The following is a 110,926-nucleotide window of genomic DNA, read 5'->3' on the forward strand; positions in this document are numbered from 1 at the left end:
GTACTCCTTATGATCCTAATGTAAAATTGTTCAAGAACACTGGTGACAGTGTTAAACAATCTAAGTATGCGAGTATTATTGGAAGCCTTCATTATGCTACTGATTGCACTAGGCTTGATATATCTTATGTCGTAGGAGTTTTATGCAGGTTTACTAGCATATCTAGTTTGGAGCATTGGCATGCTATAGAGAGGCTTATGAGATACCTTAAAAGAATGATGAATTTCATATTACACTATGAGAAGTTTCCCGCTGTCCTAGAAGGTTACAGCGATGCTGATTGGAATACTTTTTCAGATGACTCTAAAGCCACTAGTTGATATATTTTTAGTATTGGTGGTGGGGTTGTGTCATGGAAGTCTAAGAAACAGACTATCTTGGCGCAGTCTACTATAGAGTCAGAATTAATAGCGCTAGCTACGGCAAGCGAAGAAGCAGGATGGTTAAGAAACCTACTGTCAGATACCCCTTTATGGGAGAAACCGATTCCAGCAGTTTTGATCCATTGTGATAGCACAGTGGCAATAGCTAAAGTGCAAAACTATTATTATAAAGGGAAAAGGCAACAAATACGTCGTAAGTGCAACACTATAAGAGATTATCTCTCTAATGGAGCTGTAAGAGTGGATTATATACAGTCTGAAGAAACTTGGCTGATCATTTGACGAAAGGACTAGCACGAGAAAAAGTTTGGAAAACCTTGAAAGGGATGGGACTAAAGCCCTTAGAAAATTGAGTCATTTGTGATAGCAACCCAACCTATAGACTGGAGATCCCAAGAAATAGGTTCAAAGGGTAATAACAAGTCACAAGTGATATGAGTGAAGTCTTGCTAATTTTAATTTGGAATATTATTCCATGTCCATCCCTAAGAAGTAGGACATCCTGAAGCGATTTAAGGTTGAGTTTTTTTTTTTTCTCTTAGTAAGGTCTATACTCTATGTTGAGTGAGATATCTAGCTACAGGAATATCCTTGATAGTCTTACCTATGTGAATGTGGAAGTGAGGCCGCTTCCTATGAAATCTTGAATAAGTTTCTAGAGCGTTCACTATACTGGGATACAAGCACATGGCAGTAATGTGCTGGCTTTTTGAACTTCATCTTAATAAAGTTATGTGTGTGGTGTTGTCAGAGATAGAGTTCAAAACTATAAGTTACTCTAGTATAATCTAGATCACTAACACTATATACAGGTTCAAGTTGAGAAACACCTTTACTTATGCATAGCTTTATGATATGCTGCTTGATATATATTTTTTTAAATAAAAACAAGTGGGGGACTGTTGGAGCAGTTATGTTTTTATTTAAATATTTTAAATATATTTATATTTTGGTTCATTACAAACATTAAATATAAAACATAAATTGTTATCAACCTTTGATTACAGACAGTTTTGCATTTGATTGCAGACAGTTTTGCACCCCATAAATCCCCATTAACTCCCTTGATTTCTTACATTCGTACACCCCACAACATCTACTTACACACACACACACACACACACATACATAGGCAGATGGAAAAAAAAAAAGTGAAGAGAAAAAAAAAGTTTTACAAATATTGATTTAAAAAGCAACATATTGAGAGGGTGTGAGTTCGAAGGTTCTTTGATTGCAGACAATTTTGCACCCCATAAATCCCCTTTAACTCCCTTGATTTCTTTCGTTCGTACACCCCACACCGTCTACTTATATACACACACACACACACACATACATATATATAGGCAGATGGCATATAAAAAAAGTGAAGAGAAAAAAAAAGTTTTACAAATATTGATTTAAAAAGCAACATATTGAGAGGGTGTGAGTTCGAAGGTTCTTCCACTGTGCAAGGAAGAACTTTATCAGAAGAAGAAGGTTCTGGGCTGTTTTATCCTAGGGACGACGTGGTATTTGTGAACTGCTTGCACACTTTGGGCAGAGCCGCAAAACATCTTAAAGAGAGCGACTTAGTCCGCGACTCATCTCAAGAATCATTCACCACTCAAGACTTCTACATTTTTCGGGTGACTTCGTTCCTTTTCTATTTCGGTTTTCAACAGACCAAAAGAAGAAAATATAATATATTTGAATGATTTTTTTGAAGAGATGGATCCTTAAATTAGTATCTATAAAAACAGTTTAATCATTGAAATGTATTATGAGTAGTCTTAGAAAATTTGCGGACATCCTTAATGCGTCACAACATATGTATACATATACACAGACATCCACGTACACACAAATACACACTCAAGCGCTAATTAACCCGTTAGTCGATAATATGAGTGATAAGTAAAATGCAGTTATTAGTTAAAATTTTTAAATTCCTAGATTAATTATATATCAAATTTGAAATCCGGTTAGATACAATAATATTAGGAAGGGTGAGGATTTGAGTTAAGCCACACAATGGTTATCCATCATGTAGTATCAAAATCTCCATCCATAGAACTATAACCTAAGACTTTCCACGTATAAATAGAGAGGATAATACGGTGGTAGGTTGCTAGTTTGTACTAAGATGCTAGTTTAAACTAGTATACTACGATGCTAGTTTAAACTAGTAGGAAAACACACATAAAAACATCAAAAACAAATCCGTGGTCCTGTCGTGACATCATATTTTTAATGTGACTTCGTGGTGAAAAATTTATTAATTAAACAGTTGTGATGAGCCCCGTTGGCAATTACAGTCCAAACCTAGATTGCCGTTAGTGTGTGAGCCTAACAAAGTCTCTTTTGGATTTCAATTAGTGCATTCTCTAATCCTCTCAATTCACATGATGCTCAGGAAATAATCAGGAGCTTAGTAAACAAATTTCAAAAGAACTCATGAAACATAATACACTTGATGATTTGAACCTACACGCAGAGGGAGACTTTACTATGAACTACTTGGAGATCTTATCGAAAGCAAACACCTTAATTTAGCCTCAATTTTCTTCCAATCTCAATTTCATTCGAACCCTAATTCATCCCCAACTCTATCAAAGACAGATGATCATTTTGGCTTCTTAGTCTAGATTGAAGGGACGATTTTAACACCACACATAATGCTTGTGGGTGTAAATTTTCGCTATCTTCTCCTTTGATGAAAATGTACCTGCAAAATAAAGGCCAAAAGCCTGCACTCACGATGAATGGGGGCTTTGGTCAAAGAATTTCTAGTGCCAAAATTAGAATTTTGAAAAGAAAGTATTTAGGAGTTTGTGAGTAGCAAATTACTTAGCATTTTTATAGGAGGGTACGTGGCTAGCCCCTTTTAGTGGAGAGTGGCCGGCCATATATGGTGTAATTGTGTGAATAATTGCAAGATATTATTTAAAATAATATCTTGCAATTAACATGATAATTATTCCTAATTTAAATAGGAAGTTTTGGGAGTTCCCTTTTGAATAAAATCAATAAAGGATTGATGAAGAGTGATGAGAGGAATTTGAAATAAATTACATATTGATCACATTTGACTTTTCCTTGATTAAGCCGTTATTATCCGTTGCATGCACGTGAGAATCCTGATATGCCTCAAGAATAATCTTGTATTTTTAACCCAAAAGTCCACATGTCACCTACATAATTTTTTGAATTATTTTTAGCTCCATAATGCTCATGTGGTTTTTTTTTTTTTTTTTTTTTAATGAAACACTAATAGAAGTTTAGATTTGACTACAAGTATTAACAAGGCTCATTACATGTGTTTAATTAATAAATTTGTCATCACGATGATCACTTTAAAAGTGTAGTGTCACCTCATGTACCACGAAAAAGATTTGGCCACAATCCAATTATTGTTAATGCACATGTTTTACATTATAAGAAGACCGGGATGTGTTATTCGTATTAGCATGGCATCATATGAAAACATGGCGGGTAGCGTCAGCATATACAGTCGCTATTAACATGCATGGTTGGTAAAACTTTGAATTCCTTTTAATCAAATTAAATCTAATCCAAGTGATCATGATTAATTCATGTGTGCGTATTCATGTTATCTAAACTCAAAACACGTGCAGCAATCTAACAATTACTGAGTCTTCCAAGCGTAAGTTCTTGTATCCGGATCCTCTTTGTGAAATTTCGAAGATCCGTGAATTGTGCTAGTTTACTGTACATTGTGCAGTCAGGAATCATTTTAAATTTTTTTATTTAAAATTAAACATAAACAATATCTAAAGAAAACTGACCGTATAATTTACGATGAACAAATACTATTCTCGAATCTTCAGAATCCCCACAAAGAAGATAACGTTGGTAAGTTCTTTACTAGTATCCCACGAATGAGTCCACGATTGATGATTTCGGGTACGAGAATTTTTGGATAGTGTGTGTTTGGACCCAACTCAGATAAAATTGGGCTGGATCCAGTCCGACCAGTTCTCTTGCTTTTATTATTTTTTCCGCTTTCAGCGTTAGATTTTGCAGATCCCAGCCTGCCATTGCAGTGAGGAATCTAATCCAACCAAACAAATGTAACTTTAACTCCTTCAATCAACTGTAAAAGTTGAAACTGTGTAGCGACAGCGACAGCGACCCGGACCAATTTGGTACTCTGCTTTTTTTACTGGACCAGGATCCTCTCCTAATCTATGGATGAGGATCCTTATGATCAAAGAATGTATACTGTTAAATTTTTATCCAACGGCTACGAACACATAATCTCTTTAAAATTATAATAATTATAACCGTTGGATTTTTATCCAACGATTCACATCTTTTGATCATGATGATCCTCATCCTTAGATTAGGAGAGGATCCTGGTCCTTTTTAACTTTCCCTTTTATCGTACGCCGCCCTCCCCACCAAAATAGTAAAAACTCCTTGCCCAATCTGAGGGCGCCACGTCATCATCCCCTTCTCTTCAAAGGACGTCCGGAAAACACCAAATTAATCAGAGCCTCCCAATTCAACCCCGCTCTGCCTGTCTCTGTCTGTGCAACAAAGAGCTCTCGGACGAGGCTTTCCGCGCTCGCTTGTTCTTGACTCTTCTATCCGGGTTATTTCGGGTGAACGAGATGAGACGCTCCGGTTCGTGCATCTTTTCATTTTCTTTCTTAGCATCGCTCAGTTGTCGTTGAATTGATCGGTTTCGATGTTTTCAGGATTGGTTTTGTAGTAATTAGTATTGGCTGCTTTGTTTCGATTATAAAGTCTTTAAATTGTGGTTGAATTCTGTACTTTTTTTTATTTATTTATGGATTTTTGTGAGTATAGATCAGGTTTGATTTGAGCTTCGTTCTTTGGATTGAATCGAATTGAATTTGATTTATAATTCTGTTGAATCGCTGAAATAATGGTAAATTAAATTAAGAAGGGTTAAAGCTTTGTCGAATTCGAAAATCGGAGAATGGTTTTTAGCTGAATTGGTGAGGATGCTGGAATATTTGTTGCATGAAGGGGGTTAAGGGTTCTGATTTGTTGAAAAGAATGAACTCTTTCAAACAGAAAATTGAATGACTGACCAGCGTATGCTTAAAGTTTCTGATTTGTCAAAAAATTATAAAATTGAATCTATTTAAATTGTTCCATCTTTGCACTCTCATTAGTCAAAATATAGAAAACGACGACGGAAAAGTTATCGAACAGGCCAAACTAATTGTCTATATCACATTGTCACAGCAGTTTGTTTAATTTTTTTGGTAAGTTTCAGGGGATAGTTACATTTAGACGGGTTTTGTCTAAACTTTAGTCTTGTGGCAGAAGTTTGCATCTTTTTTAATCGTGATTAATGGTTGGGGTTGTAACGTAGGACTCAATGAGAATTGTGGGAAAATACTTCCTTCAGCGATGGCTTCTCAGTACTTGGAAGTCACGGGGAGGGACTCTCAAATAGTGAGGCAGACGTTTCTAATCGTCTTTAGTATTTTCTACATCCCCACTTACCTAGGGTTCTTGAACTCTCAGTCAGCTGGTCTATGCTGCACTTCTCTCAAAAGCTTTGTCAAATTTATCCTACTCAAGTGTTAGATACTTCCTGGAGCGCACATTACTTAGTAAACCTTGCTTTAAGTTGAAACACATTTCGGGTTTGGTGCTATCTGGTTTTCTTATTGGATTGCCCCAGACATTAGTATTTGTAGAATGTGTTCTTCAAAACTTATATAATAACCTGTTTGAATATTAGTATATTGCTTACTAGCTTGTTGCGTTAGCATTCCATGTTATCTGTGCTATTAACTACTTTATTCTTAATCTGCTTAGCCACTAAAGCAGCTAACAAGGAGTTGGAACGGATTGATGCCGTCTTTAATTCATATGCAAATGCATCTTCTGGTTTGATTGAGTAAGTCTACTGCACAAAATACTTGTTATAATTTGTGGATTTTGCTATTACTTTTGCTACAGCAGGAGGGAAGGTTATAATTTTTTTAGTGAAAGTGTTGAGCATGCTCAATGACAGATTTAATTCAGTAATTCCTTTGGCATTCAAAATGTTATTACATTTTTCCCTTGTCACGTATTTAGTTGCATCTTCCAGGGGTAGGTAAGAATTTCATGAAAATATGTAATGGGTATCACCATTTTTTGTACTAACGTAAGATCATTGTTGGTCCCGCATGGGCACATTTTATGATTACTATTCAACAGAAAGAGTTGTTATGAATCACCAATTGTTCCTTGTCCAGAAAATCCGCAGTGACCAATAGAATCGCATTATATCCAAATACCTGATCGAACTACCATAAATCATTGTTTTTTTTCTTAAAGACGGGAGAAGAAAAGTAGTATTGTTTCATGGCATTTCAATTACAATCAAAATTTATCATATTTGTATCAACTCTACCTCAATAAATTTTTCCCATGGAGAAGCTGTACTTTTTACATGTACGCACACCTTGGTTACAGGAAAATTTGATGTACCCTTTTGACTTATTAGTTGTTCGTGCTCTTTGAACAGCCCAGAGGGAATTGAACGTCTTTGTTCAGATTTGGAAGTTGACCATACGGATGTAAGGGTCTTGATGCTTGCCTGGTAAGTTCAGTTTGGAGTCATTTGATCTTCACTTCTTCGAATTATCCTTGATTTGAACTGTCAAAGCTAATAGACTATGTATGCCAGGAAAATGAAAGCTGAAAAACAAGGGTACTTCACCCTGGTAAGCAGTACTTGCTCATCTGCGTATCAAAATTTTTCAAGTATTTTTTTTTTTTTTTTAAATGAAATTGTCATTTACTCCATTTACCAACTGTTTGTACGTTTCCACAATTTATTTCATTTCATCTAGCATCTAACCGTACGTTGTTAAATTAATTTTGATGATTGCATAGCAATGTCTTTGCTTTACATGTCTGGGTGTGTTTACTCGTAGAGATTTACATGTATATACGTGGAGTCTTTGGCTTCACAGGGGAGCTTGTGCTTGTGCGAGTGCGAGTGCGAGTGTATGCATATAAGGCATATGTCAAAAAAGACACATCCGTGTGCTCTATATGTACATATTACATATAGACATTCACCTACATGTACAACACAGATCAAATGACACTAGTGTTAACTGTTAAGTTGTCAAGCTTTACTGTAGCGAATGCTGACCACATACGTCAAATCCAAACTCAATTTAATACTTTAACCATTCCATCCTTGTTCTATTATAAGTAGCATATTTCTTGATATAATTTTCTTTTAAAAGTGAAACTTCATGTGGAACCTTGCATTCATCACTCTAACCGTACCATTTGTTTCATGACATCGCCAATCTCCTCTTTTATAGGAAGAGTGGCGAGTAGGACTTAAAGCACTGAGGGTGGACAATGTAAGTAAATTAAAGAAGGCACTCCCAGAGCTAGAGAAAGAGGTAGAATTTTAAAATTGCTTCCTTTTATTACCGCAATTTAATTAGTTCATCCCATCCACATGATTGAGGTCACAGAGATTCTGATCTTTTCCTGTTAATTACATAATGGATAGGTCAGGAGGCCATCGAACTTTGTGGATTTCTATTCCTATGCATTCCGATATTGTTTGACGGGTAATGCGTCAAATGTGTCTATCTGGTTATATTTTGTAAAGTAATTGATTTTCCTTTGTTTTTACCCTTTATATATGTATTAAACCATCTGTATTTTTCTTCTATTATTTACAGAGGAGAAACAGAAGAGCATAGATATAGACAGCATATGCGAGTTATTAAATATTGTTCTAGGATCTCAATACCATTCGCAGGTTGACTTATTTACTCAGTACCTAAAGGTGAGTAGCTGAATAAATATTGTTGTATTAATGAACTGGTATTCCGTTTAGTCGGGAAAAAGATTCTGAAAATGGTAAATGTAATTCTAAATGCAGATTCAGAATGATTACAAAGTCATAAATATGGATCAATGGATGGGCTTTTACCGGTTTTGCGATGAGGTAATCTTGCACGTTGGTTGTTAATTTGAACACTCCTGCTTTGTTTCTTCTTTTCATTTTTCTTATTCACTGCTAGTCGTGTCTTATGCCAATAACCGTCAACGTTTGGTTTTGCATATCAGTTGTTGCCATTTTCCTTTTTCCGTAAGTGCTAATCTGCTTTCATGATATGTTAGCTAACGTGTTATCCTTACAATCCTTTGCACAGATAAGTTTTCCAGACCTTAGCAACTACAACCCTGAACTTGCATGGCCCTTGATCCTCGACAATTTTGTTGAATGGATACGAGAAAAGCAGAGCCAGAGCTGATAATTTTCGGTGAACCTGAGTCTCTGCTGTAAACCCTACAATTGTTGGTGAAGCCCTCTTCGAATCCTTGTTTTCTCACCGTGAGATGTTTATTTTCGCACCGACCCTAAATTTAATTGTGATTGGCCTTTTTGCAGGACAGTTTAGACAACACAATCAAATGGCCTCAGGAATTTACTTTTGTTCATTTTCTTTTCTTGCAAATATAGGATTTACCCTTTGGAAATTGCATGTTTGTGATATGAATATAATTCTGAAAGTCCGGGGAATGTTATAGCACAGCTTCCATAGTTTACTCTGTTTAATATCCAGTTAACGCTGTAAGGTACTTGAGGTGATTGAGTTGAGGCCATTGAATTATGCTATTTTAGTGTGGAGAGATTTTATCATGAATGTGTTTGATAGAATAAAAGCACTTGTGAAAATTGGGATTTGGTGTTATCACTGTTTTATATCATAATCCATGTTGAACTGCGTGGAGATTATTGGGTATATCGGATACATTCCATTGATCAGCAAAGAACATGAATTTGCCTGTGTAATTGTTTGAGATTTAGTGGTAGGATCATAATGGAGTCAGAGACACGGCAAAAGATTCGAACTTGAGGGTAGGAGAGCGTTGGCACAACGAGGCTCTCACAATTTTGTGGTCATATAAGATCCTCTTGGAACAGTGAGACCTGCATGTAAGCAATGCCTCAACTATACACGAAAATTTGCGCAATTTGGTCCAACAAGTCATAAAGTAGTTGTGTATTTGTTAACCTAATTGAGTCAAACACAGGGAAATGAGGACATTGAGACGAAGAAGTCAAAGGAACAAAGAAAAGGGACCGAATTTCATTTCGAATAGTACCAAATCAGGAATAGTACGCGAACGTGAAGGCCTCCAGGGCACGTTATTTGTGGGGCCTTCAACTTGCTTTTCCTATAGGAAAAGCAACTTTAAACAAAAGCACTTGGACACTATCCTGTGGGAGGGAGCACAAGGTTCCCGGTTGTAGGCTCTCTGTATCACAAAGTGAACCTCCTTCAAGAAAACCTCACCTTTCACATTTTTGTTTTTCATAAAGCGGTATAAAAACTACTCTAATCTATGGCGAACGGAATTCAGACTCACTTTCTTTAATCTGTATGAATTTGGTATAGATTTTACTTTCCTAAAGCAACACTTTTAAACCACAAAAATATAGAATTCTAATAATGCATCGACAACATGTCACAGTATATTTATTCCAACAACTATCGATGCGTTATTGACATTTATCATAATGTTTTTTACAACTCCACCTAAGAGTCGGGTAGAAGAAAACCACAGAAGGATGATGCCAACTTAAAACTTTGCAGGGCAGAAAATCACTTGCCAAAATATTGAAGATCGCAGCAAAAGAATGAAAGATAACAGAAACAAGAACTTGACTTTGCTTCTTATCTTTGAGCAATGTTCTAGAAAATAAATAAACTCTGCTGCGAATTTCAACCATCAAGAGGATGAAGAAGCAATAATCAAGGGCGAAGGGGGAGGACGAGGGCGTCTTGTTCGGCTTCTACCCCTGCGGAATGTTGTGCCAGAAGGAGAGGATGATGAAGATGAAGGAGAGTTAGACAATTTTGCCGCATTGTGTGACTGATTTGTTAACTTGTCCTTGTCTCCTTCATCTGCCTTATCTTCGATTCTGTGAACTTTGGCCGCATTTAAAGTCACAGGAAGAACACAATTGCAGAGGAACCCTGCACAATAAGGAATGATTGGTTATGAATAGTGTTAAAACCACATAACTATTAACAAACAAAGCAAGCTCATTTCTTTGGAAACGGATGCTTTCAAGGATCGAAACATTCAAATAGTATTAGGCTCAATTTTTGGTAGTGGAATGCAGCATTTTCTGAGAAGATTATTTTTTCGGAGATGAGTTCTAAGTGCATTCTAGCTACTTCTACCTTTTCATAGATGAGCCATAGATGAGCTCTAAGGTCGTTGTCAAAATTTGCACTTTTCGTTGTCAATTTGACGAAATATACAAGGAAAGGTCAGCAAAGCAATACCTCTGAACTATGCAAGTTTCATGACTAAAATGATCCATAGAAACTAGATAAATCGAAGCAAATAATTCCTACCGATTCTGGCAAGCCGATTAACCCAACTTGGAATTGGATTTCCAGTCAATGTGATACATGCATCATTGCAGAAGTGGTTGCAGTTCTTGGTAATCAAATTGTAGGCATTGCCTCTGTAATTCGCTGCAAGGTCTTCCAACACTGCCCTCACCTCTAAAGGCCCAACATCCGTCTTCCCGATCAAAATTGATTTCCTAAATGTAAACCCGTCACACTTTTTCGGTTCTCCTTCAAAAATTCCAGATGTTGGAAACTCATGAGCTCCGAACGCATACTCCACACCGTGTACTGCACAAGTGAATCCAGTCAAAAACCTCCATGAACATCGAAAAAAAATACAAGTAATGGAAAAACATATCGGAAACCAAGTAAAGCTCATTGTACTTGGAAACAAGAAGTGAAAACGAATTCATGAATTTCTTAACAGAAGCTGGTAAGGAAATTAGTAGCTATGAATCACACTAACAATAATGTTTCCGGATTCGAGAAGTTCAATGGCTCACATCAATCCTTTATCTTGTATTTCTAATTCAATACCTAAAGTTTTGTTTTTTTAAGATCAAAATCCACAATCTAATCCAACTGAACCACATACATCTTAAACTAAACAGAATACAGGCCAAGCCAAAGAGCAACCAACAAATATCCGCATTTTCTCATCTGCCAAACATAATTATGTACATTTTCTCACCAGCCAAACACAAAGTAAAGTTGGTAGAACTAACCTTGTACACCAGAATGGTAAACTCCAAGGCCAAGCCAATAAGCGTAGCCATTAAAAGGTGTGAGATCGTAGACATTGAGGTACACAGGTACCGATCCACGGTCCTCCTCCTCCTCAATGGCAGTTCTGCACCCACTCTTTTTACACAACATTTTCACTCTCGTTTCTTCCTCTTCTCTTCTGCTGCTGCTGCACTCAGAGTCTCACAGACTAAAAAGTGACATTTTCAGCTGCACAACCGCCACCACCATCTCTGCCTCTCATTATACAACAACATCATCCTCCAACAAGAATGTCATCGAATTACAATACAATTTCCGAGTTGCTTTTCGGATTCCAAATCATGGGTTTTCTTCTTTGCTTCCAAAAATTAATGGGTTTTTGATTTTCTGGTGATTTTTCTAGTGGGAGAGGAGAAATTGGAGAATCTTCTGCTGATGGATGATGGGTTCCACAAAGTGAATGTGAGAGGTGGTGCTGCCGCAGCTCTTGGCTTTTTTTTAATAAGAAAATGGTTGGTGCTGTGTTATAAAAATCTGGGATCTGTGAAAGAGAACTGCTCGAACACACTCAAAAGTAGAACTCTCTCTCTCTCTCTCACTCATGAATACTCAAAAGTAAAACTCTCTCTCATGAATTCTACGTCACTTCAAATTTAATAATATAATATTTTATAATATTGATACGAAATTTAGTATGAAATTGATGTGAGTGGTATTACAGGGGAAACAGGGTTATCCCTGATTGGTTACAAGTCTGAGCTGGTCTCAGTCTCATCCACCTTTTAAAATTTGAATTTTTTGGGAGAAAGTAACGTACAATCATTGCGGAATGTAGTGGGTTTCTTATTTCAATTAAAACTTTTTTAGGATAAAGGAAACAATATCATTATTTTTCGGTTTTGGTTAAAGAGAAAGAAGGAAAGTGCCCAGCCAGATGAGATGAATGAATATAATTAATTAAAGTAATATTTTAGAGAATTATTGTTGACAATATAAAATTTTTATTTTGTACGTTTTATAAATTTTTTTTTTAAAATATAAATATTTTGAATGTAAAATGAAAGTTTTAGAGTACAAAATAAGTTTTTTTATATATAAAATTTTATTTTCCACTCTTCTTAAACCATAATATGTTGATTCCTCAACCACAATTAAAGGTGGGCAGAAAAATCGCCGAACCGCAAAACCAATTCGAACCGTGATAAAAAAATTGTGTTACCAAAATTTTCAAAGCCGAAACAAAAACCGAACTGGAACGTCTCAAATCAGTACTTGTTTGGAAATGCTATGAACCGAAAAAATCAGACCGAACGTCTTTTAATATAAATTATTATTTTATATTATATTTTATATAGATAAGTCATTTTTCTTAGAAGGCCATGTGCATAAGCCCAATATTTTCTCCACTTCTCTCCCCCTCCTTTAGGTACCGTTTGGTACGTAGACGAGATGAAACGGAAAGGAACGGGATGGGCTGGGACAGGACGGGACGGAAAAGTGGTTCCATGTTATGTTTGGTATGCGTAGGACAGAACATGAGAGTTGTTCAGTTCTGTGTTTGGTGCGCAAGACGGAGAACGGAACCAAAAGACAAAGAAATCAAAACAAGCTCAATAAGGGGAGCGGAAGCAGATAAACAAAGGCGGATCTTTGGTTGCAGATGCAGTATTGGGCAGATCAAAGTACTACAAAATACAAAGAAATTCAGTAGAATTAGGAACTAGGTGTTAATGAACTCGAAACAAGCAAATCAAAAAAGAATAATAATGCCACTTCAAATTTACATCAAAATTAATTAAAGGACCTCCTGTAAGCAATTTTTTTTTATTTTCAATTGCAGATGCAGTATTGGGCAGATCGAAGCCCTACAAAATATAAAGAAAGAGAGACTGAGAGGCTACAAAATCACAATTATATCGAACCTGGAACGGAAATGCAGAGCTAAAGTTCACAAAGAGGCTACACGAAAGAGGATGAGGAGGAAGGTTGCGAAGGGGAGATGCAGAGCTGAAGAAGTTCACAGTGGCAGAGAAGAGAAGATGATAGTTAGGGTTTGTTGTATGATTTAAATGGTGTAAATATTGAAAAAGACAAGGGGTATTTTTGTCTTAAAATGTTATAAATGTGTGTTCCACGGAGGTGGAACAAGTCGTTCCAGGGGGGAGACGGAACTAAAAATTACCCAAAACTTGTCCCGTGAAACAGCGCGTTCCACCTGTTTTAGGCGCACCAAACGTGGGACAGAATGCCTCGTCCCACTCCGTTCCGTCCCGTCCCATGTACCAAACGGTACCTTATTGGTTTGTCACATATGTCCCTCTACTTTATTTTTCTTCATTCTTTTCTAGTATCTTATGCGTTATATACACTTTAGTTTTAGTTTAGAATGTACACTTTGGTCTTGATCTGAGACATTATAAATGTATGCTTTTCAGTTGCCGATCACAATCTTGTAGATCTAGTAGTGGGAACTCAAATTTGTTTGGATTTGTGGTTGAAATATGTGTTTGGTATTGGAAGTAGAAGAATAAATAAATATATATATATATATATATACATATATATATATATTTTTTTTTTTTGGTTAGAACCGTAAACCGGCATGAACCGATCTAGGACAAGCATAAACCGAATATTTTTTCCCAAATTGAGTTCGCCGCCAAGGTTTTATTAATAAATTTAAGCGAGACAACACTGAACTGACCGCTGATATTCTTTGAACTTAATTAGATGCCTCAAATATTTCCAATTTGGCTAATATTTTGTAAGAATAATCTATGAGGTGCAAGTTAAAAAATAGACGGTTTAAAGTTCAATGTGTTGACCTCACAACTAATTCTCATTTTTATAAAAGTAGAAAAAAAATGAAAAAGAGAATCATTTTCCTTAAAGGCTTCTGATGGTTGCTGGTTTCATTGTGGTAGCACAACTTTGTTGTGATTATGTTATTTCATTGTGAAAGTACTTTTGTAATCATTCTAAAGAAATTTAGGTGCTATCTGTTTAGCAATGTTTTTGTTTATTAGTAAATAAAATATTTTAAGTTTGCTTCCAGTTGGTGGCGAATTTGAGACTAATAGTTATCTCATTATATGACATAGCTAAAATTCATGTCCCATAGTTAAATGATATCGATATATTGTCTAAGAAAAAAAAGTTGTACAGAATACTATGTTTCACATGTACGTTCTTTAACAAAATATAAGGGCCTGTTTGGTAATGTACTTGAATTCAACTTTTTAAACTCAAAAACAATTTTCAAGTTTTAGGTCTTAAAAACTTGTTTGGTAAGAATATTTTCAAAAACTGAATTCAAGATTAACTAAAAAATATAGTCTATTTTCTGAAAACATAAAAAGTAGGTTTTTAGAGTTTTTAAACTTAAACTCGCTCTTTTCTTTTCTCTCCCTCATTCAAATCTATCTCTTTCTTTTCTTCTTTCTCTCTCCTCATTTTTTTTCTTTTTTTTTACCTTTGTTGTCTCTCCTCCAACCTGCTCTCTTCATTTTTTAGGTTCTTTTTCTCACTGATCTTCCTCTCTATCTCGTTCGATCCTCTTTCTTCTTTCTTTTTTCCTTCAATCATCTCTTACTTTCTTTCCTCTTCTCTTCTCTTTCTACCTCTCTTGCAACCCCCCGTCTTGTTAGATCTCTTTGTTGTACTCTAAGTCGTAAGATTTAAAAATTTTAAATTGCAAACCAATCAAGTTTTTGAGTCTTAAAGAAAATTGTTTTCAAAAAATGTTCTTAAAAAATGTTTTGAGAAATGATAAAAATTTTCAAATAGGATACCAAACAGGCCCTAACTGACTTACATTTTTTATTAGGAACCAAGCGAAAGTCCAACTGTATAGAATAGGTCACCAGTTTGTTTTATAAGTCTTATTATGTATCACTGGTTGATTTGTTCATTCTAATTTTAATTTAGGGAAAAGACTCATATACATTATTTTTCACTTTTTATACGCCTTTTATTATTATTATTATTATTATTATTGCTAAAATGGTGAGATTGACATAACTCATCACCTTAATCCCTGAGATTTGAACGGGATAAAGGAGAATCAAGGGGTAGATGGTTCTTTACATGTGATTCTCATATGTAATGCTATTTATCAGCTTCTTTTCTTTTTTTCTTTTTTTTTTTTTTTTTTAATTCAAACAATTGATTTGTTAGATTAGGAAACCGACGGGGTTCGAACCCAGGCCGTGGTGCAAGGGCAACATTCCTCTCCACCACTGTGGTAGAGGGCCACTTGTATCAACTTTCAAATTAAACACTCATGATGATACACTCTTACCTGGATATCTGAAATGGACATTGAAATCGAGGCATGCTGGCAGACACTCGGAGGGTGACAAAGTTACAACAAGGCTAGCCTGGCCTAATGCGGGTTAGGGGACCGTTCGGGGTCGAAAGAAATTGAGAGCACCAAAATCATTATGACGGTATATTTATATATTTTTTTCATAAGAGTATAAATTTATAAATTTTGGTTAAAAAATAAAAAAGTTTAACTAGAAGTGATGGTTTTATTTTATTTAAAATTAATGAGGAGGTCCCGGGTTCGAAATACTATGTGCGTTTATTTACTTTTCAATTTTTATGAATTTCTTTTCATAATAGTATAAATTTATAAAATTTGTCATATGATCAAAAAGTTTAATTAGTAATTGTGGTTTTTATTATTTAAAATGAGAGATCTTGAGTTCAAAATGTTATGTGCATGTTTATTTTTTCCAATTTTTACGAATTTGCGTGTGGTTATTCTTTTCTTTTTAGTTACTAGCTAATAGTTATGTGGGTTGCAAACATTCATTCCAATTCAAGTCTAACCTTAAATAAAGAGTAATGCGTAGATCAAATTTGCAAATCATATGACGTGTCACTTGTAATATCCCACATCGCGCCGGGGGAGAGGGGGTGATGTGCCTTATTTGTACATGCCCACCTCCCTATAATAAGACGCATTTTGGGTGGAAGCCCAACAACAAATCCATGAGGGCGTGCCCCAAAGCAAACAATATCTTAATATGCGGACTGGGATGTGAAAATTTGGCATCATAGTCACACCCTGGGCGAAAGTGTGCCAACGAGGACGTTGGACCCCTAAGGTGGGTGGATTATAAGATCCCACATCGCGCCGGGGGACTGGGGGTGATGTGCCTTATATGTACATGACCACCTCCCTATAGTAAGACGCGTTTTGGGTGGAAGCCCAAGAACAAATCTGTAAGGCATGGCCCAAAGCAAACAATATATTACTATGCAGACTGGGATGTGATATCACCAATATGTTTAATTTAGTGCTCATCATTGCTTATACATATCAATTAAAGACTCGAAAATATATTCTTTTTAGTCCCATATTGACAAAATTAGTAAATAAGAAGAAACACATCACAATTTATATAAAAACACTTTAGACGTTCATGTAGAAGGGAAACAAAACTCGTCATTTTTCTACTTGTAATTCCAGGGCTTTTTTGTTTCCTTATCTCAATACAAAATAAATTATTTTTCTGTGTTTCTAAATTATCGTGTATAAAGTGTTTTTTTTTTTTTAAGTATAATTTTATCGGAATCTTACATATGAAACAGATAATTTTTCTTATGAAATTGGGACTCATTTTTTGGGTCACCCCGAGCCTTAAAACTTTCAGGATCGACCCTGAATCCTTTTATGAAAGTTTCAAACAGATTTTCTTGAAAGTTTCCCAAAAGTTTTAAATAGATTTTCCTGAAACTTTTGTGTCAATATGCTGATTTATCACTAAAAAAAAAGCTTGTATTTCTCTATGAGAGCGTCTTAGGGTTTTAGTGTGAAAACCCTTCCCTAATTTTTACAATTTTATTAATTTTAAAAGAGTGAATTGACGGAAATGCCCTTGAGGTAAAGATAGTTGACTTTCGTTGACCATCATATTGGGAGACGTATGAAACATTATTTTAGCGTATCCTCATAGTGCTTGTCACTACGAACGCGTAAGTGCAAGCGGAATAGAATTCGGAGTTGCAATGAAAATTTTACGAACTTACGAAGTCGAAGAGCATTTTAATAATTTCATCATCCTAAATATTTGGCTCTCTATTATTTTAATATTATTTCTTGAATTTCCGTCCAGTGGGACTTCCCACACCTTTTCCCCTCAATCCCGTGTCTTCCTATTCTCCCGGATTCCCTCACCCTATCTCTCTCATACTCTCTCATCCCTCACCTTTTCTTTTCAACTTTCTCTCTGCACTTTCTGTGCAACACAAAACAGCCGACTTCTATCCGACTCCATCTCCTTCGACGAGCCCAGTTGAACCAGCCATTGTTGCAGACCTGGTAACAAGTCACCATCAACGTGGATACTCCTTCAACAGCTCTTCCTCTCCCTCTCTTAGCTACGTGCATTGCACAAAAGGTGTAGCAACACCGAGCCATCTCCCCAGCAATGTACGACCATTGCCATTCCAGCGAGTCCTCAGGCCACCACACCAACACGTTTCACTCTCTTTCTCCCCCTCCTATGTTTTCTCCCTTCCATCATCGGTGCACACATGCACAAAAACACAAACCACTGCATAGCAGCAGTAGCACACCTAACCTTGCGAACTCCGGAAAGATCCTTCATTCTTCGACATTGCATAAGCATCGAGTCAACTCCTTTTATCCCTTTCGTGATCTAGAAATGACCTTTAGATCACTAGGTGTCTGATTTGATGAGGTTTTGATACAGAAGCTAAAAGGGGGAAGTTTTTCCATAATTATGGAAATTGGACCATGACTATCAAGCCATATTCAAGGCATTTTTCCGGGTGTCTCCGATCGTTTTTTGACCTCGTGATGATGTGATCATGTTCCCTTCATTACGAGCTTCAAATAAATAGGTAGAACACTGAAAATGGTTGGGTAGCAAGCTAGAAATTAGCTCTGAATGTTGGGATGAAATTTCCCAAATTTCTGAAAAACTAGGATCCGTGGTCATTTGGCCACTTTCAGGCCTTTTTTTTGCCAACACCGACCTTAACTCGACCCTAATTTGGTATAGTTTTGTTCCCTACATTTCTAACTGCAACATGGATTTTGAATTATTGATTTTGGTAGAGAATCGAGCTCGATAGGAGCTCTGGAAGTTAGACCAAAAACCTGCAAAATTGCAGGAACTCGCGAGGAAGATGAGTACGTATGTACTCGCAAATGCGTGGGCACGCATGAACGTGTGAGGGTGGTCGGCGCATGGGCGTGTGGCTGCCAGTGTAGCCACTTGTGGCGGGGCGTGCGGCAGTGCTGGGAGGAACTTGAGGCCCCTTGGTTTCTCGACGTGCCAGATCCGAATCCGCTCTCCGTTTTCCGAAATTCGACCATTTTAAAATAGTTTCTTTATTAGCTAAACTTTGTACGAAAACGCGTTTATACATTAGTACGTTACATATTTACATAAATGGTTTCATTTCTAGGGGAAACGCATCACAAGGACTCTCGATGCTACGAGGCAGGTTCGATTCGATGACATGAAATGTGAGTGGGTCTTTTCCTTGATATATATATATATATATATATATTGGTTAGTTTCCATATATACATTTATAAATAAATTCTCTACGTGATTGCCATGATTAAAATGACGTTTATAAGAAATGCCTTATGGTTGGGAAAGTATGAAATAATCCTGGGATGCTTAGGTAAGCTTACTATAAGGAGATGCCTTAATTATATTTATGTTCATAAATAATGTGATGTTGACTAGAGTTATCAAGTCATCGTGGCATGACTACATTTATGTTATTTGCTCATCATTTGCTGCACCGGTGTTAGTACTTGCTCAGGCCAGGGCCAGCCTTTCACGTGTATGTGCACATCGCACCGTATGCTCACTTTGGATCCATTGTAGGTGTCAGTCTTGTTGTACATGTTGCAATAGGCAACTCCGACTGGTATGTGCTACGCATAGTGCCAGTCTTCACATGATTGTAGTACTAGAGTGTATATCATTATTACACTCAGTCATGTTCATGTCAGAATACATCTGCATGAACTCGTGTGTCAACATGTGTCGATGAACACTCAATGTGATATGTTTATTTATGCGAAAATATGTGATTACGAATGTCACATCCCGACCCGGGGCGGATCACTTCCCGGGCCCGACTTCACTACCGTAGCACGATATTGTCCGCTTTGGGCTTACCATTCCCTCACGGTTTTGCTTTTGGGAACTCACGAGCAACTTCCCAGTGGGTCACCCATCATGGGATTGCTCTAGCACCCTTCTCGCTTAACTTCAGAGTTCCTACGGAACCCGAAGCCAGTGAGCTCCCAAAAGGCCTTGTGCTAGGTAGAGATGGGAATATACATTTAAGGATCACTACCCTGGGCGATGTGGGATGTTACAATCCACCCCCCTTACGGGCCCGACGTTCTCGTCGGCACATTTCTGGCCAGGGATTGGCTCTGATACCAAATTGTCACATCCCGGCCCGGGGTGGACCACTTCTCGGGCCCACTCCACCACCGTAGCACGATATTGTCCGCTTTGGGCTTACCATTCCCTCACAGTTTTGTTTTTGGGAACTCACACGAGAACTTCCCGATGGGTCACCCATCCTGGGAATGTTCTTGCGCGCTACTCGCTTAACTTCGGAGTTCCCATGGAACCCAAAGCCAGTGAGCTCCCAAAAGGCCTCATGCTAGGTAGAGATGAGAATATACATTTAAGGATCACTACCCTGGGCGATGTGGGATGTTACAACGAATGTCAAGTATTTATTTACAAAAGTTGTGACGTTTGGCATCCTTGAAATACTGCTGGCTGTGGTAAGCATTTTTATACTATATGTAGTATATATAATTTGGAAACTATATCTGTTTTATGGCGAGGAGTTATAAAGTTTTCAAAAAGGTTTTTATAAAGCTTTATTTTTAGACCCACTCAGCCTTATTTTTCGCCCCTCTAGGTTTTAGTAGCTGAGCTTTCGTGTCGACAAGGATTATTGGCAAACTTTGGTATAGGTGATTACCTTCGACAATATAATCCGTGTCCTACTTTTACTGTACTTTACTTGTGCTCTAACATCACGTGTGAATTGGGTTCACTCTCGCTCACCAGCGCACTCATACTTTTAGGCACTTTTAGGGTTAAATTTACTCACAATTCCACATCGCTGCATTTTATGGTTTTGTGTCACCCTTCTAGTATCGGCCACCATGACTCGATTCGGAGTCCAGGTGGACATTTCGGGTTGAAATGTGTCATTTAGTAAGAATGAACGTAGTACAAAGATTGAGTGATGGTAGAGTTTGATTATTGAGTGTAAGTTTATCGATAAATTTTAGTTTAATTGTTAGTTTCATTTTATACTTGATAATAATTAAGTAATAAAATAAAATTGACAATTCATATTTAATATCTAATATAAAAAAAATGACGTTATATAAGTTCGAATAAAATTTTCTAAAATAAATTAATCTCTGGCCACACAAATTCCAATCACCAAGCAAGAAACAGTAAATAGAAAACGGGGAGTCTGAGCGATGAAGAAATGACAGGGTGCTTTGAGAACAACGGCAGGTCGTCGTACAAGGTGTTTTGACAAAACACGGCAGGTCGTATAGCCCTCTTTTAATTTACTTGGTCGAAACGACGTAGTTCTGTCCAGGGTTTAAAAACTGAAAAATACATTTTCGTTTCTTCTTCTCGGGCATATCAATCAGTCTCGCGGCGCCGTTGCTTGCCCTGGTTACCCAATCTCTGGTGGGAAATATAGAAACCGGTGGAGGGAAATCCCGGCGGCTGGATGGCCGACAACTGCCCCCACTTTTGCCATAACGTGCGTCCGCCCTTGCTACCATCTGCTTCTTGAGTAAATCATTGGCGATGACGAAGGTACAGCAGTAAACCGAGTTCAGGCACACAATGATCTGTAAATCCTGCCCGGTTCCGATACATTCCGAAATTTCGGCACCGCTTTGCTCTTCCACTCAAACCGGTGGCCTCTCTAAATCGTACCATTGAACGCGAAGGATCGCAAGCAAATGTTTCGCGCCAGAGAAATCTTGGTCCGGCTCCCTAAACGTTTAAAACCCACAACAATCTTACAACCAAGGAGAACATTTTGCTCCAAATCCGCTAAAAATGCCAACAATACTAACGCCGAGGAGACGAGTGTGAGTTCGTACCAGGAGCAGTATAAGCAGCTGGAGAAGCTCGACTTCATGACCGCCACCAAAATGCTCTTCACTGCTCCGCCCTCGAAAAAGAAATTCGGGTATTGTTTTGCTTCGACTTTTCTGCAACATAGTATTTGTTTCTTGTTCTTTTGATTGTTATGTAAGTTGGTATTGCTTTTGCTCTGATTGGAATTTGTGGGTCGTTTTCGGTTCTCTTTGGCATTTCGTCGAACAGCTTTTTTGCATGTAGGTAGATAATTTACATAGCTGGGATAGTGTTGAAATGGAGGGTTTGTTGAAATTACAAGGAGCCAGGTGGGTGTTTTAAGGTTTAAATTGATTGAATGTTGGCAAATGTTGTGTGAAAATTTGAATTTGGACCCAGCTGCTAAAGCACTAAGCTAATTCTGGACTTGTATTATTTCAAGTTGTTGAAGGACAAGAAAATGTACAAGAAATGTTGGTGTATGGGTAAAATGCTTAGAGGGTATGTATTTTGGTCGAGTCCAAGTAAATTATTTGTATTGTCGGGTCCGTATTTGTTAAAATTTTCCTATTGAGTTAAAAGAAAAACAGAAGTTCAATGCTTATGTAATGGAACAAACGAAGAATGTATTTGTACCCCGAAAGGGATTCTATATATTCTCACCATTTTGCAGCAAAGCCTTTTTTCTTTTTTCCATTTGTGTAGGTTAGTTTCCCTTGATTTGTGTCTGTGCGGTGTAGATTACTTTCCAAAGAAGCTATTAATGAAAGATATTTCTGTACTTTGAATATCCTACTGGTATCTTCCTTTCAGTACTGAGACATGTTTTTTGCCTCTCTTCTTTTCGTGGTCAGGCTCGATTTCCATTTGGTACAACTGTTCTTTTGTTGCATGCCTTCCTTGGGTACGTATCACTTTTCATATTTGGTTTCTCCTGTGGTTACACATCGTTATCTGAAAACTTATTTCATGTAACAGCTGTGTATCTGGTGGCTCAGTATGCTCGCTATGAAATTAGAAGAATGGAAGCGGTAACTAAACATTTATGTTTTTTGCTGATCTTAAGCTTAAAATATTGCATATGTAGTATAGTCTCTTGATTGGATTGTATGCCATTGTGTGTTTTTATTGTGAATATCTCGTTTAAGAATGAGAAAAACAAGACAAACTCAGGAAACCAAAAACAACTAAGCAAGATAATTAACACCAAGAATTTACGTGGTCCAGGTATGTGCCTACGTCCACGGGGCATCAACAACAATAAACTTTCACTATATCAATGATGAGTACAACGAATAATCTTGCCAAGCCTCTAGGATTAAGACTTGACGAAAAACCTGAAAGAACAAGAACAAGAACAAGAAATACACCCTTTATCTCTTTTCATTTCTCTAGCAAACACTTTGCCCTTGCAATATTCTCTCACTCTAACTAGTTGAGTGGTATACAACTTATTGTTTTGCTCTAGTTTTTTTTGCTCCAATTCAAAACTAGCGCAATAGTCCTTTATATAGACATAATATAAGGATTACTGAATTTACAATTGGCAACCTGGACGCTCCTTATGTATCTGTCAAAACAACCTTTGCAGAAAGAGGTCGCACTGCATCTTTTACTGATCCACTCATATGGCTGGTTCGCCCCACACACACACACACACACTTGGTATTTGTCTATTACCAACTTTACGCCAAAAGAAATGCACTATGGCCGCACACGTATAAATGCTAGCTGAATATTGGATCCTTAGAAGCTCATGGGTGCAACATTTTTCCTCCAACTTTCCAAAGTGAACATTCTAACTAATCATGTACAATCTGCACTCTTTTACCAAACACCGAATTTTTTTCTTTCCATCAATACTCAAGAAAGTTTCAACTCATTGATTAATTTCAAAGATGGAGCATTGCTTTTTAACACAGAAACATGATCATGTCAAGTTCGATAAGCACATATTTGGAAATTGAGCAAGATATACGAGTAACACTAAAATGCCTTGACTTGTCCAAAATCTCCATCTCAGGAACAGGAGATGAAAAAGAAGAAAGAAGAAGAAGCGAAAGCAAAAGAAATAGAAGTAAATGCTACCGAAGAAAAAGAAGCAGGATCTGTTCCAGAGCTTTTGGAGGTAAAAGTGAGACTAGATAAACTTGAAGAAACACTGAAGGAAATAGTGGTTGAATCGAAGAAGCAAACTGCCAGTGGGTTAACGAAAGATCAGGAAGTAGGTAGTGAGAAGAAAGATGGTGTAAAAGAGGCAACTAACACTAGTAGTTCAGACTCCAGCAAGCCTTCTGAGAAAGATCACCTTAGTAAACAGGATTCTGGAGAATCAAGACCGGCCCTCGGCAAAGAGAGTAAATAGTCAGCACCCGGTTCCTAATGCTTCCTTGAAGGATCAGCTGGGCAAAACCGAAGATGGAGGGGCTTCTCAAGATGCTAAAAGATGAAGTCGTTGACTTATTGTCTACAGTTTTGGTTGTAGCTTAGCATAGGCAACAGGGAACACGTCATTTGAACAGGTTAAGTTGATTTATAGGTGGGAGTATGTTGCGAATTCGATGTTCTTTTCTTCATCGAACTTTCTTCTTGCAAAATGAAAAAATACTTAATTGTAGAGCTTTTTTCCCAGAAATGATTAGCGGGAACATCTTGGAGACTAGACTTTGGTTGAACGATATGTTGCCTATGAATGTGATGGTTATTTTCAAGTTTGCTGGTCTACAATACAAGTTACACGGTTCTTGCTTGTGATCGCGCTCGAGAGCAAAGGTGAAGAACCAAAAGAGAACTGAAATATCAGGCGGATTCCTATTGTTTGAAAGCAAGCATCACTCCTCTGTAGCTTGGTAAAAGTATTCATTTTTGCACTTGAAGTTCCGAGTTTGATTCTTTTTCTGGCAATATAACTTGTGTAAAAAGTAAAAATACAAAGACAAATAAGAGAGATTTATGCATGTCATCATTGATTAATCATGAAACAATTGTATATTTGTGATTAAAAAAAGGGATTCCCACCTCTCTCCTCTTACACTCCTTTGTTTTATCTACAGTATTGAGTTGAATAAATCGAAGGAAAATTAATGGAAAAAAAATAAATATATATGAACAGAAGGAGAAAAGTGGTGTTGTATTTGAGATGTCGTGAGTTTGAAATTCTTTTTCCCTGTTAATCGTAAAAGGGAAATAATAACCACACATTATCTTATTTAATCCGACGACATGCATAAACTTTTTCAGTCTGACGGCTAAAAATAAAAATGGAGCGTAAGAAAAGAATCAATAAAACTTGACCGATTATTGGGCTGGACTTTCATTAAGGAGGCCTTGCCAAGCCCTAGTCCTTACAACCCAAACTGGGCCCACCAACAGACGGGTCCTACCACCCTTTGATTTGTGACTTTGTCTTCTAACTCTGAAGCCCTTAGACCCTTAAACCCTAAAACCCTCTGAAACTGCAAAATATTCCGAGGAGTCTCTTCCATGGCGCGCCTAATCCGACCCCTGAGAAAATCCACTCCTTTTCCTTCTTCTTCCAGAATCCCAATCCAGCAAACGCCCACTTTGCATTTCGCACATGAAAAACAAGGCTCCCTCTTAAACCCTTCACTCCAACCATCGCAATTCCGGCGAACTTACATCTCCGAAATGCGCAAATCGGCCTTCGAAGGCAACATTCTCAGACTCCTCCGGAGGGAAATACAGTACGAGCTCGATCACTCTCCTGCCACTCAGGTACCTACATGATTCATCCACTCCGCTGTCTTTTGCTCTTAAATTCCAAATTTTGACTTATGGGAAGAAGTGGGTTAGGCTTTGTTTGGTTGATGAGAATTCGATGGAAGAGAAGGGATTTATTGGATTTCGAGAATTGGGTCGTTTTGTAATTTAGTTTATGTGGCGTAGGATTGGAAAATTTCATCAACCTGGAAAAATAGCATTTCTCTGTTTCGGGGCTGATTGGTTACTTGTTAAGAAAAATGGCACGCTCCAAAAACACAAGTGAAATCTTTTGAATAGGTTTCTAGATGCCTAAAGGTGCAATCGATGTCCATTCAGTTCGATTGGGTTTCTGGTAAATCCTTATGCAATATAATTGAAGTTTTTGTTACCGAGCCAAAAACAAGCTACTACATGAGCTAAAATTTTGGCTTGGTTGAATTGCAATCCGCAAGGCGAGATAATAGATTGTATTCAAGATGTTGTTCCTTCCTGAGTTGAGTTTTCTCAGCCATCAATCATAGGATTAAGACCGGATCTACACATTCTTCCCTCCAAGGACTCCGCTTAGATGCGACAGTCACTAAATTATGGTCGATGGTTAGCTTTTGTAATCACAAGTTAAAACACTCTTAAATAATATCTAGAGAATTCCCTTTAATTATTTGGGAGTCAATTTTTTTTTTGGGGTTTTAATGACGAATTTTTTCTGTTTTTCAGCCAGTTACAAAATTTAAGTCGTTTACAGTTAACAACCGGCCTGGTGAGCAATGGATAACCTTGAAGACAAAGTTTGGAGAGAAAGAAGACATTAAGATCGAAGCCACGATGTTTGATGGATCTGTTCCTGTTCCGAATTCCAAAGGTGGTGCTGGCCTTGGAAAAGATGTGCAGCTTCACATTACAATGATTGTTAATATCTCCAAGAAGGAAGGCGGCAATGTGTTTGAGATTATGTGTTCAGCTTGGCCAGATACTATAGAGATTAACAAGCTTTTCGTCCGAAAACCTGAGAAGATGCCAGCTCAGCCTTATGCGGGTCCTGAGTTCAAGTATGATATTCTATTTAATCTCCTTTTTATATATTACTATATGAGGAACATTAGTAACATAAAAAGAGTTAGAGGTTGAGTAAAATTCTTGATTTTTCTGAATTTTGTAGAACTCTTTTGTGTCTTCCCCCTTCTCCTGTCTTTTGTTGTTGTTTGTGGTTGTGATTCTTTTTCCCTTTGTGTATTGTATTGATTTTCTATATTTACAGGGTATAGAGTCTGAAAGCTGATTTGTACTTCGGTCTCATAATATTTTCTTCTGCTCTCTAAATGTTACAGTTTATTTGTTTTTGTGGTTTGTGTACAGGGAACTTGATGATGAGTTGCAAGACTCACTTTATGAATTCTTGGAAGCGAGGAGTATAGACGATGATCTTGCTATTTTCTTGCACGAATACATGAAGAACAAAGATAAAACTGAGTTCATTAGATGGATGGGGACTGTGAAATCATTTATTGAAAAGAAAGTAGAGTGATTGTGCAGCATTTGGTGACCTTGATTTATCAATCCTGTTTGCGTTGAGTAATGAAATTGGCATGATTATGCAAGTGGAGCTTCCTCTTATGTTTTTAAATCTTTCTTTGTTGTTTTAACTTTCCATCTGAGCAAAAATTATGAAATTATGTAGCTATTAATCTTGAATGCTTTAGACAAGTTGTTGCATTAGGTCATCAAAAATAGTAGAAGAGCCCTCTAGTGATGGCATATGCCATCTGTTTACGTTGTAAAATTTGTTAAAACTGTCTTCTTTTTCTGTTTCTTCTCAATCAACACCAAGATCCATGCCCTAACATCTATAAAGCCTTACTTGTGGGTCCCTTTATTTACCATGGTTTCTCAGTCCTACCATGTTTTGGGTAGATCTTCTCAACATAACTAGTAGGGTTTAGGGTTTTCGTTATGGGACTTTGCAGCAGTCTTCGTATCCCGTGGGAGATTTATGCTATTTTAATAATTTCTGCCTCAGCTAGATTAGCTGCTTGCAGCATTATGACACTACTTGCTGCCGGTTATGCATTGAGACTGATTGGTTTAAGTACGCATGCCATATGTTCATGGTACAATGAAATATGATCATGTGATGATTATTATGCTAGAGAAGGAAGCCATTTTGAATTAAGTAGCAAAAAGTGTATATTTTGCTCATATGGCTTGTACAATGGCATATTTTGCTGTTTTCTTTGATCATGCAGGGAGTTCACCTTGGTTGAAATATAATTTCCTTAATGAAGTGGAAAGTACACATTTTCTTCCATGTACGTTCTATGTCTGCTTCGGTCATTATATTTATCCACTTGATCACTTAACAGATTACACGACTTTTGCTCTAGCTTCTTTCCTACTAGCTTTCGTCATCTTTTGTTCCTGAGACACAAATTTCATGTTGCAAATGTGCTTCTGCTACATAGAATAACAATTATTCAATTTTGTTGTAGCTCCATAAATTTGAACATTCACATTGAGATAAGTATGATCTTGGAAAGTGGAAACGAGCTGTTGCAGGTCACAATCAGGTTTAAGACTATTGGTGGTGTGTAGATGGATTATGCTCCTGGATCATGCTGCTTGCTGATGTTGTGGCCAGAATTCCCTTCTCATAGAACGTCTGCATCCACTTTTCCCAGTCATGCTAACGAGTATCAATGTAACGTCTGCATCACTTCCCTTTTCTCTTTTTAGTCTTAACCATATATTCTCCTTTGCTGCAGGATTGTGTCGGCAACTGAAACTTACAGAGTAATGTTTGTTTCTAGCTTTATAGTCTGAACTAAATTGCGATCAAGTGGAAAGTATCGATGTCTTGGTATGTTAATGTCTCGAACATATGGTCCTGGCTTTATGAAAGATGCTCTATAGTACTATCTACTCTTGGTGAACTTCACATTCCACTACAATATGCTTTACTATTGATAGACAGACATGCGAATGGTGTGGTTTATATTGGTCAAACCCTGGATAAGATGAAAGTCCTATCCTCTTTAGTTTTGAGCAATATGCATCTGTTCCAAATCTGATGTCATGTTATTTTCGTTATCTTTGCTGGTCTGCATCATACTTGCTCACCTCTAACTCCTGAATTGGGTTGGACTATAATTCGTTCGATCTTGTGAATAGTAGTCATATGTTCTTAACCAGAATGACGGTGCTACTGATTACGACACTTCTAGGCACGAGGACCGTAGGAAATGAGAATTGTTGTGTCGTGGTCCACAAGAGTGTCATACTCGTCTTTTCAATTTCGATGTCCCTTGCTAGCTTCGTCTGTAGATTTTTGATTTCCCCTCTTATTCCTTGCAAAGTTTGTTGATCTTAATTTCAAACATCATTTTGAAGTTTGATTTTCAAAGATTGGTTGTACATGGATGACCATCAAATTGAGATAAACAGTCAATTCAAAAGCAAAATTGTATTTGTTTGAACCATTTTTATAGAGAAACTGTGTCATTTAGAAGAGTTTAAACATTGTTGAGAAAAACAATCGATTCAAAAACAAAATTGTTTGAGATAAATTGTCAAACCAACCCTAAGTTTACCATGTAGACTCGGAAATCATAGGTAATTACAAATCTAGGCGTAGTCAAGTTGGGTAAAAAAGTGTGCTCATTCCTCTACGCTCAAGTTCGAATTCCTCTCCCAATAGTTTAGATGAAAATTTTGACAAATAAAAATTCTCTGACCAACCGGCACTGGGCAGGCGTCAGTTCCCATACATGGTCTTACAACTATTGCATTTGTTGTAGAATTATTTTGTAAACAAATTGCAGTGAGAGAGCACAATTTTCAAATTTGGTGAACTCTCAAAACCCAAGTAATTTCAAGAAAGCGATAGAAAAAGAAATATGTGCGTAATTCTTTCTTAAGCGTGCAATTAAACTTTGATTGATGATGGTTTTGTAATCTCCCTCTCTTTTCATTGAATGGGACAAACTTAAACCTCCATTAATCAAGTCTTAAACAATATTCAAATCTTACAACGACAAGTAATCTCTTCCTTAATTATTATAAGATCCTAATGGAGAAAGACTTGTTCTTGGTTTAATTTTTCACCTAATCTCATTATCTCAGCAACTTGAAAGCTCCACATTCACATGCAGCCTCTTTTTCCAACCAGTGTTTGTTTAAGTGTTTCTTAATTTGGAGGCAAAATGAAAGCTTTTCAATATTTTATTGCCAAAATGGTAAAAGAATGAGGCGTCGTAACACAACTATATGGACACCCCAACTGGTTTGCGGCTAATGGCAGAAACCCAAGACTTTTACGTTCACTTCTACAAGGGAAATGATAACCACGCTCTTTTTTCTGGTTGTTCACATTTGTGTTTAATCTTATTTGTTGTTTTTGTTTGATTATTCAGTTTGATGACAAGACATATGGCGGTAAAAAGTATGTGTAGTTATTCGTTTCCTTTGGACATTCTCCTTTCACCTTTTTCCTTCACCATTCGCATTATATAATGTTGTAGGGTGATTGGAATGCTCACTCTCTAGGTAAAATCCGTCGAGAATGATTCATTGAAAAAGTTTCATCCATATTGGAAGTCACTTTATTATTAGTTTATACATCGGTTTGTCTTTTTAGTTTACAATTGATTTGGATGTTTTCTTATGCGGGGATGATTTTTAATAAACGACCTAAAAGATAGATGGTTTAGAACATTATATGACGAGATCGAGACGAGAGAAAGTAGCTAGCATAGCCAACTTTACGTTCATTTTCAAGACTATTGACATCTTGTCTTCCTATCAAAACCCCTTGTTAATCTAAGATTTCAATGACAGTTAACTGTCATAGTGAACAAATTTCAGTCACCTTTACATGTTAATTCTAGGATAATCATGGTGTATTATGACTAAGCTGATATAGTAAACGTCAAATGGATCTGGACCCACACAAATTAGAAGTGGCCTAATTATGAAAGAGATTATGTAGCTAAGAAATCAAGGCAATCAAGATTTACCCACAATTTAATATTGAGGTTAGGTAGAGGTTGAAACGAGTTTTTCTGATCTTCGGAAGAGTAAATTGTCGTGACTTGACCACCCGCTGGTCTTTTGGAAAATGAAAATATTGAGGAGAAATTATTGATGGGGTAGGGAGGATAGCTATGAGATGAGCGTGATTAATCATTATAATGTGTCTTTCACATGGCTTGTTACATTACACCAACCTCTTAGATCCAAATAGCACTAGCAGTAGAGATGGTCTATTATTTCAACTGCAGGTGGGTCAAAAACCCATGTCATTTAAACCATCATGTCATATTAAAAGTAGTAGTAGGAAATGACAATCACAAGATTCCAAATCTTTGCACGTTTTGTGGACCTTATAAACAGATGTTTAAGATAGACATGACCCTCATGGTCTCTCAGATGAACACACCTGGGTGCTGCGTGACATAATATCAGATGATCAAGTATTAAGCAGATGACATAATATCAGATGATCAAGTATTAAGCAGATTTTGTAGTATATAAGTTGATTAGAGGAGTATACTCTCGTATTCAAGTTTCACCGTCTTTTAGAATATTGTTCGAAAGCAAAAAAAGAGTAAAGTAATCAAGGCTAGATTTATGAGTATTTGTCCAAGTACTCGCTGGTTTATTGTTCTATTTTTTCTTACTAGAACATATCAAAAAGTATCAACACACCACTCGAAAGAATTGAGAATCAAATTCTACATTTTTTTTAATACAAATAATATTACTATTTTAATTTACACTAGAGGAAGGTAGAGAAGTTTGAATCTGGAATGTTGTAAAAGGAAGAAGAAAGTCGTAACAACTAAAGTAATCCACCACTTGCAGAATCGAATTCTATATCACTATATGAAATTTGGAAGCATTAATTAGTTTGCATTTAGTCCATCTTCAATTCCAGCATTTAGCACTTCTCTCTTAAAAATAAAACAGAAAACTGAATGAATAAAATTTATGCTAACGCCTGTTGATCCTTAACAGCTAATCTAAAGCATTGAGAACCCAATTAAAAGAAGAGCAATTTGCTGGTTTTAGAGTAATGTTAGGAAGATCAAATTTTTTAAACCAAATGACGTGTTACCAATATGAAACAAGCACATTAATCGATATTTAATTAATAATCCAATCATCTACAATCACATCAATAAATTTGCAAATTTAGTTTAAAAAATTTGGTCTACCTAACATTACTCCTTGCTTTAAGGGGGGAATTAACTTCTCAAATTAAGTAGCAAAATTGATCTTTGAATTACTGGTACACATCACCATGCAAATTCAAAGTTCTGATGCCCAACTTATGGATCGTGAGATCAAATGTTAGATGGATCACAACCGTTGAATTATTAAAAAACAAAAGTGTCACAACATTTGGAATTGGGATTTACATTCAAAGCCAAAAATTTCAAAACAAACTTCTCTGAAAATGTCAACTTTAGCTAAAAGGAATGTACAAAAGTTGCCACTCATACATGAAAACCAAAGATAGAGGAAACCTGAAATTGATCGGTTAACATGGATGGGTTTAAAATTTGGAACAAAAAAAAGAAAACTGGGAAAGTGCTTAGAGCCTGAGGGACAAGTCAAGCTTCTGCAACTCATCTTGCTTAGTATTAAAATGGCCAACACTACTCTTACTCCACCATAACCCTCCAATTCCTTCCGTCTCTGGAGAAAACTTCCGAACATTAGTACTATAGGAAAACCTTCCAACACCGCCACTTGATGAGGAGGAGGAGGATCCTATGCCGCCACCCTGCACATGAAAAACATTGCTAGGTGGAACAAGCCGCCCGATCGCAGGTTGTTGATCAATAGGCCGTCTCAGCCACCCACTATTACCATTATGTCCTCCAATGGTGTTTGCTTGGTAACAAGGCTTGTGAATTGTGGAATGCACTTGTATGCCAAGTGACCTATTATTGAAGGACCCATGTAAAGGGAGAGATGCCATGCTGGAGAATCTGTACGAGGACAGTAAACTTGGAAGCCTATCTAAGGCATCTGCTTCTGCTGCAGCACAATTACTCTTGAGCCCTTTTTTGGCAAGCGTTCTCTCTCTCTTATGAGCATTTTGGTGCCCTCCGAGCGCTTGTGAACTGTAAAATTTTCTCTGGCAATAATTGCAGGAGAAAACCCTTGGCTCGAAATCAGTAGTGGTAGTACCTTTGGGACTGGAAGTCTCTGATGAAGAGTTTCCTGATGTGTTGTTTGAATCAAAACAGTTGATGAGGTTGAGTTCCAGCTTCGCCCCGTGATTGGATTCCTTGTTTGAGAGGCTTAGATCCAATGCAAAATTAGGGTTTTGAGCTTGAGGGTGTTCTTGGTGATGATCATGCACTAGTTGTTGGTTCTTTGCGTTTGGGGCTTCCATATTTGAGACTTGGATTAGGTTTGGTGGTACCGGTGCCTCTGAGGGTGAGAAACTGCTTGAGATTTCAGAGAGAGAAGGATCAGGTGCTTGGGGGCTTCATGGTGAAAAGTTGTGAGAATTTTCTCCTCCTGGGTTGATGAGAATAAAGGGGGTCTAATATTATGCAAGAAGAATAATATGTTTCTGATATATTAGTAATAAAGGCTGTGTCCTATGTATAGAGGGATAGACCACTGTTTTACAGTTAAAGGGTCTCAATATAGCAAGACTTAAGGAATAAGAAGAGTACCATAGAGAAATAGAGAGGGTCCTATAAAGGCAACGTGATTGAAACTAATGAGGAACATCCATGTAGCTCTTTTTCTTGCATATACCTCTCTACTGTATCTTTTAACTTTTTGTTTGTCTCCTTGACATTTGTGGCCTATAGGGGTTTAACCTTTTCAAGGCACACACTATGCAGTCATGGATATAACTTATAGCAGACCAGACTAGAGATCCAACATAGAGTGAGAGGATTTAATGATGCATGTTTACGTGTAAGTAAGAGCTCTTATGTCTAAAGTTTTTCAATGATGAATGTTCACTTGTAAATAAGAGTTTTATGTTAGAATTTTGTAAATGACAAATTCAATACCAATTCATTTATCCACCCATTAATGCAAATATATCAAGGTATTAAAACAATGAATGCATGTTCAAAATTGTAAATTTGGAAATAAGGGCACCACAAATTCAATGTTGGAACTGATGATCGTAAAGGGGTGATCGAGTTATAGGAATTAAATACTTGAAAAATCATTATGGCAGTCCTGTGGGATTCTTGCAATTTGGCTTAAATTAAAATTTTGTTCCTGTAAATTACATAATTCTCGGACTTTGTTGGTTGTCTCAGTTAGGTCCCAGCTTGTTATTCCATCAATACTTTGATTTTTTTTTTTTTTTAACTATTTGAGTCGATTGCAACCAATTGTTAACTGTGGGACGTGATTGGAATAATACAACTACATCCGTGGACCAGATAGGAATTCAAGTCAAACTACAGAAGCAAAATTTTACACGTACATCGTCCGGTCAAAGTAATTGATTGAAATTTGAACCTCAAGCTGGGATCTAATTGAAGCAACTAGCAAACTACAAGAGCTTGATTAAAACAATTGAAACTACATGGATGAAATTGAAATTTCCCAATCCTGTATATAATGTATAAGATTCATTTAAAGCAAACCACACATCTAATATCCCCCATTGCATTTACTTGGAAAGTTCTCATTGACAATCTTAAACGTGTCTATGATTGATTTGAAAAGCGAATCCAAGATGTAAAAAACCTTTTAACAAAAAGACAGAGTCGGCTCTGAGGATAGTCAGAAGGGATGGAATCAAGGACCCTAAATTTTTGTTTTTTAATTAATAGATATATGTTATATAGTAAATGTAGAAAAAAAAATATTACAAATTGACAAGCAACGTAGTGGAAAACACGCAAGCTACTTCCCTCAAGGTTTGTGTTTAGAATCCCGCGCGTGCCCTGCTTTCTCCTAAGCAAGTATGAACTGAAGGGCCTCCTAACAATGGCTCGCCTAGGGCACCCAAAATTTTAGAGCTGACCCTGCAAAGAGTCATTGGTCTTTAATCAATGTGGCAAGATATTTATGCTATTGTTGACGCTATGAGTCTTACAACGTAAAACAGGTACTACAAATGATCTTCTTTTCTTAAAAAGAATTGAGTAATTTAAGCTGCTACTTATAATTGTTGAAACTCTCTTATACATGCACTTTCTACCATTGTATGCGGGATCTAGCTATATTAAAGAGTGTGTCAATAAATGAGTTAGTTTTATATTTTTGAATAGCACATAACATTGTATGTAAGATGCATCTATATAACAGTGTGTTAATAAGCGTGTTAGTTTTGTGTTTGTCATCATATAGCTATTGGTCTTGGTGACATGTTGAATTTTCCACAAAGAAATGTTAGGTATGCTTCCAAACTAACTTGGTGGTTCTTATATTTTGAAAGTCCATGTACATATACAATCATAGGAATTTGTTAGAATATGCATTCACTAGCCGTCTATCACTGAGAATACTAGCTAGCATGTATAAGCAATGGTATATAGTTCTCGTAGGCATACTTTTGTCCTCCAACCTTTTGCTTTCTCGCATTGCCTTGGGAAATAATTCTTTGACATTTGACAGGCAAGTAATAACCATATTCGTAGACAACCATATATCTCCTTTGCTTTCATTCCCAAAGGGTTTTTTTTTTCTTTTCTACTCTAACTATCAAGAAGGAAAATGAAAAGGAATGGGTAACTTGATTGGATCGGCATGCTGGTTAGGAAAAGAAACCAGTAAAAAATAATTATTGAAAAAAAAAAAAAATGAGTAGTCCTTGAGAGTTCCTTTGACAAAACAAAATTTCTCACATGTGGCTCATTATTACGGTTTAATAATATTCTTTTTTATTTATAAATGAGAGGTCTTAACTTTGGATATGGTGGATAGTGAATCTTGTACAACTTATTATTATAATATATATTTATATGATGGCTTTTTAACCAAAATGATCTCTGAGATTGACATAACTCCTCACTTTGGTCCCTGAGATTTAAAATCGATAGATGTGGTCCCTGAGATTGTCCACTATCATTCGTGAGAAATCTCCGCTAAATTAAGTGTATATTTGTCAAATCAACCACTCCTTTTGAATTGGTGATCTTTTCAATTTAACGTAGATTTTTCACAAAAATACCAAAATGATTAATGGTGAACAATCTCGAGAACCACTTCTATCAATTTTAAATTTCAGGGACCAAAGAGAGATGAGTGATGTCAGTCTCAATGGACCATTTTGGCTAAATAACCTTATATAATTAACTTAGTGTGTGGCTTAATCCAAATTACTCACCGTTTAGTGTAAATATATTATTGTATCAAAAATAAATTATTTCTCACACAATATTTTTACTGTAATCACAATTTTTGTTATGGCAAGCTTTCATTATAAGAGATGCTCTTAGACGAATGAGGATCCTCTCTGAACCCTCTTTGTGAGGATCCCGGGAATCCTCTAATGACGTGCGGTCAGTTTTCGTCAGGTACTGTTTATATTCAATTTTAAATAAAAAAAATTTACAATAATTTCTGATCGCACGATGTACAATGAACGGATATGATTGAAAGATTTCCGGAATCCTCAGAAAGAGGATCCTCTCTGGATCCTCTTTCCTCTTAGACATAGTATGATAGCTAATCAATGACATAAATCCATATATATGATAATTTAAGCTAGGAATAACTAAACTAGATACATGATTAATTCTTCGAATGTCCTAACGCAGCAAATTCGTATGCAACAACGTTTTCCTCAAGGTAGATATGACGAAGAGAAACTTAAAGAATTTAGCTATAAATACCAAATGTCTTTTGCATAAATGAATAGACATCTCCAATCATAATTTCTAATTTTAAGTCAAAATTTAGCTAAAGTGACTACAAAGTTATTTTAAGAGTTTTTTGTATCCTAATCATACCCTCTAATTCAAGGAGTTCATAATATGAATCAATAGAAATAAAGCTTTTATTTAAAATATTATTAAACAATAATAATTAATGCAAGTATATCTTCCGTCACTCCCATAATTTAGGAGCCAAGCTCCTAGAGATTTTGTTATCCTAGGAGCAAATGATAGAGAGTATGATTGAAGATGAAATTTTCTAACTTCTCATATTTTTACCAGGAGCTCATTTAGGAAGCTCATTAGAGATGCTCTAGACACTACAAAACTACAAAAATTCAAAGAATTTAGGTGATTAACTTGTTGAAGTTACTTGCCATGATGAAGAGCTTGTTTTAAGTCAATATTTTCGGCTATGGAACATAAGAAAAAACCTAAAGGAAAAGAACAAACTATGATTATATGTCCAAAAAAACCTAAAAGAAAAAAAGGAACTATGATTATATGTCCAAAATTATTCGTAGTTACAAAACTCTAACATTAGTTTAGCCATTTTGTTTAACAGATCCTTCATAATTATAGATTAAATTATTTTCTTTTCTTTTCTCATTTCCTTTTATATTAAAAAACAAGTGACACCCTTGGATACAAACCATATGTTTCCTTTTCTTCTTTTATTTTTTTTTTAATTTTTTTCAGTTAAAAAGATTAGAATTTCAAGAAGTCGAACTTTCCTGAGTCCCTTGCCGAGGTCTTGCACCCAATAATGTTTTATCCTTTCAATTCATCATATATTCCTCCTTTAAATTTAAAGTGTGATTTTGACACCATACATACTTATGATTCACGAGACACAAAACGGACGGGCTTTTGATGGTGTTGATGAACATGATGTGATTTGCCATGACTTATGAGCTATCTTTCAATATTGTTTATTCGTTTGCCTAATGCTAACAAAACTTGTTTTGAAGTGTAAGTAATGTAACATCCATCAAATCTAATTCCCATTTAAAAATAAATAAATAAATAAATAAAAAGAGGACAACTAGTGGCAAGCTATGGTTAACTACTCCTTCTGGGGGCCAGGAAGACTTACAGAGGTATTTCAGCCTCCTCCTGACCACAAGTCTGGCTTCCACACCAGCAAGGGGTTTTGAACCCAAGACCTTCAATTTTTAGTTTTAAGGAAGCCTATAATTTTCATTGGGATCAATTAGAAGCAATATTTAAATCTAAATGAATTATAGGAGTTGAATTCAAACTTAACTGCATAAGGAAGAATTTACTAGCCCAGCCAACTTGAATACATTATTGTGGAGGGCTAGTTGCTGGTGAGGAGAGGTTGTGCCATCGGCTGTAGAGAATAACAGAGCCATCGAAATTCAACTTGAAACCATGATTATGAGGAGGAGAGACAAATCCAATATTATGAGAGGAAACACTAGGATCGCTTTTATAATTATGGAGAAAATAAATACTCACCATTGCCAAGGCCTTATGAACAGTCCTAACTGTCAACGACGATACCTTAGGTTAAGATGTTAAGGTGCCAACAAAAGAGTTAACCAATATGAAAACCGATTTAAAAATAATGCCAAATTTTTTTAGTGGTTGATCAATGACACTGCATTTTTAATGTGACTCTCATGGTGAAAATTTGTTAATTTAACTCTTGTGGTATGCCTCGTTGGCAATTGAGATCCAAATCTTAACTTCCGTCAGTCTTCCGTTCAAACAAGGTATATAAACCTTGCCTGTGGGGGTTAAAATCATCCTTTGAACTAAACTAAGAAGGCCAGAACATTTGATATGATGATGCTTGCTTGTTCATTGCCTACAAAATTACTCGGACGTCCTCTCCTCCAAGCCAATTGAAGAACTGAACGTTGTTTGTACCATACTTGACCAATCCTGAAACTACTGAGCACCGGTCAACATTATACCGTTAAGGACCCACAAGAATTTCCCTTCAACCAGGAGGTCAATCACAACTCGACACATGTCAACATTAGAGGCCAATCACAGCACGACACATGTCAATGTCAAAATAAAGCTAGAAACTCTCTTCTATAAAAGGATATCATTCTCTTACAATAATCCCGAATGTCATTTGTACTAAACTATTTACTAGAACTCACTAAAGGAGAGCTTGAACCTATGTATTTGTGTAAATCCTTCACTATTAACGAGAACTCCTCTACTTCGTGAATGTTGTCAATCTTGGTGAACAACGTACATCTTGTGTTTGCTTCATTTTCTTTATCTCTTTACATACTTATCCTCACTAGTGACCGGAGCAATCGAGCAAAGGTCACAAACTTGACACTTTCTGTTGTACTAAAGGTCTCACCGATTTTATGCATCAACAAACGTAAAAACAATTGGGACACAAAAGGGTGTGAGAACGATGGTGGTTGGCTCTTTGAAGAGTACAGTGAAGTTACTGCTTTAGTACAAGCACTAGCTTTGTTCTCCCCTGTGATGGAAACAATGAAATGATAACCAGTCACGCTACTAAATTACTAATCATGATAGTAACCCAATGAACGACAATGGTGATATATCGAATCCGACTTTGACGATTACTTTCTCACAGTTGTAGAGCTATTGGTATTAATAGAGACACCATTGTTTCAAGAGTTATAGTTGCCACAAATTATTGAAAACCAAGTTAACTTATCCATGCGAGACATACACTGTATTTTTTTATAACGGAAAACTAATAGAAATTTAAGCTTGAACATCAATTGTTGGCGAACTCACCATATATGTTTAATTAATAACTTTTTTTACCCTGATCGTACAATTTTTTAATGTATAGTATGAATTATTGTATTAAAATATTAGTTGAACAAAATTGTCCGGATCATTTGCTCAGGAGGCTCAGTTTATTTGAATATAAAAGGGATTCAGTTCCCAATATTTGTACTCGTTTTGCATCTATAACTTGTCGTGTCTGAAATTGCTACCCTTCTGCACACATGGAGAGAGAATTAAACATTTTTCCTAGTCATAGGGGGCGTTTGTTTGCCCTCACTAACTGGGACTGGACTGGACTGGACTGGCTATTAGTCCAATACTGTGTTTGTTTCATGCTGGGACTAATATTAATGAGACTAAAGGGGACTAGCATGGACAAAACCCTTCACTAAGAGGTCTTAGTGAGACCCCCCAATAACCATGGGACTAGCTAAGACTATCCTCTATTTCTCGTCCTTGTCATGCTCAACGACCACTCCCGACAGACTCCTTGTCATCGCCGGTCACCTAGATCAATCATTAACTTCCCGACTCTCTTTCAGATCCATTTCACAACCAATTTTCATATAAAATATACCAAATTGAAGCTGGGAGTGACAAGATTACGATTTTACTTGAATCGAGGCCAAAATGTGATCGAATGTGGCTGGAAAATGGCCTGGAAGTCTCGGCCTGTTTGGGCTTCTTCAAATCCATGACAAATTCAAGCATGCAAAGCTAAGATCTCGGTCCAGGGATGGTGATGAATTTTTTGGCGGTGCTAACTTCATCCAATTTAATGAGGGTTGGCCAAAAAACACATCGGGAAACCTGCAACTTGTCGGGAAAATTGGAGCCGTGAGGTTCCGTTCGAACAACGCATAGCTAGAGAGGGAGGGAGGACAGAGAAATAGAGACTGGAATCAATAAGAAGTTTGACCAGGAATGAGAAAGAGACATGAATTGAGAGGTCTGAGAGGAAAAAAAGAGGGAGAGGGTGGGACGATGAGAGAAGAGGAAAAGAGTGGGACGGAAATGGTAGGAAAAGATGGAGAAAAAGATAATATCATAATAAAATATTAATAATTTATATATTAAATAAAATAATATTAGAATTTGTTATTATCCAGCTTCTTAGTCCAATACTGCACCAAACGCTTCACTAAGTTAGTCCATTTTAGTCTAGTCTAAGCCAGTCCAGCTTAGTCCTTTAAGCTAATCCAATCCGAAATAGTCCGGCGCAACAAACACCCCATAGGGTATAATTAGCAACTTCTTGGGTATAATAAAATCTACCCCTTGTTGGGTATATAACACTATTGTGTATTTTTGCCCTAAACCCCCTCCAAAGCCCAAATCGCGCCGCTTGGTCTTTCTCCTCCTCTTTCACTCCCCTTCAGCCATTTTGCTTCTGCTCCTTCCGCTTTTCAAACCTTCAACTCTTATTGTTATACGCAGCCTCCAACCCCAGACGCGTTCAAGCACTCATATACCAGGTAACTCCTCTCCCTCTCCAATTTTCCATATTTTTTAATGATAATTTTCCATCTTTTCTTCTGGGTTCTGTTTGATTCCTGAGAAAGTTTAGGAAACCATGATAAAGTTTATATTTTGATCGAGTTTCTGATTATTTTTTTGTGGGTTTGTGTGGTTGAAGAAGGGAGTTTAGGAAACCATGATAAAGTTTATATTTTGATTGAGTTTCTGATTATTTTTTGGTGGGTTTGTGTGGTTGAAGAAGGGAGTGATGACGGAAGAGGTGGCGCAGCCGTTGACGTATATACCGGAGGTTATATTGAAGAGAAGGAAAACCAATGAGGAGTTGGCTTTGAGGAGGAAAGAGCAATTAGAGCAGAGGAAGTTTAAGTCTCAGCAAAATAAGCAAGAATATATTAAGAAACCTGAGGATTTTGTCAAAGAGTATCGCTACAGGGTAAGCCTTTTGCTTTTTTAGTAATTTATTTGCAAGCGATGTTTTGTACTGCTGCTTTTCATGCTTTTCCTTGTTGTATTGTGCAATGAAACTCAATTATCAAGTTTAAACTCGGCGTTGATTTATGTTGTTGTGTGTGAAAAAGTGGGCATTAACTCTGTTAATTGTAAGTTCCCGAATGCTGTAAAGTGCTGCCTTTATGCTCGAATGTTATAATTAGAGACCCTCATCTGTGATGTAAAGAGATTGTGAACACGTATGTTTTCTAATTGCGATTTCATTCAGGAGAAAGATTGAATTTGTTTTACCGTTGAAATTTGAGATATTTGTAGTGAACTTTCTCTCTGAGACGTGGGATTTGAGAATAATGCGTTAAAAACCTGCGTTATACAGACAGTTTTTTAAATATTTCAATATGTAGTAGAAGTTGTGTATATGCTAAAATTCGGAACTTAAGATAGACGGCTCTTATGAGCTTGTTGAAAAGTTTTTTCTTGCTAAGTATCTCATATCCTTGAGCGGGGTGATGTTTCCACAGGCTTGTTTGTTTCTGCGACTTCATTTGTATATTCACTAGCCTGTCTACATTCTAATGTAGTCCTTGATTGAAATTACCTGTTTCTTTAATTAGGAGATGGACCTCGTCCATATGAGACACAGGTTAAAGAGAAAAAGGCCAGCATTGGAGGCAACTAACTCACAGCTTCTTTTGGTCATCCGCATACAGGGGTAGGTTTTCAGTTTAACATGATATGTTTTATTTTGCTTATTATCTCTAACTTGAACTCTCTATTTGTAATTTCTCAATACTTCTTTCCAGGAAAAATGACATGCACCCTGTTGTTAGGAAGGCACTATACAGCCTCAAATTGAGGAAAGTTTTCAATGCTGTCTTTGTGAAAGCAACTGATGCTATATTAGAAAAGCTGCAGAGGGTGCAGCCGTATGTTACCTATGGGTAGGTGTTTGCGCATCCTTCGATTCTTGTACTTTTATGCCAGAATTAAAATATTTTAAGTGGATATATAAATGACAAAACACAGTAGCAATAGCTGATTTCTCTATAATAGAAAAAGTGGGAAAAAAAAAATCATTTATTGTTTGCTGATTTTTTTATTCAGACATCATGAATTGCCATGTATTTGGACATTCTATCTAGATGTATCCGAGCCCTTCTTGTATCAAATCTTTTTGAGCTTAATATGTGAGCTCAAATTGTCTGTCAACAAATGCTTGCATGCCATGTACAATAACAAAGTTGGAACCTGTCATCAAAACACTTAAAAAACTGTTAAGTTTAGTACTTCGGTATCAGCTGAGGAGCTGATGCCGGGGTTTTCTTACTTTATATAAATTTTCTGTATTGTAATTTTTTTTTTTTTTTTTTTTTTTTGTGGCACTGCTTAATTTTTCAAACCTTGATATTTCAATTGGTTGTTTGGTTTCTTCTCTGATAACCGGTCTAGGGATTTTTCATTACACAGAGAAATTGCATAGGATGTTAGTTGTTATCTATAATCTTGATCAGTGGGATTTTATGGCTGTTAAAGATTTAAGAAACAACTATCTAGTCGAATTTGTTTTACGTTTTCATATTCATTTACACCAAATGCCTGAAATCATTTTGTACGTAATTATTAAGTTGTCATCTTTCATGTCTTGTGTCTCAGGATTTAAATATTTTTTGTTTTAGTATTTGAACTACGATGTTGTGTTTAGGACCGAACACATGTTCAGATGCGACAATAGTTATGTACACATAATATTTGTTTTTGGTGCATGTGGCTAGACAACATTGACCATAATTGCATTCCTGTTGAACAACAGTACTTTTAGTGGGGGGCTCTCACAAATTTAACTAAATCATTATATTGAATAATATGGATATCCATTTTATAGGATCTAGCAATCAATTCAATTCCCCTTGGATTGTTGCTTGTGTATTACTGACCAATGCTTCGTGGTCATGACTCATGATGATATTTTTCTGGTTTCCGAAGGTATCCTAATCTTAAGAATGTGAGGGATCTGATTTACAAGAAGGGCTTTGCAAAGATCGACAAGAAGAAAGTTCCTCTGACAGACAACAACCTTATTGAACAGGTAATGGGTAATGTCTTACCGAATATTGAGCGTAGTTTGTTTACCAGTCATCGATTTCTTATTTCAATTTGTAAACACCCCTCTTTTATCTGACAGGCAATGGGGCAGCATGATGTTATATGCATAGAAGATATAGTTCATGAAATTGCTACGATTGGCCCACATTTTAAGGAGGTTACCGGCTTTTTATGGCCCTTTGTGCTCAACAAGCCTGAAGCAGGATTAAAGGGCTCAAAAACGGTATTCAAGGACGGGGGAGACGCGGGCGATCGCGGGGATAAGATCAATGAACTAGTTAGCAAGACGAATTAGTATGTGAGGAGGTCTTATGATCAATGATTTTGGTTTAATGAGGATTGTCGTTGTCTTTATCTTTTTATGCAAACAAAAACAGTATTGTATGGTGTCCTTGATGCAGTAAGGGAGTCAAAAGGTTGAATTGTTATTTTGGTTTGAACCAGAAGTTAGCATGTCTCTCTACATTTCTATACTTGAATGTTAAAACTAGAGCGGATGTGTTACGAAAACCACATGAGACAAAACTTCAGGGTAGGAAAAAGAGCGTCGAATATGACGACGAACGTGAAAGATAAAAGATAATGCACCGCTTCTTCAATCCACGCTTAGAGACAATTAAAGCGAGAAACGTTGCAAACGATCAATACGTTAAGCATTTTATTAAATAATAAAAATTACAGAATGATAAGAAACTGTTGATTATTTCGTATCCTTTTTATTTTGTTCATGTACATGAGAGGGCGGAAGGAGAAGATTCAAACTTTCTTTCGACTCATTTTCTTCCCAACCAAACACTCCTTCCTTCGAATCTCCGAATGGACGACAATGACCCGTGGTTAGCCCCAGACAAGCTCCAACATGTTCTCTTCTGCTTCTCTCTCACGCTCATCTTCTCCACGCTCGCCAACCGAACCCGGTACCCGTTTCTCCGTCGTCACTCTATTTGGTTCGGATCCATCTTGTCTCTCTTAGCCGGCGCAGCCAAGGAGTTCGCAGACGAGCTCGGGTTCTTCAGGTCCGCCGGAGCCTCCGCTAAAGACGCCGTCGCCGATTTCGTTGGCGTCCTAATCGGCTCGCTGGTGCTTTATTTTGTCAAGTATGTGACTCGACCCGAGAATGAGACGGGTCGGGTCCGAGAGGTTTCGATGGTCTGAATGGGCTTTTGGGTCGGAATGGGTAATGGGGTTGTCTGGTTTTTGGGAAGCGTTGGTGGGGTTGGGTTAGTTTGGGTGTTTGAGGAAGAGGAGTTTGTTGGCCAGAGTGGGAAAAGACGAGAAAGTGGAAATTTTGAGTTTGTGGTCTGGGGATATTAAGAGGATTGAGCTTTTCGTTGCGGCAGAAGCTAGCAAAAGATGACGGCATTGAGCTTTTCATTGCGGCAATCGTTCGAGCAATTCGTTAACTTTAGGTAAGTTTATCTTGTTATTACTCCATTAAATACACTTTAAGTTTCTCTGAAATACTGAACAGTGTAGTGTAGGATCAGAAACAGATATGGTGATTTGGTTGTTCTTCATATGTCTGCTTAAATTATATGTAGTTGATAATATGTTTACTCATTCATTTGCTTCTGCGTGAGCTATCGCTTGTACAATGTACTTCATTCACTTGCTTCTACACATTTCTGATGATTTTAATAGAAAGTTACATTTCTGTTCAAGGCATCAGAAAGCTGTGGTTTATGTTGTTTTTGCTTTTAGCTTTAAGTTGTATTTGTTATTACAACGTTAAATTATTGCGATTGCTTTTAAATGACCCCAACAATGCATAACTTTATTATATCCTTAATGTATTGTATGTGTATGATCTTTGTACAAGGTTTGGCGCAGAATAATACGTGTAATCAGAAATATGTTGCTAGAAGCCTAGAACACGTACTTAACCTGAGAAAAAGCGGGAAAACTAAGAGTAGATAACTTTGGTAGCAATGTCTGCTATTTTGAAGTTAAATTGTACAATTTCGGGATAAGAAATATCAGTTTGGTTAGTGGATGGACCCTTCCCATACAAATTTTAGCTTCATCCTCATAAAAATTTAAGGATGGATCCTTCTTTCTTGTTTATGCAGATTGGACAAAGGCAGTCTCCTAAGACTGCTTGCGGCTCAGTTGAGTGTTTCTCTAAGTTCTAACTCAGATTATTTGGATCCTTTTTTTTATATACAAAGAAGCTTAGATTATGGATGTTGTTTTTACAATAGTGGAGAGTGACTGCTCTTCCACTTTTGTTTTATACATTATGGGTTAGATATTTGTTTTTACTATCAGTAAAACCAAGTATATGTGTATGTTTCTTCGACATGGGCATTATAGATATAGAATTGTAGATAAAGCTGGAACAGGTTGGATACATTCAATGCACTTGCAAGAAAAAGTTAACACATTTGAAAGAGGGATTTGTGGATTGTAGAAGGATTAACCATAGGTTTGAGACCCATTTATGTCATTCAAAATATTAACGTGTGCTTCTCCAATCGAATGGAAAGTGTTGGATTTTCTGCTGTTTAACATGTTTTTAGAACTTTTTGGACTCATCAAATTATAATCTCATATCTATAGAGATCACGTGAGAAGTATTGTTGCTATAATGATTTGACATTATCCACTCCCCTTTAAGTATATCTACTATGTAGCTTTATACCAAATTTGAGAATCCATAAGAACTCCTCGGGTCTTAACGAGTCGTTTCTTTACAAGGTGATGATAAACCAGTTATCTTGGCAATATGTATTGCCTACTGCTTATTGTTCACTTGTCAATTTATGAAAGATCAACTTGCGTAGCTGCTTGGATGATTGTCTGCATACAGACATATTAGCTTGATTCTAAACATTTGGTTTTGCGAAAAATCAATAATTAGATAGAGCCATGAAGAATTTTGGTAAGATTGTGCTTGAAACCAAGTTAGTTGCGAAGTTATGTCGTGTTCTCTTATGTGATTTTCTAACACCCTTAGGCTAAGAAGAAACAAGTAAACATCTTCTAACTCTCCTATGCATCCTTCTCATAGGCTTGGTCACTAACTTGAATGGGATGATAGATTCGTACTTTGATGCCAAATGGTTTACCTGAGGAACTATGAGGAAGTATTTCCTCTTGGATTTCATTCTGGAGTGCCCCTGTCAAATTTCAGCTTGTTTTGCCTCTTATATGAAACTTTTTGTTTGAATTTTGATCCTTTACTTCAGTGATGGATATTTTATATTTTCTATTGTGGTTGAATGTTATGCACCTGTCTATGCATAACATTGGATCTAACTGAAGACTTGGACTACTTGGATATAATGGAAGACATGACACAAAACCGAGCCAGGCGTTCTAGGATTCATATAGCCGACCCCACTTAGTGGGATCAGGCTTTGTTGTTGTTGTTGTGGTTGAATGTTATGCACCTATTTCTTTACTCAAAGGAACTATATTCCTTTTAATTGTATGCATGGCTCCTATGATTGCATAGACAGGTTATGCATCTAATTAGATATATATGGGCATTTCAAGCCCAGAAACTTTAACTCATGTCCAATATAACTTATGTGTATCAACTGTTGGTGTCGGTGTTGAAATTAGAAAAGATGCATTCTTTGGGGGTAGAATAAGCGGGATAGCTTCTTATTGAGTTAGTAGGCTGTCATTGTAATTTTCATGCCTTCGGAGCTTATTTACACATCAATTGATTGCATATACTATTTATGCTAAAAAGTGCACAACCAGATTTGTATGGAATTTTTATTTGATTTTGAACTTTGAAATGACTGGAGAGAAATATGACAAAATATAGTAGATACAGTCCTTTATGCACATTAAGTGAATTTTGGTATTTTGGGAAACTACGAAACCTTGAAAGTAACACTGCTTGAACTCCTCGAAAGCTCTTTTTTTGCAAACCTTATATATTAAGAAAGGACCACAATATGTCAATCTCATATGCCCCCATTTTACCAAAAAAGGGGGTCAATTCTCATATTTATACTCTTGTACTTTTTAAATTTCTTATTTCTTGGAGTGGGATGGGAGAGAATGCGTATCTTGGCAAATTATCGATACAGACTATTTCATTTGTATTATATATGTATGTACCCGCCAGAGATCATCATGCAACTGTACTTTCTCTCACTTCCCTTTGCTACACCATCTGCATTATGTCCTTATCCGAGCTTCTGGATGATTGATGCAGGCCTGATGAGAATGTAGATCAGTCATCTTCTGAAGCTCCTTGGTGAAGGCTTTTCAATACTGTCAACATCTTCAGGCAGCTTGACAGCCGTATAGGTTCCCGCCCCAAAGAGCGCCCCAAGAAATGGTGCAGTGAGGTAGACCCATATGGCTTTGTAATTGTTTGCAGCTATGGCTGGCCCTAACGTTCTCACTGGGTTCATTGAAGCTCCTGTTGTTTCCCTGCACAATTGTGAAAAAGAAAACGAAACTTTTCAAGAGATCATCCTGAAATAGCATTGATGTGTGTTTCTACGTAAGTTTAAGAATGCATTCGTTTTGCCTGTGAATTGTGTGATCCAAGTGCATTAACATATGATATGGCATATAACATGGCAATTGCTTACTCGTTGTGAATAAATGGGGATCCCGATGTGTGTATCTCCTTGTATCTAGCTCGTTTAACATGATGGGAGACAGACACAAAGGAATATACGATCAGACATAACTAAACTATGTCCTTAGGATTATAGATTCATTATTCAGCCCAAAAGTAAGATATTGTAGAGGGAGTAGTGGGTTGGAGTAGTGACATACCCAGCTATGAGTATGTTAAGCATGACAGTTGCTCCCACCGCGATTCCCGCCAATTCTCCAACCTGTATATGGTTAAAAATTTGATCTGTCAGTCATGCATGCGTGTGCTGTTTATTAATAATTTTACATATTTAATTCTTTGGATGTGTTTCTAGTTTCTACTTCTTAAGGTTAAGGTGAGATATAAACTTTTAATATTATATGGGTTAAGTCGGGATAACTACCCTCAATAAAATTTTCCCTCGTACCATCAAGATTTCCCAAAACCCCAAAAAAATAAAAAATTCCACCCAACTTTTAAGGGTGATTGTATATCTGTTGTAACCTTTTAAAACATTTCAAATAACAACCCAACGTTTTGAAGAGACATTTGTTAGGTTCACTAGCGTGTTTTTACTCTCAAGTCATTTATAGAGTTTTAACTCTTCAAATTGACACAGTTTAACTAAGTAAATTTACAGCTTGACTTAGTCTAAAATGATAAATTTGGGGAATCAGCTCTCCAAAGACTATGAATAGTAGAGACCTAGTTTAGTATTTGCCCACCTCATCATTTAATGCTACAAACATCATTACTTAATATTGATTGAATAGTTATCCGAATTTAACCCATACTTATTCATAGAAAATTTTCATTCATTGACCCTTGTCTCATGCAATTGTTGATAAACATATTTAATAATGGGATTCCTGTCTCCTTAATCCTAGAAGGGTGTGTTGTCTGGATGCAGATTTAATTAAATATAATATTGGGGACCAATTTTTCAACTACTCTATATATCTAATCTTTTGCCAACAATTAAATGTCACAAAATTTTTTCCTCAAAAGCAATAATTTTACAGAAAACTAATAAAAATGATTTGAAAAATTTAAGTTTTAATGATAAGGACAAAATAAAGGGTAAAGTGAATAGTACTATAATTGATTTTTTAGTGTAAAAATGTGATTTTTCGTTAAAACTTCCATAATTTTAATAGATATTAGAAGATGAGCACATATTTTGTGTGTGAACAATTTCATTTTTTATTTTTTTTTTATTAAGGAGTGTGATTAATTTTAAAATTTTTTAAACAGAGTATGAGACAATGATGATGTGATCTCTTACTAAAGGCATATTTTTCTTAATATTACGTAATTACCATTTTACCTTCTTTATGTAAATATTGTGCATCAAAAGTGAGAGTAAAATAGGAAAAATAGGGATATAATTGTCATTTTCTCAAAAGATATAAAATTACTATTTTGCCCTCCTTATGTAAGTATTGTGTATCTCTTAATAGAATAGATAGATTTTGTAGCTCGAACGATTAAGAGTTTTATTTTGTGTTCAAACTCAAATTGAAAATTACTATACTCGTTATTTATACTAATTTTTTTTTAATACAAACGATATTTATTTCTAAAAAGAAAGAGTTTGAATTCGGAAAAAGATAAAAATTAAAATAGGGAGACGAACTTACTGCTCTAGTGTCGGTGGCCACGGCAGTAACAACAAACATGAGGTTGAAACTAATCATGAATTCCAAGGCAAAAGCCTGGCTCCAACTCCCTGAAGGAACTGTCACTCCACCTCCCATGATTGGATGAAATATCACCTTCAACGCAAACGCAGCACAAACTGACGCCGCAACTTGTGCTCCCACATATAATGGCACCTGCCAAAAACCATACCCCAGCCAACATTAGCCGGAAAGTTGAACGTTATAAATGATTTTCGCACCCTCATTTTCTCTCTTCTGCACTAGTCTTGTTGTTTCTCTAGTCTTACGATTGAATAATTAAAAAGAGAATCAACGGACGAGAAACCGGGAGCGTGAACATCACTATCCTGAAGGTCTAGAGGACTGGCATGTTGGTAATTAGTTCTAAGATGCAGTGGCATTTGTGTGTTCATAGCTCATCGCTCACATGTTTCCACGAGAAGTGTTTCAGTGCAGCAAAGGCAATGGTGACTGAGGGGTTGAGATGGGCCCCAGAAATGTGGCCTGTCGAGAGAATGACAATCATGACAGCGAGACCGGTGGAGGCTGCAAGGCCGAGCAGGGACTCTGACCCTTGTGTCTTTTGGTTCACTATGGCTGTGGCTGTCCCAGCAAATATTAGTATGAAAGTGCCTAAGAATTCAGCTCCCACCTGGTTTTTTGGCACCGACCCATCACAGATTAGGCATCAAACAAAAATGCGTTAGTCTTAGATCTCAAATTTGATAAATATTCTTTAAGCACATGCGACGCAAAAATTGCACAAATATCGCCTGAACTACTAAGAGTATCTACGGTAAACGACCCAACTTTTGATAAAAACGAGAAAAAAGAGAGATTCCAACTTTGACATCGGATTATGGGGTGTTACAAGCCCAAAAAAACAACGAAATGAGGGATTCGAACTATGAACTTGAGTACAATTGGGGTTTTAGTGAATTACCTTTCGTGCAAGTGACACAGGAGGGTAAGGCAGTGCACAGGAAACTTTAGGCTGCAATGTGCCATCTTCCAAAGCCCAAGGATCAACAGTAAAGCAGCTGCTGCAGCTCCTGAGGAGGGATTTCCTACCAATCCCACTACTTCTGAGATCTGGCTTGAACCCGCCAAAGAGAGGGGCACCAGGAGTCCCTGGTGTTACAGGAGTCGAAGGAGCTGATGGAACTTCCTCACTATTATCCATCAGTTGTATATAACTCCAATAAAAAACAGAGAGAAAAGAGAAAAGAGAAGGGAAAGTTTAAGCTTTCAGTTGCACTGGTTTGTCTATATGTTTTGAAGAGAAGGTTTGAGCTTTTAGTTACATTGAGGGGGATCTGTCGTTATATAGAGTAGTAGTGTTAGGCTGCAGGTTGACTTGGAGAATCCCAAGGGGAAAAAATCGCGTAAAAGAAGTGGTTGGAACTGCTGGAGATGAGGAAGTGGACGGTGAGAAACTGATATTTGTTTATTTTCTTGCTTTATTTTATCTTTGGTTTCAAAATATATGCAAAATAGTGATTGAGTATCTTTAACTCAATAATTGTGTATGCCAAAAACCCGTCACATGGTGAGGAAATAAGAAAGGAGAAAGATATCAAATGAAAGAAAGAAAGATAATGGCAGTAAATTGGAGGGAAGTGAAGCAACTTTAAGTGATGACAAGGTAAATGTAAGTTTGGAAGTGTTTTTAAAATAGGTGAAAATGTTTTTTGTGATTATTTTTTGAACTAATTCTTGATAATTATAAAAGTGAATCTTAAAAAAAAATAAAATAAAATAAAACTTGAAGTGCTTCCAGTGCTTTTGGAACCCAAAAATATTTTCTCTAAAAGTACTTTCAGTCATTTTAAAAGTACTTCCAAATTAATCTTAAATCTTCGGAAATGGATGGGTGTGTATTGCGTTGTTTGGGTTAATTATTAGAGGGAATTTGTTTGATATGTTTGTTATCCTCGTATTATTGCCACATGAAGCCATTGCTAAGATTTATTCGTTCTTATGGAGAGACGATACTCAAAGATAATATTTAGCTCCTTATATGTAATTAATTGTTCCTTTTTATATGATACCATGCCATAATTTATCTTATAAAAGCTATAATTTGAACTGTTTTTTTTTTTTCCATCACCTAAGGATCATTTCTAGAAAAAATTATTTTATTTGGAGACTATTTTGTCATTCATATGTGTCGAACACATCGATGGTTATGGTAAATAATACCCTCATAATTGTTATGGTAAATAATACCCTCATAATTGTTATTTTGTTTGATTCATATGGACCGTCTCCAAGTCAAATGAAAATTTTTACAGATGATTTTCAGATAATGATGAGGAAATGGTGCCGCTTCTACCAATAGGTTTTGAGTTTTCTCTTATAAATGTTTATAAAACCAGGTTGTAGCACATGACCATAATAGCTAACTAGATACAGGGTTATCTCAAAACGTTAAAATATGCATGTGTGTGATATTTTCCCGTTTTGATTGATAATACATAGTTTAAGGTAGACCACCATAGTATTTATTAGAATCTTGAGATACACTAATTTAAGATTAAAATCGAAAGATGCCTTCTTGTATGCATGAAAATATGTATAATTAAAATTAATAGAAAGATTGATTGAGTATTATTTCTAGTTTTATATATTTTCAAATATGGAAGAATTCTTTGATTTCTAGTTTTATATATATTTTATGAAAATATCATTATAGAAAATGGTGTTGATCGAATGGTATGGAAACATATTTTTGGGCGTGAAAACATTGAATGTGCCAGCCGCTGAAAATGTATCTCTTCTTATTGGAAGGAAGAGGTGTAACTCTTCGAGCTCGAAGAAAGAGGTATAACTCTTCGTGCTGGAAAATAAAGAGATATAACTCTTCACGTAATAATTATAGGAATAAAAGTGATTCTTTCATTAGCTACCGGAAGATATAACTCTTCACGTAATAAGAAGATATAACTCTTCACGTAATAAGAAGATATAACTCTTCACATAATAGCCATAGGAATAAAAGTCAACTCTTCACATAATAGCCATAGGAATAAAAATGATTCTTTCATTAGCTACCGGAAGATATAACTCTTATAACTCTTATAACTCTTATAACTCTTGTAACTCTTCACGTAATAGCCATAGGAATAAAGTGATTCTTTCATTAGCTGCCGGAAGATATAACTCTTCACGTAATTAAGAGATATAACTCTTCACGTAATAAAGAGATATAACTCTTCATCTAATGGCCATAGGAAGAAAAAGGGGACATTCCATATTCGACATGCATAGATGACGAATTTGATGTCTAATTATTACGACTCACACCTTGTAAGTTAGTGTAAATGAGTCCTTATAATGGTAAGAATATGCTTTTCCTACCTCCCTTATACATATCTTAGAATTTATATGTACAATTTTGGCATGTTTCCTCTTATGCCCTATGTTTTTTTTTTATTTCAATATTAATTTCAGGGTAATTTTGGGGAGACAATTTGTAGACAAAATTTGTCAACTAAATAATATGCCACCAATAAAAATGAACACGTGTATCAATGCTTAAGTTATAATCCAATCATCAACTTCCATGTCATTTAATTTGTAAAATTTTGTCTGCAAATTTAATCTCTCTATCATTACCCGTAATTTCATCTCTTTTGTGTATGCAGTAGAACCAAACCACATGCCCATTCAAATGAATACGGGATAATGGGATAATTATACTTTCAGTGATTTTGCACAAAAAAAAACATAAAGAAAAAATTCTGATGGAAAGGAGAACAGAGCATAAAGGGAATGTTTGAACATATTATGCAAGTGGAAAAAGCTTAAAAGGGGTTTTTTGTGGGAAAGATTTTTTAATGTGCTTGACACGACCATACACGTCATATGTAATTATAAAAGCAAAGAAATAATTGAAAAAATAAATTACTCCCTTCTTATATGTATGGCGTTCCGACATGTATACCAGACACATTGAAAAATCTCTCTTTTACGGAAGAATAAGTATAGGGGCTGGGCATAAACAACAAAAATTCTCATCTTCATGTGGCCATCTCTTCGTGCGTACCTCCCTTCCCTTCCAATCGTTTGATCTCCTTTTACCGCAGAATAGCAGATTAGGTTTCATCACGATATTCTGTCCTTTTTTTTCAGTTTTATTTGTTGATTTTATGTTAGCCATCGTTATTAAGAAATCTTCTAAACTAGAGATTGCGGCTCAACTGATTAAGAACATTTGCCCTCGCATTCGATGTTTTGATGTTCTAAGTTCGAATCTCCCCTCTTGTAATGAGACTTGTATAATTTGGATTGAAGTTATCATCCAGGTTCAACTCCCGGCAGCAGAAGGCTTCTTTTTCCGTTTCGTCGGTCTTAGTTATGACTTCTTAGTATTTGCTTCAAGCATGCCCAAGGCTGATCACCAAAACGGCAAAACGCATTCATTACTGTAAAGTTGGTAAAAGCTATGGACAACAGAGATGGTGAAAGCATATTTACAAAGATAACTTGAGGTTCATAAGCAGTCAAAAGTATTGTTACTGCAATTACGGCAAGCTCTTGTAATTGCAGAGGCGAAACTTAAACACGTAAATACAGCCCCCAAAAAGAACACGGTGCCCTGCCCCGTTGCCCTGTCCATCCAACTAGTCTGTATATGTACTGCGCTTCGTATTTCATCTACTTCTGCTAACATTGCCTGTCAAAACAAACCTCGGTAAGAAAAGATACCGTGACAAGATGCGCGTGAGTAAACCAATGATGGTTGGCTGAATGGTTTCAACTCCACTGTGGTTCCAGCAGTTTATACTAGTTCCGCCCAAATTTTGACGATAAAACACCAGAAACTATCATACTTGTTCTCATGGGACTGCTGTAACTGAACTATACTAGACAGGAGCTTCAATATTCAAAGTGGTTTGAGGTATATTCTCAAAAACTAAAAAATATCCAAGCCTTTCAATGCGTGCTAAATTATTGACACATACATGCCAGTATTGTTGAAGCTCTCTGTTATTTTAGAACTTGCCAAAATTGCCAGTTGATAAGACTGCCGATATTACTCTTACTTGCAGTCTGCAGAGGACATGCAAGTCTGTTTCTACTTTCTAATAGTCTTTTGAAATAAATAGAAGCGAAAGCTTTTCGTTGTTAGAATCATGAATACTTCAAAATAGAAAACGATAATAACAGTAAAAAAAACTAGCATCCTGTTTTATAAGCGAATCTAGCAAGGGAATCATAAAAACACAAATTTTTCTCATGCAGCAATAAGCCCCGAGAAGAGAAATATTCAATGTCTTGAGAAAAAAAGTTAACTATCAGATAATATCGAAACTAACCTTCACTTCACATTCTCTTTCGCTTGAGTGTCTTTATTTTCTTTAAAACAAAAGTGATAACCTCCTTCAATGTGGCTTTCCTTCCTTCTTTAAAATTCCACAGTTCAGGGATAACATACCTACCACTTGGATTGTACTCATTGAGTTCTTTCAGGGCTGTCACGACACACTCACATATATCAGTGCCCCAATCCTCCTTCAGACTTCTCAGTTTCTCATCTTCCTCATTGACTATTTCCTGCATCACACAGCACCGGAGCAAATTAATCATATTCTAACCACCCTCCAATTGTCCTAATGTACAGGTGATTTGGCACGAAAATAATAATAATAATAATACATGTTATCATGCATAAAAGTTATAAACTTCTCTCTTCAAATTTTTTCTCCACGCATCCTTCACAAGGAAAACGTTGTTCAACCCAACTTGTACCCAATATTTTTCAATACACAATAACAAAAACCAAAAAGCATAAAAATCACAGTATGTACTTTATCAATACAATACATTTGCAAGTATACTCTGTAACACGCCCAGGTATGTAATAAAATACGTATGTATGACTGTCAGTGTGAAGTTTCAGAAGCACATAGCATAACTCCTACCATTCAATTTAGAATGTTAGAAACTGAGCTGGACCCTTGCCAAACAGAGAGATAGGGGCACAAATGAAATTCCATTCAGTCCACAGGAATGACATTACTATTTTAACATCGCCCGCCAGTCCTATTAAAATTTTCTTGAATTCAAAACTGCCAGCTAAGTATTCAAATAAACCAGCTCAACCCAACCCATCTGTGTCTTATAAACCATGTGTCTTGTAACTTCAACCTGTGTCGGTTTGGGGTACGGTCAGTTCAGTTCACCGGGAGGATCGCCCTCCCAATTCGAAGTTTTTTCCTGGAAGTTTCAACCTTGTTGACTAATGCAGGGAAGATCAAAGTATGAAAAGAAAAAAAAAAGGGTACTTGCTAAATACTAATTTATGCTTCAGAATTAGTATCACGATATTACTAAAGAACCAAGAATCTGTTGAAAATACATTTACAAGTGAAATAACAAGTCGCTAGATGAGCGTTTTAACATGATAACATTGTTGCATTCCACATTTTCAATTGCATTATTGTTTATTAACTGAGTCCCAGAACCATCAAGTTTACAGTATTCAAAAGACATACCTCGGGCTGCTCAGTAACAGTTACAATCTTGAATGGATGCCACTCTGAATATGTCAGATTATTTTGCCATAAGGAGCATTGAGTGAAGGCCTGCACCTCTGCTTCCTCAAGAGAGTACCGTTCCTTGCATGCTTTCAAGAAGGGTTTCTGATCGAGATCACCCATTCTCTTTATCCCAATATGAGATCGACCGCTCAACAATTCACTTAAACCCTAGAGATGAGGTAAGAGCTTTATGACTTCACTATCTGAATCATATGATGAAACATATACTAATAACATATCTCTTTTTTCTTCTTTTCCTTTTCTAACAAGATAGTGATAAATTATTTTTGGTTTTATAAGTATGAAATTAACGCGCAAAACTATATTCTAGTCTGGAATTTGTACGTCTAAATGTGTAAGAGTAGGAGAACTCTTTGTCTTAGAAGAGAAATAAGAACATATTGTGGGTATACCCTGCAATGTGGTCCAATGATTCAATAGGCTTCCCATCAATCATCCTTGCAAGAATATAACAAATCTAAAACAACTTAGCCCTTTAAGTTTTTCCAAAGAGATTGACGAACATAGAATGACAGGATGATGACCAAATGGATAAACCAGTTCCAATTTGGTTATTTCCCTTGAATGATCTTATTTGGGTACTTAAAAAATGGATGGTCACATTGTGGGGTCATCCGCAACAATATGGTCCTTACTTTTGTAAAATGAAGGCCTCCATACAAGACAATACACAAACTAAGAATAACTACTAAATAATAAAGCCCCAAATACTAAGAAAAAAGGTAGACATACTGCTATTAATACTTTGCGAGCCTCTTGTAACTCATCATTGCTTTGGCGTTCTTTGGTGATTAGAGTTTGATTTAGAGATTCTAAATCCTCAAGTTCATCAACTTTTTCCCCCAATTCATCTTCCATTTTTTTGATCTTCGATTGAACTGCGTCATCATCTTGATCCCCAAGATGCTTCATCACCTCTAATTTCCCTTTTATCTCTTCAATCTCCATTTCCAACTTCTGTTTGGCATCCAACTGCATTTCTAACTCAAGTATTTTATTTAAGGCTTCCTCTTTTTCCCTCTGAAAAGTTAAAATTCCAAGTCAGTGAAAAACCACAGAAAACAAATTAGGAAGGAAGCTTGACGGTTTCTAGTGAGATTAACATAAAATTCACACACCTTTTGTTGTTCAACCAGCCTCAAGACACTCGCATCAGCCTTTTTCTGCTCCTCAGAAGCTAAATTAAGGGAATTGTTTCTTTCATCATTCTGGATAGGCAAAAACTATATTAGTACCCAAAACAGATGAATACACTATCATGTTCACTTTCCTCCCTTCTTTTTTTGCACAAGGAAATCAGATATGTGCACAGTTGTGTTTCTTAGTAGGACAATTGTAACTTGTAAGACTACGAGGATTACCTGTTGACAAAATTTAAAAACCAAACAGGAAATCACACACACACACACACACAAAAGTAAACTAAAATTTATTTACCTATCCCAGAATGGAATAATGGATTTGATATAATCAAAATAAGTCTTGACTACTACACTCGCAAAAAAACCAACAACCCCCTCCAATGAAGTTTCGGGTTCCTTTAGTCTCTCAATAATCACATAGGAAACTGGGTATGACTTGTACCTTGTACATATGGGAAATGATTATATTAGTACTTGATTAATAATGCTTACAGTCAGCCCCATTAATAGAGGACTAGAACTCATTCAGACTCCTATAAGTACATAGGAAACCGAGTAGACTCCAACATCAGTAATTAAGCTATACTTGAAAGACTTAAATGATTGAGTAGTTATCAAAGCATTCAATGGGTTACATAATTTAACAATTCAAGTTCTTGAAATATCTAAAGCTCCCATTATAAGTTAGAGAATAATTTCTATCTAGATTGCATTTAACCAATCTGCAGCTAATAGACCGAAACTGGGGATAGCAAACAAAACTGCAACACATGGACTGCAAGAAATCAAGTAGATAAAATGGTTACTTAAATTCTTAATATAAGTAATATTTAGTGGTACAAGAATGTAACATGTGTTACCTTCTTCTTATCCTCATCAAGTTTTTGTCTCTCACGCTCAGTCAGTGCTTCTCGTTTGTTTAATTCTTTGCTCCAGGTATCAAGTTTCTTTTTCTTATATTCCAACTCATGAGTCAGTTTCTCTTGTTCCTCTAATATTCTCTTGACATTATGTTTTGCTATGTCCTGTATTTTCTTCGTTTCTGATAAGCGCAAAAACAAGTCAGCAAAGAACGTTAACAGAATGTCCAACAGGACCCAACAATACTGTATACGATGTAAGAAAATCAAATAGTTCCCTATAAATGCAAAGGGAAGTTTAAAGCAGACAATTGTTTACACATGCCGATAAACACAAGCAAAACACAACCACAGAAAGGAGTGAGGAACAAACCTTTAACAAAGTCATTGTGTAGCTTGTCTTTTTCTTTAAGCATCCTACTTAAAGACATCGTCTTCTCATTGTACTTGTACTGTGCTTTCAACAAGTTTTCATTTGTCAACTCAATTTTGTTGGCTAGGTTGGCCACCTCATCATTTCTGTTTTGAGCTGCTTCCTGGACAATGTCGGATACTGTTCTTAACTTTCCAGTTTTGCGAAGAAACTCCCCAATTGTCCCTTGGGAATGATAATCATCAGCACGTGCACACCACCCGTAGATGCTTGAGCCAGGCTGTTGCTTTCTTGTATTCCAATCCATTTTACTGCGATGATCTGTTTCAAACATTTTCTCAAAATCTGTCGCATTCCCCAAACCAGTCCAATCTGCATTAAAGTAAACCACAGCACATGTAGCTCGATCCTCTTCAGTACACAATGTATGAACTTCGGTAGGTCTAAATTGAGCAAACCTTCTCAACCAGTATCGAGAATCAAGATCTTTTGGGTCCTTTGGTTGGCTCACTATGTTTGCAATGATGCCAGTCCAAGGCCACACGTAGAGATCTTCTTCCTTCTCTTGGTGAGCGACAGGTGTAGGCAAAACTGGAAGTTCTGTTGGGTCTGCTTCACTTGCTAGATCAGTCTCCAAATAGATGGCCAAGGCAAGGTGATTTGCCTTCTGTTTCGCACTCCTGTTAGCAGAACCTTTAGCCACTCCAGATGCATGCTGGAACAGTTCCTTAAACTTGTAATCCTGCTTCTTCTTCCCCACACAAAATGGGCATCTGAGAGCTCCATTAGGACCCTTTATTATATACATTCCCTCCCTTAATCGCTCATATGGTTTATCTTTGTAGTCATTGATCTCGGACTCACTAATATCGGATTCATCTTCAGAGCTGTAGTCCATGTGGATTGCCTACAAGCATCACAAACCATTGTTAGAAAACAGACTTGATTTCGCTAATCCAGAAAACAGCAAACCCGCTAAGCTTGAATACTTGCAAGGAGACAGCTTCAAGCATGATTTCACTCCGAAAGGTCAAAGCAATAAAAATAAAAAAAAATAAAAAACTAATGAAAAGTGCTTGAAAACTTTGAATTTTAATAATAAGGACAAAATAAAGGGTAAAGTGAATAGTACCGGATTGACTTTTTAGTGTAAAAATGTGATTTTTCGTTAAAATGAATGGTACCAGGAGCTATTCGTTAAAGTTTTCACAAAAAAATTGAGCAAAAGAAAATATTGAAACTAATGAATACAAAAAAAACCCAAGAAAGGGAATTGTTTTTGTGCAAATTAATTACTCAAGAATCAAAAAGCTTCATATTTACAAAACCAGATTTCTCTAACCATGTTCTCAACAAAGTAACTGAATCTTCGGTAAAACTCATCCTTCAATCTTCAACCGCATTAACTACATTTCATTTGCAATAAAAGAACTACATGTTTCGCAGGAAAAAAAAAAAAAAAGATAGGCTCAAGCTCAATGACGAAGATAACTAAATAATAGGATTCATCTCGGGAGCCGTAGTCCATCTGGATTGTGTACAAGCATCACAAATCAACTTTAGGAAACCGACTTGCTTGCGAAAATCCGAACATCATGAAACCCATTACTGGAAAAATTGCAAGAAAATAGTTTAATGGTCATTACAGCATGAGTTTCACTCATAAGTCACAGAAAAAAAGTCATCTGAAACTCGTATGTTCAATCAAATGGCTTAATCGTGTTTACAAATGTCTGCGGAAGGGAAATTAGCGCATGAGTTTCTCTCACTAAAATTGAACGACGTCACCTTCCCTACATTGCTCAATCACACAAGTTGTATTTGAAATGCCAAACAAAAAAATTACTGCTCCCCAAAACAAAAATTTCTTCGCTAACCACAAATTTGAAGCCAAATTCAACATGCAGGTAGCATACGATCAGCATAACAAACAAATATTTCAGCAAGGAAGTGCAGATTGTAGTGAGAGAAAGAGACTTACAGTAGAGAGAGAGAGAGAGTGTGCGACAGTGAGGTCCAAAAGCGTCTCTTTCTCTTCAGCTTCTTTGTTTATGTGAAAGGTGAGCACACACCATGCTCCACGCTCACCATTTACTTAATTATTGTCCAACAATGCTAAGAAGGTTAAATTTATAAACAAAATTTGCAAACTAAATGATATATCATCAATAGAAATGAGCATATATTTATCAACGTTAAGTAATAAACCTATCATCAATTTTTTAATTTCTAAAATTTTGTCAATAAATTTAGTTTTCCTAACATTATTCTTATTTGTCATGTGTTTTTTTTCACCTAACTTTCACATTAAATGTTAGGTTTTCAACTTTGAAAAAATTAACCAAAATAAAGTAAAAAATACATATCAAATGATTAGGTGTATGGTAAAATATATTTAATACGCGGGAAAGAGTCGGTCAGTCCTCCTAATTTTCATTACTTTTGTTAATTTTAACTTCTATATCGGCTTTTTTGGGGTCAAACGGTAAAATACATTTCTAACAAATAACAATTACAAACGTAAAGGCCAAGATACATGGTAAGCACAAGAAAAGAAAATGGACCACAAAACACAAAAAAGCCCAGTCAAAAATGCATTTTCATTAAGCTTTTTTATATTTTTTTTTTCTTAGGCTGCATTTGGTATGCGAAAATAAAAAATGCATTTCTTTCTTATACTGCATTTGGTATGTGAAAATTGGAAATGCATTTTCATAAGCTTTTCTATAATTTTTTTTTTCTTAGGCTGCATTTGGTATGCGGAAATCAAAAAAGCATTTTGAAGACAATACGAAAATGGTTTTGTTTACGTCCAAACTGCTAAGAAATAACTTCAATTTTAATGACGCATGTATTCTCTTACAAAATTATTTAAATTTCTAATGAAAGAACAAATTAAGCATTTAAACCTTAAAGATGAGTGCTTTTATTATTGAAAATTTTGATTTGAATTTATAAAAAGAGAAAGATGTAAAGGGGAGTTTCAAACATCGAATATGATCTTACAATCTAATGCTATTTTTTTCACTTGTAAGTAAGAGGTCTTAGGTTCGAATCTCGTGGATGGTAAATTTGATACCAAATTAGGTTGTCCATTGTATGACTTAGCCAAACTTACTCTTCTTAGTGTAAAATATATTGTTGTAATAAAAAAACATCGAATCTGATCTTATCTATGGGACCCCCTCAGTTGTAGAGGAAAATGACAATTGAAACCATCTTACTTTTTTTTTAAGAGAAAATTGTAGTAATAGTCCTTTAATTTTAACTCGCAAATTAAAACTATAAAGTTTCATCGCATGGGATTTACACAATCATTAGCCTAATCGGTTGATTCATCCACATGTTAAACAAAATCAAAGGGAGAACAAAGAACAGTTGCTCTTGGTGAAAAGTCGAGGCCTAGCCAAGTATTCCACCAAAGCATATATCCTTATTGAACTTCTACATCCTATCCTCCTTCTTTGCTTGTTCTTCTTCTTAGTCATCGAATGACTTAATGTGGTACCAATTAGTCCATGCCAAACGAGCCCCATAAAATCTAATATATTTAGAAGTCCGTATTGAATGCTTAAACGTCGATATAATTAATTAAGTGACTGACTCTAACAACGCATAGATCAAGCCTTTGTTCATACTTCGAGTGTTCACAAATACCCAATCACACCCCAACACCTAATTGGCTATTAAATTAAATATTTTTATGTTATGAAATTTGGTTCGGTTCGACTCAGTTCTAGATATTAAGAATCGAAACCAACCGTTTTTTAGCTTGTAGTTCAGTTTCAAACTTGAATCATTTCAAAACTGCAAAAATCAAATAGTTTAGTGCGGTCTAGTTTGGTCATTCTTTAGGAATTCGGATCCTCTTTGTGAGAATTTCAGATATCTATCAATCATGTCCGTTCATCGTACATCATAAACTACGACAATTAACAAATTAGAATAATTTTTTCAAGTAGAAAGATCTATAATATTGTAAGCCTATGAACTACGAGAATGCCTCCAAATAGAGTCCCTTTCCATGAAGGTCACGAGCTCGTATTTAATGAAATTGTGAAGGAAATTAAATTAAACGGATGTGTCATATTGTTAATTGTCAATATTTTAAATGGTAAATGTACATAATTTAGATAAATTGAAGCAAAAATCGTGTTATAAATGTTTAAATGTAGAAATTTAAATTTTAATGAAAAAATGAAATTAAAATCGAGCTCTTAGGGTTATGTATTTTCATACAAGTTAAAAAAGGGTGTCTTTTAACGCATCGGGAATGTCAAACACCCAGTAGTAGAAAGAGGGCTTTCCCTCAGTCACTGGCTCACTTCTGCAACAGTCTGATAGGCCTGAAGGCACGTGATCGTCACCTCACCTCACATCGGAACCAGTATCTAGGGCTTCCTACTGAGTGCTGAACGTTCTACTCGTTCGCGCTAAGAAGAAGACGAAGAGGAAGAGAGACCCATTTGCCCTCATCGACTGTCGCCCTCCAATGTAAGTCTCTCTCTTTTTCTCGCTACAATCTGCGCGCTTTTGAGCTGAAGATTTCTTTGATTATATCGATCCTCTGCTGTTTGCATGTTGAAATGTGGCCTCAAATTTTGTGGGTTAGCGAATTCTGTATTTATTTTTGAGGGTTAAGTCCAGATTGTTACCCAATTTTCAAAAGTTGATTCCAATCTGGTCCTAAGCTTTTAAAACATTCCAAATAACCACCTAATGTTTTAAAAAAATGGACATCTATTAGGTTCACTATCGTTCAGAGACATGGACAAAAGGAGATTTGAATCTCCAAATTGACGCGATGTAGCTAAAGCAAATTTATGGTTTAACTGGGCTCAAATGGGTTAATTTGGGGATTAGAACTCCAAAGACTTCGATTAGTGAAAACTAACTTTAGTACTTGCCCGCCACATCATATAATGCTAGCAATGTCATCACTTAATGTTGGTAAAGTTCCAGGTGACCTACCAGATGTCTGATTTTCAAAACATTAGGTAGTTATTTGGAATGTTTTAAAAGGTTGAAACTAATTTGGAATCACCCAGAAAAAGGTTGGGTAGCTTTTTGTACTTAACCCTATTTTTTATGGGTAACATTTAATTCAATTCAATTTCGCATTTGAAATGCAGTTTATGAGATTGAAGATTGAAGCATAAAATTGATTTTTTAAATGTAGTTTATCACATTTCAAAATACTTTGTTCACTGGGTTTTGTAAAATGAGGGAAACTGTTTAATTTTTTGGGATTTTGTTGAGAAACTGTTCTGATTCTTGAGTAATTTGCAGATTGAATTCATTAGTTTAAACACGTTTAAAGCCTTTGATTGTCTGTTGAATTTTTCCTTTTGCTCAAAATTTTTATTACTTTGACCTTTCGGAGTGACATCATGTTGTAATGGCCATTAAACTGTCTCCTACAAAGTATTCTGGTTTTGTGGGTTCAGAGTTTTATGGATTAGCCAAACTAAGTCCGTTTTCTAACAATGATTTGTGATGCTTGTAGACAATCCAGATGGACTACAGCTCTGAAGATGAATCTGACATTAGTGATTCCGAGATCCATGAATACAAAGATAAACCCTACGAGCTGTTGCGGGAGGGAAAATATAAAGTAAAGGGTCCTAATGGGACTCTTAGATGCCCATTTTGTGCGGGGAAGAAGAAACAAGATTACAAATTCAACGAACTCTTCCAACATGCTTCAGGGGTGGCCAAAGGTTCTGCTCTCAGAAATGCGAAACAGAAAGCCAACCACCTTGCCTTGTCAATCTACTTGGAGAATGACCTAGCCAGTGAAGGAGACCAAATACAACGTCCAATTTTACCGGCACCTGTCGCACAGCAAGAAAAGCAAGAAGATCTCTACGTGTGGCCTTGGACTGGCATTGTTGTAAACATAGTGAGCCAGCCAAAGGATGGAAAAGATCTTCTAGATTCTGGATACTGGATGAGAAAGTTTTCAAAATGTAAACCTTCAGAAGTTCATACTTTGTGGAACGAAGGCAATCCTGCTGCATGCGCTGTGGTATATTTCAGTAAAGATTGGAGTGGTTTTGGGAATGCTACTGATTTTGAGAAGATGTTTGAAACCGACTGTCAAAGTAAAAAGGATTGGAATGCAAGAAAGGAACAGCCTGGCTCAAGCATCTATGGGTGGTGCGCGCGCGCTGATGATTATCATTCCCAAGGGCAGATAGGAGAGTTTCTTCGCAAGACAGGAGAGCTTAGAACGGTGTCTGACATTGTACAGGAAGCAGCTAGAAAAAGAAATGATGTTGTGGCAAGCCTGGCCAATAAAATTGATATGACAAATGAGAATCTGGATGAACTGCGGTACAAGTACAATGAGAGGACACTGTCCTTAAGTAGGATGCTTGAAGAGAAAGATCGGCTGCACAATGACTTTGTTAAAGGTTTGTCCTGGCCCTTCTCCTGTGCTTTGTTTTTTGATGGGCATGTGTGAAGCACATGCTCGTGTTTAAACGTGCCTATGCATTTGTGGTGAATTTTATATCTTTGCTTGATTCTCTTATATATATGGCATTGTTGGGGTTCCTTGACGAACTGTTTTCGAGCTTATCAGAAACGAGGAAGATGCAGCAAATGGCAAGAAATAATGTTCAGAGAATATTAGAGGAGCAAGAGAAATTGAATTATGAGCTGGAGTCTAAGAAAAAGAAACTTGATACCTGGAGCAAAGAATTAAACAAACGTGAAGCAGTGACTGAGCGTGAGAGGCAAAAACTTGACGAGGATAAAAAGAAGGTAACATATATCACATACTTGTACTACTCTATATTTTGCATTGTAATAATTTAAAGTAAGCATTGAATCTACTTGTTTACCAGCAGTCCATATGTTGCATTTCTTTTTGATTTACCTGTATTCTGTCAATTAGCTACAAAAACAGACGAATTTTGTCTAGTTGGATTTAATTTTATTAGTTAATCAGGTCTGTAGATATTTCAAGAATTTGAATTGTCAAATTCTATAACTTGATGAAAGCTGTTTTACCTACTCAATCATTAACTGTTCCAAGTATAGCTTAATTAATGGAGTTGGAACGTACTAAATTCCTATGCAGTTATAGGAGTCTGAAAGAGTTCTACACCTCTATAAATGGGGCTAATTGTATGCATGTTTAATCAAGTAGTATTAGAATCATTTCCTGCCTGTATAAGATTTAAGTCATACCCAGTTTCATATGTGATTAATGGGAGACTGGAACAGTTTGAGACCTCAATAGAAGGGGTTAATTGTCTGCATTAGGAGTTAAGTAGTAAACAGTCCATTTTTCATAATGATTCATTATATCCATTTAATTTATGGGATGCATCAAAATTATGTGAGTTCTGCTTCATATTGGTTTTTATTTTATGGAGGTTTCAATATCCAGTTTGGTTTGTAAATTGGTCAAGAGTTTATCGTCATAATCATACAAGCTAAGCTCCTGTAAACTTGTCTAGTAATTCAAACACAGCCATGTACTAAAAAAATCAAATTTAGAAATGCACAGCCGGTAGGTAAAGCCATTGCTTGGTTTGTGTTCTGGGTACTAAAATAGTTTCTGCCCTTCCAGAATGATGAGAGAAACAATTCACTCCAATTGGCTTCCGAGGAGCAGAAAAAGGCTGATGAGAGTGTCTTGAGGCTGGTTGAAGAGCAAAAGGTGTGAAATGTAATGTTAAGCTCAATAGGAAAATTTCCTTGCTATATCTGTGTTTCTATGGTTTTCACTGACTAGGAATCTGAACTTTTCAGAGAGAAAAAGAGGATGCCTTAAATAAAATACTTGAGTTAGAAAAGCAACTGGATGCTAAACAGAAGCTAGAGATGGAGATTGAAGAGTTAAAAGGGAAATTAGAGGTGATGAAGCATCTGGGGGATCAAGATGATGCTGCAGTTCAATCGAAGATAAAAGAAATGGAAGATGAATTGGGGGAAAAAGTTGATGAACTTGAGGATTTAGAATCTCTAAATCAAACTCTTATCACCAAAGAACGCCAAAGCAATGATGAGTTACAAGAAGCGCGTAAAGAATTAATAGCGGTATGTATTTCTTCCTCCTTTTTAGTTCGAACTATGTTTATTGATAGTTATATTTATTTTATATACCCTGTTATAAGGATGCCCACACTTTAAGAAAAGTAAGGACCATATTGTTGGGGCTGGACCCACACTGTGGTTCCACAATGAAAACTGTACGGTTTTTTAAGTGCTCAATTAAGATCATCCAAGAAAACCAACCGAAGTGGAACTGGTTTAGCCATTTTGGTTATCATCTGATCATTACTTGGTTTGTTGAACACTGTTCGCCAATTTCTTTGTCTAAAGACAGTAGGTTTTAGATGTTTTTGATTTTTCGCGAGGGTGATTGTTGGGAAGCCTTAAAATATATGGTTCAGAACATTGGACCCTTCACATTTTAACTTTTTTCTTCATAATCTTTTGTTTCAGTGTATTGACAGGGTTTATTAATCTAGGTGGGGAAGAGTTAACTTGGCCAAAAACATGAGAGCTGATTCCTAAACTCTAAATGGTTACAGTTTATTTAACATAATTTTACTCTCTGGTAGATTGGCGGGATCCCACAAACGTGAAGTCACCTTTATAATGGTGGACTATATCTGTAAATGTATGTTTGTGTGTGTGGATAGAGATATTCTTTTATTAGACTGTCTCACAAGTTATGCTTCTTGATTAGCAAACTGGAATAGTGACAAGGTGGAACCATCTTAATTTTGTACTTTGATTGATAGTTTGGCAATACAACGCACAAGAACCCATTACTCTCTCTCTCTCTCTCTCTCTCTATATATATATATATATATATAATAATAATAATAATATAGTATATACACATGTTTATTTATTTGTTTTGTATAGACACAAACTTATGCATACTTTTGATATTCTATGAAACGTATATCCCACTTTCTAATGTTAACATAGTGACTTATTATGATTATTCTTTCCACACTACATTGCCTTGGAAGGTAATGGAATCGGAGGCTAGGAAAAGTACATTAAGAAAGAAAAAGAAATGGCCAAAGCACTTTAGGGTGATGAGTTACTTTAGGGTGATGAGTTAGTAATCTATGATAAATTCTGTTTAGTAATCATCTAATCTGACGTGCTTTTTGTTTGGCATAATCTTGTGGCTCAGACCAGAGTATAATATAGAGTTCGGAAATATGCTGCTAGTTGTGTTTTCTGTTTGGCATAATTGTTTGGTTCATACTTATAAAACGAAAATACTGGAAAAATTATTTGTAATTAGCATATTTACATCTTATGATAAAGAGAGATAATGAAGTCATGAAAGCTCTTACTTGTTTATCCAGGGTTTGAGTGAAATGTTGAGTGGTCGATCTAATATTGGGATAAAGAGAATGGGTGATCTTGATCAGAAGCCCTTCATGAACACGTGCAAGGAACGATTCACTCTTGAGGAAGCACAGGTGCAGGCCTCCACTCTGTGCTCCTTGTGGCAGGATAATCTGACAAATCCTGATTGGCATCCTTTCAAAGTTATAACAGTCAATGAAGAGCCCAAGGTATGTCTTTTGAATACCATCAAATTGATGGTTTCCGAACTCATTTATTAACCAACAAAGAAAGTGGAGATGTGAACTCCAACTTGCAGTGATATCATTATAAAAAGCTTATCTAGGAACTCGTTATTTCAAAACACACATACACACAATATTCCTATTTTGTTTTCAACTATTTCTTGGTCTTTTAGTAATATCATTATACCAATTCTGAAACATATATTAGTATTTTGCAAGAACTAGGCACCCTTTCTTTGTTGATCTTTCCTGCACTCGAGATTCTTTCATGTCCCACTATCACCCTACCTGTCTACAAAAGATTCAAAAATGGAACAACAAGGCCTTATCCCACCAGCTAGGGTCGGCTGTATGAATCCTAGATTATGCTATTCTCGTGTTAAATCGCCCCTTCATTAGGACAATTGGAAGGTGGTTAGAAGATGCTTAATTTGCTGAGATGCAATGTGATGCAGGAAATACTTGATGAGGAAGATGAGAAGCTACGGAATCTGAAGGAGGAGTGGGGCAATGAGATACATGAGTGTGTCGTTACAGCCTTGAAAGAACTTAATGACTACAATCCAAGTGGGAGGTATGTTATCTCTGAACTTTGGAACTTTAAAGAAGGAAGGAAAGCTACACTGAAGGAGGTTATCAGTTTTGTCTTAAAGAGTATTAAGACACTCAAGCGAAAGAGAACATGAAGTGAAGGTTAGTTCGTTATTATTTGGAAGTTGAATTTTTCTCAATATATTGGATTGTTGTCCTCTTGTTGGGGGCAATTTGTTAGATTCAAAAATTTTCTGTTTTCGTCTTACCTTGTCGAATTCACTATGAAACGTGATGTTAGCCTTTTACTGTTAATTTCATTTTCTGGTTTGATGCATTCATTATTACACCAATGATTTCAGCTGTTATTTAAAATGATTATTAGAAATTCGATAGAGACATACATTTGACGTCCTTTGCAATACATCAAACCACTTTAGATATTGCTGTTGATTTGTGTTCCATTTTAATCAGTTTGTCTTTTGAAAATTAAGAGGCTCAAGTTTGGAGACATGTTTCACTCAGTGCAGAGAATATGTAGTTTGTGGTGGGGATAATAGTTGATTGAAAAGCAATTCTCGTGCCTTACAAAAGAAAAACAAAACAGAACACATTTATGTTTAGCAATCTCTGTCTAGTAGAATTCCTGTTAGAGCAAGTGTGGTGGTTTCTGCCTTTCTGGTGTTCTTGTATTATAAAGTTTGTAGGGGAACTAGTAACTTATGATTTTCTTCCGTTCGTTTTTATCTCTATGCATCTTGTACGAATTCAACCTAAGCATATTGTTGTTGCAAACACTCAACTGCGTTTAAATGACGTGAATCTCGAGGATTCGGGTAACACAGTTGTGTATAGAATCAACTGTTGGAAACAAAACCATTCTTCCAACCATTGTAAAGATTTGTTTCTCATACAATGTGAGGTGTTGTGTGGCAGGCCTGGTAGCTAGAGGGCAGAAGAGGAAATCCAGAGCGGCGAGGGTCGATGGTAAATCTACAACCAGCGGTTGGATCGGATGGCAGGGAAATCATGTTTCGTAGGGACTCTACTTTGTCTAGTTGCATCTACTGTAGTACTTGTGAACCTCTATTGATGACTCTATTGACTACTCTACTACTTTTGAATTATGAATGCCAAGAGAGTACCTCCTGGACAAAATAATTATAATTTGACGTTGTTGGATTAGAGATTCTGATTCCGGCGCGAAAATTCTGTTTCGAATCAGAAAATATTTTGATTTCTGATCCAACCCAAAGCTCGGTTGAATGGTGTTTGTATTTTTAAAATGGAGGAGTTTGGAGCACTGTTCTAAAAACCTCTGCCTAGCTTCGGAGCCTGGGCGTTAGGCGGTTGGTCACGGTTCCGATTAGTCCTTAGGCATTTGAAAATTAAAAAAATGCTTCTAAACCCACTTAGGCATTCGCCTAGCCCGCATAGGCATGCGGTTGGGTTGCGATTTTCACTTTGACAAAAAATTTATAACTTTCATTTTGCATTTTAATTTTTCAATAATGTTTGAGTGACTTGTTGAATACTTGGATGAACACTCATTATATGCTTGTCCCTCATATTTTCAATAGGTTCTAATACTTTATAATTTATGTAATTTTATTTTGCAATTTATGTATCTCAATACAATTATGTGTGTTTTTTTAACAATAAATAAGTACTTAATTATATAATATATAATAAATTTACATAAATCCATCTGATCCGTTTAGGCCTCTGCCTAGCCACTTAGGCGCTAGATCCCAACCCATTGCCCCGATAAACACGTAGCGTCTTTTAAAATCTTGTTTTAGAGGTGATTCAATAATTGAAATCATTCGATTCTTAGCTTGTCTTTTTAAAATTATCAAAGCCAAAATTCTCAAAAATTAGTAATTGTTTAGATTCTAAGATTATCCGTTGTTTCATTTCTTATTTATTTTTAATGATAATATGTCAAAAAACATGCAAGTGATGGATCACATATTTATTTTTAATGATAATATGTCAAAAAACATGCAAGTGATGGATCACATACCGGTGGATAATGATTGTATTTAATCTAATCCGTTCCCATTCGCCATCTCTTTCCATTAGACAAAAACTTTCATGGCACATAATACTTGCCACGAGAGTTTCTTTACTAATTTTATAGGTGTGGATTATCAGCTTCTCTTTTTGCGAGATAAAGCTCAAATGCGCCAAATATACTATTGCGGTAGCATACACAATCTTACATGTTAATTTTGCTGCACATGACACTGTGCTATCTCGGGCCACAACTGTGACAGTGCACGGGATCCATGACACAAACCCCTTCCATTGCCTTCCACCTGTCCACAGCCAACCAATTAAGTTTTGCAAAGTGGCAAGAGGCTGACCTAGTGGATCCCACGGCCAACAATGTCACTTTCACCTGAAAAATAAAAATCCTCTGTCCTTTTTTAAAAAAATTATTTTTATATTATCGCTTTTGTATTCATTATCTCTGTTTGTTCTTTCTTCTTCTCTTTCTCTGCCCCTCGTTGAGCGCAAGAAGCCAAGAACAAACCAAAAACACAACCAAAACATAAAATCTGGAAGCACATCTTCTCTCTCACCATATCCCTCTGTTTCTCTCTCTCTCTCTCTCTCTCTCTCTCTCTCTCTCTCTCTCTCTAGAAACCTCGCTTTCTGGCTTCCTTCTCCTTCGAGCCCGCAAGTTCTCAGTCCTACCCACGGTCGGATTTGTGATGCCATGTTGACTTTCCTTTGATTCGAGGTTGGTTCTTATTTTTGTGTGTTTGTATATAATCTAATGCATATTTCGATCAATTATCAAAAGCTTGGAGTTTTGTTGAATGATTTTTGATGGGTTCGTATCGTTTTTAATTGCTGTGTAGCAGAATTGATTGGGGTTCATGTAAATCTAGTGGATTCAATTGGATCCGCTACGTGAGTTTTGATTGAATTTGTGACTTGGGGTTTTTCAAATCTCGCGGCTCTAGTCCAAATTCTTGGTGGGTTTTTTAGTTTTTACAGAGGAATGCCGCTCTTACCGAAAATCGATTCGATTCATATTCGTGAGGTGTGGAACGACAATCTGGAGGAGGAATTTGCTTTGATACGCAAAATTGTCGATGATTATCCGTATGTCGCCATGGACACCGAGTTTCCGGGCATTGTTATTCGTCCGGTGGGCAATTTCAAGAACAGTTACGACTACCATTACCAGACCTTGAAGGACAATGTGGATATGCTCAAGCTGATTCAGCTCGGCCTCACATTTTCCGATGAGCAAGGGAATTTCCCTTCCTGTGGAACTGATAAACAATGCATTTGGCAGTTCAATTTCCGCGAGTTCAATCTCAATAAGGATGTATTCTCCAGTGATTCTATTGAGCTTCTGCGCCAAAGCGGCATCGATTTTAAGAAGAACAACGAAAAGGGTATTGATGCAAAGCGGTTTGGGGAGCTCCTAATGTCGTCTGGGATTGTGTTGAATGATAACGTGCATTGGGTCACTTTCCATAGCGGCTATGATTTTGGATACCTGCTAAAGCTTTTGACCTGCCAGAACTCGCCCCAAACTCAAGCAGGGTTCTTTAATTTGATCAACATATACTTTCCAAAAATATACGATATCAAGCATCTGATGAAGTTTTGCAATAGCCTCCATGGCGGGTTGAACAAGCTCGCGGAACTGCTGGAAGTGGAGAGAGTTGGCATTTGTCACCAGGCAGGTTCGGATAGTTTGCTCACGTCCTGTACGTTCAGAAAACTGAAAGAGAGTTTCTTTAGCGGTTCGATGGAGAAGTATGCTGGTGTCTTGTATGGTTTAGGTGTGGATAATGGACAGGATACTTTCTGAAGAGAAAATAACAGGAAAAAGAGAACATGATGAGAAAGCTGGTTTCTTTCTTCACCTTGTCTGTGTCTGATACTGCATCTTCATGTACAAATTTGGCACAACTTTGGTACTTCTCATTGCTTGCACTTTTTTCGATTATTCGACTCACGGATTAGGTTGCATTTGCATATAAAAGCATGGTTCGGATGTTTGTTTTTTGGACTTTGAAGCATCCGTTCAAGATAGGTTAATTCAACTGTTGACGTGTGAAAACAATTACGTTCTGTTATGGCTTACACCCTTACTTTGCCTTCTCCTATAATAACTAAACCTTAATACGCTTTCATAGAGAAAAACACGCTCTTTTTTACGAATAGATGGCGACTTTGAAGTTTTAGAGCTCTCCTGCAAGGGTTCAAACTCAAAGATGCCAGATTTGACAATCTCTGCCGAACTTTGACAACAGGACATCCACCACATTTCAGTTCCATGGCTTCTAATCGAAGGAGGGTATTCTCATCATCTTTTCCATTTTCTCCATCTTCTTCTTGTGTAGATAGATTCGAGTCACACAACAATTTCCATTTTCTCCATCTTCCTTTTGTGTCTATAGATTTGAGTCACACAACAATTTTGTTGGGCTTATGCATCCTCAACTCTGTCTGTGTAAGTTTATCTTACATTGTCGGTCTCAAGTCCGGATAAGGGAGGAGGGGGAGGGCGTCAGGTAGTCAACAGCCGGCACTCCTATCTTACGTCGAATCCTTGGGATGTGATCATACCAACTCACATGCACCGGATCCCATCTGAACTCCGAAGTTAAGCGAGTTTGGGCGAGAGTAATACTAGGATGGGTGACCTTCTGAGAAATCCTCGTGTTGCATCCCCCCACAGCCGACCCCACTTAGTGGGAAAAAGCTTTGTTGTGTTGTTGTTGTTTGTATCCTGGAGGCGAAGTTGAGGGATATGGTGTTGCATCAGTTTGTGGACTTTGTCAAACCGTAATGGGCTTGAATCTTCTTAAAAAAAAAAAAAACGAAACACTTGCGTCCTAATTGTTCACGTGTTTCTTAAAATAATATTATTTCATTGTAGTATTTTATGATAATTTCCTCGTAATAATTTTCCCAAACACTTAAGATATGCAACTAGGGATTCCATGGAATTTCTAATGAATATTTTCGTTTAAATTCACCCATTTCTACTTCAAGCAAGCCAAATTCCCTTTCTAAGGTTTTGTTGCTGCCTTCCACCACAATTTGAGGCGCAGCCGCAGTTGTTCTATTTTGAAAACAATGAACAAATCCAAGGCCATGATTAGCGCCATTCAACGTTATCTCTACTTCCACTTTGCCACCAATTAGGGTTTAGATTTTGGTTTTTTTAATTCGGCGTAAAGATTAATTTACATATTACACTGAGTTTGTGGGTAATTTAGGATTTTTATTTTGAACAAACGATATTATTCACATTCAAAGTGGACTAAACCTAAATAAAATATAAGTGTAAAAAGTAAGTTCGGTGTAATAAAAATAATATGAGTTTAAATATTTCTTTGACCGTATTGGTTTTATTTTGCCTTACTATATTTTTGGAAAATAATAATGTGTATATCCTAAAGTAAAGTTCCCACTCCACTAGATTTTGATTTTGGTCAACTTACATAGTTTTGTCATTCTTAAAAGTTAAAGGGAATTGATATGCTTTTCAATTTTTGCTCTGATATGATGTGTGTTGTGATAGCTGACATGACATGACAAGATTTTATTTTATTTTTTTGCAGATTTAAAATGTAACTCATCAAATTTAAGAGTCCCTAAATAGGGGTTTAAATCCGTTAAAACAATTAAAAGAGTTTAAGTCATCTCATTGTCTCTTATCGATATAGTTACTATTTCTCTTTTTTTGTTAAACGCTAATTTTTGTCTCTTATCGATATGGTTACTAATTGATCGCTGACCGTATTCTTGAATTAAGGTATTACGAATTAATTACTTAGATTACTTAGTTGGAGGAAATAATTAATTGAATTAAGTTTAAAAGGGTGACTTAAGTTTAAAAACGTTGTATTAGAAATGCTTTTATTTTCGATTGTAATAACAACGGTTGTACAAGAGATTTTTTTGTTTTAATAATTTGTTTTTCTATATAAAAAGGGCAATCTTGCATTTTCATGGTTTATGAGAATAGAAATTCTAGAAAATTCATCAAACTTGTCCTAATTCTATGTCTCCAACCAGGATACAGTTTTTAATGACCGTATCTAAGAACATATGGCATTTCACCTAAAATTGGTGCCACAATGACTTTATTAGCCAATACAATACCATCAAAATCATACCATTACCCTCCAAATTCAAATATTACAAGGGCAAACTTGTAATTTGACCAATTTGATTTTCACACCTCGTCTCACCCGCTCTTTTATTGTTATCCATCCCATTGAATAAATCAAACAAAATCAACCGTTAAAATAAAACAAAAGTGTGTAAAAAGCTAAAAAAACGGTATCAAAATCATTTCTCTTATTTTAGGCCAGCGTTCGAGAACGAAAGCGCCAATGTGCACAAAAGATGGGATTTTGATGGCGTGCGAGGCATAACCGAAAAAACCCAGTATACTAACTGGAGAGAGAGAGAGAGAGAGAGTAGCGTACCCAACACTCGGGCTTAAATCCCTAAAACTTGGCTGCTTTGTTTTCTGGGTGGTTGTTGAAATGTCTTGTTCCTCTGAGAAAGAGCTGGAGGAGCAGCTCAAGGAGGCTGGAAATATTCTCCTCAACCCTCCTTCCGCTACCGAGGAGCTTCTCAAATTCCTTGGTGTAATGCCCCCTATACCCTCTCTCTCTCTCTCTCTCTGTTGTATTTTACTGCTTAGACAACACACACAGATAGATACACACATATGGTCATATACATGTTTACTGAGCTAATTTTCTTTGTTGGGTTGGATGAATTCATGAGAATGCTGAAGTGGGTTGATCATCATTTTGTTGAATCACTGACTGTTGGTGTTTTATAGGTTTCTGTGTGTGTATTTGGGTTTCTTTTGGGCTAATTGAAAACGTTAGAATACAAATGAGTGATGGCTTGAGATGGGTTGATCATCATTTTCTGAATTCTTTAGAGTCGGGCTTAAATGGGGGCTTATTTTTGCCCAATTTTAACCAAAAAATTGGCCTTTTGATGTGGTTTCGGTTTCTTGTTGATGTTTGTTTGCTTCAGTCACTATTGTGTTTTAAATGAACAGATGACTTTTATTTCCCAATTTCTTGTTGCCTATGATTTTTCATATTTGAATATTTGATTCACATTGTTGCTTATCAAAAGATAATGAATGTATACTGTTGCTTGTTAAAAGATGTTGCGTGTGTGTGCATGCGTGGCGGTGTAGGTTGTTTAACCTTCTATGACGTTACGCAAATTCATAATAAGTAAATTAATGATTTCTATACACTTCCAATAAGTACCTCCTCAGCAATTCTGTTCAGATTTGATAATCTGCGTGATGCCTAAATAAAATCATACTTAGATATTGATAGGTCCAATTGCAAAGACATGCTTGTTTACTTGATGATGGTACATTTCCAAAGGTTTAAACTTATTGATGATCTTTCCTCATTGTTAGAGCCTGTTTGTTCGTCTGGTCTTAAGCATGATTATCTGTGGTTTTTCTTTTTAGTCTCTTTAGTTTCACAAGGCCCTACATATTTTGGGTTATTAGACTCACCTTCATTGAGTGCTTATCTTAGAGCAGCAATTTGGCTTGCCCAAGCAACCTAGTGGTTCTCGGGTTCAAGTTGTGAAAACTGTCTCCCTAGAAACAGTCACAGTAGGCTGCCCTTTTTTGGACTGGCTTGCATGTGAGAGGGGTTTAGCCTGTTTTGAACTTGATATACACTTTTTCTCTACTTCTGACAAGTAAGGCTTGAGATGATCATTTTCTTAAATTAGATAAAGTTGATCTTCGATGCCATTCAGTTGGTTTATTACTCCTTAGTATTCTGTCTGCACTAAATCATATTGCTCACATATGGCTTATTTCTTGGAAGCCTATCTTCTCTAGAAGATTTAGCCAGTGAGAACTGGAAGATGGAAGTGGCTGCTTTACATGGTTAACGGCTCGTACCTAAGAACTTTACTATAGTGATATTGCTGATTCTTGTGGTGCTTCAAGCATGTCTAGTCCACCTTGCTCTTTCACAGATTTAACTAGATAATTACAAATGCAGTGGTTAATTGTTCTGTCTTGATGATATGCATAAATCTATTTATGATTTGTCCTCATTTAGTTGTTTTGTTCGTTATACCTATCTCATGTATTTTTGTTTTTTCTTTATGGCTTTTCAAATTGCGAAAACCTGAGATCCTCTGTTTTTTTTTTTTTTTTTTTTTTGTATTTTAGGAAGCTGAGGGTTTGTTGTCAAATGTTGAGCAAGCACCACACAGGTCCATGCAAGATGCACTCCTACCGATAATGAAGGCATTAATTTCTGATGAGCTGTTTAGGCACTCAGATATGGATGTGAAGATATATGTTGCTTCTTGCATTACTGAGCTTACGAGAATAACAGCACCGGTTCCTCCATACAATGATGAATGGATGAAGGTATTGTTGCTCTAGTAAATTGTCTACGATCTAAAGTAATCGTTAATCATTTTGAAGTTCTACATCTTGCATCCTCCAATGAATATATTTTAATTTTATGGGCTCTTAGGACTTCATTTTCCATTTATTGGTTGAACAGGAAATCTTTCAGCTGACTGTAGCAGCTTTTGAGAAACTGTCGTATGTTTCCAGTCCCTTTTATAGAAAGGCAGTTTCCATTCTTCATATTGTGGCAAAGGTCAGGTCAAGCTTGCTGATGCTGGACCTTGGTTGCAGTGCATTAATTCTGAAGATGTGTCAACATTTCCTTAAATTAACCCAGTAAGAGCTTTATTCATGCTGTTTATGATGTTACTTATTGACTTCTGATGATGCTTTGCTGGAATGTGAATTGTGGTTGAATTGAGAAATGAAATTTGTTGTAAACTTTCATTTTTGGTAAGTGAAGTTTTCTCTCATATAATGAGCTTTAATATATATATATTAGATATATACAACTACCAGAAACTTCTGTAATATTATCTGGTATTTTGATATGGAAGCATAGGAATTTTCGTGTCACATATTTATATATCGTGAATGGCATGAGAAAAACTGTACTGCTCCACTTCTTATTAATAGTTAGGCAATTGTTTGCATGGAATAGTAGGGTTTTTTATTTTTGTTATTTCAAGTTGATTCCTAGAGGTTTCTTGTCTTTTATTGTCTGTATCAAGAGCATGCTATTCTGAAGTGGGGCAGAATTTTCACGTTAATACTGGGCATGTTTTCCTTCAAACCACAGTTCGCTAATCAGAGTTAGCGAGGTAAAACTGTATGTTTTATGCACCTAGAAATTATTGATGAGTTTCTTCAGATTGTATGGTCTGCACTGATCTTGAGCCAGAGATTTGTAGGGTTTCCTATCTGCACTCCAAGAAGAGGGAATAACAAAAAAAACACTGGAAAATTTATTCATAGTTTCATTTGCGTAATGAATTTAGACAATTTTCCTCATCAGATCATCATCTTCACAGTTTCTCTTGTAGATACTTTCTGCTCTCAAAGATCCATTTTGAACTTTTACTCTCATTTGACTAAAAAACCAAGGTTCTAAAAGACGCTAGGCGCTAGTCGGGCGGCGAGCTGAGGCCTAGCGCCTAGGCGCCTAGGCGGACTAGGCGGATTTAACTAAATCCATTATATTTCATATAAATAAGTGTATGTTTATACTTAAAATATATAAAATTTCATCATAAACTACAAACTAGAATGACACATATATTATGAACTATTGGAACATAATGAAAACATGGGGAACAAGCATATAATGTGTGCTGATTTAAGTATTCGACAAGTCTCTTACAATTTATTGAAAAAAATAAAATGCAAAATGAAAGTTACCTATTTTCTGCCTAAGTGAGTTGCAACCTAGGAGGGTCTGGGCAGGCTAGGCGGGTGCCTAGGCGGTCTAGGCGGGCGCCTTAGCAGGTCTATGTGCCCTTTCTTAATTTTCAAACACCTAAGCATTAATCGGGACGGTGGCCAGCTGCCTAACGCCTAGGCGGCGCTAGACAGGGATTTTTAGAATAGTGTAAAAAACAAAGGGCAAAAGAAAGTGGTCTAGAAGACCACTAAAAGAAAAGAAAGCAGGAGAGAAACAGAACCAGCTTAAAAATCCAAACAGGCTAAAAGGACTACAGCACCACAAACTTCCAGTCCCACCAAATATAAGAGAAAGAGATAAGCCTAAAATCATTAGAGACAGAAGCCCAAAGAGCCCGAAACTGAACTTTGTTCCATAGCCTTCTTGTGTCCCTCAACCCAAACCTGCTAGCAAAGATTAGCAGTTTTTAGGTCAAACCGTCACCACCAAAACACATGGAATCTACACCAAATTTTCGAAGTGAAAGGGAAAAGTTAAAATAACTATGCTGAGCATTCTCAATTGAATCTTTTCTCAGAAGACATGATTGTGGAGGAAAGAAACAGGGTCTTCTTTGTTTACTTCTAATGACAGAGAAGGTGTATGGAGTTATACAATAGACAATCATTGTATCTGTGGTGTTCATGCTATTTATTTTCTGTAGAATTATTCATATAAAAAGTAAGTTATAAAATAGACAATCTCTCTGTGCGTGGTGTGTTTTGATTTTAATGACAACTTGAAGATTTGTCTACTATCTCAAATACAGTAGTTCATGTATTTCTTTCAAATGATTTACAACTTATGGCTTCTACTTGATTAATGTTAAGGTCCAATCATCCACATTCTGTATTTTCAGCCATGGAAACTATTATGACCATGGTTTTAGATGAAAGTGAAGAAATTCCTGTGGATCTTGTCAAAGCTCTTCTATCCAGTGTTAGAAAGGAAAATCAGGTCATAATCTTCTCCTTTACATCTTTTTTTGTTTTGTTCTGTTCTTTTTTATGAATAATTATTATTAAATTGTTATAAATCATTCTGTTTCTTCACTTAAGATGCCTGTTACTTTTTCAGACTGTTTCACCTTTTTCATGGAAATTGGGGGAGAAGGTTATAGACAATTCTTCAGCTAAGCTTAAACCTTATCTAGTGGAAGCAGTGAAGTCCATGGACACTGCTTTGGATGATTATGCTCAAATAGTGGCTTCTATATGCCAAAATGGATGTCAAGCTGTCAAACATGATCATGTTAATGATTCTGTGAAGATTCTGGTAAGCCAAACTGGTGATATTGTCAGACTTGATGTGTTCATACATACATACATATATATATATATATATATATTTACTGTTATGCTACTTTCTATATAGAGATTGTTAGAGAAATTGGAATGACACTGCTTTGCTTATATTACATGGCATGTCAGGAAAAGTTATTGGGAGGAAAGTTGTATGATCTAGCTTATGAGTTATGACATAAGTCTTTGTGCATGTGTGCTTGTATGTGAATTAGGAAGTACTGAATGATTTGTTCATGTATATTTACTGTTATGTCCATTCCTCTCCTCTTTGTTTTCCTTTCTTTTTCCTTTTTCATTTGAAACTTACACTCATCAATAAAAAAAACTTCTTCATTATCCAGGTGACCGAGGGGCCCAAGGCCATTGCTGTTTGTCCCAGAGAAGTTGAAAAGACTGTAGCCGCTTCTACTGAGGATGAACACATCAGACATAAAAATTCTACTGCAAGATTACAGCATTGCCATCGTACTAAACCCTCCAAGGTTGTTGATTCAAGAGATAGTGCTAAACCAGACAACTCCTCTTCAGAAGCTATCAAATCAGCAACTGAGCCATGCTCGGCTCCCAAGAAGAGAGGTCAGAAATCAAAATCTTTGAAGGGTTCAGAAGAAGGATATGACAATGCTCAACCCAACAATTCACTCTCTCTGAACGCTGTTAAATCAGAAATTGAGCCATCCTCAGCCCCAAAAAAGAGAGGCAGGAAGCCAAATTCTTTAATGAACCCAGCGGAAGGCTATGACCATTCTTGGATTAGTAGTGGGAGAAAAACTCAAAAACCATCTGCCAGCGGTAAGTCTGATTACAAGGTGTCTAATCCTTCACCTACAAATGATCTTCTTCATGCAAAGGCTGATGTGCCCTTGATGCTTAAAAATGTGAGGGAGCCACCTGGTTCCAAACCTAAAACTGAAAGGGATGTAGGAGCTTCTCTTTTTCTTCCGAACAACCCTCTTGGTGGATCCCAACACATAAGGCGCCGACTGAAGAAGAAAGATGTAGCAGACCATGCTGCTGATCCTAGTTCCCTTTCAGCTGTGAAGCAAGAGCTCTCAATTGCTCAAATTGAGGAGAGAACTCCTCAAGAAGAAAAGCCCAAGCTGAGAAAGAAATATAAGGGGACTGTTAACATAGGAGAAAAACTACGGGAGCAGCTTAGAGATGTTAGACTTGCTGAAAAATCAAATGAGGGCTGCATTCGTTCTTCTGTAAATGTGGTCACAGATAAGGAATCTGAAGTTCCTAGTGATCCTGATAAAGCATCACAACAACAGTCGTCTTTAGATGTTGAAACGAAGAGTACCACTGATCCATCATCTGTCCATCATCGTATTAAGAAAAGTAGGGGGAATTATGCTTCTCAAAAGGAGAGTGCTGAAGCGTCTGGTAGCAAGGTACTTTCTCTGACAATGATGCAAAAATAAATAGATATTGAAATTTTAAGTTGTCACCAGTAATGACTTTTAATTTTCTTCTATATTTGGCTGGGTCTCCCATATGAAATTATCCACTTCTGCAAAAGATTTCTGAGTCTGCAAAAAAAATGAATGAAGATAATGAAGGAACCCCTAAAGTGGTTCTCAAGAGGAAGCGTATCATTGAAAAGGAAGAGGTAAGGATTCTAAACTTCATTTGCAATTTAAAGTATGCTTAGTTATACTTTGGTGCTAAATCATACTTACAATTTTTTTCTCTTTTGAACAAAAGGTATACCTTTGGTATTGTTTGTTTGTTTGTTTTTATTTTATTTTTTTAATATATTTTTGGTCATTCAACTCAACCATTATCCTCACTTTGTCACTTTGGACCATTGTTTGAGTAATATTAATTAAAAGGTGTAGATGAACAACATTAGGTTGGCTGTATACTTTATTGGCCCCAACTTTTTTATTTCAATCTAAATGGCCCTTTTAGCATTGTCTTGTAGATGAAGCAGTGCAAATGAACAGTACTATTAACACTGTTATTGGATTACAAAAGATATAACCTGAGTAAAATCTCAGTGACTAATATGTAAAAGGTTCTCAATATCTCTTTCCATGCCTCTGCTTTTTGTCAGAAGATATGGAAAAAGAAAAAAAAAATGCTGTTTTTGTTCAGTTTGGTCTTTGTACATTAGAATATTCAGTCCAACAACAAAGTTCTGAAATCAGGTGTATTTGAGTTAAGTAGTGGCATTAAAATTGATAATTCATGCTTTCTTTCCCTTGATGATAAGGAAAGTATTAAACTAGTAGCAAGGCCAATGCATTTTAGTAATGTATTGCGGTCTTATAATATTTTTCCTCGTTTCTTACTTCTTTAACGGGCCTTAGTTAATAGAGCAGAAACAGTGAGGTATGGGTAGTCTCTGCAGATTTCAATTTTCAACTGGAGATTTAATATCTTAAGGAGCTCACATTGGATTTGGTACTATGGTGTACTTTTTGAACTTGGGAATCCTCCAAAGTTAACATGTATCTCTCTTTATAGTTTATAGTTACACTAGAATAAGTTCTAACTGGAGAAGTAAAGATATTAAGGAGAGTGCATTGGATTTGGAACCGTGGTGTTCATTTGTGGAAAAACCTTTATGCTTATACATGCTTTCTGCAGTTATTTTTGTGCCAATATGTATTAGTTTACATCTCTTTTTGCATGATTTGTTACACATTCTTTTCAATAAGTTTAACCTTTTACTAATCTATCAGCACTATACGTGGAAAAACACCAACAAGTCTGTCACCTTTATTATTATTTTTATGTAAGTGGTCAAAGTATTGTGTCCTACTATATGGGAATAATCACCTTCCCATTATCGTGAAAATGCACAATCAATATGTGCTTGTTTAAGCCCTTGGGGTGGGCTAATGCAACCAAAAGACAGAAATAAATATGTTTCTTACTTCATTTACTCTTAAACTAAGTTTGGTGGATGCTTTCCTGAATACCAAATGTCCATTTCCCCCCCTGATGTATTTAGTCAAGTATGCAGCATGCTAGGCAGGTATTTTCTGTTAGCTATTACAGATCCTTACTAATTTGAATGTATTGTTTTAAGAACATGCTTCCAGGTAACAAATTTCAGTTTCTTCTAACTTCTAAGCTCACACATCCCCCTTTATCTATTCATTTATTGGTATATTTAATAATTTTTTGTTTTTGTAAATTCAACTTTTCCAATTTAGGCCTCTCAAATGCCTGATCTCGGTGAACGGTTGGTTGACAGAAGAATAAAGGTTTGGTGGCCACAGGACAAAAAGTGAGTATTGCAGAACTGATGATAAAATGACATTCTATTTGTAGTTAGTCAATATTTACTTTCACCTTATACCGTCAGTTGTTTTCATGTTTCTATGTTTGCTAGGTTTTATTGATCACTAATGCCTTTAGGACTTGGAAACATTATCAAATAACATTTTGCTATAATAAAAAGGCTCCATGACTTTCAGTGGATTCGAGTGGACACTGATGAATATGCTTGTGGATATTATAATTGGGTATGCTTCGCTCAAGAGGGGACTTGCCATTTTGTTTGTAATTTTGTACAGAATCTGGTTAGGGTTTTGCAAAACCTTGGTTAGGATTTGTCAATATTGAAATTATTGTAAATGGGTTTTGTTTCTTCATTCCTGGGTCAGGTCTATCTCATATGACGGAGAAGGTTGATATAGTATGTCATAAAACAGGACATTTTGGGGTTCAAAAAATGATGAATGTGATTCTTTGGCACTGAATTTTGGATTTGTATTGTTTGCTGTGGAATTCATATCTCTGTTCTTGATCCAACGCAAGAAGTCAGTAACTTGACCATGACTTGCAGGAGGTTTTGATGTGTTATTTTGTTTCTGCTTATGATCCCTTCAGTAGATACCCCATGGGTGAAATTTTTGGCTTCCCAAACTGCCAGAAGAGTCAAATCCCTCTTGGGTTAATGCTTTATTCTTCATGCGATTTTTCAATGCTTTTTTATATGACCCCACTAAGTCTGTGACGCTGGAGTTTTAAACCCCAAATGATTATTTTCTTGCATGAAATTTCTCTCTGCAGGTTTTATGAAGGTGTTGTTTCTTCTTACGACCCTGCCAAAAAGAAACACTTGGTGAGTTGGATTTATGGTCTTTGGCCTTCATGCTATATTGTCTGTCTTCTTTTGCGTATCACAAAGATGAAATGTTAGATCGAAGATCTTCCACTACTAGAGTCCTTGAGTTATAGACATGATCTCCTTGGTCATCTAGCCCGACAGTTACGGTTCATTTCATAATTTTCTTAGCATGATACATAACTTTTTTCTGTTTGACTTCTTGCACAGGTGTTGTATGCTGATGGGGATGAAGAAAACCTGAACCTCAAAAAGCAGCGCTGGAAACTGATTGGAGATGATTTGCCAGACGTATGTGTTGTGCCTTAAATTGCACTTTTTTTTGTTATTCATATTTTAATCATTGGTGTTATTATTCCCTATCCTGCGTAACTTTTCTTTTTCTTCAACAGGTCGAATTGGAGAATCTGCTAAAGCCTTCTGCTGCTTCTGATACGTAAGTATTATTCCCTAAATAATATCAGTTAACTTCATAGAAAATTCACTCTCTTGTGCCTCTGACAAGTGTCTGTCTTTTATGGTTAAACTGGTGTTTGCAAAACCGATTCTCTCTGGCCGCTTTAGACAATTAGGGGAAGCACAACCAATCTTTCTTGTCATCATTACTCCTGAAATTCTCATCGTGTTCTGGACAAACCTTGGATGTCCTTTGCATTTTTGCACGACAACACAGAAAAAGTTTTTCTTGAGTATTTGTCACAATTATATGACAGTAATGAGCTCCCTGAATAAGAGTTTTGAATGTATTTTCACTATAATTTTTTTTTTTCCATATAAGTTTTGCTTCTTTTAGTGGTTAACCTAATAATACAGATGCAATTTCATATTACTTACGGATTGAGTTTTCAAACCAAAGGATCAATGCAATAGGCTTTCAAAAGTACCCTAGCAGTGGAAAATAAGTAACCACAACCTTAATTCAATACAGTCAAAGATTTTATGCAGAGTATAGCTTAGATTGCTCATAAGTCATTCTTCACACCGAATGGTTGATATCGTATTTACCTCGCCTAGCACATTGTGGCTGCTTCCATGTACATGCCTCTCTAATCTTATTAATGATTCGGTTGTGCATCTTGATCAGACTACCACAAAAGAGAAAACAGAAACCAAAATCAGGGCCATCAAAACAAACAAACACCGGTCTGTCCTCAAAAAGGTTGGTTTTCCTCTTTCACCTACTCTTAGACCTGCTCTTGACTTGAGGATGCCACATGAGTATCCAATCAACAATCTTGCGCAGAGAGTTGGTTGCTTTCAGATTGTCTTGAACTGTTATTTCTTTTGGTCCCTAACTGAAATTTCATTTGAAGGATATCTAGACGTGGAGTCTCAGCTGGAAGCAAATCTGCAGACTGTTTTGTACTAGGTGGGCATAAAGTTACTGATGAATGTGACGGTGATCAAACCAAGGAAAATGACGGATTGAAGGATGATGGCCAAATATCCGCTGGTAAATTGGAGGCAAATATGAAGACTGGTATTGGCTCTGCAACAGTAGGCGAGCATAAAGTTATTGATGAACGTGAGGATGATCAAGCCAAGGAAAATGACGGAGTAAAGGATAATGGCCAAATATCTGTTGGTAAATTGGAGGTCAATATGAAAACTGGTATTGACTCTGCCACAGTAGGTGAGCATAAAGTTATTGATGAATGTGAAGGTGAGCAAGCCAAGGAAAATGACGGATTGAAGGATAATGGCCAAATATCTGCTGGTGCAGTGCAGGCCAATATGAAGACTGGTATTGACTCTGCCACAGTAGGTGAGCATAAGGTTATTGATGAACGTGAAGGGGATCAAGCCATGGAAAATGATGGATTGAAGGATAATGGCCAAATGTCTGCTGGTAAATCGAAGGCAGATATGAAGGCTGGTATTGACTCTGCTGCAGTAGGTGACCATAAAGTTATTGATGAACGAGAGGGGGGTCAAGCCAAGGAAAATGCCGGATTGAAGGATAATGGCCAAATGTATGCTGGTGAATTGGAGGCTGGTATGAAGACTGGTATTGACTCTGCACAGCTCACACCGGAGACTATGACCTTATCGAAGGGAGAGAGTCCAAAAGTCGATATTGAACCTTCTGGTAGGGAATGCTTCAAAGAACTGATGGAATTGGGCAAGGGTGCAGAGAACGCAAGATCACTTAACGTTAGTTAGACTAAAGTGCGTATAGAGATGACAGGTAGCGATTGATGGGCAAGCTCAAAAGTGCATGATTTTAGCTCTAGTAACGAAAATGTCGGTTAGTCTCTGTTTTGTTTCTTTTGTATACACAATAACATGCACCCAGACAGTGGTTTTTCCATTTGATGTAGGTTTTATATGAAGTAATATATAAACCGTTGCAGAAGGGCTATTCGCGCTCTCTTAGATTCATTCCCATCACCATTTATGGGTTTTTCCTTTGGACATGAGAACTGTACGATTTCATATGTATACTCTCTCTCTCTCTCTCTCTCTCTCTCTCTCTCTCTCTCTCTCTCTCTCGCGCGTGCGCAGAAATACATACTCGTAGGAAAGAATGTGCCATAATAATCAAGTTATACTAAAAGCAAAAAACGAAAAGAGTTTTTGCCCATACTATGCAATCTTGGCACATTTGATGGAATTATTAAAGGGTGGGGCTAGGCTGTCCTGTGCCTGGCATTACCTTGGACTAGATGGTTGGTCCGATTCAATAGAAAATGCAGGACTGTGTGGCGTTATTTTTATTTGTCTGAGCTCAAACCGTACTCAGCATTTGGTAGACTTAAGTGAGGTCTGTATCTCGGTTCATTTTTCCAATACCATCCTACCAGGTATTCCTCTCTCTCTCTCTCTCTCTCTCTCTCTCCAATTCTATGTAATCTGGTCTCATGATGTGTCTATCTTTTAGGTCCTTGTTGAATGATCACAAACAATGATCACAATCAAGTGATACAGCCTTTCAATAAAACACTATGGCGTGAGATGAACTTTACCAATGATTTTCGATTTGGTTATTATTTTGCAGGAATGATACTAAAGTGAACTTGGAAAAATGAAGAGTCCAAATCACGAAGCCACATTGCGCGATGGGCAGCGAAGCAACAGTCCTGACTTCAAATTCTTATTAAATCGAGTCTCTGTTTACATACATGTTTCATGTATGAACAATTTGTTGGATAATGCAAGTTTGCACAATTTTTTTATCTTGAACTTTGTTTAGCTTATTGGATTACTGGAATCTGGGATTTTAATTGCTAGAAACCCCACATGTGAACTCCATAAGATTGTTTTGCATTTGCCCTTTGATTCAGCCTCACGTGCATGATACGTGACTCATTTTGATGGAAGTTCTGACGAAATTAACGAAAATAACCATATCTGCACGTTTTGATGAGTTAAGGAACCAATGGTTACAAATTTTAGTTGAGTAACCATTACTCCAATTGGGTTAAAGTTGAGATGTCATTGCTACAATTTCCTCTTAAAATTTTGATTAGCAGAACCAAAAAATTATCTCAAGTGAGGATGGATAGAGAAGAGAGATGGAAGTTTTTTTTTTGTCAGCACTGTATGAAGTTTGAACTTAAAGCTGTGGTTACTTTTCAATAAAAATAGAGAACAGAAGAGATTGTTGGTGAAGACCAAGAGAAAAGAACAGGGTAAAAATGGAAAGTTAATGGGATTAGGAGAGAAAATCAGAGTCATAATTAAAAAAGGTTTCATGTTTTTATTTCCAATAAATATTTAATTTCTAAAAAGTCAAATTAATTGGCATATTAGGTTAAATCTTAACTATTGATAAGGGATAATGTAATGGTTTAAAATCTGTGTAAAAAATATCATATCACGGATCTATCCCCTATAATATAATGATTTAAGGTCTTGAAGTTTCTTGGTTGGATTGGACGCTTGTGGTGTGTATAGTATAACCTAGGATGTCATATAATCATTTAGTACTACAGTCTAATGATATTCTATAGTTCAGTGGTATTCCTTTTTAATTGTAAGTGAGAGGTTTTAGATTCAATCCTCGCCAAAAGAAGATTTGAACCATATTATTACTAGTCACTAGTCCATTGTAAGGTCAAGCTCATTCCCTTAAATAATATTGTTTGTTAAAAAAAAAATAATGGGTAGAAGCTTTAGTTAGAAGAATGAAATATATGCGTTAATCCTCTTTTGGTGGTAGTACATCCTTGTTAATTGTTATCATGTCTTCATGGCACGCAATTGACAAAGATAGACATGGAGGTTGGTGAGAGTTTATAGTTAGGTATTTTGACATTTTGAAAGCTAATATCTTGTGGGTTAGTCTACGGCACCCTTAAAATAAATTAACCTTCATGCACGCGCCTAGACAAAGACATGGAGGTTGGTGAGAGTTTATAGTTAGGTGTTTTGGCATTTTGAAAGCTAATATCTTGTGGGTTAGTCTATGACACCCTTAAAATAAACTAGCCTTCATGCACGCGCTCATGCGCGTGCAGAATATATTTTTTAAATTACGGCATGCTACGTATGACTTATATGTTTTAAATGTATTTATATGCGTGAATTGACAAAAGAAAAGTCAAATATTTGAAGTAAATGAATAATCTTAGATCATACTAGAAAAAAAAAAAACCCTCACAAACCAATCAAAGCAGCTAAGTTCATATAATAAAATTGGTCTTTCAATTTCCATCTACATTCTATTGAATTTACATTAAGAATAGAGAAAATAATATTTAATAAATAACTGATTGAATCACATTATTGCTAGTTTATTATGAGGCTAAGCACACCCTCCCTCAGTGTAGATAATATCGTTTATTCAAAAAAAAAAAAAAAAACCAATCATTTGACAACTAATTTAATTACATTATTATGCACGTGCGAAAGACATTTTTTATAACCGTCATTACACGTCTCTTAAGATGTTTTGATCGTGTTTAAAAATAGAGAAAATAATATTTAATGAACAACTTATTGAATTACATTATTGCTAGTCTATTATGAGGTACTAATTAAAAAAAATTGTACAAAAAGAATTAATTATTAAAAAACACTATTAAAATGATGAAAATACCCCTGCATTATTTTGGGTTGCTTTTGAAATTATTTGTTTTGGGGGCATTTCTGTCCAAAAAAATTTGGTGAAGCTTGTGACCTCAAAAGGGGTTGTTGGCTTTATATATAAAGATAAAGAGTATGGGTACCCTTTACTTCGAATGATAATTTTATAATGCACTTACCTTGACATGTAACAACTTATTTTAACAGTGTAATAGGATGTCTACAATGTAAACACTAATTTTGTTACAGTAATAACAATGTCATTTGTGTTATTAACTATATGATAATACTTGCATCCCTTTCTAGGAGAGTGCACATATCTTACCTATTTGCGAATAACGTATTTTCACCATATAAATTCACTAATCGAAAATGTTCAATTTCTTAATCTTCATTTGAAGGTCCCTACTAACGGTCATTTGAATCAAAGATTATTTATGCATCCAAATGTACGAAACAAACCAACGACGATATGAGTACCAAATGACATATTCATGATGAACCACTCATTTAGTCCATACATTTGGATGACCAAATGATCTTCGATTCTAAATGATTTTTGGATAGGTGAGATCTTCAAATAAAGAATAAGAAATTGACGGTTGTGATTATGAAGTTTAAGTGGTGAACATATGTTATTTGCAAAGGGTGAGATATGTGTGAGCCATAATAATTTGATTCGATTTCGTCTTTGACAAGAATTCTTAAGACCTCTCACTTATAAATGAAGAAGAATACCGGTAGATCATAGTATTAAGTGGCTTGTAGTTCAAACATTATAGTGTCTTCAATTGGGAATTTGAAGGATTTTAATTTTATTAATAAATATAGGGGTATTCAATCAGAATTTTAAGTAATTCTCTTAAATTTAAAGGGTACTCAATCAAGATTTTAAGATAGTTTATTAAAATCCTTAGAAATCCGGGTGTATTCAATTAAGATTTTAAAGAATTTATAACATTCCAGATGTATTTAATTAGGAATTAATTTTAAAGAATTTTAAAAGTTAAGAAATTCGAGAGAATTAGAGAGATTTTGTAGTTTATTTGAGCATTCACAAATACTTTTTATGTAGGAGTACTGTAAAATTTCCCAGTACAATATGCGGAGGATGCTTTAAAAGTAGCTTTGAGAACTTGGTGGTTTAGCATGGATATGATGGATATGACTTTGACTTTTACATGTAAGAAGTCATTATTTTTTACATGATTGATATGACATTATGTAATCGTAAAAACGTGATAATGCAAATTGTTCATTTTTTTTGTCATCATCTAAAAATCATCATTAAAACTGGGGAATTTTATTCGATTAGAAAATTATTTAATCATCCAGATGAATCAAGCAAGTTGAAAGTTGATTATGAAGATGTTATGGGTTATAGTGGTCACCAATTTATTCCACACATATGGATTGTTTAACAGTCTCCAATTTTAATTAATTTTTCTAAAGATAACTTTAAATGATAATATAAAAAAATAAATGGTTGAATTTTGATATTTGTACAGTAAAATAATGTCACATGATGTCGTCATTAAAGGAATAATGACTCTTTTAGTATTGAAGCTTTAAGTAAGGTAGGTTTAAGAGTCTCTTTGGAGATCCCCTATTGTCAATGATTCTTCCCTCCAGAGGCTTTGTCTTGGAAAAAAATGGTTGTTGAGTCCGGACTCTCTTACCTTTACCCCAAATAAAAGTATTGACTTTCGCTTTGTATTGACATTTCAGGTCATTTCACCTTACACCATTATTTCCCCTTCAGAATAATAGCATTTGAAAAAAAAAATTGAAGTACCAAAGTGGTTGTTGATACCCAATCACACGTTATTAAGGTCCAGTTTGAGATTATTTTTTTCCTAAAAACTGTGTCACTTCAATGTGAAACATTAAATCTGTTTAGTAAATATTTATAGGCTTACTTATTTTTAAATTTTCTCACGACTTTTAAAAATAACAAAACACCGAAGGATTATGAAAATTTTGCTATACCTACAATGCTCCTTTTATTTTTCTAAATGATTTCATCTAAAAGTTAACTCAGATGACTATCATGCATATGTGTATTTGTACTTATTTCTTGTGTATTTGACTATTTGAGAGTGTTCGAGTCACCAAAAAGGAAGATTACCACTTCAAAAAGACAAAGAAGAAGAAACTTATTAGAAATTAATGAAACATATGCACATGATTTGGATAAATTAATCTTAGTAGCAAAAATATAGAAAACTGGATTGGATTTGTTATATGGAAAATTTTATTTGAACCCATATTGCTTCACTTACACCTAATATAACCATTAGATGTGAATTATCTATTTTACGCTATTGTACAATTACCATAAAAAATGATATGCAATTGAAACTATTTTTTTAAATTTTTATCTATAGATCCTTCCTCAGTAACTGGCCCACCATGACACAACTAATTTGAAATGCCTTCTTTAAAGAATCAAATATAGTGATGACATGATGACAACGTTTGAGAACTAAAGGCACAAAATCTCCCAGGATGATCCTCTCTGGATCCTGGGGATCATCTTTGTTCATTATATATCGTGTGACTAATTTTTGTCAAGAACTATTTATATTTAATTTAAAATAAAAGTATTTAAAATGATTCATCATATATCGTGCGATTTTTTTTTATCAAGTAATATTCATATTTAATTTAAAATAAAAGTATTTAGAATGATTTCCGACAATGTACGATGAACGAATACAATTTGAGGATCTGGAGAGGATCCTCATTCCAAAATCTCTCCTTCTAAAGAAGTTTACTTAACTAGCCCAAAGACACAAAATGAGACTTACGTCTCAATGGGAGTATTGACACGAGGGTTGTTATGGGTAGTAGGAGTCATCAGATTCTTCGTTTCTGGGCGGTGGCTGCTTGATGGTAGTTCGGGGCGTGGGTTTGCGCGGGCGTGGATGTTCTGTAGTGTTGGAGCACTAGTTGGTCGGAGTGCTGGACGGATTGTGATGGTGGCTCTCGACATTTCCAGCAACGGAGGGGATTGCAAGGTTCTAGGGAGTTCTGTAGTTTTGTCTGTGTTTGTCTTGGGCCCCAAAACTTGTTTTGGACTCTTTTGTGTGTACTGTTCAGGTCCATTGTTTTGTTTTGTACTTTATGTAGTTTGTAGACCTCTTTGTATCTTTGTTTGGCATTGGATCCTGGAATACAATGTCCAATTCTCCAAAACAAAAAAAAAAAAAAAAAAAAAAAAAAAAAACTTAAGCGCGACCATTATTTTGCCCAGTGTACTTTTTGGGTGTCGAATCTGATTTAACGATTCAAATGATAGTGTTGAGATGATGATTTTACCCAATCGAGTTTTCTCACGATTTGCAATTTGTAAATTATTTCAACATTCAATACAATTGAAAAATAATAAATTTTATCAAATGAAGAAAATATTTTGAATACTTCAACTCCTCGGTTGATTAAATGGAAGAAAGAGAGAATCGGAATTTGCCTACACCGTTCAGCGTTTTCTCATTACTTCGATGATTTCGAGACATTTAAGTGTTTATTTTTAGTATTTTTATTTTTTTAAGGGAATTGTTATTAGCACTTTAAAAATCTTATTCTACACTCCTCACAAGTGTATTTTTCTTTCTAATTATAGAAAATTTGGAGTGCCAAATAAGATTTTTAAAGTGCTAATAACAATTCTTTTTTTTAATTAGATGTAAAGATAAATTTACGTATTAGATTGAGCTTATGAAGGTAATTTAGGTGATAAAAGTGGACTTAAAGAGATATTAAAAGGTAAATGGCTTAACTCGTGATTACATGATAATTGAAAGAAAGCTTATGTAGCAAAAATTTAAGATTTAACCATTTTGGTGAATACCGTTAGCAATTTAGCCTAAAATTGAGTTTTCCGTTGAGGGTCCTTTAAAATACAGAAATTACATCACCCCCTTCCTCTAGCTAAATAGATCCGTACTTCCCTGATATTTTGACGGCGGCAATTACATCCATGTGATCAAAGACCGTTTGCAATACATAAATAAAACTCCGTCAAAATCATTTAAATGAAAGAGTAAACATATATTTTCGTGTCCATAAACCAATACCTCTCCCCTCTTCTCTAGCTTCTGTTTCCTTACTACTGTCTCACACTGTCTTCTTGCTCATGGTCAACCTCGATAGAATCCAGCGACCAACCACAAATCAAAAGCAAGCCCAAATTCAACTGAGAAAAAAGAGGTGTAATATTTAATCAAAAGAAATAAATTAAATACAATATGAGTGTAGAATTAGATAATGTATGTTCAAAAATTTTCCTAAAATAAATGGTGATATAATTTCCAACAAAAGAAAAACAGATCTATTTAATGTTGGGTGCACACCAAAATTAATTGGAATAAATCAAACATAGAACCTAATCCGAAGTGACTTAACCAAACCATCAAACCAATTTGATATCGAAAAATTCTCCCTACGAACAAAATGATAACACGTTCTATGTCATGCTATGGAATTTCTTGATGTGCGACAGTAATATTACATGTCATGTTAACACTTATAATAAAGATTTGATATTATGTATGTATTTATCTAAATGAAGAGTAATTGCTAGGATATCACTTTTTTTTTTACCACATTAGTATAGCATATATGTGACAAATGCATACAATCAATATCCAATGAGAGTAAATCATTTGCTTTGTATGTAATAGTAATTAACATGACATGTACATTACTTGCCATATTAGATAGTACGACTACTGGTTCTAAAATGTGACCTCCTAATATTTTTCATAAATAAAATATTAAAAAAAAGTATGATTGCATTCATACGTAAGAATTCTAAAACTAGTCATTTACGACCCCTATGATTGCATTCATACGTAAGAATTCTAAAACCAGTCATTTAAAACCTCACCAATAACACCAATTAAAATATCATTTTTTCTACAAATTAAAGAAAGAAAGAAAAAAAGTCATGTTACTCATGTCACATTTTTCCTTCGATCCGTTCCACTTGTAAGATAGTTCAAATGGTTAAATGCCATACGGATGTCTGTCTCTTCTCTCGAACCTTTCTACCGGCGGTAGGTGAGTCTGGTGGGCTCTCTCCTCCTTATAAAGCCGCTGTTCTTGTTTTGTGCCTCCCCATTCCCCCATCACAAACACACTTTAAACTTTCCTTTTCGTCTCTTTTTTTCTTATCTCTTTCTCTCCCACCAACCCAAAAAAGAAAAAGAAAATCTTTATTGTATCTCGTCCGAAAACAAAGCTAATAACCAAGATGCCTGCCGTTAGCTCGTCAGTTTCTGGCCACGGCCAAACTATTTGTGTCACCGGAGCTGGAGGCTTCATTGCTTCTTGGATGGTGAAGCTATTGCTCGAAAGAGGCTACACTGTTAGAGGAACCTTGAGAAACCCAGGTAGTTCAAAATTTCAAATCATTAACATCTTCTAGGCCTGCATTCACAATTTCATAGATAATTCGACATGTTATGTTGTTACATTGTTATGAGACCGAATTATAATTATTGGTTACTTAATTATGTTTGCACGTGCAGTTCTTGTTTCAAAATATTCAGTAGATATAATTCAGAGCTTGACAGAGTAACATGCCATCCGTGTTGCAAGACGTGTGCATCAGTCATTGTTCTTTGTGCTTTTATCCTTTATTTTTTGTGTGGTTTTCTTATTTTGGTTTTGGTTATAGATGACCCAAAGAATGCTCATTTGAGAGAGCTTGAAGGAGCTGCAGAGAGACTAACTTTGTGCAGAGCTGATCTCCTTGATTATGAGAGCCTCAAAGAAGCTATTAACGGCTGTGATGGAGTTTTTCACACAGCATCACCTGTCACGGATGATCCAGTGAGTTTTCTTTTCCCTTGACTTTCCCTTCTGCTTTTCTGTTTGGTTGCTGAGAAAATCCTGGAAAATCTGCACGCTTTTTCCTTCTAGTCCTTTACCATTCACCAACGCCCTCCACCCTAATTGATTGCTTTGTGGATCCTTAAAAAATAAGTATTATAAGTGCGATTCTCTGTCAGACGGCACTTCTTGTCGATGGTGATGTTGTGGACCTCCAAAAGAAAGATAAGAAAGAAAAGCAAAATTTGGTTGATGGACATTGGTTTGGTGGATTTTTTTTTCCTTTTTCATATTTTTTGAGATTTTTTTTTAATAGAAGTTATTATTGCCACTTTCTCATGATGCACTTTCTCATGTCGCTGGTATAATGTTAATATGGTGTCTTGAGTAATAATACCATTTTTTGTTATTGATTTGTAATGCCATAATAATAGTGTATTCTTTTTAATTGTCATGCTACACCATTCAATTTGTAAGATAAAAAAAAAAAAAAAGAAAAAAAAAAGAAAAAAGTCTGATACGAGTCTCAAAAATAGATGTTAGTAGATACTTCCGAATATTAAAAATTTGATAAGACATGCATGTTTGACCAAAAAAGAACGGAAGTATGCATGTATGTCAATATTTATCTTAAATTTGGTAAATAATAAATTCAATTTTCATTTTTTTTTTGAACAAATAATATGTGAAGAAGAAGGCTAAGTTTTACAATGTGTATAATGAATCACTGTACTTTTTACTAGAAATAGAAAAATTTTGACCTATTTTATTTTCTTTAGAAATAATTATATATGATTATGCAATCCCAAAAATAGTACTATTCATTCTAGCCTATTATGTATATACAGGAACAAATGGTGGAGCCCGCAGTGAACGGAACCAAGAATGTGATTCAGGCAGCGGCGGAAGCCAAGGTGAGACGGGTGGTTTTCACGTCGTCAATCGGTGCGGTGTACATGGACCCCACCAGGGGTCCTAATGTGGTGGTTGATGAGTCGTGTTGGAGTGATCTTGAATTTTGCAAGAACACCAAGGTTAGCAGAACCATAATTATATATAATTTCTTTTCTCATTAACCAAAAAAAAAAAATAAAAAAAAATCACCAATAAAATACTTATCATATATTAGATAGAACACAGCAGAGAATCATTGCAAAATAATAAATAAATAAATAAAACTAATAAAAATAGTTTGAACACTTTGAGTTTTAACGATAAGAACAAAATAAAATGTAAAGTAAATAATATCATGATTGATTTTTTAGTGTAAAAATATAATTTTTCGTTAAAGTGAACAGTACTGGTAGCTTTTCATTAAATTTCCCAATAAAAAAAGAAGCAACAACTACTCTATTTAGTAACTATTTTTGTAAATAAGTAACAATGATGCTATAAATAAAAAAATGGTGACTATATATATATATATATATATATATATATATAACACGCATTAATCATCATTTTGATGTAACTATAACCTTTTTTTGGCTTTTGTCACCATTTTCTCATTGACGACATCATTATCCAACAAAAGCTACCAAAATAATTACTATATATGATAGTTGTGATCGAAAGTTGGAGAAAAATCTACTAGTTAAAAATAATTTTTTTTGGTCAATTGGGATGCATAAGTATAGACTTGGTTGAACATGCAAAATCAATATAAAAGAAACAATTTGGAAAGAAAAATCAATATAGAAAAAACCCAACATATAATTTAGATTACTTTTGATAATTTAACAATGAATTAACACATAAAAATTAAATTGCAGAACTGGTACTGCTATGGGAAAGCAGTGGCAGAGCAAGCAGCATGGGCTGAGGCCAAAGAGAAAGGGGTGGACTTGGTGGTGGTGAACCCAGTGCTGGTGCTAGGACCACTTCTGCAACCAACTGTCAACGCTAGCATCATTCACATCCTCAAGTACCTGACAGGCTCAACCCAGACATATGCTAATTCAGTTCAGGCCTATGTGCATGTTAGGGACGTCGCATTGGCTCACATTCTGGTCTATGAGACACCCTCGGCCTCTGGCAGATATCTTTGTGCTGAGAGTGTGCTCCACCGGGGTGACGTGGTGGAAATCCTGGCAAAATTCTTCCCGGAATACCCTATTCCCAACAAGTAAGTGTAACATCGTTATCCTTGTCAATTTTGGTACAAACCCTTTCACTGAGTAGTTGAGTATACATAGTAAATTTTCTTGTTTTTACGATTGTTATTAATGTTGTTATTAGGTTAGTTTTGTAACTTTTGTTTCTTATAAAGATAAGATGTTTGGTTAGATTTTGGTAAAATGAAATGCTAATTACAGTCGTCCATGTATGCTTAGACAATTTCAAGACATTGATTTTTTTGTTTATGCATACGTAGACAATTTCAAGACATTGATTTTTTTGTTTATGCATACGTAGACGACTCTTAAGTCATTGATCTGTAGGGTGGACGTCCATAGAATTGGCCATACAAGATCACAAATGTTTAGGCTTTATTTTCTTGAGTAACTTCTGAGCATACTACAAATAGACATTCAACTTTAGACTTTTAGGGTTTTTAATTGTTAGTAAGACTTGTTGGGCTACTCTTATATATATATATATATATATATATATATATATATAATCCAACGCATGTCGATATGAATATTACTCCACTTCTAAATTTTAAATCCTAGGATTTATTTTATGATTAGACACCTCATTATAGAAGACATGTGTAAGCTTTTAATTGCATGATTTGTTGCGCTGTGGGGCAGTAGTAGTTGTACCAGCTTTGACATTTCTACACGAAAGAATCCACAAATTGAAAATTGAGAGCACCAAAAAAGTTGAAATAGTGATGTATAAATATACTTGTGGAGCTAAAGAGCCCTACCTACTACAAGACTCCACCTCACCCTGACATTATCTTTAGTGTTTATTATCCTTTGCATTATGTCACTCTCTTTACCTACCTATATATCCTGTCTCTACCGATATTTTTTTTGGAACTGTTTTATTTTTTGCTTTTAGCTACGAAATCTTTGTAATTTGTGTTTCTGAACTTTGTTATAAAAATTCCTTTTGACCAAAAAATTATCCCCTTTGTTAGGCCACCTTGCAAGTTCAATGATTTAGTGCTCTCAATGATCTTAGGAATATATACGATGCCAATATTTCACCATTACTAGGTCCCACTTCAGGAAATGAAGTGGGTCAACAAAAATTCAGGAAATAATACTAGCTTCTGCATGAAGACTAATTGGTGTTCTTAAACTATATTTCAATAAAAATAAATAAATATTTGCTAATCATTGGTTTACTTCTTTTGTATATTTTGTTGAGCATATCTAAAAGAGTAATTAGCGTCGTACTAATTGATAGCTTCTTCTGATATGTATTTGCATTTTGTTAGTTTACTTGGTGTTTTTTATTTTGTGTGATTAAATTAATATGTCAAATATATACTTTGCAGGTGTAAAGATAATGGGAAACCCAGAGCAGAACCATACAAGTTCACTAACCAGAAGCTACGAGACTTAGGGTTAGAGTTCACCTCAGTCAAACATACCCTGTATGAAACTGTCAAGAGCTTGCAGGAGAAGGGCCACCTTCCAGTCCCTACAAAACAAGAACAAGATTCCATTAAAATTCAATCTTAAACTTATAATTATATAAAAAGAAAAGAAGCATGAATATGTTCAAGTCCTTACTTGTTTGTTTGTTTAAATACTTATCTTATTTTGGTCCCTATAATAAAGCTGCAATGGTATTTTTAATACTAGCTTGTAGGAAAGGGCACGGTTTTCAGGAAAGATGTTGTTTGCAATACCATTTCTGCATTCTGAGAACCAAAGAAATTTTTGTAATGAAGTCAATGACTCTTAAGCCAAAGTATCTTTTATCTATGGAAACAGTTAATTTTCTGACTTCTGTTCGTAATTTCCAACTAATTACAGATTTGCATGGTATAAGTTTAGGAAAACGTCCCCATGATAAGAAAAGAATTTTAATGTATCAAGAATATACCTTCATATATCAAGTGTTATTATACAAGTGGATGAGCACTTGAAAAAAAAAAAAAACTTTTTCTCACTTATTTTGTGACACTTGAGTGCTGAGCTATATTCACAGTACACTACAAAATCTCTTCATATAAGCAAACGGATAAAAAGAAATTTAAAAGGAAAGCAAATACTATTGTGCAAAATTGTTTTAACAGTTTGGAATTTTCAATGTACTATTAATATGAAGGCGTAATCTTTTATCTCAAAATACTTCGATACAATTTAGGAAGTTACCATTTAATATGTAATATTATAGAAGGACAATCATTTTTTCTGACGTGCGACAATTGTATTTGATTCACAATTCCTAACAACGCTCTCTTTATCACATCAGTGAGAATATTTGTTCAGTTCAGATGGAACCGGATCCCCTCCGGATCCCAATAATCTGAGCCTAAGGATCAATTGATTCGGGCCGTTGAAATTTGATCCAACAGCTACAAACAAGAGGACCCTCTAAAAGTTATAATAATTGTAGCAGTTGTATCAAATTTCAACGGTCCATATCAAATGATCATTGAGCTCAGATTATTAGGATCTGGATAGAATCCGATTCCAGTTCAGACAACATACCAACTCTATCTGCAACTTCAATTAAGAATTTAATTATTTGAACTGGTTTAGGATTTTGAGGCCTCAAATTCCTCCTAATGTGGGATTGCATGCCATTGTAGGGCGGCTGGTGTAATTGGATGACTCAAAAAGGGGTGGAATAATAGAAGGGAAAGATATATACACGTAACCTACCGACCAAGGAACAATTGGTTGGTTTCTTGGTGAAGCACGTGCGGTGCGAAGTTGGTCGATTAATTATATTGTTAAACAGTCACAAATATTCAATTGCAATGCTGACCCTTTCAAAGGAAACTCCACCGTATGAGGACCAAACAAAACCTATGATGCCATGCCTATGTATTTCGTAAGCCTGCATGAGCATTATACCATATAAATATTAATAAGGAAATGGTTTTCAATCATTTTCGCGTTACATACTTCTCTGTTTAATACTAACTTTTTATTTTATTTTATTATTTAATTCGATGATCATAAATTAAGAAATTCACGTTAAAAGTTAAAATGAGTGTGCGAAAATTACTTTCCTATATGTGTGTGTGTGTGTGTAATAAATATAGGTATAGGCAATGACAGATCCAAGATTTAAACCTTGGGGATCCTAGTGTTAAATACAAGTTTTTTAGATAGGAAAAGAGCGTGAAGCGCTCAAAAAAAAAAAAAAAAATTCAATTTATTCACTTGGTGGGCTTGTTATGCACATGTCAACAGTTATCGGCATACGCCGAAACAATCTGATGAGTAATATAGAGAGAACTTGTCTAGTATTGTCAATGCAACATGTCGAAATATGTCTAACATGCATTGCACCGAACATTTAATAGGCACAAAAGGGACCTGTAATAACATTCGGAAGGTCATCAGAAAACCTTCACATGTATATTTTTCAGACTCGGATGGTCTTGGGACCACCTTGGTCCCTACTTCCATCCACCCCAGGGTATAGGGAAGACCATATTATAAATAGTGTGCATATTTGACCATATGTATTGGCCGTATAGGAAGGGTTGAAAAGATACCATAATTTTGCTGCTGCTCAACAAACATCCCATCCTGCCATTAAAAAGGGGGTATTTTTTCTTCGAAGTTTCACCCATGTAATGTACGTACTCAAGTTCAAATTCTAACCCCCACCAACTGTATTTTATTTTATAGTTGCGTAGACTCGTAACTCCAATCTCCAATATTACAAGCAATTTTCTCCTCCGTCTCCAGACTTCCTTTATATTTTCCCCCCTTTTCTGTAGTATGCACTGAGCAGATAGATTGACGTCCGCGATGTAATATATTCTACGTTTAGAGTGAGTCATCTTCTACGTACAATAAAACCTTCTATATATATATTATATAGCTATAACATTGAGACTGAACCAATTTTATTACCATTACTTAATAGAGGCGTAATTAAAAAAAAAATTATATTCTTTTACTTAGCTATTCTTAATGAAAGTTGAATAAATACAAAGAACTATGTGTAGTGAAGGGTGTTAATTTTCAAGTTGTAACATTAGAAAAGTAGACACCTAATTATTCAAGAGAGACCTTTTTTCATGCAAAATGCTGTGTTTAAAAAATCATTTGAGAAATATGAAGTATTTGATAGATTGCTATGAGTTTGGTCTAGTAAACAAAGGATTCGCTAGAGGATAAGTATTAAATTATGATATATTTTGTCAATTTGAAGCATTTGTCACATGAACTATTAGGGATTTTACCACACACACAAAAGGGTTAAAAACTCCTATATTACTTGCAAGAATGACAAAGTTATAGTAGTATAAACGGTTTTTGCAAGGTCATTCTCCACATGAATTATTAAATAATTCGAAGCAAACCAAATTCCAATTAATTATTGTAAAGTAGAAACTGAGATGATTGATTTTATAACCAACTTAAATTAAAACGAATTTAATTAATAAAAGTAATCTAATTTGCAATGTTAAAGATGAAGTAAAAAGAAATAGTTTTGGAGAAATCAGATTAAGAAAGCACTAGGGATCCGCCGTCACCTTAACAATCCTATATAGTTCTCTCAATTACTTATGACTTATACATGCATATTTCGAAGGTTAGGTTTTCCTAATATATGCCTACTTGGACCCCCAACATAGAGTGTATATCAAACATGCAATCCGTCTGTGGTATTCATATCAAATCTAAACATGCATGACTCATTAAGTTTTGTGAAACCTTTTGAAAAACCACGCAACCCTCAAGACGTGGTATTCATCCTAAGTGAACTTGCACATATTAATCACAAGAAGCCTTCGTCAATTTCAGGAACCAACCTCCGACCAAAATTGCATCAAATTACTTTTCTAAACATCCTAATGGTGATCAAGCATCAAGATAATTAGATAGTTTATATTAGTGATTAATAATTCGAAAACCTGCATGCATACAATCATAAGCAAATTGAAGAGAAACTACATATTCTTGCTAAGGCTCGTGGCCTCATCCTAACAAAAAGAGAATTAGTTACGCATATTCATAATAAAAATCATAAAGTTCTTTATTGAAATAATAAAAGATCAAAAACACCTAGAATGGAAAAAGTCTGAAAATCTCTACACTTGGCCAATTTCCTCTCTTATAGAACGCATGGAGAAGAAGTAACAAGAATAAAGCCAGCCAAGCTTATTTAACCTATCATATATTACATCCTCATAAGAAAAGGTCTTCCAATCCAACTAGGAAACTAAATACTAAAATAAAATAAAAAAACATAACCCCAAATTAAATGGTAAAATTTGCGTAAAATCTGAACAGCCATGTTTTGGACCCCAAAATTGCTCCAAAATGGGCCCAATATAGCTGGATTTAAGGTTTGGAATATTCTGAACACTTATCCAAAAGGCTATGAACCCATCAGAGGTCATTTTGGTCTCCAAAAACTCAATTTAATCTCAGAAACATTATTTTCCAGTATTGCACACTGCTCATTTATTCCGTCACCAGAAAATAACCACATGGTAAAAAAATCCCAAATTTTGATACGAACATCCTCCAATTTGAATCACTCCAAATTTCGTCTGTTTGATCATGTTTTGCTGCAGAGGGAGTCAGATGTCTTATATTGGAAATATAAATCAAAGTATCAAAATTCTACCAAAATACACTAAGAATAGGGTAAAATATATAAGATGAAATTGACTCATCATGAACAATATGCGATTTTTCTACATGTTATGTACTTGTTCGGATTATAAACGAAAGACATGAGACTTTGTACCATATGATTGGACTTACATTTGAAACCTTCCCTACACTCCCCCGATGTCATGTGAGCTCAGGTGCAACTGGTTGCATACCATTTTCTTATCTCTCCAATCATGTGACGATAGATAAATTGTATGTAAAGCGTTACATGTGTTCTCTTTGATGTGTGAGGGCTGTCAAGGAAGACTTTCTCGTAGGCATGTTTTAAGGGGTTGGTTGGTATTCAATTTGAGACTAAAAGATGGAAAATGAAAAAGTAGTGGAAGTACCTTATGGGGGAAATACAAATTATATTTGATTTATATCAAAACACATAGACAAGAGTAAATTAAAAGCTGTGTTATTGATCTAGTTTAGGACGGTTGGACGTCCATAGAATTGGCCACGCAAGATCACAAATGTTTAGGCTTTATTTTCTTGAGTAACTTCCGAGCATACTACAAATAGACATTCAACTTCAGAATTTTAGGGTTTTTAATTGTTAGTAAGACTTGTTGGGCTACTCTTATATATATATATATATAATTGTTATTAGCACTTCTAAAATCTCATTTAGCACTCCAAACTTTTCATAATTAGAAAGAAAAATACACTTGTGAGGAGTTTAAAATGAGATTTTTGAAGTGCTTATAACAATTCCATATATATATATATATAATCCAACGCATTTGGATATGAACATTTCTCCACCTCTAAATTTAAAATCTTAGGATTTATTTTATGATTCGACACCTAATTATGGAAGACATGTGTAAGCTTTTGATTGCATGAGCCTTGTTGCGGTGTGGGGCAGTTGTAGTTGTACTAGCTTTGACATGTCTACACAAAACAAAAGACTCCACAAATTGAAAATTGAGCACCAAAAAACTTGAAATAGTGATGTATACATATACTTGTAGAGCTAATGAGTCCTTACCTACCACAAGACCTCACCCTGACATTATCTTTAGTGTTTATTATCCTTTGCAATATGTCACTCTCTTTACCGACCAATATGTACTGTCTGTACCGATATTTTTTTTGGGGGCTGTTTTATGGAGTAGGATTCTTTCTTTTTTGTATTTTTTTTCCCTTCACTTCCCTCTCTTTCTATTTGAACTGTCACGGTTAAGCCATATCAATATTTTATATTAATTTTTTATAATAAGAAAAAGACAAAATAAGATAATGTAAGACGAGGAGATGGAAGGGTATGGGAAGAGGACGGGGGATAATCCTGTCTTCTGCATGTGTTGGCCCTAAAAATTCAGGAAATAATACTGTCTTCTGCATGTGTTGGCCCTAAAAATTACAAAACCTACGTGGCGCGCAGACCGAGTAACTAATAAGCTAAATACGTCATTCGGTTGAATGCGGGGCGTGCCAACTCGTCGGCCGATCTCGGCCAAGAAGTAAAATTTGTTGATGTTGCGTTGCTGACTTCTTTATCTTGCAACTGCAGTCGAGGAAGGAACAAATCTCGGCCTTTGGATTCTCAAGCCTGAAGACAAGGCTACTAGTTATGCGAAGTTCACAAATCGTCGCCGCCGGATTCGGTCACAGTGATTATATTCGTGAGAGTATAAGCACATCGAATCGACACCAGACTGTATAGACACAAGTATTCAAAGGTGATGTATGTCTTGATGGTGAATGTGGTTTGGTCATCAAAATGCCGAACTCTGAAACTTACTTATGAGTATCCAATCATAAAATCACTCAGCGTTCAATGCGCCGAATGTCGTAACTCGTAACACCTTACTTCGCCGAGAAGGCTAATAAGATGACCTCTACCAATAAGGATTTGGAAACCCTTCTCGACCGAGACTTGGATAGGTAACCAGTCGGCCTCGATGCAGTGCTGTTTATCCAAACTGAAGGTGCTCCTCGATCGGCTGATTCTACGACAACAGTGCTATTTATCCAAACTGAAGATGTGTCGGCAAGAAAAAGAAAATAAAAAAAATCTCAAGATGTTTGGGAGGTTTTGCGCATGGTAGTTGTGTGTTGAATTGGAGGTCATTTTCTATTTTCTACGCATCTCGTATTTATAGGACTATCATCTTGATGGCCGTCATGTTGTAAAACTGCCGTCAATACCAACGCTTCCTCCTGCATAACAATCTCATGCAAAACAAAAGATTGTTATGCCTTATCACTTACCAGCATGACACCATCACTTGCTAATTAATAGCATATACCCATTATTAGCACATATCTTTATGCTGATAAGCATCCTAATTTGAAATATGCCAATAACCTTTATGCACGGCTAACCAACTCCAAGCACACGTGGAGTTGATTCTCTGTTGATTACGCATCTTGGTATCCCATTTAAATGTATGCATTAATCTTCTCTGCCAATCAATATCCGTTTGCCAACCAACGTCGCAATATATTAAGACTCTTGATAAAATGCTATGATGCTCCAATCTGTCACGCGTCTAAACTCCAAGAATCCCAAATCAAATTGAACTGTATTGCTTGCTTTGGGGACATAATTTGCATCTCATCTATCTTGTACAAGATAATATCATGATAACTCACAATTAAAAGATAATTATTATGATAAAAAGATCATAATATTACCCTTTAACAATAATAAAATTATCTTCACTTTTATCCGACGGTGTGGAGCTATGCTTATTCAACGGTCTTGATTGCACGAGCCGATGATGTAAATTTTAGATCAAACAGCATGAAGACTAATTGGTGTTCTTAAACTATATTTTAATAAAAATAAATAAATATTTTCTAATCATGCGTTTACTTCTTTGGTATATTTTGTTGAGCATATCTAAAAGAGTGATTAGCGTCGTACTAATTGATAGCTTCTTCTGATATGTATTTGCATTTTGTTAGTTTACTTGGTGTTTTTATTTTATGCGATTAAACTAATATGTCAAATACATACTTAGCAGTTGTAAAGATAATGGAAAACCCACAGCAGTACCATACAAGTTCACAAACGAAAAGCTACGAGACTTAGAGTTGGAGTTCACCCCAGTCAAACATACGCTTTATGAAACTGTCAAGAGCTGGCAGGAGAAGGGCCACCTTCCAGTCCTTACAAAACAAGAACAAGAACAAGAACAAGATTCCATTAAAATTCAATCTTACTTATAATTGTATAAAGAGAAAAGAAGCATGAGTATGTTCAAGTCCTTAATTGTTTGTTTGTTTAAATACTTATCTTATTTTGGTCCCTATAATAAAGCTGCAACGGTATTTTTAATACTCGCTTCTATTGGAGGGCACAGTTTTCAGGAAAGATGTTGTTTGCATTCCCATATCTGAATTCTGAGAACCAAAGAAATTTTTGTAATGATGTCAATAACTCTTAAGCCAAAGTATCTTTTATCTTTGGAAACGGTTAATTTTCTGACTTCTGTTCGTAATTTCCAACTAATTCTAGATTTGCATGGTATAAGTTGAGGAAAACATCCCCATGATAAGGAAAGATTTTTAGTGTATCAGGAACATACCTTCATATATCAAGTGTTATTATACAAGTGGATAAACACTTGGAAAAAAAAATAATTTCTCACTTATTTTATGACACTTGAGTACCGAGCTGTATTCACAGTACACTGCAAAATCTCTCTAATAAGCAAATGGATAAAAGGAAATTTAAAAGGAAAGCAAATACTATTGTGCAAAATTGTTTTAACAGTTTGGAATTTTCATTGTACTATTAATACCAAGGTGTGATCTTTTATCTCAGAATACTTCGATACAATTTAGGAAGTTACCACTTAATATGTAATATTATACAAGGACAATTACTTTTTCTGACGTGCGACAATTGTATTTGATTCTCTATTCCTAACAATGCTTGTCACATCCCGACCCGGGACGGACCACTTCCCGGGCCCGCTCCACCACCGTAGCATGATATTGTCCGCTTTGGGCTTACCATTCCCTCACAGTTTTGTTTTTGGGAACTCACGAGCAACTTCCCAGTGGGTCACCCATCATGGGATTGCTCTAGCCCCCTTCTTGCTTAACTTCGGAGTTCCTACGGAACCTGAAGCCAGTGAGCTCCCAAAAGGCATCGTGTTAGGTAGAGTGGGAATATCCATATAAGGATCACACCCCCTTAGGCGATGTGGGATGTCACAACGCTCTCTCTATCACATAAGTGAGAATATTTGTTCAGTTCAGACAGAACCGGATCCCCTCCAGATCCCAATAATCTGAGCCTAAGGATCAAATGATCCGGGCCATTGAAATTTGATTCAATGGTTGCAAACAGGAGATCATTCTAAAAGTTATAATAATTGTAGTAATTTGATTAAGTTTCAACGGCTTAGATCAAATGATTCTTGGGCTTAAATTATTGGGATCCGTAGAAGCAACATGCCAACTCTGTCTGCAACTTCATTTAAGAATTTAATTATTTGAACTGGTTTAGGACTTTGAGGCCTCAAATTCCTCCTAATGTGGGATTTGATGCCATTGTAGGGCGGCTAATTGGATGACTCAAAAAGGGGTGGAATAATAGAAGGGAAAGATATATACACGTAACCTACCGACCAAGGAACAATTGGTTGGTTTCTTGGTGAAGCACGTGCGGTGCGAAGTTGGTCGATTAATTATATTGTTAAACAGTCACAAATATTCAATTGTAATGCTGACCCTTTCAAAGGAAACTCCACTATATGAGGACCAAACAAAACCTATGATGCCATACCTATGTATTTCGTAAGCCTGCATGAGCATTATACCATATAAATATTAATAAGGAAATGGTTTTCAGTCATTTTCGCGTTACACACTTCTCTGTTTAATACTAACTATTTATTTCATTTTATTATTTAATTCGATGATCACAAATTAAGAAATTCGTGTTAAAAGTTAAAATGAGTGTACGAAAATTACTTTCCTATATATATATATGTGTGTGTGTGTGTGTGTAATAAATATAGGCATCCTAGTGTTAAATACAAGTTTTTTAAATAGGAAAAGAGCGTGAAGCGCTCAAAAAAAAAAAAAAATCAATTTATTCACTTGGTGGGCTTGTTATGCACATGTCAACAGATACCAGCATGCGCCGAAACAATCTGATAAGTAATTTTTGACCCGAAAAATTACAAAACCTACATGGCGCGCAGGCCGAGTAACTAATAAGCTAACTACGTCATTCGGTTGAATGCGGGGCGTGCCAACTCGTCAGCCGATCTCGGCCGAGGAGTAAAATTTGTTGATGTTTCGTTGCTGACTTCTTTATCTTACGATTGCGGTCGAGGAAGGAACAAATCTCAGCCTTTGGATTCTCGAGCCTAAAGACAAGGCTACTAGTTCTGCGAAGTTCACAAATCGTCGGCGCTGGATTCGGTCACAGTGATTATATTCGTGAGAGTATAAGCACGTCGAATTGACACCAGACTGTACGGACACAAGTATTCAAAGGTGATGTATGTCTTGATGGTGAATGTGGTTCGGTCGTCAGAATGCCGAACTTTGAAACTTATGAGTATCCAATCATAAAATCACTTGGCGCGCCGAATATCGTAACTCGTAACACCTTACTTCGCCGAGAAGGCTAATAAGATGACCTCTGCCAATAAGGATTCAGAAACCCTTCTCAACCGAGACTTGGATAGGTAAACAGTCGGCCTCGACGTAGTGCTGTTTATCCAAACTGAAGGTGTTCCTCGATCGGCTGATTCTACGGCAACAGTGCTGTTTATCCAAACTGAAGGTGTTCGCCAATTGCCTTCATAGTGTTGTTTATCCAAACTGAAGATGTGTTGGCGGGAAAAAAAAAAAAAAATCTCAAGATGTTTGAGAGGTTTTGCGCAGGGCAGTTATGTGTTGAATTGGAGGTCCTTTTCTGTTTTCTACGCATCTCGTATTTATAAGACTATCATCTTGATGGCCGTCATGTTTTAAAACTGTCGTCAATACCAACGCTTCCTCCTGCATAACAATCTCATGCAAGACAAAAGATTGTTATGCCTTATCACTTACCAGCATGACACCATCACATGCTAATTAATAGCATATACCCATTAATAGCACATATCTTTATGCTGATAAGCATCCTAATTTGAAATATGCCAATAACCTTTATGCACGGCTAACCAACTCCAAGCACACGTGGAGTTGATTCTCTGTTGATTACGCATCTTGGTATCCCATTTAAATGTATGCATTAATCTTCTCTGCCAATCAATATCCGTTTGCCAACCAACGTCGCACTATATTAAGACTCTTGATAAAATGCTCTAATGCTCCAATCCACCACGCGTCTAAACTCCAAGAATCCCAAATCAAATTGAACTGTATTGCTTGCTTTGGGGATATAATTTGCATCTCATCTATCTTGTACAAGATAATATCAAGATAACTCACAATTAAAAGATAATTATTAATATAAAAAGATCATAATATTACCCTTTAACAATAATAAAATTATCTTCACTTTTATCTGACGGTGTGGAGCTATGCTTAATCAACGGCCTTGATTGCATGAGCCGATGATGTAAATTTGAGTCCAAACAGTAATATAGAGAGAACTTGTCTAGTATTGTCAATGCAACATGTCGAAATACGCCTAGCATGCATTGCACCGAACATTTAATAGGCATAAAAGGGACCTGTAATAACATTCAAAAGGTCATCAGAAAACCTTCACATGTATATTTTTCGGACTCGGATGGTCCTGGGACCACCTTGGTCCCTACTTCCATCCACCCTAGGGTATAAGGAAGAACATATTATAAATAGTGTGCATATTTGGCCGTATGTATTGGCCGTATAGGAAGGGTTGAAAAGATACCATAATGTTGCTGCTGCTGCTCAACAAACATCCCATCCTGCCAATAAAAAAAGGGGGTATTTTTTCTTCGAAGTTTCACCCATGCAATGTACATACTCAAGTTCAATTCTAACCCCCACCAACTGTATTTATTTTATAGTTGCGTAGACTCGTAATTCCAATATTACAAGCAATTTTCTCCTCTGTCTCCAAACTTTCCTTTATATTCCCCCCACCCCCCTCCCCCTTTTCTGTAGTATGCACTGAGAAGATAGATTGGCACTGGCGGTGTAATATATTCTACTTTTAGAACGAGTCATCTTCTACGTACAATAAAACCTTCTATATATATATATATATATATATATATATATATATATATATATATATATATATTATATAGCTATAACATTGAGACCGAACCAATTTTATAACTATTACTTAATAGAGGCGTAATTAAAAAAAAATTTATATTCTTTTACTTAGCTATTCTTAATGAAAGTTGAATAAATACAAAGAATTACGTGTAGTGAAGGATGTTAATTTTCAAATTGTAACATTTGAAAAGTAGACACCTAATTATTCAAGAGAGACCTATTTCATGCAAAATGTTGTGTTTAAAAAATAACTCGAGAAATATGAAGTATTTGATAGATTGCTATGAGTCTGGTATGGTAAACAAAGGATTAGCTAGAGGATAAGTATTAAATTATGATCTATTTTATCAATGCGAAACATTTGTCACATGAAGAATATATGATTTTTCTACATGTTATATGCTTGTTTGGATTATAAACGAAAGACATGAGACTTTGTACCATAGGGAGGACTAACATTTGAAACCTTCCCTACACTCCCCCGATGTGATGTGAGCTCAGGTGCAACTGATTGCATACCATTTTTTATCTCTCTTATCACGTGACGATAGATAAATTGTATGCAAAGCGTTACACACATGTTTCTCCTCGGTGTGAAAGGGCTGTGGAGGAAGAAGTTCTCCCACGCATGTTTTAAGGGGTTGTTTGGTATTCAGTTTGAGACTCGATAGGATGTAAAATAAAAAACTAGCGTAAGTAGCTTATGGGGGAGTACAAATTATATTTGATTTATGTCAAAACACATAGACAAGAGTAAATTAAAAGCTGTGTTATTGATCTAGTTTAGACAACTATTTTCCTTTCAGGGTGCCTAATGTCCGAGAAAAACTGCGTTATTAATCTATCTTGTGCGCAACTACTCATCAGTCGATATCTTCGGTAGACCTCTTCTGAGGTAGCTGCATGCTCATGATGTCTTCTTTTTCGAGATGATACATCGATCCAGTACCTTGCTGCCCAGTTTCCGTTTTCTTACTTTCAGGTGTTGTTACGCGATTCCAGCCAAATACAATCCCACGCCAGAGAATCCTAATATTCCAAGAAAGACAATGCCCACAACTTTGAAGTGGTTGTGAAGAAGCAACTTGATAAATCTACTCATCAGGTAGTATACAATTATGCCCATCAGCAGAGAACCAATGATCCAAGTGAGGGCTGAAACCTGCGATTGGAGACATATAACATGGCTGATAAAAATGATTTTTCAAGCTATGGAGCATACAACAGTTTCAGATTGGCTTACTGTAATAATGTGAAATAACGAGTTTACGGGAAATTCATAAGTGCTTTATCTATGCAATGCTGAAGTATGCTAAGCAATCGACGCTCTAGAAAGCTTCTAGAAATAAAACTAAAGGACTTGCAATCAAATTTATAACAATTGACTAGCAACATATGTCCGTTGTAAATCTTACCGCAGTAGAGTTGGCATGTGTCCCCATCTTTGTCTTGCAACTTGTGAACTTGAGAAGTGGAATAAGAGAAAAAGGCAGCTCAAATGATAAAATCATCTATACACACAATGTCAGAATTAAGATTTGTGGTCAGTGACACGAGTGTTGTATTTTGACGAGGACATGAGCTACTGGACGCA

General features: G+C 35.9%; 12 protein-coding genes and 2 non-coding genes across 22 annotated transcripts; 10 read left to right on the plus strand and 4 right to left on the minus strand.

Annotated features, from left to right (window-relative positions):
* The first annotated feature begins 4,851 nt into the window (after positions 1–4,851).
* On the plus strand, positions 4,852–9,072 carry LOC137707584 (defective in cullin neddylation protein (DUF298)). 3 transcript variants are annotated; one of them, XM_068446486.2, is made up of 10 exons: positions 4,852–5,012; positions 6,186–6,267; positions 6,883–6,957; positions 7,045–7,081; positions 7,697–7,780; positions 7,894–7,954; positions 8,069–8,175; positions 8,272–8,337; positions 8,546–8,694; positions 8,785–9,072. In XM_068446486.2, exons 1-9 carry the CDS (start codon positions 5,000–5,002, stop codon positions 8,645–8,647), a joined length of 627 nt encoding a protein of 208 aa, XP_068302587.2. In that variant the 5' UTR covers positions 4,852–4,999; the 3' UTR covers positions 8,648–8,694; positions 8,785–9,072. The 3 variants fall into 3 exon arrangements, with proteins under 3 accessions (XP_068302587.2, XP_068302588.2, XP_068302589.2); XM_068446487.2 differs by having other exon boundaries at positions 4,855–5,012; positions 8,790–9,072; XM_068446488.2 differs by having other exon boundaries at positions 4,855–5,012; positions 8,546–8,690.
* An 804-nt stretch (positions 9,073–9,876) lies between these two features.
* On the minus strand, positions 9,877–12,252 carry LOC137708681 (PPPDE putative thiol peptidase family protein). The gene is made up of 3 exons (XM_068447804.2): positions 11,491–12,252; positions 10,766–11,053; positions 9,877–10,378 (listed from the first exon to the last, which is right to left on the minus strand). The coding sequence occupies exons 1-3, from the start codon at positions 11,639–11,641 to the stop codon at positions 10,131–10,133; spliced, it is 687 nt and encodes a 228-aa protein (XP_068303905.1). The 5' UTR covers positions 11,642–12,252; the 3' UTR covers positions 9,877–10,130.
* Positions 12,253–20,790: 8,538 nt separating this feature from the next.
* Positions 20,791–24,295, plus strand: LOC137708671 (uncharacterized). Its single transcript, XR_015958160.1, has 5 exons — positions 20,791–21,048; positions 21,084–21,745; positions 22,488–22,537; positions 22,612–22,664; positions 23,657–24,295. It is a non-coding gene; the product is annotated as an uncharacterized LOC137708671 (transcript).
* A 752-nt stretch (positions 24,296–25,047) lies between these two features.
* On the plus strand, positions 25,048–27,197 carry LOC137708862 (Mitochondrial glycoprotein family protein). The gene is made up of 3 exons (XM_068448020.2): positions 25,048–25,368; positions 26,074–26,405; positions 26,713–27,197. Exons 1-3 carry the CDS (start codon positions 25,117–25,119, stop codon positions 26,879–26,881), a joined length of 753 nt encoding a protein of 250 aa, XP_068304121.2. The 5' UTR covers positions 25,048–25,116; the 3' UTR covers positions 26,882–27,197.
* Positions 27,198–31,701: 4,504 nt separating this feature from the next.
* On the minus strand, positions 31,702–33,335 carry LOC137749221 (zinc finger protein 1). The gene has a single exon (XM_068489333.2). It carries the CDS (start codon positions 32,753–32,755, stop codon positions 31,946–31,948), a length of 810 nt encoding a protein of 269 aa, XP_068345434.2. The 5' UTR covers positions 32,756–33,335; the 3' UTR covers positions 31,702–31,945.
* Positions 33,336–40,267: 6,932 nt separating this feature from the next.
* On the plus strand, positions 40,268–43,441 carry LOC137707822 (large ribosomal subunit protein uL30z). Of its 2 annotated transcripts, none has more exons than XM_068446741.2 (6): positions 40,268–40,456; positions 40,699–40,893; positions 41,525–41,622; positions 41,714–41,851; positions 42,894–42,996; positions 43,093–43,441. In XM_068446741.2, exons 2-6 carry the CDS (start codon positions 40,708–40,710, stop codon positions 43,306–43,308), a joined length of 741 nt encoding a protein of 246 aa, XP_068302842.2. In that variant the 5' UTR covers positions 40,268–40,456; positions 40,699–40,707; the 3' UTR covers positions 43,309–43,441. The 2 variants fall into 2 exon arrangements, with proteins under 2 accessions (XP_068302842.2, XP_068302843.2); XM_068446742.2 differs by having other exon boundaries at positions 40,282–40,456; positions 40,702–40,893.
* A 286-nt stretch (positions 43,442–43,727) lies between these two features.
* LOC137708222 (uncharacterized) lies at positions 43,728–47,515 on the plus strand. Its single transcript, XM_068447253.2, has 2 exons — positions 43,728–44,422; positions 47,188–47,515. The coding sequence occupies exon 1, from the start codon at positions 43,830–43,832 to the stop codon at positions 44,166–44,168; it is 339 nt and encodes a 112-aa protein (XP_068303354.2). The 5' UTR covers positions 43,728–43,829; the 3' UTR covers positions 44,169–44,422; positions 47,188–47,515.
* NIP6;1 (NOD26-like intrinsic protein 6;1) lies at positions 46,926–50,732 on the minus strand. 2 transcript variants are annotated; one of them, XM_068447250.2, is made up of 6 exons: positions 50,188–50,732; positions 49,672–49,896; positions 49,224–49,418; positions 47,763–47,824; positions 47,573–47,617; positions 46,977–47,408 (listed from the first exon to the last, which is right to left on the minus strand). In XM_068447250.2, exons 1-6 carry the CDS (start codon positions 50,425–50,427, stop codon positions 47,210–47,212), a joined length of 966 nt encoding a protein of 321 aa, XP_068303351.2. In that variant the 5' UTR covers positions 50,428–50,732; the 3' UTR covers positions 46,977–47,209. The 2 variants fall into 2 exon arrangements, with proteins under 2 accessions (XP_068303352.1, XP_068303351.2); XM_068447251.2 differs by lacking the exon at positions 47,573–47,617 and having other exon boundaries at positions 46,926–47,408.
* Positions 50,733–53,640: 2,908 nt separating this feature from the next.
* Positions 53,641–60,290, minus strand: LOC137708932 (factor of DNA methylation 1). Its single transcript, XM_068448090.2, has 8 exons — positions 60,167–60,290; positions 58,186–59,092; positions 57,813–57,994; positions 56,929–57,018; positions 56,543–56,830; positions 55,745–55,957; positions 54,566–54,803; positions 53,641–53,922 (listed from the first exon to the last, which is right to left on the minus strand). The coding sequence occupies exons 2-7, from the start codon at positions 59,081–59,083 to the stop codon at positions 54,573–54,575; spliced, it is 1,902 nt and encodes a 633-aa protein (XP_068304191.2). The 5' UTR covers positions 59,084–59,092; positions 60,167–60,290; the 3' UTR covers positions 53,641–53,922; positions 54,566–54,572.
* Positions 60,291–62,420: 2,130 nt separating this feature from the next.
* LOC137707730 (factor of DNA methylation 1) lies at positions 62,421–69,476 on the plus strand. 2 transcript variants are annotated; one of them, XM_068446641.2, is made up of 8 exons: positions 62,421–62,679; positions 63,692–64,601; positions 64,772–64,953; positions 65,768–65,857; positions 65,950–66,237; positions 67,533–67,745; positions 68,216–68,453; positions 69,228–69,476. In XM_068446641.2, the coding sequence occupies exons 2-7, from the start codon at positions 63,701–63,703 to the stop codon at positions 68,444–68,446; spliced, it is 1,905 nt and encodes a 634-aa protein (XP_068302742.2). In that variant the 5' UTR covers positions 62,421–62,679; positions 63,692–63,700; the 3' UTR covers positions 68,447–68,453; positions 69,228–69,476. The 2 variants fall into 2 exon arrangements, with proteins under 2 accessions (XP_068302742.2, XP_088545108.1); XM_088688982.1 differs by having other exon boundaries at positions 68,216–68,447; positions 69,214–69,476.
* A 1,258-nt stretch (positions 69,477–70,734) lies between these two features.
* Positions 70,735–72,327, plus strand: LOC137708642 (putative CCR4-associated factor 1 homolog 7). Of its 3 annotated transcripts, none has more exons than XM_068447762.2 (2): positions 70,735–71,040; positions 71,165–72,327. In XM_068447762.2, exon 2 carries the CDS (start codon positions 71,305–71,307, stop codon positions 72,127–72,129), a length of 825 nt encoding a protein of 274 aa, XP_068303863.1. In that variant the 5' UTR covers positions 70,735–71,040; positions 71,165–71,304; the 3' UTR covers positions 72,130–72,327. The 3 variants fall into 3 exon arrangements, with proteins under 3 accessions (XP_068303863.1, XP_068303864.1, XP_088544675.1); XM_068447763.2 differs by having other exon boundaries at positions 70,760–71,040; positions 71,162–72,327; XM_088688549.1 differs by having other exon boundaries at positions 70,781–71,040; positions 71,292–72,327.
* Positions 72,328–72,876: 549 nt separating this feature from the next.
* On the plus strand, positions 72,877–72,995 carry LOC137709574 (5S ribosomal RNA). The gene has a single exon (XR_015958872.1). It is a non-coding gene; the product is annotated as a 5S ribosomal RNA (ribosomal RNA).
* Positions 72,996–74,614: 1,619 nt separating this feature from the next.
* On the plus strand, positions 74,615–85,891 carry LOC137707870 (sister chromatid cohesion protein PDS5 homolog D). Of its 2 annotated transcripts, none has more exons than XM_068446802.2 (13): positions 74,615–74,929; positions 76,513–76,716; positions 76,856–77,037; positions 78,952–79,078; positions 79,199–79,396; positions 79,767–80,819; positions 80,948–81,037; positions 82,593–82,666; positions 83,455–83,506; positions 83,720–83,800; positions 83,902–83,945; positions 84,594–84,668; positions 84,832–85,891. In XM_068446802.2, the coding sequence occupies exons 1-13, from the start codon at positions 74,825–74,827 to the stop codon at positions 85,670–85,672; spliced, it is 3,126 nt and encodes a 1,041-aa protein (XP_068302903.2). In that variant the 5' UTR covers positions 74,615–74,824; the 3' UTR covers positions 85,673–85,891. The 2 variants fall into 2 exon arrangements, with proteins under 2 accessions (XP_068302903.2, XP_068302902.2); XM_068446801.2 differs by having other exon boundaries at positions 74,631–74,929; positions 84,823–85,891.
* A 7,556-nt stretch (positions 85,892–93,447) lies between these two features.
* LOC137709349 (cinnamoyl-CoA reductase 1) lies at positions 93,448–98,283 on the plus strand. The gene is made up of 5 exons (XM_088688663.1): positions 93,448–93,933; positions 94,221–94,375; positions 95,224–95,409; positions 96,148–96,500; positions 97,830–98,283. The coding sequence occupies exons 1-5, from the start codon at positions 93,795–93,797 to the stop codon at positions 98,014–98,016; spliced, it is 1,020 nt and encodes a 339-aa protein (XP_088544789.1). The 5' UTR covers positions 93,448–93,794; the 3' UTR covers positions 98,017–98,283.
* Positions 98,284–110,926: the final 12,643 nt, after the last annotated feature.

The sequence above is a fragment of the Pyrus communis genome, chromosome 17 (genome assembly GCF_041283825.1).
Source record: "Pyrus communis isolate YQ-2024b chromosome 17, ASM4128382v1, whole genome shotgun sequence".
Classification (NCBI taxonomy): Eukaryota; Viridiplantae; Streptophyta; class Magnoliopsida; order Rosales; family Rosaceae; genus Pyrus; species Pyrus communis.

Excerpts from the sequence above, each read along its gene's own strand:
- LOC137708642 (XM_068447762.2), top strand. The coding sequence starts at position 71,305 with ATGCCGCTCTTACCGAAAATCGATTCGATTCATATTCGTGAGGTGTGG.
- LOC137707730 (XM_068446641.2), top strand. The coding sequence starts at position 63,701 with ATGGACTACAGCTCTGAAGATGAATCTGACATTAGTGATTCCGAGATC. Across the intron at positions 65,858-65,949 it reads GGCTGGTTGAAGAGCAAAAG|AGAGAAAAAGAGGATGCCTT; the intron begins GTGTGAAATGTA and ends TGAACTTTTCAG. Across the intron at positions 66,238-67,532 it reads CGCGTAAAGAATTAATAGCG|GGTTTGAGTGAAATGTTGAG; the intron begins GTATGTATTTCT and ends TTGTTTATCCAG.
- LOC137707822 (XM_068446741.2), top strand. The coding sequence starts at position 40,708 with ATGACGGAAGAGGTGGCGCAGCCGTTGACGTATATACCGGAGGTTATA. Across the intron at positions 41,852-42,893 it reads CAGCCGTATGTTACCTATGG|GTATCCTAATCTTAAGAATG; the intron begins GTAGGTGTTTGC and ends TGGTTTCCGAAG. Across the intron at positions 42,997-43,092 it reads ACAACAACCTTATTGAACAG|GCAATGGGGCAGCATGATGT; the intron begins GTAATGGGTAAT and ends TTTATCTGACAG.
- LOC137749221 (XM_068489333.2), bottom strand. The coding sequence starts at position 32,755 with ATGGAAGCCCCAAACGCAAAGAACCAACAACTAGTGCATGATCATCAC.
- LOC137707584 (XM_068446486.2), top strand. Across the intron at positions 6,268-6,882 it reads GCATCTTCTGGTTTGATTGA|CCCAGAGGGAATTGAACGTC; the intron begins GTAAGTCTACTG and ends CTCTTTGAACAG. Across the intron at positions 8,176-8,271 it reads TATTTACTCAGTACCTAAAG|ATTCAGAATGATTACAAAGT; the intron begins GTGAGTAGCTGA and ends TTCTAAATGCAG.
- LOC137707870 (XM_068446801.2), top strand. The coding sequence starts at position 74,825 with ATGTCTTGTTCCTCTGAGAAAGAGCTGGAGGAGCAGCTCAAGGAGGCT. Across the intron at positions 79,397-79,766 it reads ATGATTCTGTGAAGATTCTG|GTGACCGAGGGGCCCAAGGC; the intron begins GTAAGCCAAACT and ends TTCATTATCCAG. Across the intron at positions 83,946-84,593 it reads CCTTCTGCTGCTTCTGATAC|ACTACCACAAAAGAGAAAAC; the intron begins GTAAGTATTATT and ends CATCTTGATCAG.
- LOC137708222 (XM_068447253.2), top strand. The coding sequence starts at position 43,830 with ATGGACGACAATGACCCGTGGTTAGCCCCAGACAAGCTCCAACATGTT.
- LOC137708681 (XM_068447804.2), bottom strand. The coding sequence starts at position 11,641 with ATGTTGTGTAAAAAGAGTGGGTGCAGAACTGCCATTGAGGAGGAGGAG. Across the intron at positions 11,054-11,490 it reads TTACCATTCTGGTGTACAAG|TACACGGTGTGGAGTATGCG; the intron begins GTTAGTTCTACC and ends TCACTTGTGCAG. Across the intron at positions 10,379-10,765 it reads TAATCGGCTTGCCAGAATCG|GGTTCCTCTGCAATTGTGTT; the intron begins GTAGGAATTATT and ends CTTATTGTGCAG.
- LOC137708862 (XM_068448020.2), top strand. The coding sequence starts at position 25,117 with ATGGCGCGCCTAATCCGACCCCTGAGAAAATCCACTCCTTTTCCTTCT. Across the intron at positions 25,369-26,073 it reads ATCACTCTCCTGCCACTCAG|CCAGTTACAAAATTTAAGTC; the intron begins GTACCTACATGA and ends TCTGTTTTTCAG. Across the intron at positions 26,406-26,712 it reads TATGCGGGTCCTGAGTTCAA|GGAACTTGATGATGAGTTGC; the intron begins GTATGATATTCT and ends GTTTGTGTACAG.
- LOC137709349 (XM_088688663.1), top strand. The coding sequence starts at position 93,795 with ATGCCTGCCGTTAGCTCGTCAGTTTCTGGCCACGGCCAAACTATTTGT. Across the intron at positions 94,376-95,223 it reads CACCTGTCACGGATGATCCA|GAACAAATGGTGGAGCCCGC; the intron begins GTGAGTTTTCTT and ends ATGTATATACAG. Across the intron at positions 95,410-96,147 it reads AATTTTGCAAGAACACCAAG|AACTGGTACTGCTATGGGAA; the intron begins GTTAGCAGAACC and ends ATTAAATTGCAG.
- LOC137708932 (XM_068448090.2), bottom strand. The coding sequence starts at position 59,083 with ATGGACTACAGCTCTGAAGATGAATCCGATATTAGTGAGTCCGAGATC. Across the intron at positions 55,958-56,542 it reads CTCGCAAAGTATTAATAGCA|GGTTTAAGTGAATTGTTGAG; the intron begins GTATGTCTACCT and ends CCTCATCTCTAG. Across the intron at positions 54,804-55,744 it reads CTGTTACTGAGCAGCCCGAG|GAAATAGTCAATGAGGAAGA; the intron begins GTATGTCTTTTG and ends TGTGTGATGCAG.